The sequence below is a fragment of the Primulina tabacum genome, chromosome 7 (assembly GCF_025594145.1).
Source record: "Primulina tabacum isolate GXHZ01 chromosome 7, ASM2559414v2, whole genome shotgun sequence".
NCBI classification, from domain to species: domain Eukaryota; kingdom Viridiplantae; phylum Streptophyta; class Magnoliopsida; order Lamiales; family Gesneriaceae; genus Primulina; species Primulina tabacum.
The window spans coordinates 37,520,830-37,661,638 of record NC_134556.1 but is presented as its reverse complement, the minus strand read 5'-3'; the positions used below and the strand labels follow the sequence as shown (position 1 = coordinate 37,661,638).

General features: G+C 34.5%; 18 protein-coding genes, 1 long non-coding RNA gene and 3 pseudogenes across 28 annotated transcripts; 10 read left to right on the top strand and 12 right to left on the bottom strand.

The window, feature by feature from the left end:
- Positions 1–6,238: 6,238 nt before the first annotated feature.
- LOC142551706 (oxysterol-binding protein-related protein 1C-like) lies at positions 6,239–11,898 on the bottom strand. Its single transcript, XM_075661080.1, has 10 exons — positions 11,227–11,898; positions 10,282–10,638; positions 9,981–10,062; positions 9,186–9,625; positions 8,122–8,277; positions 7,748–7,915; positions 7,536–7,676; positions 7,044–7,274; positions 6,647–6,760; positions 6,239–6,572 (listed from the first exon to the last, which is right to left on the bottom strand). Exons 1-10 carry the CDS (start codon positions 11,725–11,727, stop codon positions 6,414–6,416), a joined length of 2,349 nt encoding a protein of 782 aa, XP_075517195.1. The 5' UTR covers positions 11,728–11,898; the 3' UTR covers positions 6,239–6,413.
- Positions 11,899–17,098: 5,200 nt separating this feature from the next.
- LOC142550745 (glutathione S-transferase T3-like) lies at positions 17,099–17,997 on the bottom strand. Its single transcript, XM_075659811.1, has 2 exons — positions 17,715–17,997; positions 17,099–17,673 (listed from the first exon to the last, which is right to left on the bottom strand). Exons 1-2 carry the CDS (start codon positions 17,995–17,997, stop codon positions 17,099–17,101), a joined length of 858 nt encoding a protein of 285 aa, XP_075515926.1.
- Positions 17,998–27,213: 9,216 nt separating this feature from the next.
- Positions 27,214–33,525, top strand: LOC142551704 (chaperone protein dnaJ A6, chloroplastic-like; annotated as a pseudogene).
- Positions 33,526–33,600: 75 nt separating this feature from the next.
- LOC142551705 (pathogenesis-related thaumatin-like protein 3.5) lies at positions 33,601–34,777 on the bottom strand. Its single transcript, XM_075661079.1, has 3 exons — positions 34,696–34,777; positions 33,864–34,527; positions 33,601–33,768 (listed from the first exon to the last, which is right to left on the bottom strand). The coding sequence occupies exons 1-3, from the start codon at positions 34,757–34,759 to the stop codon at positions 33,636–33,638; spliced, it is 861 nt and encodes a 286-aa protein (XP_075517194.1). The 5' UTR covers positions 34,760–34,777; the 3' UTR covers positions 33,601–33,635.
- Positions 34,778–36,694: 1,917 nt separating this feature from the next.
- On the top strand, positions 36,695–39,742 carry LOC142551703 (auxin transporter-like protein 3). Its single transcript, XM_075661078.1, has 8 exons — positions 36,695–36,921; positions 37,058–37,243; positions 37,433–37,545; positions 37,694–37,877; positions 38,032–38,129; positions 38,366–38,573; positions 38,723–38,980; positions 39,357–39,742. The coding sequence occupies exons 1-8, from the start codon at positions 36,763–36,765 to the stop codon at positions 39,549–39,551; spliced, it is 1,401 nt and encodes a 466-aa protein (XP_075517193.1). The 5' UTR covers positions 36,695–36,762; the 3' UTR covers positions 39,552–39,742.
- Positions 39,743–43,671: 3,929 nt separating this feature from the next.
- On the bottom strand, positions 43,672–45,991 carry LOC142551702 (uncharacterized). Its single transcript, XM_075661077.1, has 4 exons — positions 45,839–45,991; positions 44,222–44,325; positions 44,003–44,143; positions 43,672–43,907 (listed from the first exon to the last, which is right to left on the bottom strand). Exons 1-4 carry the CDS (start codon positions 45,936–45,938, stop codon positions 43,674–43,676), a joined length of 579 nt encoding a protein of 192 aa, XP_075517192.1. The 5' UTR covers positions 45,939–45,991; the 3' UTR covers positions 43,672–43,673.
- Positions 45,992–46,999: 1,008 nt separating this feature from the next.
- On the top strand, positions 47,000–51,430 carry LOC142551700 (uncharacterized). 4 transcript variants are annotated; one of them, XM_075661074.1, is made up of 7 exons: positions 47,000–47,311; positions 47,395–47,499; positions 48,636–48,740; positions 49,185–49,519; positions 50,285–50,380; positions 50,760–50,819; positions 50,911–51,430. In XM_075661074.1, exons 3-7 carry the CDS (start codon positions 48,641–48,643, stop codon positions 51,103–51,105), a joined length of 786 nt encoding a protein of 261 aa, XP_075517189.1. In that variant the 5' UTR covers positions 47,000–47,311; positions 47,395–47,499; positions 48,636–48,640; the 3' UTR covers positions 51,106–51,430. The 4 variants fall into 4 exon arrangements, with proteins under 4 accessions (XP_075517189.1, XP_075517191.1, XP_075517190.1 ...); XM_075661076.1 differs by having other exon boundaries at positions 47,000–47,315; XM_075661075.1 differs by lacking the exon at positions 47,000–47,311 and having other exon boundaries at positions 47,349–47,499.
- A 6,264-nt stretch (positions 51,431–57,694) lies between these two features.
- On the top strand, positions 57,695–59,155 carry LOC142550954 (protein NODULATION SIGNALING PATHWAY 2-like). Its single transcript, XM_075660004.1, has one exon. The coding sequence runs from the start codon at positions 57,695–57,697 to the stop codon at positions 59,153–59,155; it is 1,461 nt and encodes a 486-aa protein (XP_075516119.1).
- A 3,689-nt stretch (positions 59,156–62,844) lies between these two features.
- Positions 62,845–67,116, top strand: LOC142551699 (uncharacterized). 2 transcript variants are annotated; one of them, XM_075661072.1, is made up of 3 exons: positions 62,845–63,197; positions 64,244–64,501; positions 66,040–67,116. In XM_075661072.1, exons 1-3 carry the CDS (start codon positions 62,985–62,987, stop codon positions 66,937–66,939), a joined length of 1,371 nt encoding a protein of 456 aa, XP_075517187.1. In that variant the 5' UTR covers positions 62,845–62,984; the 3' UTR covers positions 66,940–67,116. The 2 variants fall into 2 exon arrangements, with proteins under 2 accessions (XP_075517187.1, XP_075517186.1); XM_075661071.1 differs by lacking the exons at positions 62,845–63,197; positions 64,244–64,501 and adding an exon at positions 64,784–65,341 and having other exon boundaries at positions 65,782–67,116.
- A 3,016-nt stretch (positions 67,117–70,132) lies between these two features.
- Positions 70,133–71,402, bottom strand: LOC142550953 (ethylene-responsive transcription factor ERF014-like). The gene has a single exon (XM_075660002.1). The coding sequence runs from the start codon at positions 71,211–71,213 to the stop codon at positions 70,548–70,550; it is 666 nt and encodes a 221-aa protein (XP_075516117.1). The 5' UTR covers positions 71,214–71,402; the 3' UTR covers positions 70,133–70,547.
- Positions 71,403–77,144: 5,742 nt separating this feature from the next.
- Positions 77,145–78,920, top strand: LOC142551698 (transmembrane emp24 domain-containing protein p24delta3-like; annotated as a pseudogene).
- Positions 78,921–79,082: 162 nt separating this feature from the next.
- On the top strand, positions 79,083–81,238 carry LOC142551697 (BTB/POZ domain-containing protein At1g21780-like). The gene is made up of 4 exons (XM_075661070.1): positions 79,083–79,279; positions 79,365–79,510; positions 79,963–80,078; positions 80,385–81,238. The coding sequence occupies exons 1-4, from the start codon at positions 79,164–79,166 to the stop codon at positions 80,988–80,990; spliced, it is 984 nt and encodes a 327-aa protein (XP_075517185.1). The 5' UTR covers positions 79,083–79,163; the 3' UTR covers positions 80,991–81,238.
- A 486-nt stretch (positions 81,239–81,724) lies between these two features.
- On the bottom strand, positions 81,725–85,319 carry LOC142551696 (chlorophyllide a oxygenase, chloroplastic-like; annotated as a pseudogene).
- A 10,486-nt stretch (positions 85,320–95,805) lies between these two features.
- On the top strand, positions 95,806–97,193 carry LOC142551695 (two-component response regulator ARR17-like). The gene is made up of 5 exons (XM_075661068.1): positions 95,806–96,167; positions 96,386–96,495; positions 96,587–96,664; positions 96,782–96,849; positions 96,936–97,193. Exons 1-5 carry the CDS (start codon positions 96,014–96,016, stop codon positions 97,123–97,125), a joined length of 600 nt encoding a protein of 199 aa, XP_075517183.1. The 5' UTR covers positions 95,806–96,013; the 3' UTR covers positions 97,126–97,193.
- Positions 97,194–97,428: 235 nt separating this feature from the next.
- LOC142551694 (uncharacterized) lies at positions 97,429–102,478 on the bottom strand. Its single transcript, XM_075661067.1, has 4 exons — positions 100,156–102,478; positions 99,531–99,736; positions 98,707–98,930; positions 97,429–98,466 (listed from the first exon to the last, which is right to left on the bottom strand). The coding sequence occupies exons 1-4, from the start codon at positions 101,972–101,974 to the stop codon at positions 97,716–97,718; spliced, it is 3,000 nt and encodes a 999-aa protein (XP_075517182.1). The 5' UTR covers positions 101,975–102,478; the 3' UTR covers positions 97,429–97,715.
- Positions 102,479–103,523: 1,045 nt separating this feature from the next.
- Positions 103,524–105,894, bottom strand: LOC142551692 (uncharacterized). Of its 2 annotated transcripts, XM_075661066.1 has the most exons (5): positions 105,713–105,894; positions 105,515–105,570; positions 104,806–104,941; positions 104,430–104,530; positions 103,524–104,332 (listed from the first exon to the last, which is right to left on the bottom strand). In XM_075661066.1, the coding sequence occupies exons 3-5, from the start codon at positions 104,901–104,903 to the stop codon at positions 103,806–103,808; spliced, it is 726 nt and encodes a 241-aa protein (XP_075517181.1). In that variant the 5' UTR covers positions 104,904–104,941; positions 105,515–105,570; positions 105,713–105,894; the 3' UTR covers positions 103,524–103,805. The 2 variants fall into 2 exon arrangements, with proteins under 2 accessions (XP_075517181.1, XP_075517180.1); XM_075661065.1 differs by lacking the exon at positions 105,515–105,570 and having other exon boundaries at positions 103,526–104,332; positions 105,713–105,893.
- Positions 105,895–106,589: 695 nt separating this feature from the next.
- LOC142551688 (uncharacterized) lies at positions 106,590–108,864 on the bottom strand. The gene has a single exon (XM_075661060.1). It carries the CDS (start codon positions 108,739–108,741, stop codon positions 106,660–106,662), a length of 2,082 nt encoding a protein of 693 aa, XP_075517175.1. The 5' UTR covers positions 108,742–108,864; the 3' UTR covers positions 106,590–106,659.
- A 282-nt stretch (positions 108,865–109,146) lies between these two features.
- On the bottom strand, positions 109,147–121,863 carry LOC142551689 (uncharacterized). Its single transcript, XM_075661061.1, has 8 exons — positions 121,114–121,863; positions 120,152–120,512; positions 119,933–120,068; positions 110,735–110,835; positions 110,085–110,150; positions 109,863–109,952; positions 109,560–109,736; positions 109,147–109,452 (listed from the first exon to the last, which is right to left on the bottom strand). The coding sequence occupies exons 1-8, from the start codon at positions 121,626–121,628 to the stop codon at positions 109,414–109,416; spliced, it is 1,485 nt and encodes a 494-aa protein (XP_075517176.1). The 5' UTR covers positions 121,629–121,863; the 3' UTR covers positions 109,147–109,413.
- LOC142551690 (uncharacterized) lies at positions 113,298–119,926 on the top strand. 2 transcript variants are annotated; one of them, XM_075661064.1, is made up of 2 exons: positions 113,298–114,545; positions 119,222–119,926. In XM_075661064.1, the coding sequence occupies exons 1-2, from the start codon at positions 113,555–113,557 to the stop codon at positions 119,275–119,277; spliced, it is 1,047 nt and encodes a 348-aa protein (XP_075517179.1). In that variant the 5' UTR covers positions 113,298–113,554; the 3' UTR covers positions 119,278–119,926. The 2 variants fall into 2 exon arrangements, with proteins under 2 accessions (XP_075517179.1, XP_075517178.1); XM_075661063.1 differs by having other exon boundaries at positions 119,219–119,926.
- Positions 118,032–119,210, top strand: LOC142551691 (uncharacterized). Of its 2 annotated transcripts, none has more exons than XR_012821608.1 (3): positions 118,032–118,311; positions 118,400–118,489; positions 118,625–119,210. It is a non-coding gene; the product is annotated as an uncharacterized LOC142551691 (long non-coding RNA). The 2 variants fall into 2 exon arrangements; XR_012821609.1 differs by having other exon boundaries at positions 118,396–118,489.
- An 8,022-nt stretch (positions 121,864–129,885) lies between the features above and the next one.
- On the bottom strand, positions 129,886–133,812 carry LOC142551686 (carbon catabolite repressor protein 4 homolog 5-like). Of its 3 annotated transcripts, XR_012821607.1 has the most exons (3): positions 133,617–133,812; positions 130,148–132,374; positions 129,886–130,032 (listed from the first exon to the last, which is right to left on the bottom strand). XR_012821607.1 is itself a non-coding variant. In XM_075661059.1 (2 exons), the coding sequence occupies exon 2, from the start codon at positions 132,333–132,335 to the stop codon at positions 130,971–130,973; it is 1,365 nt and encodes a 454-aa protein (XP_075517174.1). In that variant the 5' UTR covers positions 132,336–132,374; positions 133,531–133,812; the 3' UTR covers positions 129,899–130,970. The 3 variants fall into 3 exon arrangements, 2 of the variants coding, with proteins under 2 accessions (XP_075517174.1, XP_075517173.1); XM_075661059.1 differs by having other exon boundaries at positions 129,899–132,374; positions 133,531–133,812; XM_075661058.1 differs by having other exon boundaries at positions 129,899–132,374.
- Positions 133,813–134,616: 804 nt separating this feature from the next.
- LOC142550952 (1-aminocyclopropane-1-carboxylate oxidase 5-like) lies at positions 134,617–136,044 on the bottom strand. The gene is made up of 3 exons (XM_075660001.1): positions 135,873–136,044; positions 135,547–135,782; positions 134,617–135,457 (listed from the first exon to the last, which is right to left on the bottom strand). The coding sequence occupies exons 1-3, from the start codon at positions 135,972–135,974 to the stop codon at positions 134,842–134,844; spliced, it is 954 nt and encodes a 317-aa protein (XP_075516116.1). The 5' UTR covers positions 135,975–136,044; the 3' UTR covers positions 134,617–134,841.
- Positions 136,045–140,809: the final 4,765 nt, after the last annotated feature.

Below are 140,809 nucleotides of genomic sequence, written 5' to 3'. Positions count from 1 at the left end.
ACAATAATTACATCAAATTTATTATTTTACAAAAGCGAGTTATATTTTCGTGAATAAAAAACACCAAAAGGGCACGAAGTGAGTATTGTTTTGTTAGATAAGAAAAAATTAATTGCTAAAAAAAGATGAAGCCATATAAAATGACTAATTTTTCAAATAATTTTAATTTTATTGGGAATTAAATTAATATATAATCGTGATATTATCTCAAACTTTATTAATTAATTGAAAAATAGTTAATCTGCCCAGATACCAAACCATAAAAAGCCACAATTCGAGAAAGATTTTCGACTTAGATATGACCGAAAAATGAATGCATAGGCAAGTCTAAATTGTGAAAGGTCTCCACAAGTCACATTTTCCTCGGGAAACATACAAAAACAAAATATTATATGACAAATATAATGAATACATGTGATCCAACCACTCTATTAGTTGAGGATGAACTACTCAACCACCACAACATGACAAACCATTAACTAGTGGTACTGCAACTGAAAGATTTTGTAGGCCATAACCGGCAAAACAATTAATATGTTCGAATTTCAACTATCAAGACTTTACATATGTATAAGAAGAGAGACGAAGACATATTTCAATTACTTCATTTTTCTTTCAAAATAAAATTTGTAATATTTTCAGTTTATGTGTGTTATAATTCCAGTGATGATAAGTAGCTAAATAAGTTTATTCTCATATATAAAAGGTTATTATGTAATAATAAATTGTATATTTGAATAAAAGAACCAAGGCTTACTGTCATTCTCATGTTTTATTTTCAAAAAAAAAATATTTTTACTATGCACTATGATGTAGGAAACGATACAGAGTTGTGCTAAATGCTGGTGAAAGGATCTACATCATGAACCATCTGATGCGACTGTGTGGTTAAATTGTGAGAAGCAGTCTGCAAACCTAGTGGATACAACCCGATTTCATTCCGGTCAAAGAAGTAAAATATTTAATTTATTTACGAAAGAATAACGATATATATATTTATATATCTATATGTATAACCTTATGACTTTGGGCATAATCGATATATATAACAACACCATGTACTAAAAAAGAGACTGAAGGATGATTTTAAAATTTTCTAAATAAAACAAGAAACTTAACAAACTTTTAAAATGAGAAATGACGTAAAATATAAATAAAATTAGGATTTAAAAATTCATATGATCATCAAACGTGGGCCAGCTGGGTGACCCGATTTTATAGCGGATTGCCCACCCATAATTGGAGGTCGGACGATCGTGTCCGAGAAATTGTCGGAAATGGTCACTTTCGGTTAATGAGATCCTAGTTATGTGGGCACTACCCTCATTTCATTTCAACGGGTAAGATCTTGTCACACATACAATTTCAAAAAAAAAAAAGTGGGTCCTACATATATATGGACAAATCTTGACCATCCATCATATCGGGGACAATGCCCACATGGGTAGGATGAAATAAATCAATTTCCACCTCTAATCAGCACATAAATGTCTTTATCAAGAATTTATCGTATTGGAAACAAATACAGCATAAAATGTAGAAGCCTTTCCAAACACATTACCAGAGACGGGGCTAAAGGGACAAGGTAGGCGGTATTTCACTTCACTTTTCTCTTCTTAAAATTTGTAATTGCTTCTATAAAAATTTTCATATATATTTTTTGCCCCTACCTTCATTTATCTAAAAACCAGATAATTAAAATTCTTTTGAATTTCAACTTACACGTCTAAAATTGGGTTCAAAATTTTCCGTAATTACCTTTAAATCAAAGCCTTTGTATCAAACATATTTCGATTAACTAACCAAGTGTGCAAGAAAACCCTACTGGTTCCTCAATAATAAAAGGAACAGCTCCTGAACTAATCTTCAATAATGAGCCAAAATAGTGCAAACCAAGAATATTTCATAAAAAAGGGTGAACAGAGGTTATCACATCTTGTTTTATATGATTTATTTTTCCTAAATTAAATCTCAATCTCGCCAATCAATAAATACAGGGCCCCTACCCATGCGAGCGACTTTCACTTGAGATGATGAGTCCAGTGTACATATAGTTTACAAGTTACGTGGACCGATTCGACATATGCATGCATGTATTTGTAGGATCATATTTGTTTATAATATCTTTTTTAAAATAAATCTCGAACTCAAAATATCGTCTCAATTTTAAAATCCTATATTTCTGTTTACTGAAAATGAATTGCATAGGTCTAAATTCATGTCGAGAAAATCATATATTATTATGAAAATTGGTGGAGGAAAATTTTCCGGGATTTAATAACGTAGGAAGCATTACCATTAGAGGTTGTACTGAATTGTCTATTTCTAAGTGTGGAAGATAATAAATTCCAATTAAATCGGGGTACCCCCTGTACTATTCATTATTTCTATTTAAGAGCCACAATTGCGTAAATTAAACGTCCCCAAGGAGCATTTCAGTCTGCTAATTTAGTTATGTTAACCTTTTGTGTATAAGGACCATATCACCGTTTTTCTAAAATAAAACATTCTTAATTGTTTTTATGACATGCAAAACATGCTCTTGTTATATTCGATACACACTAGGTAAAAAACGAAGATTTATTCATAAAATCAGCGTAAATCTTCGTTGCTCCATTTCATTTTTTTTTTGTTTAACTCCGTGTGATAGATTAACAAACATTCATATAATCATCATGTTGATGTTGTTGTTGTCGTCGATTGTCTTTTTTTATTTCATTGTTGTGATGTGTTTAATTTAAGAATGACAAGTCTATGAGGGCGCTATATTGTGATTATTTGCATGCTTATGAGTAATGATCGAGGGTGAGTGGTGTCGGGTCATTACAATAAAAGATTTTATTGTAATGACCCGACACCACTCACCCGCGATCATTACTCATAGAACTTCTCCAGCCCAGGCACTGGAGCTTTTAACTTCTCAAGATTAGAATCCAAGACCTCCTGGACATATAGGTCTTGGCAGACGGTTGAGGACAAAAAATTTTAGCCTAGGGTGCTGAATCTTTTGTTTAAACTGAACAAAACCACGTTCAAATAATAATAAAAAAAAATAGAAAATGATTTTTTTAGTTCAGCTGAAAATATTATAATTGAAGTTTATATGATTTGATTTTTTAGATCATATATGTCAAACCGGAATTGACTGGTGTTGAACAAGTTGTGTACCCCAGGAAAAATAGCATCATTCTGGAGGAAAATTAGGATTTTGGTTCTTTAAATTGGTTTGTTTTTATTTTAGTCTGTGATTTCTCAAATTTATTTTCCTTGGGGGGTCACATTGCATTTTGTTTTGAAAGTTTTATGTTATTTAATTAATACCAGTTGGTTTATTTTTCCAGTATAATTTAAAATCTTCTATATTGGTATATAGATAAATTAATTGGATGACGAAAACTGTAAGAAAATTTCGTTTTTGTAATAAAACAAATAATGAGATGCATTAGAAAAGTGAAATCTGAACTTATAATTTTTTTAGTAATTGAATTTTTGAGATTTAAAACATTAAATGTGATACTTTGTTTGTAGTAATATTTATAACTCCTGCATAATTTTAATATAATCTATCTATCAAATCTAATATTTTAAAAACAAGAACGTTTAATTTAGATAAAAATTATTTGGTGATTAATTATTTTTCAAAAATAACTCTCATACTAATAGGTCAATTTGTTATATTAAATAATGTAATTAAATTTTTTTTTTTTCACTTAAAAATTTGAAGGTTAAATGGTTTATTTATTTAATTTTATGATAGTTATAAAGTGGAATGAAGAAGTTTGAAATAGAGCCAAACAGCTGCTTTTAACCGTTGGAACTTACGAGGTTGAGTGGGACCCCTCTTCGGATAACCTAGTGGCGACACCTTTAGGTTTGGCAAGACACCGCCATATTTATATTTCACATATTTTAGGTTTGTAATATGATTAAGTAAACAAATCGACCCTTTTGATTTGCAAATTTTAATGATTTCAATTTCAAACGAAGCATCTTTACAAGGTGTTATGAAAATCTCAAATCATTGAATAGTCAATGAATAAATTAGAGATGGAGATTCCTACTAGAGAGAGATGTATTGATTAAATGAGTTTTTAAATACTCTATCAAGTGTGTCACGCTCGATCATTTTGTATTTGCAATATACGAGGTGTGCGAACAACAAAAAAAAAAACACAAAACAATACGATTTAAGAATATTGATCATCGTCGGATGCGTGTAGGAAATAATTCGTGGTTACAAATTGAGGTAGCTAGCTAGTCGATAATCAATGACCCACCATGCAATCGAGCGAGCGAGCTCGCCCCTCGATGGCTCTACTCGTTTATATTTGAAGGGACAGGACGACATATACACAATGATTAATTAATTATATAATTAATTAATTAAAGATGGTACCTCGATTTAATGAATGTGTTTGCTACATCGGATACACATTCCTTATGTAGCAGATCAAATAATTGGATACATTAAATTATACGCGAGCAATATTATTTTGCAGTAGTATTAATTATTTTGATCCTCGTACAAAGATGGGAGTTGGGCTGTGCTGGGCTTTGGCTGTTGAGGAAATGCGTCAGGTACGTAAAACCTACGTAGGTAATTTTTTATATATATAAAAAGATTGGGCTAGAGCCCAGGACTGGCTTAATGAAGATCCGTCTCTGAGATTGTCCAAGTTTGTGAACCGAACATTTGATAAAAAGTCATGAGTTCGAATCGTCCTATCTTTACTTTATCTGGCAGCCTGTCATGCTCATACAAATTACTTGACTAGCGTGGATTGCAGGATACTGCATTAACCCGAGAATTATCCAGGTACACACAAAGAGTTTGTGCCGCAAGTTCTATCGTCATGATTGGTTCGAGTTAGCACTAATGCACTATCATCATCCCTCTCAAAATATATTTGAAGTAACCATCCGGTAATATATATATAGTTGTATTAATCACAAAATAAAACTTTATACATACCATAAAAGAGCGAGCTGTTGAGAATTGACTCTATTACCCGCTGTGAAAAAGCGTGCACGATTGATGGCTGAGGTAATCGGGATTGGACTGAATAGTCATTTCACGATCTTTATTATTCAACTCTGTGTGTGAATAAACAGATTTTTTTTTTTTTCATCTGGTATATATATATGTGTGTGTGTGTGTCAAATCCGAAGCATTCTTACGTCCATCAAATGCACAAGAAATGGCAAGAATCCAAGGCGTGAAATCGATCGGGCTGCATGGAATAGACATCACCAAATCTCACTGCTTAAACATTAAACTGTACAATAGTTCAAAAAAATAAGATTCTGCTTCAGACTCAGAATCAAAATTCTCGTTGCGTCAGCTTCAATTCCGAGGGTGAATAAAATTTTTTAGTATATATTTTTAATGTAAATATGATGTAAAAGATCATTTAATTTGTTTTTTTTTTTTTTTTACATATGTTTTGAGTTTTGTGCTATCAGAGTAAGTTGTTGACTCTGTAACAATGGTTACTTGCAAAATTTGAAACATGGTACGGCATGCATTAGAGACTTCTGGCTAAGTCAAGTACAAATCAATCAAGAATAAATCTCTATATTTATATTTTTTCCTATATAAAGCTGAATATTGTGTATACTTTAATTATTCATGCAAAGATTCATGTCTTTTTATATCAATAAAATCTAGCCATGAATAACATAAAACTATTAAGCTCATGATTCTCGGTATTGCCCAGCGAGTCGCTACAGAAAAGTGTCATTTGCAGAGATTTAAATTTTGTCTTTTTTTAAAAAATAAGAAATATGAAAACATTTTTATCACTTTTCCAACCATAATTTGAAATACTAAAACTACAAATGATCAGGTCCTTAATTCTTATCTAAAACTGCATTAAGCTTCCCTCGATTACTCGTCACAGTCGTTTAGGAGGACTGATCAAGGGCGAAACCAGGATTTTGTAGTTGGGGGGCTGAATTAAAAAAAGCGAAAAATATTTTATTAAATATTAATCCGGAAAGATGAATTATAAAGCTAACATATTAGAATAGATAGTATATTTTACCCTACGAGACTTATAATTTTGTTAATACATTGAGATGTAGAATTTTAATTTCTTGTTTAATCTTGAAATTACACAATTACAATAAAAAAATTATGAATACAAAATCAAATTAAATATACATCAAAATTGAGTTTATTTCAGAAGAAGAATAAATCCCATAAGTTAGTCCCCGAAATAATTCATATAATCGGTTCTTCATATAATCAAAGTGGATTTATAAAAATATTTATCAATTTCACTACCTCACTAAACTACTACACACCCAATCATTCATGTTAGTTTACATATTTGCAGCAGCTTCAATTCCAATTGTACTCTGAAAGAGAATTGAACTTCGAAACTAAAATAAAACTCCTATATTGTTGTTAATCAATCCTCGCTAGGTATATGGCCAAAGATATCCGGGCAAGATTCCCAGTTGCCAACTTCCTTAGCTTCCCAGTAACCACCAAGATAACGGAATGCACCGGTTTCTTTGTCTTTGACAAACCATCGTGGCTTCCATCCGCTTTCTTGCATCTTCCGAGCCTGGTTTTTATATAACGGAAGATTTAGAATAAGTATGAAAGAAACAATGAATATGCAGTGAAAGTAGTAGTAACCTGTCGCTGTCGCTGCTCTAGCCGTAATTTTTCAGCATTTGCCATATTATACTGTCCATTTTCCAAGCACCTTTGATCAGGCCTCAGTCTTGAATCTGTTGGGGGCAACTTTTCCTGCCAAAGGAGATATGTTCATTCACGTAGTTTGTTCAATTTAATATTCCAGAGCATACCAGAAAAATGGCAAGATCTTGGCATGTAACAGGTGACTCCACCCTATGAATGGCAAACTTGAAATATCGAGGAAGAGTTCGTAATCACATTAATATATTTACAACTACTTGGACATATTATGTAAAAGGGGAGAACATCCGCATTAAAACTTGCTCGAGGAAACAATTTTCGATATGTACGTGCATTTGTTCAAACACAAAAGTACCGAGTCCATAAAAGTCACCTTCATCCCTGGCATAACCTCATTCAGTGTGATGGCAAAGCGTGTCAAGTTATAACGTGTAGGAAATTTCGGAGGTTTGCTACGGTTCCAAAGCAAGTGAGCTTCTGACATAGATTCGAGACCTTTTCCTCTAGAGGAATAGTCTCCATAGACATAATACATGCTCTCATCCCATTTTCCAAACAAAGTTGCTACTATCTTTCCACTCTTGTCTTGGACTATTCCCTGCACCTGCAAAGTCAAATTCTCCAATTGTAAAGCCCAACAAAGATAAACTGCAACCTTGTTGAGGATCCAATATGACCATTTTCTTCCATCAGCCTAGATCTCTATCTGAATCTTAAAAGATAAGCATTAAGTCACGATTCATAAAAAAAACCAACAAATTTCATCCATACCAGAGAGGCCTCATAGATATCACGATTCATAAAAAAACCAACAAATTTCATCCATACCAGAGAGGCCTCATAGATATAACAGGACAGGAAGTACCTGATGAGGATTTCTATCTATTATAGACTGCTCTTTGAACTTCAGTTTACAAGAGTAATTGCGGTTTCCTCGTATATGCATTGTACCGTAGTGATCACAGTAAAGTTTCCCCAAAATAAGATTGTATATGGATGTCGTCACCTGTCATAACGAAGTGTGTGTTTTTATGAAAGCCACCAAGATTAAAGCTCCCCAATATTATAAGAGAATACCTTGCTCCAACGAAAGACTTCTCCGTCATCGCATTCAATAGTCAAAATACCAACTGGATCAAGCTGAATCGAGCGACCCCAAAATTTACTTTTCAAGTTGCTATCACCGTAAAACCTCCAGCCTGTTCCCTCACAATGACATGCTACAATCATGGGGTGGTGACTCACCTGAACAAAAAGAATCAGGAGTTGCTATTGTTTTGTTTTATCAAATGCATACAGAGAAAGCATAATCCTTTTTCAGGGCCCTCGTATGATAAAAATGGGTTGAAAATCTTGGTTCGCTCAAAGCAACTAGTGTAGGACATGAAGACACAGACGCGATCACTAAAAAATAAGACATGTTGAGGGTGCTCGAGGTAATGGACTTGAACCTTCTCCGAGAAAAACCGGAGGCCTTTATCTGGATAGTCAGCCTCATAAGTCTCCCCTAATAATGGATTAAATGGTTTGCAATTTCTTCCTTCTGTAGAAGCATATCCAGACACAGCGAATGCAGCTAAATTGAGAATCCTCATAAGGTCATTGCCCTATAATATTATAATTCAATAATCAAACACCAAGACGGTAACCAATAATAAGAATCATGTGTTCTAGAGCATTATCAAATCAAAGTTCTCGTGATTGCTCTGCTCTTTCTTTGCCACTTAGAAACACAGATATTTCACAAAATAGTGAGTCGTAGTGTTAGAGAAAGGCAATCAGATATTTTTTCACGTGTTAATAAAAATAAAATATTTGTCCAACAATAGTGAAGAACTCTGATGAAAATATATAGCAACTACACAAGTTGTGGCTCATTGACATAAGACATGGGTTTTCCAGAAATTGGAGGAACAACTCAAACCTAGGACTAAAAAGGTTATGAGGAACAATCTACAAGGATTATGTTATGGCAGAAGTTGATCCCTATCTTCTGTTTTCAAATAAATAAGTTCCTGCAATTCTAGATCCAGATTCTTACCTGCACATGTAACCAAGAACTCCTTTTTCATCTTTTACTTTCGTCTTAGTCGAGGACCGGTAAGAGCAATCAGCAAAGAAACTGCTTGATGTCTAAATACCAAAAATGTCTTTTTTGGAGCGAGATGCCAACATTTTTAAATTTGAGCAAGAAATAGATGTAAAAAGTTTATAACTCGAGGGACGTAGAAGTAGCCATAATACATCAAGAAAAACAAATGCTTTTTTTACTATTATTTTTTGGGCTACTATATTTATAAATCGACTTCAACCTGAATCCCCCAAAGCTTCCAAACCCAACTAAATCAAATTATCCAGTAGAGTACCACATGGAAAAACTGATCCTTCTGGTTTAACTATTAGAAAAAATTTCCAATAAGTATTAAGGTGGCCACTTATTTATTTTGAAACAGGTCATATATTCATCAGCTAAGCACAATGAGAAACTCAACTACCGTTTTGAACACGAACTTACCTTCTTTCCCCATTCATAAGCCCGATCAATAAGAAATGAATATTCCAAATCCTCAAAACATTTCTGCAGAGAAGACAGAGGCTCATTGAAGTAGACAGGCAGACATACTTTTGTAAGATCCTTCCCGATGTTATCTTTAATCATTGACCATAAACTCACTCCTTTCTCTTTCTCGACAGGGTCTGGCAGTTTCTTACGCCGCTTGACATGACGAAAGTTTGATCCGGATGATTGAATGACAGGGTAAACATTGTCCAAAGCTTCAGAAGCAGAAGGTTCATCTTCACCCGATGAAATTGACCTAAAGTCAGAACCATTGCTTTTAAAAGAGCTAGATGAAAGAAAATCCCTAGTGTCGTTGAAAGTATCGTCTTCATCATCCATATCATCCTCTGCAGCATCTACGTTTTCATTTTCATCCTCAGATTCAGTTGTGCTTTCTAATAGAAGAATCAAAGACAATAATGAGATGCGGCTGCAATGCACTTAAAATACAAAAAGCATCTAATCCATTCGACAAAATGATGGAAACAAATGTTCAAGAAAACAGAAAAACTTCACGAGGTAGTATTGAAAATATTTATTGACAGCAAATTATATTATCTTTCACCACCACATTGGTTCATATAACTAACTAGTCTTAAAAACACAACAACCAGACAACTAGAAAACCTAAATAACCGAGATCAACTTAGTGAAAAATTTCTGCTTAACTTAAAAATTGAGGAAGCCACCATAGATTCATTTATTCGCTCATGCAAGCAAAAAACAGTAAAATTTTCTGGCAATGCATACTTGATCTCGAGGATGCTCCGACTTCCTTTATCCGTCTTTGGCTCTCATCAACAACTGTGTTCTCCAGATCCACCTTTTCTGTCTACAGAATATTGCAACCCAATTTTACACAAGAAAATAGAGTATACCATTAAGAATAAAAGAACAGATAGTCCTTGTCCCATCTATCACTATGGACTCACGATATCGTGATTTCTCAGCTTATATATATATTTATTTAAATAGCTTACATATATACACATATATTTATAAGATTTCTAAGTTGTCACTGTAAGAGTTTTCTTATGATCTTTAAATGTACCTCTAACTGGCGCAGTGTGTCCATGAGGAGCCAATGCTTCTGCTTCAATATCATCAATTGATTCTGTAGCACAGCAAATTCGTTCTTTATTATCTGCTCGCTATCCTGAATAGCAGTCTCACTCACATTTGCCTTCAATAATCTCTGCCTTAATTTTTCTGTTGAGATATCTACATTGTCCACAGGAGCCATTAACTCACCGTTAGACATCCTTGGAAACATATCCTTCACAGCCCTCAATGCCTCCATCCATACAATTCGGTCCTCTCTGCTCTCAGACCTCAAATGAAGCCTCTTTGTACCAGTGAAAATGGAGAATCTTTTGTCATCGGATCGGCTCTCTCTGACAGAGGAGACCTACAGAGAAAAAATCTATAGTAAACACCACACCATAGAATTTTCAGATGTATTAGAAAACATGACCTGCATATCTGAGTCACGCCAGTGCATATAGCTAGAAAGAAAGAAAAAAAAGCCATAGCAACCACAGGTTACACAAACCATATTCTTCATAAACAAAAAAAGGTCAAAGGATATACCGAAAACTTTCAGAAAATACTTGAACAATAATGGGAAATAATTCGAATTGGTGTTCGTAGACAAAATACAGAACAATTTCGTCCTGATTTTAACTCAAAGTAGAAAACTGTTCATTTAAAAGATATTAAACATGAACTTCAAAGCTTAAGAAGCATACATAACGACTTTATACCATAAAAAGATAAAATTAAAAGGAGCCAAAGTTCAAGAATGGAACCCAAAGATCGCTTACAAAGCAACATGCAAAGAATTCTTCGGTACAAAGAGGGAGCAAATCATTATCTTCCCATAAATCCCCGTCTAACCAGACTAATTTCCCTTTTCAAATGATCATATTAGACAATGAAAAACGTTACATCTAGTTAGTAATCATTAGTGCCAACACAGTTTAATTAAAGATGAAACCTTTAGATGAACTTCACCAACAGGCTTTCGCCCTTTAGTGGATGAACTACCGGTCACGTTCTTATTGTAAAAATGATGATTATCCTGGCGCGAAATTCTCCTCAATGAATCTTCCCCAATTACTTTGGATCCTTTCTCGGTCTCGGGATTAAGCACAATTTTATCCGGCCCATGGATCTTATAGTAACTCAGCACTCCATCTTGCAAAACAAACCATCGAGGCCTCCACCCTTTCCCATAATTAACCCATTTATACAATATCCCTGAAATCCCATTCCCAACTATATCATTCATCTTCACTTCACGGCTATGTTGATTCTTAATGTGATTGTGATTGTTGATGTTATTCAAAGCAGCAGCACCAAACTTGGGAACCTGCTCGGCCTCAGACATAACAGAAACCTGACTCATGGTCTGCGGATCGGACGGCGGAAATGGTGCCGGTGATACGTCGGAGGAGTTGGTTATCGACAATGGCGATATGCAGCAAAATGGGTGCATTTTAAGATTATTGTAAACGCATCAAATCTTTTCCAAAACTGTAGGCAGAGTCAACAGTGTACATATACGTGAACGAGTTGTGGGTGCATAGATTCGAAGTTGGAACGCTGGAATTCGTATGAATGAACACAGAGAATATCTCGGGGGGAGAGAAGCAGTTGGAGAAACGTGGCAACTTGATACGCATTTACACTTTATATACGGTAAACAAAATTTTCAAACTTTAGAAATCAAAGAATTTTATAATATTATGTGTTTATCACATTATATATTACGAAATAAATTAATTTATTCTTCACAAAACTTGTGAAATTCTAATATTACTAAATTGTATATTTCAACTAATTTATTCTCACAAATATTTTTCTGAGACGAAGTCACTTGTTTAGATCGGTAATGAAAAATATTATTTTTTTTAATAAATATTATTTATTATTGTAAATATTGACAGAGTTGACCGTCTCACGAATCGAATAAGACAAAAACTTGTATGAGACGGTCTCACATGTCGTATTTCGTGAGACGAATCTTTTATTTAAATCATCCATGAAAAAATATTATTTTTTAGGCTAAAAATATTACTTTTATTGTGAATATCGGTAGGATTGACCCGTCTAACAGATAAAGATTCGTGAGACCGTCTCACAAAAGACCTACTCAACGAATAAAGATGAATAAAGATCTATGAAACTTTGTCCGTAAAATCGTCTCACATAAAATTTATTATTTTATCTTTATTGAATTATGGGTGATATACCACCTAAAGTAGCTTTATTGGTTTTTTAAAAATGATAGCTTTATTAAATAATAATATACTAAATATTTTGCCTCAAAAAAATATAGTAAATATATAATTGTATTAAAATGCGACTCATTTTTTTTTAAAAAAAAAAAAAAACTAAAACATCAAAAAGGCTTTGACCGACAAGATGCGAACGTGTAGGTCACTTCACCAAAAGCAATGGGTTGTACCAGTACTATTGACTAATTCGTTTTTCCTTTTTTTTTAAAAAAAAAAAGAAGAATAACTCTGAGAATCATGGATTCAATCCCTAGTATCAAATATAATTTAGAATTCAGTATTTGTGTCAAAAATTTGTTCGAGCAATTGAGTTCTTTCAATCCACGTGTTTAATTTTTATCATTTCAGTTTTACAATATTTTTTGGGTTCAAATATATACATATTATTGAAACTGTGAAATAAATTTATGAGTTTTGAGTATAAATGAATTTTAATTTTGTATATTATTTATGCTTTATGTAAGACACCAAAACTGAAAAAATAAAATAAGTAGAAATCGTTGAGATTATAACATAAATGTATAAATTTTATGCATCGATTTATGGTCAATAAGGTACATCTTGTAGAAAATATAATGTACAAATGTATGAATTTCATGCTTAAATTGAGTATCAATCAACTTCAATTGGATATGTGTAATATAATTTTTGGATTTTTAATTTCATATAGTTGAAATAAAAAACATACTAATTAGATCAGAAAAAAACGATATGTCTTGTCGAGTGTAATAGTTTTATAACATAAAACTCATTTGTTTCTCACTGCCTAATTTTAATTACGAGACAAATCTTCTACCAATATGAGGATACAAAAGTATTATTTTTCATTCTATGTATAGATTTGATCGACACATTTAATGGATATAGATATGCGAGATCTTTTCTCATTAGAGTTACTTGTTTTATAAAACTTATTAATTATTTATTACTAGTATTTAACCCGTGCGATACACGAGATGATATTATTAAAAATTAGTGAAACATGAATAGATATTTAAATTGTAAAAAATAATATAATTATACAAAATAAAAATAAAAACTATTTTTTCGCTTATTTTAAAAACTTTATTAAATACAACGCATATCGATTAATTTTTTTGACTGATAATCACTATCATATATCAAATTTTAGATTGTGTTAGCCTAAGACAATAACATGATGCTTATCGTGTTTAGTGTATTGATGTTGACCACCAACCTTGATATATATTTAATTCTTTAATTTTTTAGAAGCTATATATTATTATTTTTTAAAGTGATACAAAAATTTTAGTCACATTCAATAAAATTAATGAGAAATACTTTTTAAAAAATTCAGTAATTTCGTCTAAATCCACATTCACAAACAATTTTGTGACATGACACATGTTTGACACATTTGAATGATAACAATAATTGTTTCATCAATATCTTTATTCAAATGGGTTGTGATTTTATCTACAAAATCTCTTCATAATATACACAACATCCTATTATTCCGAAAGAAAAATGAAACATGTAATCTTAAGTAAATTAGTGTATAAATCAGAAAAGTTATTTTATTAAATTGACTATGTGTATTCCAAAACAATGTCAATAAAATTTATGATGTGTTTTCTAATAAGATGCGTACTTTCTTTAGAATTGATTTAATCATTTCCATAAATAGACATTTTATATTATCATGTATCCGTGAACTTTATAATATAGAAAAAAATTATACCATTAGTAATACGTAATAATTAAAATTTTATACAAATAGAAGAATAATATTTTACACTCCTCGATCATGAAAGACATATTTCAAACTCAATGTCTCGTTGTTTCCATATGTATATAGTTCATAACAATGAACAAATATAAATTTACACGAACATTACATCTTGGAGGATTCAACTGATATGGTGCTGAAAAGAGGAGTCATTTCAGAATTCAATTTTGGAGTAGATAAATTTAGTAAGATAAATAGAATAAAATTGATTTATAATATAATATGCAATATTGTATTATTTATAATTTAAAATTCAAATTAGACATCCCAAGGGACAAAAATTATATATTGGATGCTTTTGACAAAATTATATCATACATTATCTCTTTCAAATTATGGAAATCTCGAATTGCATGCATTGGGTGTCAAGCATTTTTGTTTATTGAGGGTAATATAAATGTATATTGAGAGTAATTTAATGTCCATTTGAAACTCTTTTGAATCTATCTCTTTTAATTTTTTTTGTGCTCTCTTATTTGAATTTTTAAGAAGACAATTCGAGATATACAATATACATATGGTTTTGGAAGAAAACTACAATGCATTAATTCTTTCAAATTAAGATAATTTCGAAATAATATGTATTTGAGATAAAAAAAAATTATGATTATTAAATGGTAAATTAGTGTAAATTGAAAAATCTTATTGTAATGATAACTTTTAACACTCAACCAAATTTATTTTTAGAAAAATTAAATAAACTAATTAAATATTGTATTTCTTTTTTAATAAATAATTTGGGCAGGAAATTATTCAAAATAGCAAAATTTATTTTTAAATGATTAACTCGTGAGTGATACTGAACATTGCAATCATTTGTATTTTAAATTTATTTATACGATTTTTAATTAAACTGATTGATTTAATCAATTCAAAAATTTTAATATAGTTTACGCTTTCAATAGAGTTTAGTTTTAATTTGAGTAAAAAAACAAAAAAAAACATATAATACATAAATTACATTTGAATTAATATAAAAATTAATTAAATTTAAAATTGAATTAAATGAATTGATACAATCAATGCAAACAATAATTGAAGTGATTATTTATTGCAGTACACATATATCAATATTCATGATAAATATTTCCTTTCATAGAAATGACATTTTGGCGGGAAATTATTATTTTGGTAAAAACTCTACTTTTATATATATATATATATATATATATATATATATATATATATTATTTGCAGCAAACCAATTATACAACTTATTCATATGTCATCTAGGCGACGAGGACGACGACTTCGTGAATGAAATAAAATCCCTTAGATTCAAAATGGACTTCTTTTTCATGAACAAGAAAATCAGTCCATCCCGTATCGAATATCATTTTTATAATTTTTTTTGGGACAAACGAATAGCATTTTGACAGAAGCAAGAAAGGGACAATGCTTGTGTTCATGGACCCATGTAATAATATCAATCATGCCTAATTACATTTGCCTCTGTGTATGCAATATTTTCCTTTGAAGTTAAATGTCATTTTCGAGACGTGCGTTGAACAAAAGAGAAAGACAATTGTGAATAGAGAGTTTGGGTGGGCAAGAAAAAAACAAAACTTTAGTGAGAATATCACTTTTTATCCAATTTTGTCATAAAAAAATGTGCATTGTGATTATAAACTCTCAAATATAAATTTTTTTAGTTCTTTGTTTTATATCCTAACTTGCTCAATAACTCAAGATAATCAGCAAAATTAGCCATTATTGTAAAATTAAGTAATCTGATTTATCATAACAAACACGAGAACAAAAAAAGTTTCGTTTTCGTCTATATATCCATGCAAAGCGCAATATGTAAAACATGATCGGAAGTTCGGAACCGATTATCCGGAGAACCTTTCGAAGCCGGAGAAGTTTTCCCATGGATCCATGTTTATTGAAGGCTAGTTTTACGTTGACAACAGAAAATGAAAAAAATAGTGTAGCCACATGGAGTAAATGGCATCACATCAATCCAACCCAACAACTTTCATATGAAATGCAACATTCAATAAATTTTTTTAAAAAAATAAATATATATTATTGGAAGAAATAGGTATTTTATTTAATCAATTAAATAAAACATAAATGCCGCCGTATCCGTTTCAGGCGCAGAGGGACACAGAATTATTGCATGAGTCGGCCCTCTTGTGGGGGTAATCTGTCCAATCCTTAAATTCAGACACAAGAAAGGAAAATTTAAAAATGGACCAATCCAATCTACTTTTCTTTCTTTTTTTTCATTTTTGGAGTAAAGTGGAAAGAGGAAGCTGTTTATAGCCACTAAAGTAAAAAATCACATCAACGGGTCATGTAGACATGGATTTATAGTCCAAAAGGCCAAAAGTGGATCTGCGAAAAATCCATCAGCCATTACTTTTTATCGTGGATCGGTCCTGGTAAGATTATTTTTTATATGTGGTCTATGAAATAAAGTTTTTCTTATGTTTTCACTCCTTAATTACATATGGGTATCTGTCTATTTTACTTTTAAATAGTCTCAGCACGGGCACCCGCATTCGTTATTGTTATAACACTCATTATTTGTAGATCTCGCTGTCCACCCATTCATCTTATTATTACTTTAAATTAAATAAATTCAATTTCAAATTTTTTAAGAAATTAAAATTATTATTTTATATTAATAATAATATGTTTTTATATATTTAGTACGTGAAAAATTTTAATTTTATGAGTGTCATTTATTTAAAATTAAACATTTATTATAAAGCTAAAATAAAACGGTACAACATATAATAAATGAAAATTACAATGAATGAAAATTATAACAAATGAAAATTACAATAATCGAAAATTACAATAACTGGAAATTAAATATTCCATCTCCCCCTAATCTCTTGACATAGACGTTCGTGGATGATAAGTTGCTCATATGTCATTTGCGAAGTATCCTTCGAAAGAATTGAATATTCCTTTAGTTGAACTTTGGCCATAGCAACTTTTGCTTTCATCTCCTCTACTTCGAGTTGTTTTTGTTTCATTTCAACTTCAACTTTTTTCATGCTTGTATATTCAGTAAACTTTGCAAACATATTGTCCAAGTTTGTTGTCATACACTCCATGTCCGATCTCGTTTTACATTTTCCCTTTCTTTTTGCTGCCTTCTGACCCATTGGACGATTTTCTTCTTCGTTTAGGTCTACATGTAGACTCGAATCTTGGTTGGATGAGGTGTTGCTTGCTCCCGACTCCGAGGTCCTTGCCTTCTTCGTGCTAACAAGGTGATCAACAGACTGTGGAGTAAACATTGGACGGTCTTTTACGATCCTCCACACATGCTCAAGATTAAATGCGATGTCGTTATTTTCCTCACGATATTTTTCATACGCAAGCCGTAGTATATCCTCATCACCGTGGCAGCTACTTTTTTTTGTACGGTATTGTGCTAGTGCGATCGTATGACACTTGCACTTCTATTGGGTATACCTGCGGGTCGATTGTCATTGTAATAGCTTGCAACACGTCCCCAGAAAGCTTCCGCTTTTTGATCATTGCCGATGATTGGGTCATCGCTGATAGTGACAAACGATCTCGCTAAGATCTCGTCTTCAACCTTTCTCCAGGTTGACCGTTTTTTTCTACCCTCAACGCCAGAATCCACATTCTCCAAATTTACGACTTCAATTGGGGATTCACGGTCGGACAATTGAGTCTCTGGGACGAAAGTCGGAGTGACCGGTTCATTTTCAGTCTGAGAAATAAATGGCATACTGGTTGCATGTGGATTAGATGGATAGTTTGGTGGATATGGATTATATGGATAATTTGGTGGACAGAAATTATAAGGATAATTTGGTGGATATGAATTTTGTGGATACTTTGGTGGGTATGGAAAATATGAATAATTTGGTGGAATTTGCGAATTTTGGGAAGAAGTATTTTCTTCCGGCTTTTTTTGAAAATTCACGAAATTTCTAAAAAACCCTCGGTAATTTTCATCCATTTCGGAACAAAGTAGGATTTAAGAAATTTTTTAAAAAAAGAATTTGAGATGATGAAAATAGAAGAGAAAAGATTTTTGGAGTGAAGAATAATATGTTTTGATGTTTGAAATAATTTGTGTAGTGTGTGAATATTTATATATGAATACATTATTTTTTTTATTAAACTAGCCGTTAACTAGCCGTTAATTAGCCGTTAAAACAATTTTTTACTTTTATAAATAAAAACAACCGTTAGTTTTTAATTGAACATTATTTTTAATTTATTTTAATATCCGAATTTCTTTTTAAAAAATGAAAATTTGAAATTTAAACCAATACATTAAATAACATTAAATAAGGAAACATCATCACGTGTGTGGGGCCCGCGTTCAGCGACGGTTTGTAAAAATCCGTCGTAAATAGGAAAAATCGTCGCTAAATGTCCAATTTTTTTTAAAAAATAAGCGGACAGAGGGGCGTTCAAACATATGGACGCCCCCTTTTCTCTCTCTTGTGAGTGGGCGTTATAACGCCCACTTACAATGGAGAAAGGGTGTTAAATGGGTGTTATTGTGGTTGCTCTAACAAATTGTGTATGTTCTTAAGACTGTACACGAGGCTCTTAAGTTTTTCAGAATGGAAGAAAGCTGTATTTGGAGAGATGAATGTACCGAATAAAAAAGGAACATGGGAAATAATGCAACTGTCTGAAGCAAAACGAATAGTGGGATGCAAATGAGTTATCGCCATGAAACTCAATTCAGATGGATTGTTGGAACGTTATAAAACAAGATTTGTGGCTAAATGTTTTACACAGATACATTGGATCGACGACCAGGAGATCTCACTAGTCGCAGAAATGAATACTGTCAAAATACTGCCATCATTGGCTGCATATCTTGGTTGATCCTTATATCTGATGGATGTAAAAAATGTCTTCCTGAATGGATTCACGGATGCTCTACCAGGCTTCGAAAAACAATTTGAAGAAACAATATGTACATTAAAGAGATTGTCTAGCGCCTAAGCGACAGTCTCTTTTTTACCTAAATATCTAATTCTTCTTATTAATCTACGTATTTTTCCAATAGTTCTTCTATATCAGATTCAAACTCAAATTGATATTTATCATATATAAATTGATTGAAAAATATGTCAAACGATATTTTTTAATAAAATTAAAACTACAAAAATAAAAAAAAAATTCTATATATTAAAGGCGGCCGCCTTGACGGTTCTTAAAATTGGGGCTAGCGCTTGGGCGGTCCTATACTACGCCTTTTAGAACATTATTGAAAGCAGTCAACACGAACTTGGCTTAAGAAATTCTCGAAATTAGTACAGAATTCAGGTAATGCCGAGGCAAGTGCTGCTTATATGATTATCGAGAAACTCCAAATGAAGTTAGACAATCCATTTTCAATCAATCTTATGCGGACTAGAGAGACACTTCTAAAGGCACATGCTTGGTTCTTTCGTTCCTCTCAAAATTTACTTCCTCGGATCGTTTATATACATACACTAATGAAACTTTACTTGTTTAGATATTCATGGAACTTCAAGATTGGAAAGAAGCACTATCATATTGCAGATTAAACATTCCAATATCTGAGAGCACGCATTTATGGGCTTCACACTTCTCCACAAGATAACTCGATGATGGTCCGTGGCTATACTGTAAAACAAATATTTGCTCATGGACTAAAATTCCAGTTTTATGATTATTTGATCATGTACTGGAATTCCAGTTTTATGATCAATGTAGTAGGCAAAAAACTGGCTATATTGGAGATAGATAGGCCAATCTTGTGTCCACTGACTAGCACCCAATTCACTGCCTTTCTTGGCCATTTGACATGTGGCGTTTGATATATATATTCTGCTTTTTGGCTTATTCTGGTCGTTAAAAACTAAAAATATATGGGTCTTGAATATACTATTCGCTAGGTGTGCCTTTTCTTTCCTTGTTTTGAATGCTGAATCCCCGCTTTAACACAGGTGTGTATCCAAGATTCCATCCATTGCTTGGATTGCAATATTATACATGTGGAAAACTTGAATGGTAAGAATTTTTTTTTCCCTTTTTCTTCTATTTGTGCAGCTAGCTTTGTTCATCTTCTTTTCTTAGTTATTTACTGGTGTCTATACGACGAAATCTGCTAAAAGCAGATTCATACATTACCAAAGGTGTTATATTTGTCTACGTAACATTCTTATTTTCTGTTTCTTCATTTAATTCCCATGCAATTCATTTTTCCTTTTTCCTTACAATTTTTTAGTTCCATTTCATTGATCAATGCCCAGGACCTGCAGCATTGCTGATGCGGCTCTTGATTTTACAGGCTGATTGGCGAGACAGAAGAAGCAGTTAGGTCGCTTACCAAAGCTTGGGACTTATTACGAATCACTTATGGAACAAAAACACCTTTCGTGATGGAACTTGCGGGTAAGTTGGAAGAAGCTCGTGCAGAGGCTTCGTACAAGCTTCGGTCTCAGAACGACCATTTTTGTGGGTACGTAAACGTTATGTCGAATAATTAATATTAAATCTATTTTTATCAAGCTTTATTTTAACAATACTCAGATTATCTTATCTATAATAATTCTTTTATTAAATAAAACATAACATTATTTATTATATTAGTTTACTAAAAAAAATTATCGTAACCAGTTTTTATCATATCACATCAAATACTATGATTCGAAATAAATATTTACCATAACTAATAACGATCATACAAGAAGTTAGGAAAACTAAGGAAAAAAACGGCACAAGAAGTTAATATACATTATAATTAGATTGAATTAATTCAAGAGTAGGTATCTTGTGAGATGATCTCACGAATCTTTATCTGTGAGACAAGTCAACCCTACCGATATTCATAATAAAAAGTAATACTCTTAGCATAAAAAGTAATACTTTTTCATAGACGACCCAAATAAGAGATCCGTATCACAAAATACGACCCGTGAGACCGTCTCACACAAGTTTTTGCCAATAATTATACATAATTTAAATTTACCTTATAAATTCAATTTATTTTAAAATAATTAAACTTCACAACATTAGATAAACATATTATGAAGTCAACTGGCTAGCTCATCATTGATATTGCGTAGTCTTTCTATATATATATGAATCTAATGTCAAGCTTTATTTAATAAATTGCATATAATTAGAAATTATTGATTGCAACAATTCTCAACTAATTAATATTATTTTGGATGTAGAGTTTACCTTTGGCTTGCTTGACTTGCAAGCTTAACATTATTTGAGAACGACTTTCTTGTAATTGGCATATCTTTCTTGATACACAAAACAAAACAAGAAATCAAATCCATTCTCGAATTCCCAACTTCATGCCATATCTGAATTTATTTACGTGTTCAACTCACTGGGTTCAGTATCTATGCACAGAAACTCTATATCCAAGGCTTTTTTTTTAAAAAAACAAAAGATAAGTGAAACAGTGGATTGATTTCTCACAGAAGCAAAATATCCAAAGATATCATAATATTTACAGGTTCACACGCAATTTCTTTTCCTCTCTTGGACACACACATGCACCATATACTCGTGAGAAATGGAATATAAGAAACAAAAGTGAATTAGTACTCATCCAAGACTCATTCCCGCAGCAAGATTTTCAGCCAACAGCAAGTCATCGAGCATCACCTTCTCTCCAAACCTGCAAGAAAACCTGATCTCACCCTGGGAATGTACGCAGCCCTTCTGCACAGGGAAGCTCAGGATACAGCTCCCACCCATAGGCTTAGCGAATTCGAACAGCTCTTTCATGGGAGTATGTATTTCTCCAACGTATCTGTCTCCCAGCTTCCTCTTACAGTACAGCTTGATCACCAGCATGGTGTTGTAGTGCTGTATCATGGATTCACTTATGGTGTACTTCATGGTGAAGTTCCATGTCGGGTTGGTCTCCCCATGCCCGTCTGTTGGGGTCCGTTTCTCCGCCTCCAGGTTGTTCGACCCGATCGAAACCCGGGCGTGGACCTTCATCTTGCCCAGGATGCGCACGTTTTCCAGGTCGTGTGCTGATATTATGGTTATCTCGAATTTCCTGCACTCCATGGGATTGATTAATGGTCAAAATGATCTGTGTGAGGATGATATAGATACATACGAAGTATATATATAATAAATCGTTGGAGAAGAAGAAGAAGAAGACGACTAGAAGGATCGGAGAGGGTTTGTAAACGTATAAAATTTCATCGAAGCTGCCAGCTGAGGAAAAATAAATATTTGCAAGAGCTTCAACTTGTGACTTTTTAATACAATAATATTCGTACATAATTCAGATTTTTTAATCCTATAAATTATATAATTTATTGGTCGTTACAAAAATTTATTGAATATCTAATTTAATATGATCATTCAAATAATTTAAGCATTTAAATTGAAATTTACAGTGGAAGGAAAAATTAAATAGACATTTTGGCTGATTAAGTCATATAGGTATAGTTTGGTACATGTGATAAGAGAGGGATTGATAAATAATTCTCCTTATCCCACGTTCGGTATTTTTTAGAAAGCACATGATAATATCATGGGCCCGTGATAAATAATTTTATATAGAGATAAAATATTCCTTTTATGAGATGTGATAATTTTAATCTAATGATAAAAACACCACAAATGACTTAATTGCCCTCAATATATAAAAATCCTAAACCCTATTGTTCTCTCATTTCACTTGTAGGTAGAAATTAAAATAAAATAAATTTATTTATTTATTTTTATATATTATATAATATGATAATTATATAAATGAACTCAAGATAACTATATAAATGATTTGTATAAATCTCAATAAAATTATTAATATCACTCGATTAACCTTAAAAATTTATATTTGACTTGACTCACAAAATGAAGGGCTCAATTATCATATTATATAATATATAAAATTAGGTAAAAATAAAATAAATCATGCAAGCACTATCAGCACATGAACATATAAGAAATATGAACTCAAGCAACAACTTTGAAATTATTAAATTTATTATGATAATGTTAATTTTGTCATTACAATCTAATATATAAATTTAATCACTTTTATGAAAATCATACCAAACATTAAATATAATATCTTACATGTTATCTATCATTAACTTATCCTTATATCATATATTTATCCTATCATGTGTACCAAAAAGAAATTTTTTTTATCGGTTTTTGGATAATAATAAGAATCACTTTATATATTGAAAATTAACATAAATACATATATATATATAGGAATAGTAAAATATATTAATATAAATACATATATATATTTTGGAAGTTTGACTAGCTATAATCAATAACTTGAGATAAAAGTGGAATAAGAAATGATTTTAAATTTTCCTTAAAAAAGAAATTAATCAAGGGCCATAATTTATTCTTAATTTCACAGAATTAGTCCCAACACACATTTTTAGTATCTGTCTTAAGAATGACACAACCATATCCAATGTTGCAATAAGGATATTATGTAAGTTTCTAGGATGTAGGAATCTTAGTAATTAATAAACAGATTAATTTATTTTATTTTATTTTATTTTTCCAAGGATAAATTAGATTAATATTGTGCAAACTAATTCACTCTTTTTTTTTAAATTAATCGTTGGTCAATTGGACAGTCCATATCTATAAACTTAATTTATTATCTGGCCCTAGTCAATTTAAATTTTTCACAGACGACTTGACCATAAAATTAGATGAGTATGTCTCTTGTGAGACGGTCTCACGAATCTTTATCTGTGAGACGGGTCAACCCTACAGATATTCACAATAAAAAGTAATACTTTTAGCATAAAAAGTAATATTTTTTCATAGATGACCCAAATAAGAAATTCGTCTCATAAAATACGATCCGTGAGACCGTCTCACACAAGTTTTTGCCAAATTAGATCATACTTCATCTTTAATTGTTTTTCACCTTAAAGAAAGGAATATTATGCATCTCTCTAGCTACTTACTAATCACGATGCAGTGTATACAGTCTTAGTTTTTGTTTGGCTTGGAGGATCTCGATTGAAGAATATTTGGTATATCTGAAATCCATCACAATGATTCAAAAAATAATCAATTCAGATTTAAAATACATTGTTAAGTGGATTTATCGAAATAAATTTATCACGACCAATATATCATTCCCATTTCGATTTCTTTTGGGCTTTTAATACATTTTCTCCTACATACGTTATTTTCTCTTAGATACATTGTCTGATATCATGGCATGTATGCACAGACGGCAGACATGACTTAGTGTATTGAGAAGACATTTGATTTAGTGTACATCTATCTATTTGTCAATATAATAGGCTGTGAAATTGCAATGCAAACTGCGGAGAAATCTGTCTCTGAAATAAAACAAAAAACAAAGATGAAGTATGAAATCTGTCTCTGAATTTTTTCTTTCTTCCTTGAATCAAAAGTAAGACGGAATATGACTATCCATCATCATCCAAGGATTATATTGAATATATAAAGAAAAGTCAACCATATGAAACTGGAGATTAATTAGCTGACAAAGAAGGGGAGCCAACCCTGTCGCAAGGAATCAGCCGCAATTCCGAGCAATGTTTAAGAAATACATTTCCTGGAAAATCGATCAAAATTATGTGAATTGCAGTGTGGAGAAAAATCTTCAGGATGTGAATACACAGATGGCAGCATTAATCCAACTTCAAGAAGCAGCCAAAAGTGACAAACCAACATATCCGTATAAAATTCTCAACACGGTTTTCATATGGTTGAGCATGCCAGAGTCTTACTTTGTGGCTTTCTTTATAGTCAGCACGTGAACATACCAAGGAACACGCAGATCCCAAAAACGCATCGTTCCTACTTTTTTAGGCAGATTACGAAGCACATGGATGTTTGGTGGGTTTTCCCTCCGTGCCATGAGATGAGCCCAGTGCTTTGGACCAATGGACTCATATCTGATTAGGACCATAAACTATTTGAAAGATTTTAGGAGTTCTGTGATTGATGGTATTTAGTTTTCTTCCTTAATCAACCCTCGAATATGTTATAAGATATCGGAATGATCTTCTAGTTCTGGGGAGAATTCGCAAAAGAATATCACCTGGAGGGATCTCGAGGACCGTTGCTTGGTTAATCTGATCAACCAGTCATTTTAGAAAAAAGAATGGACGATCGGGGCTTCAAGCAGCTAATCTGCGAAAAAAACGTGGGTTGACAGCAGGAAAATAAGATGAAAATAACGCGTTTTTAACAGTGTTTTCACATTGACAGATGCTCTATAAATAGAGCTCCTTCTTCATTTCAAATCATCCCTTCTTCGAGTTTTCTCTTATCTTATAAGCATTTGAATGCTTGGTTCTATAATATTTGTGAGTTGTTTTGTTCTCTTGTATTAAGAGAGTGTGTGTTTTCTTTAGAAACACAGTGAGTGAGTTGTACACCATAAAATATTATAGTGAAATTCTTTTTATCTTACTCGTGTTTTTTACCCTAATAATTTTTAGGGGTTTTCCACGTAAATCTTGGTGTCCAGTTTATTCTTTATTTTCGAGTTTTATTATCTCAAATTCAGCACGTGGGACCAACAAATTAGTTCTATACATATAAAAAAATCAAACAAACCGAATTGAAGGAAGCCAGCAAGGTCCAATTACAGCTGCTAATTATGTAAAAATCTGCTAACAGAGTAAGAGTTTGGACATTATGTGTCCTAAGAAAGTTAAACTTGAGGTTGGACATTCTGTGTCCTAAGGAAGTTAAATCAGAGGTTCAATTCAATAAGCTATACATAAAAAAATTAGGGGGAGGATCTAGCGAAAATACAGAACATAACAAGGCAAAGCAAGAAGACTGCGATTTGCTTTCACTTCAATAAAAGCTAGAAAGATGTTGACAAAGATGTGAGTGTAGATCATACGAGCTGATTGATCGCTTTCGTGTCCTCGGAAAATGATAATCGATAGGCAGAAATGTCACTATATTCTGTGTAGAAAAGAAGACTTTCTAAGATTATGAACACATCTTCACACTTAAGTTATATTGCAAGAAAATCATTATATATATCACATGAGTACCAAAACAACAAAAAAATACCAAATCTCTACATAAAATCGTAAAAGCCTCAAGACCACCCAAGAAAGTGGCATTTGCATCATTGGTATGCCTATCGAAGACAATGAATAAGTTTTACGAATACCATTTTATAGTAAAAAACAATTTTAGAATCCTAAACCATCCCAGAAAGCTCAACTTTTATTTTCTAATGTCTATCAAAGAGAATGAACTTTGATCATTTTCATATATTTACAGACCTGAATTAAAATTTTATTGAGTTTGCAAACTAATTAATTTGATGTGGTGGAAGGAAGTTAATATGAGATTCACGTCTATACTTTCCAGGGCATCGTTTGAGTATCGAAACACAACTTACAACCAGGGACCCAACCAGAAAAATGAAGTTAGTGGGAGAAAAAATATATTAAAAAAAATTTTAGGAGAGCGAGTGCAAATTTTAAGGGGAAGAAAGTTACGTCTAAATTAGTATTTGTTAGTTTTTTTTTTTAGAAAAAACTTTTTGTGACACTTCAATCAATTCCTTATAATTCATCATTTGTTACTACTTCAATTAAAGTGATATCGGATGTTTTATTTTGACATTTTTTTTATATTATTGGATTTGTAATTTCATTGACAATTTTTTTAAATCAATTTCTCTGGTAAATTTTGTAACAATTATGTAACATCTGTTAACATAATTTCGGATGTTGCAATAAGGTATTTTTTTTTATATTATTGGATTTGTACTTTTTAATTGATATTTTTTAACTTTCTATTAAGTATATGCTACACATTTTGTTGTTTTAATTTAAAAAATAAATAACAATAAGAATTTATTATTATTATTTATTTATTTATTTAATTTGATTTAAGTAAAAAAAATCTATATTTCATTTCATAATAATAAACTTTATTTTATAGTAAATAATAAACAAAATATAATTTAAAGCAAGGCAAAGGCCTAAGCGACTCTATCCCCTGGATTTCCCTCCCTTCAGTTTCTTTTGTTGGCTGCTCCCATTTCCTCTCCAGCTGCGCTTTTCTCCTATTATCGGAGTGCCGAAGTTTAAAGGTATGATATTAGTCAATCACCAGTTCGTATGTTTTCGAGTTTTGCTCAGAATTTAGAACGTTGTTCAGTCATACACAATCGGATGTGGGGCAAGAAAAGAAAAGGAAAAAATCGCTTATATTTTGTGTATTTTTTCTGAATGAGTACATTTCTTGTTAGGAATGTTAGTTTTTAGTGCTATTCAACGTGTTAGTCTGGAGTCTACAGGAAAGGGAGAAGGAAATTCAGGCAAAGTTTGAATCTTTTTCTGAATTATTTTTTCAACTTCTTTTATAGTTTATCAATATTTTCTGAATTTGAGTAAAAAAGGAAGTAGTAGAGGTGATTAAATGTTAAACCTTTGTCCCAAAAGATTGTTATACTGAATTGGAAGTTGTATTTTAGTTGTTGATTTTTTTATCATTGATTGGCACAATATGGCCTTATGATTTCAGATAGCTGGAGTCAGGGCCATGCTTATTAAGAGGCAAATGAGTCCAATGACTCAGGCCCATCTCTTTTTTGGGGCCCAAATTTTTTTTTACAAAATTATTATATATAATACTAGTTACTAGATAGCCCAAAACCAAGTATTTATTAAATGAAACTTGCTTAGCATGTTATCGATTTATTCCTCAATCTTCCCCAATATTCATCTGCAGACAAGCCCTAATCGACTCCAGTCGTTGCGTCATCTCTAGGTTTGATTGAAAGACTCTTGAGGAGCTGTAAGTCTATTTTCTCGTATTTGCTTTGTTCGAGCTTCTAATTTTTTATTGTAGTTTTTTACTTTCTTCGGGCTTTATCTATAATATACGCTTTTGAGTGAAATTTTGGTGGATGTAATACTTATCCGGCTTTCAATGTGTAATGTATTTTTTGTTTTAATTCAAAGCATTTTTTCTCGAAATTTTGGTCACGAGTCTTTCTCAGACTCTGTTGTCTTTGTTTGCTCATGTTTTTTGTTTCGCCCCACGTATGACAAGTTCTCTTTCTTCGTACGAGCTATTTGTCTGTCTCTATATTAAAGCTCATCAAAACTTTTCTCCGATCAACCATATCACAAAAAAGATTGAATGGATTGGCTATGTTATCGATTGAGAAAGAAATTACTGAACAACTTGATTATACAGACTTGATTAGTATTTTTAGCTCTAAAACTGTTAGGCAGGTTGTTTTTTAGTGATCATTTTGGACATGTTTGATATTTTTATTTATTTAGTTTTTCATATTGTCTTTGACGTATTGATTTAATTTGAAAAATTGATATGAAACTAAAAAAATATTAACACACATTATGATTCGGAGGCCTGTTTTTAAAAGTTAGACTCAGGCCCAAATATTGTTAGGATTGGCCCTGGCTGGAGTGACTTAAGTTTTCTATAGCTACAGGTTAACGAGTCTTAGATAATCTATTTATGGGTTGGGTTATATCTTCTATGTTGTTGTGATTGCAGCTTGTCTTAATTTGGCTAAATCGTGCATTCCTGACCTTACTGTTTCGAATTTGCTTGTCAAGATGGCTATCATACCTTGCGGAAGCACACAGATGAACTGGTGGGGAGTTCAGTCTCAAGCAGTTGTAAGAAACTCAGTTACGAGTAAATTATCAACATCTTCAGATATGTATGCCTTTTTCCCTTCAATTTTCTTCACATCAACTTACTTGGTACCATCTTCAGTTTTATTTGGTGCTGCATCTACCAAGAACGTTGTTCAATCTTGTGCTTCTGCATCTACAATATCCTTAATCTGGTCAATGTGTAATGTGGCAGTGTGATGGTCTCGCTGTCTCACCAACCTCTTGTCACTCGCTACTGATGTTATGTGCACATCGAATTTTCCAGGATTGTGCCGGTCTTTTTAGATGTCAAATTTTTCGTACATTTGAATGTATAGATTTATGCAATTTCACTCTATTCACTAAGACTCTTCAAGATGCTATACACATCTTAGGATCCTTATACGATAAGGCTCAGATTTACCTCTTATTGCTTAAAGGTCCTTACATAGATGTTATATCATTGCATGGTCATACGTTTATGGTATTACTTTCTTATGTGCAGGAGGCTGGCATCACAGAGTTCCACATTTTTCTCAAAAATCATTGAACACTCTTTTTGGTTCAGTGTCATACAACAGTTTAGCTTCGAAAAGAGGAGCCCGTCTCATTGTGAGAGCTGATAGAGTAAGATATCTGAACAATAATTTGTTTATTGTCGTGATGACCTTGTTCCATATTTTCTGATAAATTAGTTACATAGCACACATATGACGTGCGTTATAAACTGCTTAGTTTGAATAATTATATGCTGTCAATCCAATCAAGTTGATTTAAGATTGGTAAAAATTTGAAAGAGATATTTGAAATAGATATTTGAAAGAGTTATAAACTGCTTAGTTTGAATAATTATGTCATAGCACACATATGACGTGCGTTACAAAAAGAGTTATTCTAATAATTCAAATGGTAATATTTGAAAGAGATCGAAGGTCTCTTGTTGGTGACACAAAAGGTGACCTAAAAGCCTTATGTGGGGGCTGTTGCTTGATATATGATATATGAATATTTTAATGTCAACAACGGGTTAATAATTGAGAGTTTAGCACAGGACCATCCTGGAAGAGATTTTAGAGTGTGACTAGTGCAGCTAACCTTCTATGATAATTTCGCTACATTATTTATTTTTGTAGAGAAGAGAGTGGAGAATCCTTCCATTCTTCATGCTTTTCACATGTAAATAACATCTTACACACAGAATTACTATTCGGTGCTTGGTGTGTCTAAAAACGCTAGCAAGTCAGAGATCAAAAGTGGTGAGTGTTACCTTCGCTCTTTTTCGTTCTCTACTGTTATTCTTTTTCCTGTTAATTTTAATATCCTTATTATCAACTAGCTCATATCTCTGATGGAGTGACAAATCTTGTGAATTTCCTTCTGTCTCCATTCACTTGATTATTTCACTCATACATCAACAACCTTTTTTCTAAATTTGTTAAGATATTTTGTTAATATTGAGACTTGGATCTGACTCAATCCCAAAAGCTAGCTTAAGGGAGGAGGATTGTCCAATTTCATATATACAACTCTCGGGAATTCTATCCAACCGATGTGAGACATCTTAACACACCTCTCACGCCCATGAATAAATAAATTGAGAAATTAACAGGTGACCCAACTATGAGCAGTCCAACACATAACGGTGGGTCGGGATTTTGATATCATGTTAAGATTGAGACTTGGACCTAACTCGACTATGGCAGTCCAACACATAATGGTGAGTTTGGGCTTTGATACCATGTTAGATTGGGATTTGAACCTAACTTAACCAAAAAACTTGCTTCAAGAGGAGGATTATTCAAATCTATATATGCAACTTCCAGGATCTCTATCCAACCGATGTGAGACATGTTAACATATTATCGTAATCTGTAAGATAAAGGGAGAAAAGGGTTCTGATATGACGACAATCACAAATACATAAAATATATGAAAAATTGAAAATGTATTAATATGGAAATCAAACAAAACTGATCCTCTCATTGTAATGAACATAAACCCTGCACCTTTTCTCAAGGAAATACTCAATCTCTTTGCCCTTGGCCCAAGCTAGACTAACAACAGAAAAATTTCATATCCCCAAACAACCCATTTCTATTTATTCCTCCCCCAAATCTAGTTTCTTACGGTTAATTCCAAATATAGGAAGGAGACTTGGGCCTTTGTTTCCCTTGGTGGTCTAGGTCCACTGTAATTGGATCCGTAACAGGTTCCTTTTCAATAAAATTGATTTTGCCAATGCATTGTAATATATTAGAACTGGAAGATGTGAAAGTATAGCCATGGCATTTGATTTCTATCTCACTATTTACATCACACATTGTTCAGTTTTCACGCTGAAAACTGATTTTCAAATTTTTTCATTGACCAAACTTTATTATGCTGACTCCTCAATTAGTCGCTAATCGCTTTCGTTTTTCTTTGATTTGTGCTGCTTAATTTGGGTTTAGAATCATCAGTTTTGTGCTTTTATTCCATGAAGGCTGCTTGTAGATTTTGAATGAGTTCCTTGGGCAATATCTCTTTTGCTGTTTACATTTGGATTCTGTCCCTTCATCTGCTCCACACTCCATTGGAAATGGGGATCCTCTCTGGGTTTTTGAATATGTTCTGTTAGTTTCTTATTTTTAAAGGAAACTTTAGAATTAGGTTTCATTAGTTATTCTTTTCTTTTTCAGTGTACAGAAAGCTTGCAAGGAGCTATCATCCAGATGTGAACAAGTTGTTCTACTGTGATTTTTATTGGTGTTAAACTATGATATTGATATTGTCTGGTTACTTTGGTTCTTGGTAAACAGTTAGACGAATATTTAACATGAATTTGAAACTAAATTTCAGAAGAAGACAACCCGAAAGTCGTTTCTTTCTGGTTAGGGCCTTATACCTTATGTAACGAAAAGGCCAAAATAATCAATCACCTTTCCTGTTGAGACCATCATAATTAATGAAACTATGGTTAAACCATTATAATTTTTTTTAATCTCATAGTCCTGCAATCCTAGCATATGCTAGAGAGTATCACAGAACGTTAGAAGCAGGTGTTTATAGTCCTTAAACAAGTCTTCGATGTCGGCGGAAGAAGCTCGCCCACATATATTACTGCATACATTTTCGTCGACCCTCTCGATGTCAATGTACAGAACTTTATCATTTAAGACGATAAGTGTGTTGGTACGGAGGACTCTACATTAGCGTCATCATTCTATTGTTTCCCTTGTGATAATTGTCTTTGCGTGATATGACAGGCACAATCTTGTTTATTAAAATTTTGTATTTCAACTGCAGAGAGCCGGGAGCTGAACAGAAATTCAAAGAGATTAGTAATGCTTACGAGGTACCATATTTCATCCTTGCTGTTCATGTTTGAAAGTTGTGTAGGCTATGCTATGGTGGCTTGTAGAATCTGAAAAAACATTGGGTAATTTTTTTACAGGTATTATCAGATGACGAGAAACGTTCCGTTTATGACAAATATGGGGAGGCTGGGCTTAAAGGCGCTGGCGCAGGAATGGGGGTAAGTCTTTTGTTTGTTGATTTTTTGCCCGATTGGAAAGTGAAAACCATAGAACAGGAGCCAAAAATTGCTTGTTTGAATGGTTGAAGACCTTGAGTTCAAACCTAGATAGTAGTTTGTTTTGTATATGAACACTTTAACGTATATTCCTTTCAATGACAGGATTTCAGCAACCCGTTTGATCTATTCGAGTCCTTATTTGGAGGAATGGGTGGCATGGGAATGGGAGGAAGAGGCTCTCAGAACCGAGCAACAGAAGGTGAAGACCAGATGTATAATCTGGTTTTGAATTTCAAAGAAGCTGTATTTGGTGTGGAGAAAGAGATTGACATAACGCGTCTCGATAGCTGCAGCACCTGTGATGGATCAGGGGCGAAACCGGGAACGAAAGCAACCAAGTGTACCACATGTGGTGGCCAAGGGCAAGTCGTAGCATCGGCAAGGACCCCGCTAGGCGTCTTCCAACAAGTCATGACATGTTCTGCATGTGGTGGAACCGGAGAAATCGCTACTCCATGCAACACATGCAATGGTGATGGTCGAGTGAGGAAGTCAAAGCGTATCAGCTTGAAAGTTCCAGCAGGGGTGGATTCTGGAAGTCGTTTGAGGGTTCGCTCAGAAGGAAATGCCGGACAGAGAGGGGGGCCTCCCGGAGATCTTTTCGTGATCATAGATGTTCTTGCTGACTCGGTTCTGAAACGGGATGACACCAACATCCTTTACACCTGCAAGGTTTCATATGTCGATGCCATTTTAGGAACAACAGTGAAGGTACCTACGGTTGATGGGATGGTTGACCTTAAAATTCCATGAGGTACTCAACCAGGAACGACACTTGTCATGGCAAAGAAAGGCGTACCCCTTCTCAACAGAAACAATATGAGGGGTGACCAGTTGGTGAAAGTTCAAGTTGAGATTCCGAAACGTGTAAGCGGGGAAGAAAGGAAGCTCATCGAAGAACTTGCCGAGTTGAGCAAGGCTAAGGCTCTCAACGGTAGGAGATAAATGGTTTTCTCTACGCATTCTATAACCCATAATAATTGGGGCTAGTAATTTAGTTAATTAAGGCAGATGAGCAAATCTACTCAATATACTTGTAAGAACTTCAGGATTCCTACTCAGATGTACACTCTTGGTCGCACCTACGGATTCATCGTGATTCACACCGAGACTATAAGTCAATATAAATCAAATACTCAGCCACAGGGTGAATCCATCAGATTTTCCAAAAACTTATATATATTTAAGTACTTAGAACATATGCCAAATTGCACTTGCGATTATCAAAGCAAGAATTGTCATTCCCCATCTATACCGGGGACTCGATCCCACTGATCCACTGCACAGCAATTTCTGGTTGTGATACGTGCACATAGTTTGTCCCCTGCAAAAATTACCCCCATCACCTTGGAAATCCAGTGTGAAATTCATGTCAAAAGGAAAAATGTGGCAATACACAAATTGTGGCAAAGTATGTACCTTGATGAGCAGAATGCAACAACGTAGTCGGTCCCGGAACACGTAAAAATACTGGTCGGGTCGTCATAAGCATAACTGTATGCCTTGGGGCAAGCTTGTTTAAATATCCTCGAATAATAAGTAGGCTGGCATGTAGACGGATTCCCATGTACCCCCCGGCAGCAATACTCATCTGTGTTGAGCACATCACAGGCACTTCTGCAAGCCACAGTCCTTCCACCCCCTTTCACGGCCAGTTCAGCCGGGCAATTCAGCCTCAAGTCTGAAAAGCAGCCTGCAACACTACAGTTCCCCCTCCCATTTATCGGCGTCACGGTCATTGGCAAGTTGAAGCCATCGACAAGGCTAACGTCATAGAAATCTGTGACAGCCAACGTGAATTCCGCTAATGACGCTGGTGGTTTGCCTGATGCGGCGCATTTGAGAGAAGAGCCGCAGCTACCAGTTTGGCAGGAGCCGTTTCCGTTCCGGTCGAAGTTGCATCCGGTTCGACCCCATATGCGGCCTGACCAACCAACCGGCGCGACAAGTACCTCTGTCTGCCCAGGCTTGAGGGAGAATCCACCGCCCCCGAAGTTTTCACCGGGTGTGATGGCTGGCCAGATTGTTTCCTTGCAGTAGTTTACTACGGTGAAGATTCTCGCGCATTCCGAAAATTGTAGTCCTGCTCACGCATGCATGTACTAGTTAACCCACAATACATCATTAATCTTGCAACAAGTCCACTATTAAATTTTTTATTTAACGCTGTTCTTACAAGATTTATTTCTCTCTAATAGAGGAAGACATAAACTTGCAATAGCGAATTAAAGAAAGAGTAAATCAGTAGTACCCGTTATCAGTAGTAGTAAAACGGAGAAAATTACTGGTACATGAAAAAATCTAGAGGCTGCCATAGTTTCTAATTCGGAGCTCTAAAATTAAAAGCAGAAGACATGCATATACAGCATTAACTGGCACCTAAATATTGCATGCATGGACATGCGAAAGGTACGGAGATCAAGAATACGTGCATGCAAGGTAAGTGTAATTTGAAGAGTTAATCGTTTTTAATTACTTCTTTAAATAAAAGTTAATGGTTTATTCTTTTCGTCAATTTTTGCCGCAAGTTATAAGCGGATTCTATTCCATTTCATCTTTCTACTTAACAATCGGTCATGAACCCGTTACATGAAACTAGAAGAATATATAGATTTTATGGATGAACGGGTACCGTCAGGATTAAACTAATGGTGTTTTTGGATTTTGAAGTATTCTCCTATACATTCTTAACTTGTTTAGTAACCCTGCCATCGATTTTCAAAATTCTAAAAATAGAGTTATTTAAAATTCTTTATTGATCTTTAACCGGCTTGATAGATGCTACCTATATAGATAGTGATCTTATCCACTCAATATATGACACGCGTGCAGAACGATGAATAATGACCACTCAAATTTGAATGAGTGATCATGATTTATTCACTCAAAATATGTTAATACCCATGGAAACAATTATTAATATTAGGGAGAATGTTGGAGGAGCTTTCACTTGTCTTATTCGATGTACTGGTATCGGAGGGTGCTACAATATAAGTAATGTTTATTAAAATTTCGTATCGAAATCATCGATTTTTAACAAAATTAATGAAACAAATGAGTATTTTTTCCAATACAAGATCGAAAGAAAGTGATTGTTTTTTTTCAAAAAAAAAAAGAAAGAAAGAAAGAAAAAGGTAATGTGTAAATTACTTCAGGAGATGCATGGCACACGTGTGGCATTAATGATGTTTAGCACTTAGCCTATCCCTAAATAATCATACTCTCCATATTCCGTTAATTTTTAATCTAAGCAATTTTTTCCCTCCAAATTAAAAAGATAAAAACTTGTGTGATACGGTCTAACAGGTCGTATTTTGTGAGATGAATTTCTTATTTGGGTCATACATGAAAAATATTACTTTTTATGCTAAGAGTATTATTTTTTATTGTGAATATCTGTAGGGAGATAAAGATTCGTGAGATCATCTCACAAGAGAACTACTCGATTAAAAAATAATAGTAATTGACATTTTTTTTTCGTTCTTTTTTGTAATAATACTTTATACTTTGGGCTGCGTGTATTCATGCCTGTCCACGTATTTAATTTGGGCTCGAAAGTGTTTCTTGTGGGCCCTTCCGCTCGTGCGTCCATGCGAGATCAGGCCCACACCTTAAAAAAAAGCCTGCCGTGTGAGATTAGAAATATAATCTTGATTAGAGAGCTTAAATTTATGCGCTATTTGTTAGTTTCTATAATAAGATATATAATTTTGGTCGAGATGAGACATGATTCAATTATTAATTCAATATGTATTTACAAGTTTATTGTATATTTTTATTTCAAAAAATTTTTTCGAAAAATGTTAAGATTGAGTTTTGGACCTAACTCAACTCCAAAAATTATATCAAGAAAAAATATTGTCCAAATATATATATATATATATATATATATAACTTTGAAGGACTTATTCCAGCTCAGACATTTAATACGCCCCGTCACGTCCAAGAATGGACAACTGGAGTTTGAAATTTACAAGAAATTATCCGACGATCCATATCACAGTCAACACATAACGGTATGTTTGGGCTCTGATATAATGTTAAATTGAGACTTGTACCTAATCAAGACAGAGGATTGTGCAGATATATATATACAACTACAAAAAAATTTAATACAAAAGTAGTACATTTGATTAAAAAAGAAAGGAAATATTTATCCCATCGTATTAGATGGTGGGGTTCACTCATTATACACACAAAAATAAGGAGCAGAAATAGGCTAAAACACAACAATATGTATCCACAAAGAACTACAGAAAAGGGAGGAACACTTCGCTCATCATCTCCTCTCACACAAAGTGACCATAGTTCAGCAGCCATGGCTTCGGAGAAAGTGGAGACTGTAGTAGCCGGAAACTACGTCGAGATGGAGAAGGAAGAAGAAACCGAATCCAGCTCTACTAAGAGCAAGTTGTCGAAGCTGTTTTGGCATGGTGGTTCAGTTTATGATGCATGGTTCAGCTGCGCTTCTAATCAGGCACATTTTATGCTAGTTTTTCTGGCTGCTTATGTAGATTTATTACTGTAATTTGTATGGTGTTTTCTTGCAGCAATCGTATGAAATGAATTAGTTCGATGTTTTTTTATGATAATCTATTTATTTACATGGACAGGTTGCACAAGTACTGCTGACGTTGCCTTATTCATTTTCCCAACTTGGGATGGTTTCTGGGATTACCTTCCAACTGTTCTATGGTTTAATGGGAAGCTGGACGGCTTACCTTATCAGTGTTCTCTATGTAGAATACAGAACTAGGAAGGAGAGGGAGAAGGTTGATTTTAGAAATCATGTAATTCAGGTATTAATCAAAACAGTGGCTAATCATTTAACTTTTTTTTTTATAGTTTTGTCTTTGAGCTTCTTTTTTTCTCTCGAGTTTTTCTTGATCTGAGAGGGGTTTTGATATTTTTTCTACTCGACAATTTTCTTATCTAAATTTCATTAGCATATTCTTGAAGCTGATGAAAATGTTTTGGGTTATCTGCAGTGGTTTGAAGTTCTTGATGGGTTACTTGGAAAGCATTGGAGAAACATAGGCCTCTTTTTCAACTGCACTTTTCTTCTATTTGGATCTGTCATTCAGCTCATAGCATGTGCAAGGTACTTCCTCACATGGATCTATCGAGTTATACATATTTTTTCTAAAAATTCATGAAGGATCATCTTATGGCCGATCCGAGTTGGAGTGTTTCTTTTATTTGTTGTAATAATTCTATATATGTTCATAATTTTATGTTTGGATTTGCAGTAACATCTATTACATAAATGACAATCTTGATAAGAGAACTTGGACATACGTGTTTGGAGCATGTTGTGCCACCACTGTGTTTATCCCTTCATTCCACAATTACAGAATTTGGTCATTTTTAGGCCTAATTATGACAACTTACACAGCTTGGTACCTGACCATAGCTTCCCTTCTCCATGGACAGGTGAATTTTTTTTATTCTCATCAATATTTTCTGATCAGATTACTGTATATATATAGACATATATTGAACTAGGTTTACATTTGGCTCGATTAACATGGTTCTTTTTCAATTGATCAACATATAAATCATTTAGACTAATTTTTGGTGAATCAAGGTTGAGGGAGTGCAGCACTCAGCACCTGCCAAAATGGTTCTGTACTTTACTGGGGCTACAAATATTCTTTATACATTTGGGGGCCATGCTGTGACAGTGTAAGTTCCCTACCAAGTTTTAATATACAACATTTTTACAAAAAAAATAAAATACCATGATTCTTATGGTTAATCCATTGATTGACCATAGAGCTTGATAAGTAGTTACTGATCAGCGGGTTCGATGATAGCGTAAAGATTGACACTATCTATAATTTCTGAAGTCCTTGCAAGAGATTATGTACAAAAACTGAACTTTGGAACTTGTTGCTCTTTGTTTTTAACTACTAATATAGGGAAATAATGCATGCAATGTGGAAGCCACAGAGGTTCAAGCTAATATACTTGATTGCAACAATTTATGTATTGACTTTAACCCTGCCATCAGCCAGTGCTGTTTACTGGGCTTTCGGAGATATGCTCCTCAACCGATCCAATGCCTTCGCTTTGCTACCAAAAACTCGATTTCGAGACACTGCTGTCATCCTTATGCTCATTCATCAGGTATAATTTGAGCATAATCAAGACTAGATCTAACAGGACGAGCAGTAATTAATTCCAGTCCACCTTCGAATATATGTAACATCTATGCTCGTAGCATAAGCATATAATGTGGTCATTGAATAAAATTGAAATTCTTATTTTCTGTGCAGTTTATTACGTTTGGATTCGCTTGCACCCCTCTGTACTTCGTGTGGGAGAAGTTCATCGGTGTACACGAAACAAAAAGCTTGTTGAAACGTGCCATAGCGAGATTACCAGTGGTTATTCCGATATGGTTTCTAGCCATTATATTTCCATTTTTCGGACCAATTAACTCAACTGTCGGATCTTTGCTTGTTAGCTTCACCGTGTACATAATTCCTGCATTGGCTCACATGATCACTTTTGCTTCTGCTTCTGCCAGAGAGGTATCCATATGTTTGTTTGATTTTATTCAACACAAACAAAAATCTTTTCACAAAATATTACTTTTTTTCTATCAATTCCTAGTTGATGAGTAATGCGATTCTTGATTTACCTTTATCATCAGTTCGAAATTAATGTTAGGCAGATTGTGAAATAGACAACGCATGCGTTTCCTCCACCCCCACAGACAAAAAAGTCGAGGAAAACATATACAAAAGAAAGTTGGGTTTGAAAATACTTTCAAGAAATGACTTTTATATACAGTAAACATTTCGAAACTCAATTATAACAATATCTTCTCCGATCTACATTGTCTTCGATGTGTGGGCCCTTGATTTCCTTTATACAATTACATTTTTAAATTTTTTTTTTTGACAGAATGCAGTGGAGAGACCTCCAAAACTTGTTGGAGGGTGGGTTGGCTCGTATTCAGTGAACATATCTGTGGTGGCATGGGTTTTTATTGTAGGGTTTGGATTTGGAGGTTGGGCTAGCATGGTCAATTTTGTTCGTCAGATTGATACTTTTGGACTCTTCACCAAATGTTACCAATGCCCTAAGCATAAAGCTTGATTGTTGGTTAATTAGATTATTATATAATATGATATCAAGAATTAATGGTATTAGAATTAATCTAAGACAAAAATTTACATACAATATGGGATTTATAAGTGTGTAAAAGGCTGTAATTTGTAACATCTTTTTTCTTCCTAATTACTCTTTCTTGTAATGATTTCCTTTAACATGCACGTGTGTTCGTTTTATGTGGTGGGTGTTAAGAGGTTAAGTACTCTGTAATTCCCTTTGTTTTTTTTTTTTTTTGGGGGAATATATTTAATGTTCGATTAACCTATCTTTCTGGCCTTGCATTTATATATATAATCTACTTTTTCTTTAAATTTTTTGTTATGCATTTTACAAAGAAAATATATTTTTCTATGAGTAGGTTTTTTGTGAGACGATCTTTATCGGTGAGACGGATCGATCCTACCGATATTCACAATAAAAATTAATAACTCTTAGCATAAAAAGTAATACTTTTTCCTGAATGACCCAAATAAGATATGTATCTCACAAAATACGACATGTGAGATCGTCTCACACAAATTTATATAAAAATTATAATAATTTATTTTTGTAGAGATGAAATTAATGGAAAAAGAAAAAATATATAATTTTGATGAGACTGGGATCTTGCAACATCTGATTTTTATTTTTGACCAAAAAAAAAATATCTTTTATCTTTTAAAAAAGAAGATAGATCTTTTGAGTTTTGAGTAGGGACTTTCAAAATGTTTAGAAGTTAGAACCCAAGTGTGATGTCGAGTCAATGCGACATTGATCCTTTCCTAATTTTTCAAATCTTTGTTTGGCGATTTCTCCAATGGACCACTTGGTTAGACAAGCCAACATCACCTCTTCTTTTTTTTTTTTACAAGATAAAAATAAATACAGCTAACAATCATTATTAAAGTGTAATCAAATAATTTAAGCACGATTAAGAAGGAACCACGAATTAAATAAGAGTAGGTCTCTTGTGAGACGGTCTCACGAATTTTTATCTGTGAGACGGGTTAACCCTACCGATATTCACAATAAAAAGTAATACTCTTAGCATAAAAATTAATATTTTTTCATGGATGACCCAAATAAGATATCCAGTCTCACACAAATTTTTGCCATTAAATAATTGACTGTGATGCGAGTTCAAAAGTGATTTTATCAAAATAAAATTTGGATTAAATCTTCCAATAAGCTAAACTCGTGATCAATGAATTTTATCATGTCGCTAACCTTATAATTACAAAGAAAAAATTTAAGGAAAAATAATATTTTCATAATAAAAATAAAATTGGATGGAATTTGTATATTGATTAAAGAAAACCTAATTTCAAAAGAAATAATTCAATCAACCCAATCAAACTTTGTATATATATATTACTAAACGTAGAAATATCACAAGATAGATAGATAGATGACAGAACTAATGAGTTTTGATACACTAAGTATTTTATGTTATTTTAGTTCAGTCGTTGATATAACACCGAAAAATGTTGACGTAGGATAAAAATATTTGTTGCCTTGTAAGCGATTGAACCAAAAATATTCGAATATTAAAAGCTAAGATACAATAATCAAATTTTGACAAGTTAGTCTATAGATAATTCAACCGAAAAAAGAAACGAAAATGACCCACCTCCCACACACACACGAGTCCCTATCCAACTTTTGGCATGGCATAACAAGAACAAACAAGCCAATCCATTGAACTTGGTTATCATAAATATTTATCCAAATTCCTAAAATCCATCCATGTCTTGGATTTACACACATTGTAAGCATATGATGCAGAGAACCAAACTCTTTGATCATCAATTCAGGTCTGCAACACTCTCAGTGAGGATAAGGCACATGGATTTGGGCCCCTATTTCTTGCCTTCCCCACGTCTTTTTTTTTTTTTAAAAAAAAAAACACTTTTCAACACATCAAAGTCGACTCACTCACTAATCTTTCATGTGATTCCGGACTGCCCAACATGTCCCTTTTCGTGGTGTGGAGGGACAATGGAATCGGGACATAATTCTGGCAATTTAATTCCTCGCTTTCTATTTTTATTCAGAACTAGCTGTCATAGGGGAAATTATAATTTTAATCTTGTTATAAGTGTAGGATCGAGTGCTTATCGATTTACCAAAAGCTATAGCTAGTAGGTAATGGTGCAACTCAAATCTTTTAAACCGTACAGCAGCTCAAGCACCACGGTTCGACCGCTATACCAAGCAGAGACAATTATTGCATCCAACAATAAGCTAGTTTTTTTTTTTTTTTTTTTGTTTTGGCATTATATTCATTTTTTACGTAGGCAAGTATGAATATGGGCAATATAAGCTTACACAAGATCAGAGTATTGGTGTCGAACAAACAATATTCAAGTTAGTCGATGAAACCGAGACATATCAATTTACGGTATTGAAATAAAAAAAATTTTCCTTTACACAACTAGGAGAAAAATTCCAAATGACTAGAGTGTATCCATAAGTCCATTTTCTGAATCAGAACTCCTTTGAAAAAGTTGTGTTTCCTTGGCTTTAATTTTTATTTTTCTGTCGAGTCCACTGATTTAAATTTTATTAAAATATTATAATAAAATTATAAGTATTAGGTGAACAACACAATATGTCGAATCATTTAGAACTATTAAAATAATTCTCCGATCCCGATTATTAATTACAAGTTCCAAGCCTGTCTAGGCCTTTTATATATGGTGGCAGCTGTTGCTTGAATGGGGTTTCACGAGTTTTTTTTTTGGTGGGAAAAAAACATAATTTTCTATTTAATAAATAATTTTTACAAAAAACCTATTTTAAAACAAGAACCATTTAGTAAAAAAAATAATGTAATTTAAATGCTCATGCAAAAAATAATTTTAATCGGAGAGAATGTTAAAAGGACAAATAAGACACGGAAATTGCAATATAAAAAGATTTCATGAAATTATTTTAATTTAAATGATTGAATCACAAGATAAACTTTATTATTTTAATATTATCAAAGAGAATCGGCAATGGCTTGGGGTTTAAACACTTGCTCATATTAAATCCACTCCAACGGGATGGGTAGACCCGATCAATAAGGTCTCAAGCAGGTCTGAGACGAGTCATGGAATTTAATAGAGCCACTCCGCCACTATATAAATAAATAAATAATTTTTTTCGTTAGGCGTTGTACAAGTATTTGTATTTGTGTATAATTTAAATCTGATATTTATCTATTAAAGTTTATGTTTGTGTTAAAAATTGATTTCAGCTGTATGTTGTGTGCTCGTGTTGATAACACCAGAGCACAACACTAAATTCTGATACGCACAATATATTAATTTCATGTACATTTATGATCAACCGCCTCTTTCAAAATTAGTTCTATTATCATTTGTTGAATCTTTCTTTCGACAATTAACCGAAGAGATTAGAACTAACAGTCAAACCGAGGGCTTACAATTGCTCGAGTAGAAATTAGAATTCGTTCACGAAAATTTTGATAAAGATAATCGAATTCTTGATTATTTCTCAAACACCACTCAACAACCCTTTTATTTGTTGAAGTCGAGTTGATGTATTAATTAATAACTAAACTAAAAACTGAGGCAACCTAATTTGAAAACCAAGTATCTACTCTAGAAAACAGGCATTCAATAAAGCCGAGCTGTGTCACCACCGCATGTGTCCCGTGCAATGGCTTCACAGTTCACACGCTCATTAGGATGGAGAATTAAGTTTAAATTATATATAACGAAAATAAGATTGAAACTTGGATTTCCCATTGTATCGTAAAACATAACCAAAACACCAAATTCTATTAATTGGAAACTTCATTTACTTTCAAGTACTACCACACTCGGCTAACCCGCGTGGCTGAACCGGAAAGAATCGACCGCAATTCAGAACCGAGCCGTCGATTCAGGCCATATGACATTAGTTTTTCACGATGTCAAGTCAATCACGCGACTGATTTCTGGCAAATTCATACGTACTTATTTTAGAAGATGAATGACGAGTTCTGGATTCTAATTTTGCAATGTTTAAAACTTTTTTGGGGGATAACACCCAAATATAAAATATGATTTAAGCTGAGTTAGATATACCTGATCGAAGCATAAATGCCTAACTAAGATGATCTCTAGGAGACTCACAGTTTCAATCACAAATACAAAATACTCCAATAACAAGTAAAAGTTTTAAACAAATAAAGTTGGTGTGTATTTCAACCGAGGTATGAAGTCGTACATATGGTTGATTCCAAGAAATATGTCTCTTTAACAATCCATAAAGTGTGTGGTTACAGAAATGTACGCGACGAGACAGTGATATGTCTAGATCGTTGTAGGCCGCTTCAACCTCCACAGCAAGAGCCACACGCAGGAAGGGAGCCTGAGGGTCGGAACAATAGTTGGAGAAGTCAAAATTTGAGAACAAGGGGGGTATAGGGAATATTATTTCAAAGAAAGAAAGGTGAAAAAACTTACTGTGATCAATCCCTCGAGCATTATCCGTTCCACGAGGTGGCCCACGTGGGCCATATGGACCACTTCCGGGACCTCCAGGGCCACCATCATCCCATTTCTTGCTAGCACCAGATCCTTTTCTATAAGCATCAATTTTTCCATCTGCAGATAAGATTTGGAGAAATGAGCATGCAATTAAAGCATTATCGGGAAATGTTTTGAGTTGAAGCTAGAGATTACCGAAAACATTGTCGTAAAAAACACCCCAATGAAGTTTATAATGGACCAGAAGAAATCCACTACTGTTTTTAACCGCCAGAATGATCTCTTAGATCTAACAACACCTGAAAAAGAAAATTTATTTGGCCAGAAAAATATGTTAACAACATGGCTAGATGAATAAATTACAAGGATATAATGGATATCTTTGAAATCATCACTTCTTCCCAAATTGATTGAATATGCGGTATTGCTCCACTGAACTACTTCACTGCTTTTATTGACAGATTCCTAAGTTCCAATCTCTATTTCTCCCCAATGTTTCAGGAGTTAACGGAATTATAATCACTGATATAAGATCTTTTACACTAGCTACTGCTCCAATCCAATCAATAATCCAACTCAAAATAAGGAAATACGGATGACCACTAAATTATAGCCATACAGTGAATAATCTGTCTTCATTTCTGATGGCCGACCGGTTTTATGAAACAAATTAACAGCATCCATTTTTCAATTTTCTCATCCTCAAATGCTAACAAGGAAGAACAAAAAATTAAGCATCAACACCCAACAAAACACATAAAAAAAATTTGTTCAAGCAAAGTCAAAGGGTCAGAGAAACTAGCAAACAAGGACATGACACCATCGAACCCTTGTGTTAAAATTCAAATAATCACATAAAAGAGAGCATGTAGAACCAAACATTACAAACAAATGTGTGATTTCAAGCACGAAATAAGGTGCTTCAGAGACAGATGATATGCTTGAAAATAAACAAGCACCTAATTATACACAAGGAAAAGCACAGGAGTGGTCTAAGGAGATCATGGTTAGACAAAAGTTTCCCGAGTAGATTAAATTAGCCTTCAAAATCGAAACTTTCCATCTAGAAAGAGAAATCCTTCAAAGATTACATCCTTTTTCCGGAGAAAAAAAGAAAGAAACAATTTGCGTTCTATATTAATTTAAGCAAATCACATTTAATCATTAAGAACTCAAGATAACTTTATGAATCAGCCTTTTACTAGTTTAAAAATATAGGCCCAATCTTTAAAAAACTACTGATATAGAACATATTAGACCATTTCTTATAACTACTACTCTCTCCATCCCATAGATTCAATGTCATCCCATTAAAATCCAGCTGGATTCTTCACTGGTCAGCAAAACTAACTATTTCGAGATCCGCCGCCAGCTGGATTAATATTTCACAAATTATTACACATCGCCAACAGAAATAAAACTTGGGCTGCCATAGATTTGTCTTACAGCTAACATCCCCCACCTCCAAAAAGCCCCAAGACAAATTATTCCGAAATCGAAACAAAAACGCAATAAAGCATGAACAATTGAAATCATTTAAGTGGTCAATTTATTCAGATGATCATCCACTAATTTTAAGCGTACACAAATACATATTCACACACAACGCAATTCAATAAGTATTTGGGAGAATTACGATTCAACGAACAGTTAAATAAAGAAAAAGGTTCGTCAAACTAATAAAAATAGGAACCCAAACTTCCAAAACAAAATGGAATTCATTAAATAATCGGAAGACTCAAAATCAAAATCAAAATCAAAATCAAAATCAAATCAAAATCTATTAATAATATTAATACTAGACAAAATTACCTCTCTCGACGTAAGCCATGGTAGCGCTGAATACTTTGCAGCGTCTCTCCTTCGGTTTTTTCTCTTTCAAAACAGAAATTAAAATAAAATAAAATTGCATGGTGCGGGGTCGTACAACGTGTTCCTTCCAATTATTAGTCGCCACGTAGTATACCATTTTTTGTTTTTGTCTTTTTCCAAAGAAAGGTTTCAAATATTTCAGAAGCTCGCGAAATTTAAAAAAATAATAAAAAGACATAATTTTCATAAAATAAAATGTTAGAAAATTAGATGTGTGTTATCTAAATTTATTTAAAATATCTTATAAATTTTTATGTTTTATAATTTGTTTTACGAGATTATAAGTTATGTGGTTTTATTTTAAAAATAAACTTTTAAATATTTAGATAAAATAAGATAATGAAGCATAAATTTGATATGTTAGATATTAGGGTAGGTCTCTTGTGAGACAGTCTCACGAATTTTTATATGTGAGAAGGGTCAACATTGCCGATATTCACAATAAAAAATAATACTCTTGGCATAAAAAGTAATATTTTTCATGGATAATCCAAATAAGAGATCCGTCTCACAAAATACGACCCGTTAGACAGTCTCACACTAATTTTTACCTTGATATTATATGATCTTTCTGTTATGATAATTATCAAAAAGACATAAGTCATTACATTTTAAGATTGATATTTTGGCTCTAACACAAAATCTCAAAAACTATCTCAAAGATGTATTTTATGCATTGTTAATTGTCTCACATCGGTGACATAAAATCCATGATAGTTAGATATAAAAACTTGAACAATCATCCTCTTGAACAAGTTTTAAAGTTTAAATTAGGTTCAAATCTGAGTGTTAACATTAAATATAAAATGATTATTCGATATTTAAAAGATATTCAAATAATATCTTAAAAATTAAGTCCGGATATCAAACTTTTTTAAAAACAACTTATATGTCAAACAATTTATTTGACAACTTTAGGACATGTTTAGAAAATTTTCGAAATATAATTCCAGAGCTTATAAGCTCTTCAGCCAAATACCCTCCAATGCCCAAATTATTGTGTGTGTCAACTTAGACACTGTCGAAATTGGATAGTAAATGATAGGGGGGCGTTTAGTTAATACTTGAACCAAAAAATTGATCGGGTCGTAAAATTCGGTTTATAACACTCAAAATAGTACCAAGAAAAATAATTTTATTTTGAGGATATTAATAAATTAAGAAAAAAAATACGGAATATAATCTGGGAAAGATTTATTAATTTGTGAATAATGGACTCATTCAAAGCCTCAGCCCAATATATTTTTGGATAATTTTGCTTAATGGGCCTTGCCAAATCGAGCCGAAAGAACGGACCCAAGATGCTTTGGATCAGGTTCTACTTCTTCCCTAGGCCGCCTCTCTCCTCGCTCCTCAGTCCTCACCGGTTAATCGCCGATTATCGAAGAAGAAGCTAAATCGTCTCGTATGATTGTAGGTCTTTCTTTTCGCTCCTCAATCTCTCATTTTTTTATGTGCTTGTAAGTTGAAACGATATTAATGGGCGATGGCTGCAGTCACAGGTATCTGTCGGGCAGGGTGGGAGTCTGGGCATTGCCGCGGCGCACTCCTGACGTGGGTGTCTATTTGGTCTTGACAAGCTTCTCCGTAAACCTGGAACGGTATGCAACTTACTTCACTGGTTCTTTTTTACTCTTTTTTTAGTATTTAAATTAATTTAATTTAATTCATATTTTTAAGTTTGTTTTTCTTTTGGGTTTGTCCAAATCTCTCTTTTTTTTTGTTTATTTTGTTATCATACTTTCTTAATGGAATATAATTGTATGGTGTCATTGATTAATTGGATTCGTACAACAGATTGGATTCTTGCTAAAAATTTCGAGATGAAAGTAACCATGTAACTTTTGCTTTGGGAGTGACCGTTTTTGGTAGCTTTCAAGTTATTTTCTTCAGTGTTGTTTCAAAGAATCCACGTCTAATTGTTGCGGCTCAATTTTAGTTAATCGTGATCCAAAAACTTTCAATAATTCCTTCTTCTCGGTCTCATTTTATTCTTGATTTCCTTAATTTTAGTTAAAGCCTTTTTCTTGTTAGTTATGGCCTTTCAATGGATGGGTTGCTGTTATTTTTTAGTCTGTCATTTTTTTTTCATGGAAAATTTATATATTACTACGATTACTCTATTGATTTTGTACTGGTTGAAAAGGTGGAATTGTTTTATTTCTGGGATTTGTGCGTTTTGTTTTAACATGTAAATGCAACTGCAGCTCAACTTGGAAGGTAGCAAGAGATAAAACTCTGCCCAGTTTAGATTCAGATTCTAGATACAGTTAGTTTTGGCCGTTCATTTGGTATTGGCTCGGTTTTGTATGAGTTTAATATCTGAAGGCTTTATTTGCTTTAGTATCATTCTATCATATGCATCAATTGTTATACAAATGTTTTTTCATCATTTTATGGTGTTACACTACATTAGTTCAAATAAGCTCAAGTTAAGGTTCGAATAGTTCGAATCAAACTCGAATTTTAGCCATTTCGAGCTATAGTTCTATTATGCTCGAATCAATGTTCAAATACCTAGAATCGAACTTGAGATCAAATGAACATCACATATTTTTCAAGCTCAAACTCGAATAATCAAATTTTATACTATTCGCCTCGATATTGTTTGTTTACTCCCCTACTTTGTGGTCTCCCTCTTCATTTCGTCGATTTATTCGTTGATATCTGGTCTTGTGGTTTTAATTTTGTTGAACAAATTAAGAAATCCATGAAGAAAATGGCGGTTGTTTTGCAGGTGAAATGAAAGTGATTCGAAGGTTGTTGTCTGTTAACGGCGATTTGTCTAGTCTATTTCAGAGGTCGCTTGTGATCCGGAATTTTTCAACAAGTCCAAATTTTGGTAGTAGTTTCTTCCTGTCATCATACCTTTTTTATTTTGTACATATTAAATGGTGGAAGCTGTCTTGTAAAAAGTAATGGTGTTATTCGAATATGCTTGAGGATTATTTTTAGCGTTTGCTAGGAATATGCTCATCTCTTATCCGATCTTTCACTAAAAAAACAAGAAGTTAGCAAGTACTAGCAATAGATGAGATTCCTTTGTCATGTTCTAGTGACACTTCACTTAATGTGTGAACAGCCTGTTTTCAGGACATAGTTTATCGAATATTCCAGTTATTTCGTTATTTGGAATTAAGCTTATGTTTCATGATCTGCTACGCAGCTGAATATGTTTTCTCTAAGTAAAATCTGGGTTTTGATGATTGATTGCTATATTATTTGATGTAATCTTTTACTGTAAGTAGTTCTAAGATTTGAACAATTTCACTTTCTGCTGATATAGATGACAATTATAACTTTGGTTCGTCCGAGTCTCTTGATTTCGAGCAATTCATTGGTCAGAAGAATGGTCCTCATATGAACTCGTTTTATCGAAAACTTGACAAAGCTGAGAAATCCTATGACCACCATGGAGTTGGATCTAACTTCAATGGGGGAGCCAGATCCGGTCGCTTGGATGCTCTAAATGATGGTTTCAGTACATTGAACGATGGGATGAGCCATAAATTAAAGCAAGCAGCCACGTATTTCGAGCATGACCCTGTTGAAGTAAATCAAGAGAATTATGCTTTTAGACCAGATGTTAATTTATTGAGCGGGATGACGTATGATACCAAGGTGTGAACTGTACAGTAACATTTCCATCTTCTTGGAATAAGATTTTTAATATTGTTTTTGTCGGAGAGTCCACTCTGGAGAACATTATTATCTGTTAGTATTGTGATATTTTGCCTAGACTTCATTTGTTTTATAGTTGAATAGTATTTTGTCTGCACTTAATGTGTTTTACAGTTGAATAGCTACTACTGTAAGGGTCATATTTTGTTATGGGGATTTGTGATTCTAGGGCCGTTGGTTCGAGCACTTATTGCTTCTTGCTTTTCTACTTGCACGGTTCTTATGCTGTTATTGCAAATATTTGTCATGATTATGTTAACATGGTCTTTCTAGAGTCAAGCTTGCAACTTTCTCCTAACAATGGATAATCTAAACTCCTTCCTTGCAAACTAAAGGTGCCTACTTATGAAATTGACGTAAATGAATAAATAGATCTCCCCGTTCACATTTGTTAATCCTAGGTGCTACATCCTTAGAGAAAACAAAAAATGGAAACATCCACCGATGTTCGACCCATGCTGTTGTTATGGTGTAAATGCAGAAATGAATTTCTCTACTGGAGTCTGGAAGTTTTATCTTGTCCTTTAGAATGAGTGTCGTTTTTATTTTAGTTGTTTGGTGTCACTATGTTATTGGAAACAAGCTGCCTGATCTTATTCTAGTCGATAGGATCTTCAATTTTTGTTACGATTTTGCTTTACTAGCTCTTTGTTTATTCTCCGGTGTCATGTTTACCAGAATAATGATTTACATTGATTTATATAGGATCTTGACCTGAAAAAGCCTGGAGTTCGCAGGCCTGGCAAGAGGAATAAGTTTGAAACGACGACGGAGGAAGTATTACGCAAAGCTGATTTCAGGGTACGGATTTTACATATAACTATTATCTTTCTTCTATTTTTTCTTTTTCTATTTGAATGCGGGTTTTGTGTATGTCACATGTGTTTGTCTAGAAGTACCATCATTTGAATATTTCTTCCTTTCCGAATTTTTGTTGAGAGGATTGTTGAAAGATTGAGTGAGCTTTTCTCTGTTCCTTAAAGAAGTTTTCGGAATTCAGATTTTATTGTCTGATTCATTTTGTCGCCATAGAGAATAATTAACCCTTTCTCTATATTATGCGCACCATTTTCTCATTAAGATGAAATAACTCGGAAAAAATGTTTGATTTAGTGATGACTATTCGGGACAAGAGGATAAAAAATGCTAGTCAACTAACTTATCCCAAGTTTCTGTGCAGAATGTGAGATTTCTTGCAAATTTCCTCACTGAGGCCGGTATCATCATCAAGAGGAGCAAGGTAGCAATAGCTTTTTCTACTTGATGGACTTAAACTTCTGAGCAAAACATGGCTAAAGCTCTTCACTAACTGTTTTCCAACTTTGAAACAGACTGGAATCAGTGCCAAAGCACAGAGGAAGATTGCACGTGAGATCAAGACTGCCCGAGCATTTGGATTGATGCCTTTCACCACAATGGGAACCAAACAATTTACTTTCGGGAGAACAATGGAGGACGAGGACGCAGATTTTGGATATGAGATCTATGAACACGATTTTGTCGAGAATGATTCTCAGGAAACCTGAAGTCTTACGTGCTTTTTACCCCACACCTTTTGGTGCCAAGATAACCAAGGGTCGGACCTTGGAAAACTTGCTGATTTTAGAACATCTTTCTCGTTTCAATCGAGACTACAATTTAGAATCAATTATGCTTATGTGTGGTAGTGGTAAGATGATGTGCAACATAACCATAATGTGAGATGGCAGTGTCTGTGAATTTTAAGGCGAATAAGCTTCACCTTCTAAGCTTGAACACATTTCAATAGACATTATTTGTGCTCACTACATTAGTATAAATCAAGAGATTCTCATATTGATTTTGCCTTGATACAATCGATTGAAGTTGTTACGTGCAGCAGTGCCAAAATGTCAAGTATTTATATTCTTTGATTTATAAACTGTCACTAATTTCTGTTCTGTACAAACCTCTCTCAAATAAAAATACCATCAACCTTAATACAGAAAAATAAAAATCGCACTCTAGGTTTTATCAAAAGACAAGCGATGCGCTATTGTTTTGTTTCTTGTTAAGCCCATCTTAAATTTAACAGTATGTGCCAAGCAGGAAAAAGAATTTGAGTTCACAGATAGAGAGCTGAATTTAAGACAGCAGATGCATAAACAGGCATCATCGAGTTGATAGGGGAGTGTCGTGCAGGGATAACAGCAAAAGACAAACCGTGTGTTTTTCTTCTTACTTTGGTTCCATACCGGTGTTTTGATGTAGTTGTTTTTCACTGATTGTGTATGTTTTTGGGTTGATGCACTATGCTCGGACATGCCGTGTTTTCGGATAGCTATCATAGCCAAGAAGACATCACACTTTTACTACATTTACAAAGGTTCGTTACCTTGTCGAGATGGTTTTCCTCTTTCTTTATGGATGGTTTTTGTTCTCGGCAAGTAATATAACTTATGATTTCCAGTACCACCAGAGGCAGCTAAAAGTAAATTGGATATATAATGATTTAGTCTACATTAATTAGTTGTAAGGAGGTGACACGCCTCGTTTGGAACATAGCGATGGCTTGGCTCCAAAACTAAATTTTCCGTTGTGGTCCTAATTCTAATGATCACAATTAGCGTGGCCAATTAATTATTTATTTTGGAAAATGATTAATTTGTTAGAGACATTAATTAATTAATTAAAACAGTCAAACGCTAGGCTAAATCTGTGATCAAAATTTTGAATCCCATATTTGTCTTAAATTAATTAATCAATGTATAAATAAATTAAATTTTATATAATCGTCGTTTAGGATTTTAAATAATTGTTACATTTGAAATGAGTCCATTGAAAAAAAAACAAGGCCACTAAGAGTTCCCAATATCTTTATAAAAAACTTTTTTTTTATCACTTTTACTAATTTTTTGATATAATTGTACCCGATTAAAGCTCTTTCCATTTTATTTATATAATTCCATAACATAGATATTCATTTTTTTTTATTTACGTTTTTCTCGATTTGATATTACCAAGAAGTTTTTCTAGAAAATGCTAATTTTTATTGTGTATAGTAATTATTATGCTACATGACATAAAAATAAAAACACGCGATTTTTAAAAACATTTTTATGAATTTTTTATTTAAATAATAACATACTATGTACCAAAACAAATTTAATCTATAGATAACATATTTTTCTAGATTGCCAATAATTCTTTGACTGATGTATATATTTTAGAATTGTGACTATTATTAAGTAAGTTATACACCATGGTTTTAAATTTTTTTACCGATAATAATATAATAAATATTTATTGAGTACCATATAATACATAACAAATTATTATTTAAAATTAAAAAGAGTAACAAAAAAAACATTTCGAAAAATCAAGCCTTTTTAATTTTTCATATATATAAAATTACTGTGATTCACTCTAAATAAAAATAAAATAAAAAATAAAATATTAATTTGAAATTCCAAAAATTCATTAGTGTGCTGAAAAGGTTTCCAGTTTATTTAAAATTTTTGGGTTTATTGAATATTTTTATTATTCATCAATTTTTGATTTAATAATTTTAGAATTACGAAAAAATACAGAAAACTATGGCAAAAGAGCTAATAAAAAATATATTAAGTTTTAAATGAATTTTTGAATATAAATAACATTCTTTTTCTTGGAAAAAACTTTTACTAAAATATATATTGGATATATCATCATGTGTTACAATAATTACACGAATTATATATTCATATAAAAGATTAGCTTTTTCAGAGAAACTTTTTACTGATATTAAATTGACAAAAACATAATTAAAAGGAAAAAAATCATATTATGGAATTATATATATGAGTAAATTAAATGGAAAAATATTTGCTAGAGTTTTAAAAGGAATAATAAATTGTATCACTGTCACCTTGTGAATTAAAAATGCGTGATGTAGTGTGAATAGCAAATTTTAGAGCTTAAATATCATCCCCGATTTATTAATTCAATGCTATTTTTTAAAAAAAAATATATTTTCTACACAATATATATGCGTGAATAATAATACACAACTTAAAGTGTATTGGAAATAATAATAATACCTTAATATAAACTTAAAGTGTCTGAATAATAATACACAACTTTGTTTAGGAGTAATAGTTGTTTTTTTGGGAAAACGATTTTTAAATTAAACTGTTATTTATAAAAAAAATTAATTTTCATGCAAACTTGTAATAACATCGATGAGGTCACAAACATAGAAATAATACTATAAGACAGCAGTACATTTGTATCTGTACTAACTGGCGTGCCAGTCGATAGCTCCATTTCCATTAAATAATTTACTATTTATTTTCAACTGCTTCGACGGCGCCCACAGGACTACCTCACGTTTAACCCCACAAATATATTCAAAATTCTAAATGTTTTCTACGTCATTATTTCAAAATTATTATTAACTATTAAAAAATGATATATATATATATATATATATTTGGAAAAACTACAAAAGAAAAAGAAGAAGACATATATTTGGCAAGGATGAAGTAGTATTAGGCATATATGTATGGCAGGTTAATTATATTTCGACCAGCTTGCTTCGATAACTTATTTAATTAGCTATTTGATTTCGGGAGTCAAATTAATTTATACCAAGTAATTTAATCATTAAGCTGCTGGCCATGTGTTGTAATAGGGTAAAAATCTTATGGTTGACTACTTACAAGCGATCGTGCATGCATGTTAATTAATGCTCGATTAGAAATAATGTGATTAGTCAAATGCATAAAGGTTCTTATAAGTATAGAACGCCTGCATGGATTTTGTTTTTGAAAAAAATGAGTAAATTAGATATTTTAAATTTGTTAGTGAATCAAATATTAACCATAGTTAAACTATATATACACACACACACACACAGAGTACTATTAATCATTGCACATGATTTCCATGTTTGCATATAATTTAATTATTTGAAGAAATAATATTGTTTTTTTAAAAAAACATATATGAGAGGGAAAAAAAACATGTGAACTTTGATATAAAATATGAAGAAATTGGAGAAAAATGACAAGAAGACGAAGAGAAGTACAAAGATAACAATTTTTACCATTAAAGTTGCATGACAAATTATGAAAAATGATAAACTATAGATTTGTTTAATTTAAGGGTAACTTGCATTTAAATTTCTAAATCTAAATATGTGTTTATGTTAAGGAAAAAATGTTTTTGTAATATCTAATTCACATAAAAAAAATTTCTGCAATTCTCAGGCCATTGTATATTTTCACGGATGAAAATCAGTAACAAAAATTGAAATCATAATACTGATATATGATATTTTAGTACTTATTATTTTAGATCTGAGACAAAAGATAAATTTTTTAGTATAAAATTTATTAATATCAACACTTGTTTGAGTATTCAAATATCATATATTAGTACCATATCTGAAACAGTTAATGTCAAATATCTTATATCAGCATAACAGCTTCATTAATGTTTTGTATCGATTTTCATCCTAGAAAACATGTGTCAATGATAGCAATATTTGTTATACATGTTTGAATACTCAAAAATCATATATTAGTATCAGATTTGAAACAATTGATACTCAAATATCATATATTAGTATCATATTTTCAGTTTTGTATCAATTTTCATCCGATAAAAGATATGTAATTAAGCCCATGAATTGTAGAAACATCTTTTTTGGATTGGAGAATTCAAACACTTATTTTTTCCCGAGTGAACACAAAGCCAGGTTTAAGTTTGAGAATTTAAAAGCCGTTTACCCTAATATTTAACCGAATTGAATTGATGATTGATTGAATGAAACCAAATACATAACTTGAAGTGGACCGGACCTACCTCTTTTCGCGATAGAAACATGTTTGACCAATCTCGGAATCTTTGAAACCTACCAATAATTTCTCCTATCAACTTCATCTTGACTTGTCACATTTCCCTTTCAGTTTGTATAATCACAATATATGATACCATTTCCCTTTTTTTTGTCCCTCAAAATTTTCTTATTGGTTGTCCAAAGGCATTTCCGTCATTGGTTCAATCACCAACATTTGACTTCACATGTGTCCAAGGGAGGCCTTTCTTCCTTTGGTGTGAGGAGATTATTTGTGGCAAAATGTAATCTAAGATGATCGATCACCTCTTGTGTGTTTTGATCTTCGGATTTCAAAATTTTCAAAGAAAATCAGCCATAACATTCTTGTTCAATTATTGGAATCGTCTTTTTCAAGTAAACATACTTTGAAAATATAAAGTAATTATATGAATAATATGGATTTTGTGATGTACACAACACCACCGTTGGATCGAGTGGATCTCATGTTGTGCACTGTAGAATATACAAATTTAATTATATGTACATGAATAAGGAAATCATGCATACACAACATCGTCCATGTCTTGGTTGGCCATAGCTCAAGCAGTACTGCGCATGAGAAATCCGTTTGAGGGAAAATCCGATGTTGGCCTGAACCATTGCCCATGTTTCACCACATAGGTCTGGTCAGTTTCATGTGGCAGCACATCCATTTTTCCGTTCGATGGATAGTAGACATGAATCTGGATATACATATGGTTCCACATCACACAGTATATGCATATACATGCGTATTCTTAGATTATAGGTGGTGGACGCTAGTTGAGCCGGAGCCGGAAGAGCCGGCATTGCTGATGGCATATAACTAGCCAGTGACATTGCCACATTAATACTAATAAAATATTTAGTTAGACTAGTCAAAATATGTATACAAAATTGTTGTAGTAACTAGTTCGTTAAGGACACTAGGTCGGTTCATCAAATATATTATTAAGTAACAAAGCCTAGTTTTCACTTTGATGATTACTAAGTTAATAGGATCCTAGTCTTTTTTACATATTTAACTTTGTGTTTTCAACTTCTTGTGTAATGTTGGCGTTTCATGTTTTAGAAGGTATTTAGTCTCTTTTTTTTTTTTTTTTTTTTTTTTTTTTGTAATTTACGTTGTGACTTTGCATTTGTTGGATGAATCAACGATGTTACCACAGCTGGTCGGAATGTAAAGAACTAGAGGACACGAATCTTCTTGTTGACTAGGCACTTATGCAGACAATCAAAAGGGATAATATTAAACGGCTTTTAATAGTTAAATGAATCTATCAAAATGTAAATAATATTGAAATTATTTCGATACGTTGATAATTGTTTTATTACATTAATAGAGTTCACAGATTTATGTTTTAACATGAAATCGAACCAACGGTTATTTCTTATCGGAAGATATTTATGTACTACATTACAAGGATTGAATTTTTTTACGAATTTTCTAAGAAGGATGTGAATAGGTTCGTGCGGAATAACTTGAGAATAGGTCTCTTGTGAGACGGTCTCATGAATCTTTATCTGTGAAACGGGTCAATCCTACCGATATTCACAATAAAAATAATACTCTTAGTATAAAAAGTAATACCTTTTCATAGATCAGGATGAACCAAATAAGATATATGTCTCACAAAATACGACCCGTGAAACCGTCTCACAGAAGTTTTTGCCATAACTTAAATCTTAATTATGTAATTATCATGTATACTTGTATATATAATGAAAATTAATTGTATTACCATGTCATAATCAATATATGAGCACATAGTAGTGTAAGTAAACTAGATTCTCTTAAGTTGTTTCAAGATTATGTATGAATCCAAACAAATTATTGGTTGGTGAGCAGAATTTTATGGGAAAATGCAAAATTAACTAAAATTATAATAGAGTTACCAATTAGCATGAGCATCAAGTTAGAGAATATCCAAAGATAATCTATGGTGCCTTAACCTCCAACCAACACTTCCCTATTTTAGAATTCACAACCTTGTTAATTAATTTAGCTGCTGAATATTATACAAATCATTATAAATTATTTATATCCTCAAATGGGACTATAGTTTCTTTCTCTATTATTATTAAATTAAAGCTAGATTGACATTATTGGATTAGCCCATGATTAGACACAAACTATTATTTAAATCAAAGTACAAATCCCACCTCTTTATAACAATGCCTCCATTTAATCACTCCCGACATACATTAACATTAACATTAACATTAAAATTAAATATCACTCCCTCTCCTAGCTACTTCAATTAAGTATACAGCCGAGCCATCACTTTCTCTTAGCCATGGCAATGGTTATGGATCTTGATTTTTCAAATTTTAGCCATTATATTGACATGGCAGCAACGAACACCGCCGATGAGGGTTGCGATTGGAACGGTTGGTCACCGGTGATCGACTGGGAGGAATTTTCCGGCGGACAAGATGACTTCCACAACCTCATTGACTCCATAATGGATGATGAAAATATTGTGATACGTCAATCAAATAGTCCTGACTTAAATGAAGAGTATTATAATAATTTGTCATCCCCGGAGTGCCACACCCTGATGAGCACTGTTGTTGAATCCGGCGGTGGCGCCACGGAGGATTGTAAGGGGCTGAGGCTCGTCCATCTCCTCATGGCGGCAGCTGAGGCTCTGGCGGGGGTTAACAAATGCCGCGAGTTGGCTAGGGTGATATTGGTTCGGCTCAAGGAGTTGCTGTCGTCAAATGTTGGCACCAACATGGAGAGGCTGGCATCCTATTTCACCGACGCCTTACAATGTTTGATCGACGGCGGGAAGTGCTGCGGCGGCCACCCATACAAGGAGGAGCACCGCCAGACGGATGTTTTGGTGGCGTTTCAGTTGTTGCAAGACATGTCTCCTTATGTGAAATTTGGACATTTCACTGCAAATCAGGCTATTTTGGAAGCTGTGACTCACGATAGAAGGATTCATATTGTTGACTATGATATAATGGAAGGTATCCAATGGGCCTCACTTATGCAGTCCTTGGTGTCTAGAAAAGATGGGACACCGCCTCCACATCTTCGGATCACGGCCTTATCGAGGGGAGGAGGGGGGCGGCGTTCGTTGGGAACCGTGCAAGACACCGGCCGACGCCTAACATCCTTTGCAGCGTCCATAGGTCAACCATTCTCATTCCACCAATGTAGGCTGGATGCGGCTGAGACATTCAAACCATCCTCCTTAAAATTGGTACGGGGAGAAGCCCTTATAATAAATTGCATGTTACACCTACCACATTTTAATTATCGATCCCCCGATTCAATCGCATCATTCTTATCTGGGTCCAAGACCCTAAACCCACGACTAATCACCCTGGTCGAGGAAGAAATGGGGCCCACGGGAGACGAAGGGTTCGTAGTCCGGTTCATGGACTCATTGCAACAGTACTCAGCCATGTGTGACTCACTGGAGGCCGGGTTTCCGATGCAGAGCCGGTCACGTGCGTTAGTGGAGAGGGTTTTCTTAGGGCCCCAGATAGCCGGGTCATTGGATCGTATATATCGTGCCCATGGTGATTTCCATGAGTGTTCGTGGGGGAAGTGGTTGGCCGGGACCGGTTCATACCCGATGGACATTAGTTTTTCGAATTATTGTCAAGCTAAGTTGTTGATAGGATTGTACAATGATGGGTACAGGGTCGAGGAATTGGCAACCAATAAACTTGTTCTAGGATGGAAGTCACGACGCCTACTTTCGGCTTCTATTTGGTGTTCTCAAGATAACGATATGTAATTTGTAATCTTGTGTTTTTGTTTATCTATTTCTCCCACTTCTTCTTTCTATCTTGGTTGATTTTTACTTTCAATCCGTACATGTTTCTACAAGCCTTGTACTTGGTTTGTTTCAAAGCAAGTTTTTTAATCTTATTGTCCTTTTACATCAGCAGGTCTCCGATCTCAAAAATCTTTATCCGTGAGACGGCTCAATCCTACTGATATTCACAATAATACTCTTAGCATAAAAAATAATATTTTTTCATGGATGACACAAATAAGAGATCCGTCTCACAAAATACGACTCGTGTGACCGTCTCACACAAGTTTTTGTCTTTTTATATTTCAAACATATTTCTTCTCTTCTACCCAATAAATTTTCATTTCTCGTAGGATATATAATATGAATGTTTCAAATTTCAATCTCTATTATCTAGCACAATTTGATACGAGATTTAATATCTTTCGTTATCTGATATTTGACTCAAATTTTATGATAATAATAGAATTTTTTTTATATATTTATCTTTCGGTGTATCATCTGGTCCAGATATTGCATAATTGTACTTATTTTACAAGTGTACGTACTAACATATTCCACCCTCTAAATCAAAAATATTTCAAATCTTCACTGATTTTTGATAACATACATCTTAATCTTTTGAATTCATAGAAAACAAATTTTAGATATTAGAAAGTAAAAATAAAAATAAAAAAATTACTCCAGCCAAACAGCGAAATGTACAATTTCACGTTTTCCTAGCATTTATATATGCAATATTCAGTTCACGACAACAAATTTATTTTATGTCGCATATAATTACTCAAAATTAACTTCGTGAAAAAAACAACGATCATTTCATACAAATTCACAGTAAATAGTAAAATAAATTCATGTCCAGCTCCATTTTTTTTAAAAAAAATCATGTCATTGGAAATTGAGGAGAAGTTACATTTTTACCCTTGGACCACATCCAATAATATATACATGTGGATTGAGCAAACGGTTGAATAATAAGTTTTCTGTGAGACGAGTTAATCGTACTTATATTTATAATAATAAACAATATATTTGTTATAAAAAGTAATAATATTTCATATTAACTCAAATAAAGGATCTGTATCACAAAATTGATTCGTGAAATCGTCTTACAAATTTTTTTACTACCGTTGAAATATCACTCTCTTACGCGTGAATAACATAACTAAAACATTTTTTTGACGAGGGTATTTCTATAACATGGGAAGATTCCTGGAATGTACCCATCATAAAACATAAATGCCCCAAATTTGATGACATTATGCATCCAAATTAACATATAAAAATTGCACATTAAATACTAAAGATACTCCTCCGACTTCATACAAGTTAAAATATTCGTCGCAGCTTTCTTTTCAATTTATTATATATTTTTATTAGTGAAATAATAAATTAATAATCTGTCCAAATCACTTCTAATCGTCTTGCCACTCAATTATTTATGATAAACCACCCTCTCTAAATGTAGTGTACAATTAATTTTTATTAAAAAAACCCTTCTTCTATTCTTGATTTTGTATTGTAACAAAACTTTAATTGCTAATTATTCGTTCAACACTTTTTTGGATACAAATTTTGTTTTACGTATTTTCTATATAAAAACAATACACAGAACTCTTGTGAGATGGCTTCATGAGTCAATTTTGTGAGACGCGTTTTCTATTTGGGTCACTCATTAAAAAAATTCATTTTTTATGTCATAAATATTATTTTTTATTTTAAATATGAATAGAGATGATCCGTTTCAAAAATAAAGATATGTGATACCGTCTTACAAAAAGGCCTACTCAAAACAATATTGCTTGAAGCTAAATACTCATGTAATCAGATGAATCGACTATAGTTATCGGTCCTAATTAATTAGCTACACTTCTAACCATAATTAGACGATTCTTTTTCAAAATTTTGGAAGATTTAATTCAAAAAATAATTATATGTTTGATTCAATTATACGACTTTCTACCGAACACCAAAAGTCCGCAGCTATGATGAGACAGGGCATCAACATTTTTTCTTAGGTCATGGTCATCAATTTGCATTACAATATAGCAAATTTTATTCATTTTAAATTCGGGTATTAATTAATTAATTAATCAAATGTTTTTATTTTTGTTGTGTTTACATGCGTCATGTTTCCATCTTCTGTTTTTATTTTACTTCAAATTCGTGGAGGGCTCGGCTTTCTTCATTTTCTTTGAAACCACGACAATTTTTCTTTTTTTCTTTTTCATGCGACATCATGATTAGTGTAAAATAATTGTGCCATCTTCCTCAATTTGATTAGAATATATTTTACATTTCACTCAACAACAATATCAACTAATGGAGAATAAATTATGGCCAACGAACCCAGTGTGTGTTTTGTTTTTGAAAATAGTCGTCTCCTATGAGATAGCTATTTAAAAAAAACAACACCACAAGTAGGACATTTTAAAAAGGCAAAAAATTGTGTGAGACGGTCTCACGGATCGTATTTTGTGAGACATATCTCTTATTTGGGTCATCCATGAAAAAATATTACTTTTTATGCTAAAAGCATTACTTTTTATTATGAATATCAGTAGGGTTGACCCGTCTCACAGATAAAGATTCGTGAGACTGCTCACAAAAGACTTACTCTTTTAAAAAACGGTTCAATCGTTGAATCCTAGATGCGATTCCCATATCTCATTTTTTGTTACACTTGAGAATGTCATTTTTTTAAAAAAATAGCTGACCAATGTTATTTTACGAATTTTTCCTTATTTACTTATAGGAAAATGTAATAGTTATAATTTAATAGAATCAAATTCTTCACGGGCCCTAATTACTAAATGGCCCGTTCTCAAAATATAATGTGTAAGTTTTCTTGATTAATGTATCCAACTCATTTGAAGAGCCCAAGATGTGTGGTAATGAATATAAATAAATTCTGTTGTCTTCTCTTAGTGGACAAAAAGATTTTAAATTTATTCAAATTATTTCAGAGATACTAAAATATTTTCGTTTAAGCAGTGCTTTAAACTGTTCTTGAAGTGATTTTATTTATTTATTTTTATGAAATTGGTTTGAAATTCTTAATAGAAAGTTATTTAATTTTTTCGTGTTTCTTAAATCTATAAATTTAAATTTCTTGATTTGAAATTCAAATTACTTTTGGATGTCCAAATCTAACCTTGTAATATTTATGTAAGTCAAGCTTATAAGGATCAACCTCTGCCATGCTCCATGATTTTGTTCTTTACTTTTTCATTAATTTTATAATTAATAAAATATAGGAACTTGGCATTTTTGGTCGAGTATATTTGGTTTTTGTAAAATTTGATATTATTTTTATCAAATTCTAATTTCAGTAATTATGATAATTTTTCATTAAAAATATTGTTACGGTGACATAATATATTAGGACAAAAATTTGTGTGAGACGGTGCCACGAGTCATATTTTGTGAGACGATTATCTTATTTGGCTCATCCATGAAAAAATATTACTTTTACTTTCTATTATGAGTATCGGTAGGATTGACTCGTCTCACAAATAAAGATTCGAGAGACCTACTCATATATTAGACTCACTTCCAAAAAAAACTAAATTATAAAAAAAAATATTATACTAAAATATGACATCATAAAATATCAAATTGCATAATTTTCCTAAAATATAAGAAGAAATGGTTTAAATTTAACACCAAAAAAGAAAAATGTATCAAGATTCCTTCCCCAATAACTTTTCAACCATTTCGATTCTACAAGGATAGCTCGCCGCTCATGCTTCATTCCTGCCCTGTCCATCGTGGTTCAATTCATTGAACTTGGACATCGTCCCACAAAATGCTTAGACTCTACTCCCTCAAATCCTTCAGTTTTTGCCAAACATTGTCCACATGTGACGGCTTGAATTTTAAAACTCCTAGAATCTGTTGCATTGGCTGCAGCACAAGGCTTTCAGCTATCATGGCTTCCACAATATTCACCTCCGTTACTACTGAGCAAGAACCTGTTTCAACTCTGGACGGATCAATCCAGAAACCACCTCCTCTACAGGTGATGCCCATTTTTTAATTTTTTTGTTGGATGGACATCTTTTGATATGGGTTTTGGTGGACCCTTTTGATTGGCTTGCGCAAGATTCATTTTTTTTTATGCGTTTGCTATGGATTTGCTTTTGTGTTTTCTGAACCCTAATTATTGGAATGTTGAGTTTGATTGAGTGAAAAAAGTTATAGTTATGGTGTGATACTTTGCAGAGTTCAATTTGGGGAAACGGATAGTGATTGGGAAATTATGATATGGGGCTTTTAGTTGGAATTGGGAAGTCTCGTGATTATCATGAAAGTCTGTCCACAGTTTTCAGCATCCTGAGTGTTACAGTATAATGGAATTGCACGCCAAAAGGGGAAAAGGGGAAGAAAAGACCTACAACGAGGAGAGTTTGTCAGCATTCCTCCTTCAATGAGAAAAACTAGACGATGCCCTTTCGTCTAGAGAAACTTGTCTATGATTTAAATTCTATTACTTTTTTATTGTCCTGTTAGCATGAGTACGACAAATATCCATTTTATTGGAGATGTTCATAATTGAATTAAAAAACGTTGTGTTTCAATGTTGGAGACTTGGAGTTATGAATTAACACAAGTCTATCGCTTTCAGGTCGAATCACTTGTCTTGTTTCGACATTGATTTAGTACACATTATTTTCCTCATTCTCCATTATTGAATCTCTTCTACTGAGGATGATGAACTTCTGAGGCACCATTAGCCCCTTCCTCATTGTTGTATCATTCTTATAGAAGCGTGATTGTCTGTTTTCATCAATTTCTGGAACCAGACTTGTATTTTTTTCGATTTGGAGGCTATTATTAGTGGAAGCATGTTGTTCTACTGTCTAATTTTAGCTGACTTTTTTATGTGTCACGAATCACGATCTTCACTACATGCTCAGAAGATTCAGTTTCCTGTCTGTATTAGGCTATAGTGACTGCTATTGCTACGAAACACTGCTGTAAATGAATTTATTGTAACACCATTTTCTGCAAATTAACCTCGATGAGATTGGATTCTGTATTTGATATGGCTACCGCCCTTTTTAGGTTGCCAAGCGCTTGGAGAAGTTCAAAACCACAATTTTTACACAAATGAGCAGCCTTGCCATCAAGCATGGAGCTATCAACCTTGGACAAGGCTTTCCCAATTTCGATGGTCCAGAGTTCGTAAAAGAAGCAGCTATTCAAGCCATTAGGGATGGTAAAAATCAATATGCTCGTGGATATGGAGTTCCTGATCTAAATTCAGCTGTGGCCGAGCGTTTCAAGAAAGATACTGGCCTCGTGGTTGATCCCGAGAAGGAGGTCACTGTCAACATTGTGTTTCAATGTTGGAGACTTGGAGTTATGAATTAACACAAGTCTATCGCTTTCAGGTCGAATCACTTGTCTTGTTTCGACATTGATTTAGTACACATTATTTTCCTCATTCTCCATTATTGAATCTCTTCTACTGAGGATGATGAACTTCTGAGGCACCATTAGCCCCTTCCTCATTGTTGTATCATTCTTATAGAAGCATGATTGTCTGTTTTCATCAATTTCTGGAACCAGACTTGTATTTTTTTCGATTTGGAGGCTATTATTAGTGGAAGCATGTTGTTCTACTGTCTAATTTTAGCTGACTTTTTTATGTGTCACGAATCACGATCTTCACTACATGCTCAGAAGATTCAGTTTCCTGTCTGTATTAGGCTATAGTGACTGCTATTGCTACGAAACACTGCTGTAAATGAATTTATTGTAACACCATTTTCTGCAAATTAACCTCGATGAGATTGGATTCTGTATTTGATATGGCTACCGCCCTTTTTAGGTTGCCAAGCGCTTGGAGAAGTTCAAAACCACAATTTTTACACAAATGAGCAGCCTTGCCATCAAGCATGGAGCTATCAACCTTGGACAAGGCTTTCCCAATTTCGATGGTCCAGAGTTCGTAAAAGAAGCAGCTATTCAAGCCATTAGGGATGGTAAAAATCAATATGCTCGTGGATATGGAGTTCCTGATCTAAATTCAGCTGTGGCCGAGCGTTTCAAGAAAGATACTGGCCTCGTGGTTGATCCCGAGAAGGAGGTCACTGTCAACATTGTGTTTCAATGTTGGAGACTTGGAGTTATGAATTAACACAAGTCTATCGCTTTCAGGTCGAATCACTTGTCTTGTTTCGACATTGATTTAGTACACATTATTTTCCTCATTCTCCATTATTGAATCTCTTCTACTGAGGATGATGAACTTCTGAGGCACCATTAGCCCCTTCCTCATTGTTGTATCATTCTTATAGAAGCATGATTGTCTGTTTTCATCAATTTCTGGAACCAGACTTGTATTTTTTTCGATTTGGAGGCTATTATTAGTGGAAGCATGTTGTTCTACTGTCTAATTTTAGCTGACTTTTTTATGTGTCACGAATCACGATCTTCACTACATGCTCAGAAGATTCAGTTTCCTGTCTGTATTAGGCTATAGTGACTGCTATTGCTACGAAACACTGCTGTAAATGAATTTATTGTAACACCATTTTCTGCAAATTAACCTCGATGATATTGGATTCTGTATTTGATATGGCTACCGCCCTTTTTAGGTTGCCAAGCGCTTGGAGAAGTTCAAAACCACAATTTTTACACAAATGAGCAGCCTTGCCATCAAGCATGGAGCTATCAACCTTGGACAAGGCTTTCCCAATATCGATGGTCCAGAGTTCGTAAAAGAAGCAGCTATTCAAGCCATTAGGGATGGTAAAAATCAAGATGCTCGTGGATATGGAGTTCCTGATCTAAATTCAGCTGTGGCCGAGCGTTTCAAGAAAGATACTGGCCTCGTGGTTGATCCCGAGAAGGAGGTCACTGTCACATCTGGATGCACTGAAGCAATTGCTGCAACAATTTTAGGCTTGATAAATCCTGGTGACGAAGTTATTCTCTTTGCTCCGTTCTATGATTCCTATGAAGCAACATTATCCATGGCCGGTGCTAAAATAACGTGCGTCACATTACGGCCCCCAGATTTTTCTGTCCCAATCGATGAACTCAGGAAGATTGTTTCGAAAGACACACGAGCCATACTGATGAACACTCCGCATAATCCAACGGGGAAAATGTTCAGTAGAGAAGAACTCGATGCTATTGCCTCCCTTTGCATCGAACATGACATACTGGTATTCTCGGACGAAGTTTACGACAAGTTAGCATTTGAAATGGACCACATTTCCATTGCATCGCTTCCTGGTATGTACAACCGGACCATTACCTTAAATTCTCTGGGGAAGACATTCTCACTGACTGGCTGGAAAATCGGTTGGGCCATAGCTCCCCCACACTTGACCTGGGGAGTGAGACAGGCACATTCTTTCCTCACTTTCGCTACATCCACCCCAATGCAAAATGCTGCTGCGACGGCTCTTAGGGCTCCAGAATCTTACTACGAAGAGCTAAGGAGGGATTACATCACCAAGAAAACAATCCTGGTAGAGGGTTTAAAGTCAGTGGGATTCACAGTTTTTCCATCAAGAGGAACCTACTTCGTGGTGGTGGATCACACCCCTTTTGGGCTCGAGAATGACATTGCCTTTTGCGAGTATCTGATCAAGGAAGTTCTGGTGGTCGCGATCCCAACGAGCATGTTTTATCTGAATCCAGAAGATGGAAAGAATCTTGTAAGGTTTACTTTCTGCAAAGATGAAGGGACTCTGAAAAGCGCCGTGGAGAGGATGAAGGAGAAGCTGTTGAAGAAGAAATCGTGATTGTGATTCATGGACCGAATAGGTTCTTTATTTGTCGAACGAAAATTTATAATACTTGGTTGGCATTAACTATTAATCATATTATTGCACTTCCAACTTCATAGACTTTGTTTGAATATATGGATTATGGAACTAAGACGAACATCACTTAAATGTTCAATATATCTTTGCTCATTAGCATGTCAATTTTTCGTTATCATCGGAGGACTGTGAAAGATAATTAGTAGATATAGTTAGTAGACTTAATTCCAATACGACGCTGCTCGAAAATATTTTATTTAATTATTTTTTTTAAAAAAAATAAAGTATTTTATGTAATTTTTTAAAAAAAGTAAGTTTTTTTTATCTCCAAATTTTTAGCTAGTATGTTCCTAAAAAAATTTTAACAATAGAATTCAGCTCGAACGAGAAGTACATAAACTTCATGTTTCTTGGCAAAATTTCAGTCTTGCTGAGGTATATAACTAGGGGGCATATACTTATTAGTCTTTTATGCGTGGTCAATATCAATTTTAGTCTTCTAAATATATTTTAGTATAATTAATTTTGGGTCATTTTCATCCAAGTACTAAAGTATTTCGCCTATGTTTATCTATTCCGATATGTAAATTAAGAATAATTAAAAATTGAATTCCGTGATATAATTATTCGGCTAACATTGGAAATCGACAATAATGAATTTAAATTGTAAACTATACAAAAAAATTCGATTTTAAATATATTGGTACAATACTTTTTATTAATTATAACTGCAAGCTATCTTTAAATTGAGTACTTCTTGTGGCAAATTCAAATATTTCTAATTTGACAAAAAATATGTATTTTTTATGATAATATAATCCGAAACCGTTACTTTTTGATGTGCATCAAGTAAATCCATGAGTTAACGCATAGATCTGAAAACTAGACTAACTATGTAAATTGAACAAATAATGTACATCGGACTTAGACTTGCCCGAGAAATTATCGACGGAAGAATCAAACCGATTATAGCTGACAAATGCTCAACTATTTCATCATCTAGGAAAATATAATTGATTATTAAATAACTGTTATAGCACTCAAACTAATAATTATCTATATAATTGATTGGAAACATCACGTACGTTACATAGGCGTAAGACTAAAAGCGTAAATTTAAATTTACCCATCCAATAATGTAAAATCATATTTCAATTAAATATTATAAAATTATCTTATGAAATTCTTGATTTTATATCCAATGGGCGAGTGACACCTAATCAATGCTCACAAAGGTGTGCACGGTAGGTGTGTAGGATATCAAAACTGATATATATACAATTTTGATATCCTGCACACCTATCGTGCACACCTTTGTGAGCACCGATGAAGTGTCACTCGCCAATTGGATGTGATGAAATATAGAAAAATTGCGCATCCAATGGGCGAGTGACACCTCATCGGTGCTCACAAATGTGTGCACGGTAGATGTACAGGATATCAAAACTGTATATATATATATGTATGTATATGAGAATATGTTTTTCACGTGATACCCACAAGCCAACTCCACAAAATTGTGACGCCAAAGATATATATATATATATATATTTATTTATTTCGACGGACGGTTTAATCCCACATGATATTTTGATTTAAAAAAAATAAATTTGAAATTAATATTCAAATGGTAGCGTCATATGTTCATTGGATGAATGGGGCATTAGAGATGTCAATGGGGCGGGTATGGGGCGGGTTTGGCTAAACCCAAGACCCTCCCCATGAAAAAAACTTTGACCCATTACCCGGCCCACCCCAGTTAAATATTCTTCGGACCCACCTCACCTTGAATACGAAACGGGGCCGTGTAGACCCGTGAGACCCGAATTTTTTTAAAATAAAAAAGTACTCTTTATTCTCACATGACTGAATTATGAAACAGACAAGCCTCTAAATACAACAATGTGGAAAATTAATTCATGTCTTCAACCACACTTAATAATAACAAACAAAGTATTTTCACGACATAAAGAATTACATAAAAAAAGAGTTACTAGCTTTCCAAAAAAATCTTGACATCTCCAAAAATAAGTCATAACATAATTTAAACAGATCAATATAAAATCAACGAGTAGGAAATATTTCACACATTTTTCGGGATCATTTTCCTCTTCATCAAGAATGGTGGGACAAGTTAGTAAACTACTTGAAGAATTAACTACAAAATTAAATATAGAAAGTACATTGAAAAAATAAAACTGTAATTTCAAATTGTAAAAAAATGTAATTTAAAAAGAGAAAGTATATTAAAAAAATTAAAATGAAAGTACGATATCTAAATAAAACTGTGATTTATTTACCTTTCACCTCACCCCACAACCATCTTCGCGAGTACATCAATACCTCCAAAGTCGTTGGATTAAGTCTACTAAGATGATGACCAACTATTATTCGACTATTGCTAAAAGCAGATTCAAATGCAATAGTTGACATAGGAATAGCTAAAATCGTTATGGTTGAGGTGAGCTACTAAAAAATAAAAATTAATAAAACTAAAACCCTAAAGTATTTATATCCACATATATGGGGCGGGTGTTATAGGACCCATGACCCGCCCCATATCCGGACGGGTCTGAAAAATTGGACCCGAGACCCGCCCCACGACCCATTTAGTATATCCAAACCTACCCCATACACACGGGTCCATTGCGGGTCTGGGTGAAACCAGGACCCATTGACATCCCTATGGGGCATCATATTTATGTAGGCCATAAAATTAATTTTGCCAAATATTAAATAATTCAAAGACCAAATACAATGTAAGAAAAACATAAAGAAATGGAACTCTGAAAATCTAATAAAAGATGACAACTCCATGTGGAAAATTTGATCGAAACCAAAATCCTTCAACTCGCTCCTTGTCTCGCGTTCGACAACGGGTATTTTAGAATATTGTTATTTGTTAATGCTAATATTTAATTTTTCTGAATGATCATTTTCTTGAAATGAGAGGGAATTAAAAGAAATTTGGAGAAGAGTTATTACTGTTTGAGTTAACATGTTTTACCAATTGATTTTTTGAGACGAATTTTCTATTCAAGTCATCCATGAGAAAGTATTATTTTTATGCTAAAATATTACTTATTATTGTAAATATGAGCATGATCGACATATCTTATGGACAAAGATACGTGAAACCGTCTAAAAAAAACCCTATTAATGAGTTAAATCTAACATAAATTGAACTCATATAAAATCATCCCCAGCATGAAACTTATCAATAAATATAAAATAAAACCCAGAAATTCAACAAAATAAAAACTAAAATTTAAAATTAAAATAAATAAAAACATATATTCCAGATAATTGATACGCCTAATAAATACATAATACACAGGAATTCACATGGGGGAGGCAATCAATATGTCCCTCTCGTGAAATCCTTTACACAATTCAATCAACAACCAAAAAAAAAAAAAAATCAAAGTACGTAATATATGGAAATTTTTTCCTGTCAATGTCAGTGTAACTGTGTAAGAATAATGCCTTCAAGAAATAAACTGAAGATCATCAAATGAATTAATAAATAATACTGAAAACAAATAATTTGAGGTATGTGAACTCAGTTCTTGATAATATATTTATGATCAGCAGAAGCTCCATAAACTGATATCGTTATATTCGTACGAATCCTCCATGATCAGCGGATCAAAGAACACCCCATCGAGCATGTCATTGTACTTCGGAGAATCGAAGTTGTGCCAGGAATCCATAGCCATGTAATCGTGATGATCAGATGATGCAGCTAATGAGATGGGGTCATATTCAATTTGCAGAATATTGGAGTCGTAGTTATTGGAAGAAGATGAAGAAAGTGACGGCGAGGAATTTGAATCATTCGTCGTCGATGTTGATGAAGTACCGGAGTGAAAAGAAAAAGATAATAGAGATTGTGGGATCGGGTTTTTAGAGTTTTCAAGAAACGTGGTGTTGGCCGCGGCCGCCGCGATTTGTTGGATGGACTTAGGGGACATGGCTGAGTTTTCAGGGTTAAGCTTTTGCTGCAAAGCTTTTGAAAGTGGGAAATTTAGGTTTGCGGAAGAGCCCTTGAGGCACAAAAGAGCAGCATCGTAGGCTCTGGCCGCAGCTTCTGGTGTAGAATAAGAGCCCAACCAGATTCTTGTCTTCTGATTTGGTGCCCTTATTTCCGAAACATATGATCCCCAACTCCTCATTCTCACTCCCTTGTACTTCTTTTTCGACTGAGATTTCGAGTTCTTTGTTGATGATATCTTGCTTTCTGCCTTCACCATTCTTGAAAAGATTGAAGCAATGAAATGCTTTCCTTTTTTCAAATTCCTTCTTTGCAATTTTATTTCTGCTGCTGCTGTTTAATTAAATTCTTTGTCTTTCTTGAGAAGGGGAAATGCTAGTGGTAAGTGATTGTGAAGGGGAGGTCTGAGCTGATATTTATAGATGGAGAATTTTAGAAAATAGAAAGATCCCTTCAGTCAAAACAATAATATAATGCTGAAATATATGTCATATGTATACTTTATTTTAAGAAAATATATATACAATATAAATATTTATATTGCAATATTGGCTGACAGATAGTATCCAGTGATGTGCTGATTAAAGAATCAGATTTCATTTAGTTCACATGAAAATGACTTCTCTAACCACATTGGTAATTAATTAAGAACACTGTATTTTTTGTTCGTAATGAATTGACTATTTCTACGCTCTTTTCTGTTTCATTAAAGGTTTATGTTATATTTTTTCTGATGTTTTGGATCAGTACTTTAATACTATTTATAATTTTTTTCTTTAATACAAAACTTTATATATGTCTTTGATCAAATTGGTTCGATTCAATCGATCCTTACAAGACCGAAATCAATTTTGTTGTAGTTGATTCAATCACTGATATTAGATATATCCAATCTAGCCAGGTGAACATAAATTTTGTGTACACAAGATCTTGATTTATAGTCAATAGCCGGTCTAAAAAGAAGATATCGATTTATCCTAGCAGATACTTAAAAATGCGATGCATGGATTATATCACGTGTATATAATATGAAAATTTTTTCTTCACACATGAAACGTAAACACAAACTAATTTGATGATGACTAATACATTTAAAATGAGCGAAAGTATATATATAATTTATTTCTTTAGCAATTTAATGACTACTTATGTATTCACCATAAATTATATATTACTCTATAGTTTTAATAATGTTGTTGTTTAGGCGGAAAAGATGGATATTACTTCTTTATTTTCAGCATTTTCTGATTTTATATATCGATGATGATGATGATGATATCATTATTATGAGTAATACTACTATTATTATTACTATTATTATTGTTGTTCTTGTTATTATTATTATTAAATATTATATGAAGTCATTAAATTTGTCTTGGAAATATTTTTGTTAGTCTCAAGATATTTAATGCTATATCTTTACTATATTTTTGGACGGGAAAATAATAGTATTCTATTTTTTGCGGACTTTTCTGTTTTTATATATGAATTCTCATTTGAATCACAGTTGGGCATTATAAGGTCTAATGAACTAAAATATACACACTAATGTAGCTATATATTCAATGAGCATTGCATTATGATCTGTTGTCCGATAGGTTCATGACAGAGTAGCAAATTTTGATTGTCATGTAATTTGTTCACATGTTTACACATTGTAGTCGGCGACTCGTCGCTAAATACGAGCATGGATATTCTATATGTTACGTCGTAGAGAAACAAATAATAATAGATTAAGAATCATTTCAACAATTGTGATCTGATATATATGGGAAAAAACCAATATCGATCCAATTCACTTGTTGTGAGGTTTATTAAATACAAAAGTCTCATTCATTTGTTGTTTCTTTGTACAGTACAAATACTTAACAAGAATGATACTGTCACGCCCCGAGTCCAGGCCTCACGCCTGCGTGACTGCACAATGAGTCTCCTTATAGTAACTATTTCGTATTCGTCCCCACTTTACGAAAATTAAATCTTTAATTTTTAAGATGTGAGACAAATATCACATATACAATTTCAATGTGCTAGCTTCCTCTGAAGTTAGATCTATTAATGTGGAATTTAGGACCGAGTCTTCCACAGAAAAAGGGAAATAAAAATCTCATAATTAATTATGTATGTATGTATTTATGTATGTCTGAGGATTGTCAATTTTTTCAAAGGCCAACAAAATTCTTGCTCAGAAAATGAAAATGGGAGACTTTTAATTTTCAGTTGTCCGACTGGAATCTATATTTACCATCAATAAACCATAATTTAAGTATAAAATAGTTGATTAATCTACATTTCTTGAACCCACAAGTTATCCTCGAAAATGACTTTAATTACACCTCCAAGTCATTTGGCCACATGGGGTGGCTTATAATCAATCACATCATTATATTTTTATACATAAATTAATCAATCAATATATATATTAACAAAAGTTAAATAATGATATTCAAAATATATAATTCTTTTTTAAACATCCTGAATTTTCTATTACAACAGACGTGTACTGCTAGAAACATAGGATGCTGTCATCAGTAGCTTCCCGGAGTGTTCTTTGTGTTTGAGATTTTGATTAAAAAAGAAAATGCATATGCACTCACATACATTGATATGCATGTGCATGTATGAATACAACAACGGCTCGAAGTTATTTGTACTCGAAAATGCAAAATATATATTCAAATTCTTTTATAAATGTTTCAAAAAAAATCAAATTTTATTCTATTTGTGTTTGACATAAAACAAACTATATAAATGATCCACGATCGACTCCGACGTCTATAAATATCGATCAAACCATATATATATATATACATATCATAGAAAATTTTAATGAATTTCTGGATAGTCGATGTACACATAAATTTATATAAATTAAAGTAAATTAAAACAAAGTGGGATTCAAAAATAGAATTATTAACCCATTGGATGAGAAAACAGCTTGTGCTTCTCTGTCATGCATGACAAAACAAAAAAACGCGTTTTCGGGCCCTTATCTTTATTTATTATCTGAATCTCTCTTTTTTCTTTTTTATTATTTATTATTCAGTCTTTCAGAAATCAAGGAAAATACGATTAAATAATAATTTAGATTTGTAGTATAATAACGATGAATTTTTTTGAGGAAAAATGCAACTGTATGATGGGCCAATAAGTTTACGTATGCATGGGGATTGAATTTTTGGGTTTCAAATTTTGTTCAAAGTTGTTACTTTTATTTTTATAGGATTTGGAAGCGATTCCCTCTTTGTGGCACGGTTCAACCACTTAAAAGAAAATATGTCTTTTGCTTTAAAAATGCGATTACACGCATAAGAACGTGGTGATGACAAAATACCCTTTTCCATGTGGGGTCATTGTTCACATTTAAGGAATCAGTCAAGAAAAATGTCACCAACACTGATGTGTATAGTGTTACATCGATATCCATCCAAAACATCGTTAGAATCGAAAGATATGCGACTAAAAGTGAATCTTAACAACACAGATGACGAAAACGACATAAAAACTAATATCCAACACCAAAATTGTAATTTTCGCTGCCGATAATTTAAATTATAAATATTTGAGATATGGTGTATAAGAAAAACACTATTTGAAGCCGCGTCGATTGAAAATTTTCAAACAAGTTGCCTGAAATTAATGTGTGGCTTTCATCTCCTAACAAAACATTGGGTCGATTCTATCAGAGTACATGCAATATTGTAGCTAAGGTCGGATCACTTTGAAATTTGGTATATGAGAGGTCCATATCTTTTGAGTTGTTACGTTCCATTGGGTGCTTTAAGATTTTGTATCCCTACCTAAATAATTATTGGTCGAGTACATAAGAATTTATTACATCATTTTTCTATTCCTAATATTTCCTAACAACGCTGTCTTGTTTTTTCCTAATTCGAATAACAATTTTATTTGACTTTAACTCTTAATTATGTATTCCTGAAACTAACTTCTGATATCATAAAGTTGGAAACTCTCTTATAATAAATATCATATCTATGATGGCATCTCCGCCCCAATTCCATTTTTTTAATGGAGGATTCTCCATTTAATAATAGTTGGGATTAAGTCTTTATCAGGTCTCCGTATCTGTTTCTATCTAATTGACTTGAAAATTCTTATTTCGATTTTGCGGACATTAGATCTTTATCCTCATACTCTAGAAATGGTAACAAGGTGAGCCGAATTTGTCATTATCATATCCGATTTGATGTGAATTAAATCATTATCTTCAAATCGTTTCAAATATTGGTTGAATTAACCAAAAAAAAAAAAAACACCTTCAAATTCACTTAAACAATATTGATAAAATAATCTAATTATATATATAAATACTTACTTAAAAAACTCAAACTATTGTAGTTCATGGTTTTAATAAACAGAAAAGATGTAACAACCAGGGGCGAAGCCACTGCATTTTTCACTTGGGCTCCAAAAAATTTTTAACAAATTTATATGTAATTTTTTTTTATAATTTTGGATAAATTTGATATTAGCTCGGGTAGATCAATTTAAAATATTAAAGGATTTTAGAGTTTAAAATTATAGCTCGGTTAGAATGGGATTCCTGGCTCCATCACTGGGAACAACATAATTATAATTTGTTGACAAGTTGGATCATAAATGAGATTTGAACGATATAAATTTGAGTTTTTTTGTTAATTATTAAGAACAATCATTATTATTAATGATATTATTATCGAGAGTTTCGGGACATGTTTGAGATAGATAATATTCTCATACCCGTCCTCGATTTTCAAATCTCCAAACTCGACTCATTTCGATTTTTTCCCACGGGGTCTTAAATATCCGAATAAAATTTTCACTCTCCATATGTTGAGTCTCACATTCACTCAAGTAATTCGAGAGAGTTAATCGAATTGTCATATGAATAATTCCGACCCCACAAAACTAGCCTTACCGATTGTATTACCCTCTATGAATCCTTGATCTATGAATGCCACATTTGTGACACTAAATATATACTAAAAAAATAAAAAATAAAAGTCCAAAATTCCATGAATAAACAAACTATATCATTACATCCAATAATCTTGTACATTGGAAAACGATGGACTTGCTATCCAAAATAAAAACTTCAGATCAGATGACAGTCGAATTTACCGAATAAACCGAAGCAAAGGAGGAATAAGTAAGTAAGCAAAACAAAACAAAAATGGCTGCGGTGCGAAAGGACGCTCCGTACGTACCCTCGAGCACATTCAGACCTACTGAAAAGACATCGCAATAATGTAGTAATGAATCGAGACCAGCTATTTTGTTTGCCTTTAGTTAAACAATTGTTTTCTCTTTTTATCAATGGAGTAAAAAACAACTGATCATGATTTTAATTTGCAGACGAGAACAACTTTTGTTCAGGCAACATGATTTTCCATGGAAGGACCCACTATCCCCAGCTCATCCATAGTTCAAATGAAAGACAGGTCTCATCAAGGGTCCAGGTATTCTCCTATAAATAACATGTATGATAATTAATTCACTATATTGTTTTTCAGCAGCACCCTTAGCTGCTCTCCACTTTTATCCTCGACCTCTGACTTGAGCGTCGGAGGGGCTACGTCAGGACACCCTCCTGGCCCCCTTCTTACGGTCTTATTCGTGATTTCAGGCTCGGGACAATTTTGAAACCTGCATCTGGACTAGTGACACTTGCTAGAATCGGATCCTAAATTTCCCGTGAGTATCACAACATAAAAATATTATTCACATAAATATATTTGTAAATCTTTGTTTTTTCTGGTGATATGAGAGATTATTAATTACTTAAGACATTTTATCCTCCGAATATCTCCTCGATTTGTTGGATTACCCGATATGGGCCTTCAGCACACTAAAAGCTGGCCCATATAAATCTGCAACGACTCTATTCGGGATTCATAAGTCCATGTCTACATAATGTATAGTACTTGTGCCCCAAAAGAATATTAATATAGACGGCCCAAAGAAGACTGAAATAAAGCTATAGCAACAAAATAGAAGCGCGTGCGTAGACTCCCAATCCTTGTCCGAACTGGAGCACCTAGTCAAAAAAGACGCTCAATTTGATTGGTCGAAATGAAACCTTGACTGCGTGGCGCCAACAATTTGACTCGCCGATCCCAATCGCATGTCCACACGCGTTGGCTCACTTCTACTACAAAACCTTAGCAAGTCCCTCCCCGTTTCACTCAAACCTATACTGCCTGTGCTCTACACACCATTAACACACACACACACACATATATATATATATATATTTATATTTATCGTAAGGTTTTATTGGAATGAAGTTGGTGGAGGCAGCGGCGGTGCTACTGGTGGTGGTTGTGGTGGCGCCGGCGGTGCGTGGGTTGTGGGTGGACCTGCCGAGAACGGGGACAAAGTGAGTGTCGGAGGAATTACACAACAACGTTGTCGTTTTGGCTGATTTCCACTCCTTCTTCGGCCAAAACGATGACGTGATTCGTACCATCTTACCCTCCATGTCTGTTAAGGTTAAGCATCGCTTTCCCTTTTACACAATGCATGTTCTCTGTCTGTGTGAAGCGAAACGGGGAATTGAGTGATATAATTCTGGCGTTGCTTTGATCTTCGATTCGTTTCGATACAAATTTTCAATCAGACTTCATTTTGCCCCTTTAAGTTTTCAGTTTGTGCAAATGCTAGATCAATCGTAGTACTTGCATTTATTGGATAAAAGAATTTGCTTTTTTTTTTACCCCTGGAATGAATTTGGACGAAATTGGCAAAATTTTATTTTCCACATAGCCTAACAAAATGGCATATCGGTTGTAATCCGTAATGACACTTCCCTTGACTTTGTTGCATAATAGAAACATGTATTAGGATATGAATTCTAGTTTCAGATTTGATTTATGAGTGTTTTAAGAGTTATTTTATCCATCCAATGTTTGGTATACCAAAGTACATATCTTGCTTGATATAATAGTAGTATACTGTATACATAAACAAAGAAAATTATTCTTGTTTTGCTGTTGGATGAACTGCTCACATCGATGTGTATATAACAAGTTTCAGAGTGTTTTAAGACTCGAAGATGATTCAGCGGACCAAATCTAGCTTACGCTCTTGGGACATGACTCGGTCTCGAAAGTCTTATGATTTGCAAACTCGTTTTAATTCGTCTTTGTCTTAACACTATTCTTGTAATTTGCATCTTAGGTTACATCACCTTATGGAAATAATCTCTATCACCAAGAAAAAGTCTCTTATGGTCAGTTTTCTTTCACTACAACTGAGACTGGCAGCTACATGGCGTGCTTTATAGTTGATGGAGAGCAACATGGAGGTAAAACCGTGACCGTGGGCATTGACTGGAAAACGGGAATTTCTGCAAAAGATTGGGACTTAGGTAGCAAAAAAAAGAAAAAATCGAGGCTAGTTTATTTACTTCCCATCTTTGTTTATACAGTTGTCTGGATTGAGGATAGTTGATATTCAAGACATTCTTGTTATCTCTATCACTCGTAACTCTCCTTTAGCATTCTCACATATCGTATATTAAATTTGTTTGCAGGGTCTTGAACTTGAGTTAAAAAAGCTCGAAGGAATTGTGCAAGCAATTCGTAACAATATGAATTATATGATGTCTAGGTAAATTTCCATGGCTAGTGGGGTGATTTACAGATGTAATGTTCGAGTGGGGAAAACTTACATTTTTAAATATGGTCGGTTTTCTTGTGCAGGGAAATGGATATGAGGGAAGTGAGCGAGACGACGAATGGTAGAGTGGCTCGGTTTAGCATTATGTCTCTCGGACATCTGCATTGTGGCCTCAGTTTCGCAATCTTTGTATTTGAGGCGGTATTTTCGGAAGAAGAAAACTAATCTAGAGTGCGTTATAGAATTCGCAGTTACATAAAATTTGAGAGGAAATTATTAGTTCAGTGATTTTTTTTATGGGTTGAAAGCCTGATACCTCACTCGTATGATCGTGAAAAATAAAATTTTTGACATAAATAAAATATTTTTCATAAAATAGATTGTATAGAAGATCTCCGTGCCAAAAGTAAAAGTTTTTTATGTTATAAATTTACTTTTAATCATTAATCAATAAAAAAAAGGAATAAGTTAATTGGATGACTAAAATGCCCCCGTCACGCTTCCTTCAATCTTAAGTCAACAATTCCTTCACAAGCTCAAGTGGACTTCGGTTTCCGCCACTTCCAGCCTGAACTATGAGAGAGCAACAATGGCGGACACGAAAGTGGAAACTATAGCAAGATTAGCCCAGTGGAAAGTGGAAAATTTCGGGCCAACCTCGACTTACAGAAGATCCGAACCTTTCAAAATCGGCATATGGAATTGGTACTGATTTGCATAAACTTTGTATTTGAATTGGATAACCAATTTAAATCCAGTTTCTGGTTTTGACGAATTTCACCTTTCACAGGCATCTATCCGTGGAGAAGAGTCGATCAGTTTATATCCGGCTTTTCCCTGAACCGTCTCGGGTTTCGAAAGATCAGCCACCGCTTGCCCGGTTTGTTCTACGAGTCACCACAGCTGGCTCCAATCGAAGGCCCTATATTTCGCCGAGTATGTATTTATCTACGTTTATAGTTTTTTTTTTTTTTTGGTTATTCTGATTTCTTTGACCTTTACTTGTGATTTTATCAATTGATTGGGTTTGATTTTGTATTTGCTTTGCTTATGATAGTATGTAAAATCGTGGATGAAAATCTTTTTATTCTACTTTTTTCTATCACATGTCTGTTGGCTTTCAAAAGCTGAGAACGTTAACCTTATAAGCTTTTGGAAAGCATCAAATTACCTCGTAAAGAAATCAAATTTTTATAATATATTTTCTACTGCGAGACTTCTGTTTCACGCTCAATCATTACCCTGAGGAGGTTTGATGAGCAAAGTGAATGAATAAATGCTTGAATGTGAATTTCGATGTATCGATGGAGTTTTTTTTACTCATGTGGAGTCGTGGATTCGCCTTTTGTATATGTTGATATAAAATACGGTGATGGTTTTATGCTCAGTCCACGAGAGATTGCTGCGGACAAGTGATGACTTTGCCTGCCCTGTGGATGTTAACTTTCAAGGTCGATTCGTCATTGATGTGGAGTTTCTGGACCTTAGGATTTACGGTGCAAATGTGAGATGCTCTTGCTTGTTTGATGAAAACTTACATCGATTTTTTCTATCTGTTCAGTGTCGTTATACATACATGAAAATATGATTTCGCCCCGCCGCCCTATAAATGTTTCAGCTCAGTTTTTTACCCTTTCTATACAAAAGTCCGACTCCAATGCTGAGATGCCATAGTTTTGAAGCCTCATGTAGCCCATGCATTTACACGAGTAACATTGTGAATCGGGATGGTAAACTTCTAGTAGATTTGTCCTTTTATTTACTTATTTTTTATCCGTCCTTCGGATGTCCTCGTCCTGTGAAATTTAAGGGTGGAGAACGAAGCTCTATATGGCCCAGTGACGGCATGATGCAATATCTGACGACACAAAGCACTCTCAGATGCCTCTCTCGCATGCTGGATGAAGCCATTTATTCAGATGTGACCATCAACACATGCGACGGAATCCTCCAAGCCCACAAAGCGATTCTTTCAGTTAGCTCCCCCTTTTTCCTCAGCATGTTCCAGCACAATCTCAAAGAAAAAGAATCATCCACCATCGTCATCGAAGACATGACATCCGAGTCCTGTATGGCCCTTCTCAGCTACTTGTACGGAACCATAAGTCAAGAAGATTTTTGGAAACATCGATTAGCATTACTAGGTGCAGCAAACAAGTATGATATCGTGGACTTGAAGGATGCATGCGAGGAGAGTCTTTTGGAAGATATCAACACGGGGAATGTGCTAGAGAGGCTGCAGGAGGCTTGGCTTTACCAGCTGAATAAACTGAAGAAAGGATGCATGATGTATTTGCTTGATTTTGGGAAGATTTATGATGTCAGAGACGAGATGAATGAATTCTTCAGACATGCGGATCGAGAACTGGCGGTCGAGATGTTCCAAGAGTTGCTTGCAGTTTGGAAACCAGCGTAAGTATGTGGTGTACTCCTAAGATTTGTAGAACAGTATCATATGTAAGTGTTGTATTATATGAAAATGTTATATGTAAAATGACAGTTTACAAATTGGATTACATATTCGCTTTAAAATATCAAAATTATCCTTATATTTTATTTGAAAAAACTATTTCAAAAATACATTTAAGATATTTTTGTAATTTCAATTGCTATTTGTAACTCAATGATTATCCGTCATTGTACATATAACATAACCTTATATTCTATCAGTGTCAAATATGATATGCATATTTAAGAATCTTTGTTCGATTATCAATTAAACCGAACTATAGAAAATAGATATACTCAAATTCATTTCAAATTAACATAACCGATCAAATTAAATATCATAAAATATTCAAGCTGAAACAATCAAAGTTTTGTGTGTCCATAATTTAATTTAATTAATTTTTTTGTTCATGTATATATTACTGAATCAAAATGAGCTAACGTAACTTGTAAAAATAGTAATCAATCTATCAAGCTAATCAAATCAAACAATACTTATTTAACACAAAAATTTGTCTGAGAATGACTCAAGAGTCAATTTTGTAAGAAAATTTTCCTATTTGAGTCTATTTTTTTTATTTTAAAAGTATTCTTTAAATATGAGTAAAGCTGACGTGAAAACGTCTCACAATTATGAGTTATCTTAATATTTAATTAAAGTTTTAATTGATTTGATGAAATTTTATTTAAAATTACAATTATAACATTCAAACTTTGAACTGTCATAATCAATGATTCATGGTACATCAGGTCGTAGCTATCAACATGGGGTGGAAGTTGAGAATAATAATGAGATTGCTGCAGAACTATACACAAAAAACTTGGCAGGGGAAAAAATCACGTGTACAGTTGCTCTTATTTGCCCAAAGGGTGTGCGCTGTGACAATATATTTCCAGATACTGAGCTTCAGCTGGGATTTTCTTGTAAGAACGAATACTGTAGAACAGTTTAGTTAAGGTCTTGATTATTCTGTTTCGGAAGGGTTCATGATGGTGCATGAAGATCAATGGGAGAAAAAAGAATAAATACTCTACGTTGATTTGCTCAAAGGAGATTGGTTAAATCCTTGTTCCACCGAGTCTCTCCATAGCCTGTACCTGACTCCAAGCTTATCATAAGATACAGGCATATTCCATATATTTGCGCCGTTCAGCATTCGCTCCTGTTGACCAATCACAAGACGCAGATCCTCGTTCAAAACCTGTTCGTGTAAGCTGGGATTTGATCAGATATTTATGGATCATCCCAGCTGTAATTGCAATAGCAGAATTTTTTCTGACAGAATCATAGACAAGAAGAAACCAAGAATGTACCTTTTCAGCAAAATGCATCCACATGTTTTGTATGAAAGGAATGTGTTTTAAGATAGGAGCAAAGTCCAATGACATCCTGTACAACAATCTAGTCTTCTGTCTAGATGAAGGTAGGCAAACATGAAGTTGGTGTAGATGTGTTGAACACTCTCTTGTACTCTGCCCCTCTAATTTCCCAGGTTTCGAGATTCCAATAGTAGAAAACACCATACAAGGCGGACGGAATTCCATATCAATTGGATAAGGATCCCAGTATCCTTGCATTCCAGACGCTGGAGTCAAAAATTTCACCAAGCTGTGAAGACAACAACAAAAGAAGCAAAAATAAGTGAGTTGTGCATAGTAATTTTTCTGGTGACACACTGACACTGATGTAATAAACGCATAAGTTGGCCGGATTAACAAACCTGGGAACACTCCATCCCTTGGCAAATGTAGAAGTGTGGGTGAAAGGAGCATGTGCAAGGTCCAAAAGATTGTCCAGAAGCAGCCCATGTTCCACCGGAAGTTCCATTACAATCTGCCATGTCAAGGGCATAAGAAGAATCACGATACAAATATTTATAATGAAAAGTTTGATGAATAGACATGACATAATATGTTTAGGAGCAAAAAATACCTCGGCATGTATTTGAAATCCTGATGGTGGTAATAAAGAAGGGAGGTTAGCAGCAGGAGGATCCTCCCCCGGCCAAATCCATATCATTCCCTCTTGCTCCAAACATGGCAAAGCTCTGATCTTGGCAGTGTAGTTTTTTAGTTGATGGCATTTTCTCACAATTTCCATCAGTTGAGTATTCCCACCCTGATGTTGAAAATTAAGTGAAAAGTATAAGTTTATAATCAAATACAGATCATCAAGTTTTGTCCTATGAAAATACACCAGTTGACGGTTCCAACTAATGGCCACGGCCCGAATCGCACATAAAATTTCCGGATGATACTCTTAATCTTACCATGATAAGGACATTGAATACGACCCTCGTTGACTGAACCCAGATGAAGCGGGCAGGCTCTATGAGCACAAGTATTCTGGACACACCCTGGCTTGCCATCTTTCCCACGAAACAGAACCCAAGGTTCTTCAAAGCAGTCCATCGGGACCTTATACATAAAAGAAGTGTTGCTGAAGAAGTCCGAAATAACATGAAACAAATTTCCATTAAACAGTCCTCACCATGGTATCATCCTTCAGATCTGCAGAAAATGCAACAGGGTACCAAAAATTCTTCAAATTGGCACTATAAGGTTGGACAGGACCAGACACGTCAAGACCTCGTCGGGACTGCTTGCTGCTCTTCATAGTATCACGAGAATGAGCGGAAGAGGTACTTGGAGTAGAGTGTAGAGAGTAAGATTCTAAGATTTTTGTGTCTTGTAATATTTTATCGTTAACCAATGTTTCCATGTAAGCTAATTTGTCCAAAGCAGCAGAAACCCTTGATTCTGATATATGTACCTAAAAATATTCAAAAGTTAAAAAAAGATGCAGCCACAGATTACACCATAAATTTAGTTATTCAACCACTGCTTGATATTTGATATCTCATCATACAAAATTGTTAGAATAGCTAAATTTCACGGTGTACTTGGTGGATTTTGAGAAAACTCGTCGAGTAATATGTACCTGATTGTGAGCTAATACAAGTTCGTCCTGCAACTCTGCGAGATCCTTCTTCAGGGTTCCTATTGATTTGAATTCACGAGCCAGAGGATTTAATACCTCCACAACCTACACAACATTATAGAATTTGAGAACATCCGAAACCATGGAAAACTTACCAAATTCAAATATATCAATTCCAATACAGTTTAACAATGCACCATCAAACAATATCAGATTTGGGCTTCCAATAGAACAGAAAGAGCAGACATCTCATTAACCAACCTTTTCGTGCAGAAGCATGATTGTGAGAACATCTTGTCGAGCCTTCCAATCGCAGTATTGTATATCATATCGCGCCACTTCCAAAGCTTGATTCACATCAAGAAACTTGCCTTTATTGGTGGGAACCTTAGATCGCGGATCTTCTACATCAAAAAGTGTACTCCACGGGCTTTTCCTTTCGATGAAACCACCGTTTTCACCAATAATAGCAAATACTCTAAATCCTCCTCTGACAGCCTGTGAGACTCCAAAGAAACACCATGGCTGAGCTAAGGATCAAGAATTTTAAACTTAAATAGAGATTGAAAAAAATAGTTTGTGGATTCTGAAAACACAAGGGTAATGGGACACTGTAGTTTATGAGTTTTTAGCTAAATACCAAAGATCAGCGGTGAACAAGAGCAAAATGTTGCCTCATACATTGAGGAAATGTAAACCCCCATTATTGAAAATATAAAAAGGTTAAAACTTTCTAAACAGAAAGGAGTGAGCACAGTGAACATAAAATCTTCTAATTGTAGCTCTCTCGTTTTTTTTCCCTGAAAAGGAAAACCTTCTGCTTTCAAATGCCATACATATAAATAAAATCCAGAATGCTATATTTCATAAACTGTCTCCTCAAATATCTCCTACACTATAATGTCACAGAGCACCATCCATTAACGATAGACAACATAGATGGTGTGATCAAATGCAAAGTTTCAACACCTCAGAGCAACTTAAGACCACAGCGGAATTAACCAAAATAAATCGATATAAAAAACCAATTCAATTGTTATTAATGGAGCTGAAAGAATTTCCCTAATGAGTGAACACAAATCCGAAAACAAACCACTATAACTCGATCAAGAAACCATTTAAAAAACAGTAAAACACACAGAAATTGTAAAGAAAGAAAAGAAAAAAACCGTAAGGTAAGCACCTTTTTGCTGTTGTTCTTGGAAGAGCGGCAGAAAGAGAGTGGAAGAGCAAGAGCAGCAGCCGTGGCAATGGCAGACATGGGGGAAACTCGGGTCGGGTCGAAAGTCAGCAAGGCAATCCGAGCTTAGAGAGAGAAAGGCGGGCCAATATATTTGATCTGCAAAAGATTTAATTGTTGATAAGTGATTGGTATTTCGCGCGATCTCGATTATCATTCCATGGATTGCCAGCTGGAATTTCGTGGGCTTCTGTCCGATTCCCTCGTGGCACCTTCCTCCACCACAATTTTTTCTCTTATTTTTTTGTTCCATCCTCCTCCATAGTTCTTGAATTACATCGTTTTTGAATTTTAAAGAGTGTCTTTCTCTATTTTTTTTTTTAAAAAATAGAGTATCTTCCTCTTGTTTATAATTCAATCTGCTCTTACATAGTATTATATATATAGATAATGTGAAAACTAAATAGAGATATTAGATCTTAAGATTTTGTAAAATTTGCATGAATACCTATGCAGCAATTGACAATATAGTGAATTAAAATATTTTGATTATATCTCATAGACGAGTGATCAAAATAGCCAGCACACAAAACAGTTAAAAGTAAAATTCAATTTACTATAAGTCATAATTAAGACCTGTTTGACTAATTCGGAAGTAATCTATACTAATCGGACAATGTCAGTTGTTGTATCTGTGTCATCCTAGCTCAATCTTATAGTATCCAGCTACATAAATAATGTTCGAACAAGTTTAATCGACCTGAAATATGATTTGTATCCAATTGAGTTTTTTCTAACTGTTTCGTCCTAGTCATTTCGATCACTCATCTATGAGATATCACCAAAATACTTCAACTCGATAAATTTTTAAGGCAGATGTATCCGTGTAACTTTTATAAATATCAATATATAAGATGTCTATTTAATTTTCATAAAAGAGAAGTGTGAAAATTCTATGTTTCACATGGGTTAGTTGCAAAAAACTCTAAAATAAAATATAAAGAAAAGAATAAAACTCTCAAGAAACTGTCTCATAGATTTATTTTTGTGAGATGCGTCAATCTAAATTATATATTTAAGGTGAAAATTAATATTTTTAACATAAAAAATAATTTTTTTATGAACTAGGTCGGATGGGAGATTTATCTCACAATGGACTCGTGAGACGTCTCATATGAAGTTTTGTACAAAAAATGATATTATAAATATAGTAGATTCATGCTGTTAGTTTGATAAGATAGAAGGTGCTTTAGACAAATAAAAAATTACACTATGAATTCATATAATTAGTATACTGTGATTTGTGTTATATAGAATAAAAATATATTAATTTTATATATACAGTTAAATAAGAACGTTATATATGTTTGGTTCAACATTTTAACTAAGCATAAGACTAATAATTAGTGGGGGAATATTGGATGTTTCTATATTTATGATGTAAGCACATTATTTTATTTTATTTTATTTGTAGCCATTAATAATTGATCTAAAAAATTGAATTGACCTTTTTTGGACAAACCTATCAACCTCACTCGCTCGCCATCATGTAAATTTTCATCACGTGTGAAAGTTAAACACGTAACATAATCAGTTGTGAGAAATAAACATATCCATCGAAATCGAACGAGACTGCATAGCCAAATCCAATAGATAGAAAAAATTCAAACCAAATGGATTTTTGTAAATATTAAAATTATAAGAGTAGGTCTTTTGGGAGATGGTCTCACGGATCTTTATCTGTGAGACGGTTCAATTCTACCGATATTCACAATAAAAAGTAATACTCTTAGCATAAAAAGTAATATTTTTCATGGATAACCCAAATAAGAGATCTGTCTCACAAAATACGACTCGTGAAACCGTCTCCCACAAATTTTTGCCAAATTATAATACGTTTTTTTTAAAACTTAATTTACTATGGTTTTTCTTAATTATAGAAACTTAATTTGGTGTAATTTATATTTTCTATTTCTTAAATGTATGTATTTCTCTTTACTATTTTTCAATAGATATTTATAGATATAAGTGATAGAGGATGAGTATGGAATCACTTTTGAAATTAAAGTAATTTATTTTTAGGTTTTTTTTTAAATATTTTTAGCTGAAGTCATGATGTCATTATCATACATTACATCGTCAATTGTTGCAATGTTTGTTTGTGAATTAATATTTGTTAATTTATAATTCTAATTTAGAAAATCTTGATTTAATAATCCAAATAATTCATTTGGTTGGAGTTGTTTTTTTCTTTCAAAAAAAAAAGAACCAACCGTATTTGTTCACTGCTACATGTTAAATAGACAGTGAATTTACTTGACCAATAGTGATTTAAAGTGTATAGTACTTCAAGAAATTTCAGATTATAAAGGATAAAATTTGCATTTTTATAAATAACATATGTAATTTAATTAACTTTCTTGGAAATAAATAGTGGTGGTTAGTGCTAATTTAATCCAATCCTTTTCATCTTGAGGACACTTTTTTGGTCCCTACTTATATCATAATTAATCTAATTAATTAATTATTAAAAACGATGGTTAATAACTCATAATTAAGATTAGCCTAATAAAATTCTTAGGTCTGATTAAATTTCTGGAGCCTGTGCAACAGAAGCCATAATTAGGCCAAACCTCTCATTTGCAAAGGGGAAGTTGTCATTTGCTCTCGAGTTACCTTATTTTTCTCTTGGTTTTAGGCAGCTCTGATCAAAGCGTCGGGAGGTTTTTTCCGAGCACTCTTTGGCCTCTAATGTCCTGTTCGTTACGCAAATGATGATCCACGACATTTTTCTTAGGTTTCGCAAGAGTGGCGCGGATGGCCCGGATCCTACATTTCTGCTTTCCCCGCATTCTCCAAATTTCCCTTTGTGTGATTCACAAGTTCACGAGATTTTCTACTTAATAATCTTCATGACCCAGTATTGTATTAAGTATGACACATCAAATTAAGACAACACATTATCCATTATCACGCACCAAAAATGGCAGCTCAGACAACAACGTTGAAACGTGTTTCTAGCCACGATTTCAAATTGCAACAGTTGGTTCACACACTGAAACCCAAAACGTTTTCTCGGTTCAATCCTAACCGTTGATCTTCCTGCATCTTCGTCGAGATCGAGCCACTGCTGCTGTTCAACCTCGTATTTTTTTCCGTCTCTCAAATTTCATTCCTGAGACGATCTCATGTAAGTTTATGTTTTATTTTATGGAAAGGCCTTATAATTTATTTCATTTTTCGTGGATATATGTATGTCCATAGTCCATTATTTCTCTGACCATTATGTTTCCATATATCTTTTAAAATAATAAAATAAAAGGAAAATTAACAAGACTTTGATAATAAATTAAAATGTCATTGTGTTAGCTGACACTGTGATATTTAATGTTTTATATTATATATAAAGTTTGGCAAAATATATTACATGGTCAATGAAAAAAATAATGCACTTGCAAATATTTAGTAACAATTAAATAACTTTAATTCTTAAAATATTTCTCTGATTACATAATTGAATTTCAGTAAATATTTAAAAAAATATACGAGTTAAAATAAATAGTTAGCCCAACTAAGTGTTAAACGTTTCAGTTACCAAATATTTTGATTCAATGTTAAGTACGTAGCATTATACTAATTATTTAATCTACTTGATATAACTGTGTATTTTACCTTCCGATATTATTCAGTTGGTTTTAAAAAAAATTCGATATTATTAAAATATTAGTTAATTGACAAATTCATGTATACGACATTATAATTCAAGACTTCTCGTCTCCTTCAAATACAGTAAATCAAATGAATTTGTGATTTGATAAAAAAAAACTCATCTTTTACCATCTCACCTATTAATTTTTGAGTAGTTCTCTTGTGAGACGGTCTCACGAATTTTTATCTGCGAGACGGGTCAATCATACCGATATTTACGATAAAAAGTAATTCTCTTAGCATAAAAAGTAATATTTTTTCATCGATGACTCAAATAATAGATCTGTCTCACAAAATATGACCAGTGAGACTGTCGCACACAAGTTTTTGCCTTAATTTTTTGAGACATATCTCAAACCTGATCTCCTGCCCGGTATATGCGGTTGCTCAATTCTCCAAACTCTTGATCAACGAGAAGCCAGAACTGGCTTTCGAAGAACATGAAACAAGTCGACTCCTGCCATAACTGGAATCAGGGAATAAATTGGCCTGATGCTAAGTAATCAACTTCTTGATTCTTGCATATATAATTGGCCTGATGCTAAAAAATCGATAATAAATTCATTATTCCACACACACACACACACACACACACACACACACACATGTAGTGGTGAAATAATAATGTGTGGATGTAGTTTATTTTTGAGGAATCTTGGACAATTTTTTGCATGTTATGATATTTGAGAATTTAGTAGGTATAAAAAGAAAGGGTATATAATATTGGAGACATTTCTGTTTCGGTTCGCTTAAAGTGGGAATCAATTAATAACTTTGTTTAATTTGAACTTCACTAAAGCTATACAAAAATGCATGATAAACGTTCTTAATTACCGAAGAAAATAGTATTAATCTATAAAAATAATCCAGAAAATATACACATTAGATTTATAAGGTTTGACTCTTCTAGTTATCATATATTAATCAGGGAAAGAGTAATCATTGAAATGCAAATGTTCAACCAATTTGTGCATTGGCTGCCGTACAATTTAATAGGACGAACCTATTAAAAAAGATGATCAAGGGCAATCTTCTCATCAATAAAGTAGCTTCAAAAAGTGCCGTTCCATTTCTTATGTTGAGTTGGATGTAATAATTTGATTCGGAGAAAGAAATTTGATTTGAAAGGATTTGAGGAATAAATTTGAATTAATAATACCCATCTCAGGTGGATTTCGAATATATCACAATTACTGTTACATTTACATAAATTAACAAATGAGATTAAACAAACATATATTCATCAAAACAATCACTGAATTGGAAATCATGGATTCAGAATCCATTTATGGTTTCAAATCTATCGATCCACGCATACAATTATGTTGTATTTGGATTGACGTATTTGAAGCGCCTATGGATTTAAAATTATTAATAAGAAGTCTCTTTATATGTTTGGGCAAATCCGTTTAACAATGAATTTCAAACCCTAAAAAATTATTTTTTGATTCATTAATGGAGTTATTTCAAATTATCCTTTCAAATACATACTCGAACTCAAGTTTTTAAATCCAAACACCTTTTTTTTTTTGCAGTCACGCTACATTTACACTTCCTGGCATACAATGTTGGGTTCTCCCAGAATGAAAATGGATATGCCATAAAATTTAAAAGTTGTTGATATAAATCCCTTCAGCTAGTAAATTATATGGCAATTGATAAAAAAAAAATTAGTCACGAGGCATCATATGACATTCTCGCAAGATCATAATTTTCATTTGAAAACGAGGGTTCGTGCTTGAGACTAGTATTTATTTTCTCGACAGGGCACAGTGATATACTGATCTTTCAGCCAGCCGAGGAAGCAGGAAATGGAGCAAAACGAATGATCGAGCAAGGTGCTCTCGAAGATGTCGAGGCTATATTTGCAATGCATGTATCACATCTACTCCCTGTTGGTGTGATTGGATCAAGATCCGGTCATTTACTTACAGTTTGTGGCTTCTTCAAAGCCATGATTACTTTTGAACATGGCATCTCACAAAATCTGCATTACGGGCTGCCTCGGCGGCAATTATCAGTTGACAGACCATTGTATCACGAGAAGCCGATCCATTGGACTCTCAGGTTTGTACATGCATGTGAGACTATGTCATTTTTTTGATACCATTGTCGAATTTTGGTATTAAAGCATAAATTATTGTTGAATGCTCAGAAATAAGCAAATGCTATAGACATGGATCTTTGATGAAGCATAGAAGGGATAGCTACTGCAGAAGGTATTATTTTGAATGAACTAAGTCTCCGATCTGTTTCTGTGATATAAACTACTATTAAAAAAAATAGGGCTCTTGAAAGTTTGACAAATAATAGTTTTACGGACAATTTACAACAAGCCATGTTGCAAGTTCAAACTCGAGAATGGCGAGATCACCTTGATGACTTTATCAAAAATAGAATCTGATCACATGCTTTATGTTCTGCACGATAAAAATCCTCAGGTTGTCTCCGTCACTTACTTCGAGAGTGGAGCCGATCATCTCGATGTCATGCCAGATAGCGTTGAATTCGGTGGCACGTTGCGAGATTTTTCCAACACAAGCTTCAACCACATCCTCAAAAGAATAGAACAGGTTACTCGTTTAATTGATGGAACAAAGTGCCTGTTTTTCCAGTAGTCGACAAAGAAAAACTTATGCATATATATCAAGCACGCAATCATAACCCAAGCTCGAGTATTCAGATGCTCGGCAACAGTCTACTTTTTCAGAAACGCCGACACAATTTACCCGCCTATGGTTAATTATGAAGAATTAATGTATAAACACTTGAAGAAAGTAGCCATTGAGTTGGTGGGTATGGGAAATACCGAGTCGTGGAGCCAGTGATGGGATCCGAGGACTTTTCATTGTATACTGAACTTATCCCTGCCACCTTCTACTTCATCGGTATCAACAACAAGATGCTAGGCTCGGTCCACTTGGCCCACTCTTCGCATTTCACGATCGATGAAGATGACCTTCCAGTTGGTGCAGCTGCTCATGCTGCCGTTGCTGAGAGATATCTGCACGATGACGTCACGGTATCAACCACAACACTAAATGGATCATCTTGCAAATGACAAACATCGAATCACTCAAAATTTGGGGTGGATAGGTCTTTTCATTTCTTATGCAGAGGAAACATGAACCACTTAGTTTCGTTGGTGCATGGAAGGAGGAGACGAAGATAGGGTTTTCTTATATATTAATATTTTCTTTGTGCAGTAATTTTCAATAGTTTTATGTAAAGTCTCGTCTATGAACACAGTGACGGAGCCAGAATCTTTTAATATTTTAAATTGATTTACCCGAGCTAATATCATATTATTATAAAATTATACAAAATTTACATATACATTTTAAAAAAAAATTGGGCCACCCGTCTATCCGAGCTGATATCATATTATTTTAAAATTATACCAAATTTATATATACATTTTTTTTAAAAAAATTGGGCCAAGTCCAGGTAAACAACCATGTGGCTCCGCCTATGTGTGAACATAAGGTGGACTTGATTCCTTTGTTGTATGTATAAGAAGAATTTAAATGGGCTTTTGCACAAAATTTCCATTGATATTGACTGATATTGTGGGAAAAAAAAAAAATGAACAGGCCCGGGCCCGGGCTTTCGTTCATTGACGAAATATCAAATTAAATGAATTTTTTTTTTTTATCGAATCTATATATCTACTCAAACCAAATGAGATCAGAAAAATTTGGTAAATCAAGGATGTTATAATTAAAATAAGTTGGATCCAACTAAAATATCTAATATTGGAGAAAATCTTGATCATGATCTCAAGACTTGGTAAAGCTAGCTCTGAATTTGATAGCCCACTGTCCGAATATTTTTATTTTTTTTTCCCCATGAAAAATCAAGTTTGATTTTAATTTGTTGAGGACCATATTAGAAAGATTGGTCAATATATAAGGAGATCCTTATATTTTGTGAAAAAAGGTCCCACATTTACCTTGTCTTAATTCAAACTTTGATCTAAAGTCTTTTTGGTCAGTCAACACAAATATGGAGAAAAAGGAGGATAGAACACGCTTTGCTTTAAGTTCAAAGATTATAATCAAAACACGACTACTTAATTATTTGGTATTTACAATTACAATTAATGGGAGTCTTTTAGATTATATCTTTAATTGTCTTTTCTGATAAATTGATAAAAGGGATCTCATCCTAATATAATCAATTATCTTGACCATGTATAATTATCGTGTCCGAGTTGGTATGATAAATGAATGTTCGATCAATGATTAGTAATTTGTTTATCACTACTTAACGTTTTATAGGGTGAGTATGTGGCATATGATATGCATATTGCGGCTTATTTAGCGAACGTAATTTGCAAGACTATTACGTCATTTTGATGATTTACTTAATACTCACTGAATGATAACAATCACGAGTTTCTATTGTAAGAAAAAGGTTACGTTATTTCAGTTTTATTATTTAAGTATGATATAAAAAATAAAATTCAAATTTTAAAATATAAGATTTATGGGGGATTTGGTTGGCACACCTGTTGTCGGCCTCATGATTGTAAGCGGAGCTAAATATGGACGGCAGGGGTCGGTCCATAGCAATTTTCGAAACTTGGAAGCAGAAACTTTCAAGTCTTTTTGACTTGAGAAAACTTTCAATAATTTACACTTTACCCCTCCATTAACGACATATTCCATTAATTAAAGATTTCGACCTATATTGGCAGGGACCACGAAAGATTTGTATATATTTTTAAAAGACCCCACGAAAGATTTAATATATTACCAGTGGGTCCCTACCCAATGACCTTTATTCATTTCTTGTCTGCATCAATACACGATTACATAAGATCGCTCGATAGATTCTCAACCCCCGTATCCAAATGCCAATTCAATTTTCACGCTTTGTCTTATTGTCAATGCTCGAGGAAAAATATAGATGATGAATTATTTGTGCATCATCAAATTAATTGGTGTAAGAATGTTTACATTTAAATTTTAAACATGTTTTTCATCTCGAGGGAAATGTTTTTAATGCTTGATGAACAAAAATTATATGAAATAAAACTCATTTGATTGTTCTATATGTCATAGGAGGAATCTCAGCCCCCGGGTGTCAATCGGGTGGGATGGGTCGGGTTTCGGGTCAACCCGCGAATTTTTATTTTTTTCAACCCGAACCCAACCTGAACCCGAAGCAACCCGAAAACCCCCAACCCGAACACGAACCCGTATAACCCGAATCAATCCGTCTAACCCGACCCAACCCGAAACCCGCCTAACATTGCACTAACCCGAATCCACCCAACCCGAACCCAACCCGAACCCGAAAAACCCCAACCCGAACCTGATTTTTTTCGTGTTGGGTCGTGTCGAGTTGACGGATCGTGTCGCATTTTGACACCCCTACCCCTTTGTGCCTTGGAATTTATCCTTGGCTTGGAGGACAAATAAAAAACCACGAATAGATCTCTTGTGAGAAGGTCTCACTAATCTTTATCTGTGATACAGGTCAACCTAACATATATTCACAATAAAAGTAATACTCTTAGCATAAAAAGTAATATTTTTTCATTGATGACCAAAATAAAATATTTGTCTCACAAAATACGACCCGTGAAACCGTCTCACACAAGTTTTTGTCAAAAAGCACCTATACGTTTGGCGATATTTTTTGACAAAAATTCCGAGTTTTCATGGAATATTGTTGTCAAAAGGTGTATTTTGGTCATAATTTCGAGATTTTTGACTTAAATATTGATTCATCTAAATGAATTTAAAAACTTGGATGCAACACAACATCGACATTTGACAGGGTCAAACAATAAGAATAACATTTTGCATTCATATCAAACGTTTTCCTCTCCTTTCTTCTAAAAGAAGTTTGCTTCACTTGTGAGTTGTATTGCTGCTATTACAAATTAGAAATCGTTATATCTTGATAAACTATTATTATATCACGAGCAAATTCGTCTATTGTCTCTTGTCTCAACTTCAAATTCAGTAACATGCATGAGTCTTCTCTGATGAAGAACATAATTGAATCTTATCTTAATTTGACTCGACATCTTGGGATTATATACACGTGTCTCTCATATTTTAAAGGGTGCTCAAATGTATGAATTATTATGATGATGTCAAAACAAGAAAATTGTCATTAGTATAAGTTCCATTGGATTCCAATTCCGAATGATAGGGAAGTTCTTGTATAGAATAAAACCCGAGAGACAAAACTAATTAATGTTTTAGTAAGTTTGATAGCTGCCCATGTTCCAATATTCAATTCATGATTTATCTCCTCAAACACATGTCGCTACTGGAAGAATCATATTGCATGCATCTAAGACATAGCCATGTCACATGTTTGTGTATTTCTAATTTCATTGCATATACTTAAAATTTACGGATCACGTGTGCCACGACTTGCTAGGTATAAATTATATATGAAAAATGCAATTAATGTGGAGATTTTTGTACATGGATATGTGTTGGCGAGTCAGCGCGATATGAAAAATCATTGGATTTCATATTAATTAATTTCTATAACTGAAAATTTTCCAATTTGTGAAGATAGAAATATAATAATTTGAATACACGCTTATAATGAATGTTCAAATGTAACCCAAAGTGATTCAAACTTGACTAGAGGCGTATATTATTATAAAAAAGATTTGTGTGTGTGTATATATATATATATATATAAATGTTCACTTAGAAATAATATTTTTGACATATAATAATTTGTAATGGACTGTATCACAAAAAATTAACTCGTACGTCATATGAGTATTTTAAATTAGTTTCATAAATCAGATACGTGTGCATGTATTCAAACTGATATTTAGTAAGTAAATTAAACTTTATTATGGAGTCAATGGGACCACAATTATAGGTGAATCCAATTAAATATAATTAATTATATATGCAAAAAAAGCTATAATAATTATTATTTCATGTTTGGAGGTAGCCACCATGGTCCATGAGTAGTTGTTCCAAAAAAGAAAATCTTATTGGAGAGATCCTCCAAGATCATTGTTTATGTGTGGGACGTGTAATATAAATACAACACACACATTTTGCTTCTCAACCACTCAAGAAATTAAACTACTTTTTATCATCGATCTACACCATATATAATTCTCATGATGACAAAAACATAAATTAAATACACATATTTTTTCGAGATTTAAATGGGAGATTTAAATTCAGAGCGTGAAATATACAGAAATAATATTGGAGATGGACGAAAATCGCAACACGACGATTTTCACGTATTGGCTGTTGATGACAGTCTTCTTGACAGAAAGCTCCTGGAGAGGCTCCTCACTGTTTCTTCATACCAAGGTATTTAATTGATCAATTTCATTTGATTTGTGATTCATCAGCTAAAACTGCAGATTATGTCTTCTTAATTAACGGGATTTTGTTAAGTTTTCTTCGGTTTTGATTTATATATAGTGTCAAGGTAATTAATTTCTGAGCATGCACGTATACTTTCAAGAATCTGTGCTAATTGTCTGCGTGTGTGTACGTATATTAAGAATGAAATTGGAAAAGTGCAGTTACATTTGTGGATTCTGGAGATAAGGCTTTGGAGTACTTGGGATTGATTGATAATATCAATGAAGAGAGTCAGTATCAAACATCATCGAAGTCATCTCTGCACGACAAGGTGCGTCATGTTTTTCTTATTACATTCATAATAATAATAATAAATCGTGATAAATAAATTTCTTTTTAGTACTTATAAAATTTATTTGCAGGTATCAAAAATTAACTTGATCATGACAGATTACAGCATGCCAGGCATCAGCGGTTATGATTTGCTGAAAAGAGTCAAGGTTAGCTGATCACCCTAGTTATGAACTCCAACGACACCGGCTCTCTATCTCCGAGTATATTTTGATTTTTTGTTGTTTGATTTCAATACTAAAAAATGGAGATAAATCTCGTTTCAGGATTCATCTTGGAGAGACATTCCAGTTGTAGTTATGTCATCTGAAAATTTACCATCAAGAATCAACATGTAAGTCGTTATATATATATTTTTTATCAGTAGAAACTTTAATTAGAAAAATTCTTAGAAATTAAAATAAATTTGATGCATGGCAGGTGCTTGGAAGGAGGTGCTGAAGAATTCCTGTTGAAACCTGTGAAATTTTCCGATTTAAGGAAACTTCACTCGCATCTCCTCAAATCTCATCGCCAAAAACAAGACAAAGATAACATCAAGTACAATGAGAACACCACACTATTGGAGACAAGGCCTCCCCCTCTCCATGAATTATTGCATGTTTTATGATAAATCAGTTATATATCTTATTGGATGAATTAATTAAATTCTTATAATTATTTCCACATTATAGGTAACCTGCTGTTACATAGATACAGAGGTCTGAACGTTTCACGAATCTAAGCTCACAAAAACTCGTCATTTTTATAAATTTATTTATCAACGGACTGATATATTATCTTAATTTAACATTACTTTTTTTTAATATATATATATATACACACACACACACACACACACACACAAAATTGAGAATTAGTTTTGAGCTTACGAACAAGTTTGAGCTCTGAGTTCAAAAAATTATAAAGTCGCTTGAAACAAAGAAAATATTATTCCATCGATAAATAAATGAATATCTGTACAAAACATAACCTTTCATGGCATTCAAAGGGTGTGCGGCAAATGATGGAATCGGAACCCTTCCTCATCTCTTTGTATTTTAAACAAGTGAGGTGAGCTTCTCTTTACTAGCACTTCACAAATTGTGATAGCTACACCCTCAAATCTAGCTAACTACAAAATTATAATATTTTTACTGGTTCAACATCTGGATAATACTATTACATGTCCTCTGCCTGATCATAAGATTATTGATCCGATTATTCAGGGCCATGCTTTAACCTGACATGTTCGTGTAATTTCAAAGCATCCGAAGTGAAGTTCTCCAATGCTTTGAAAATGGGAACAAGGCCTCCTTTTAAACTACTAGATGCTGCATCATGAACTAGTTTCTTTGCGTCCTTGTGCTTTATTATCTCTTCGGCCAATCTACGTCTCATTGAATCCAAGTCCACTTTCTGATCAGCCAATTTATCTGATGGAACTAGAGGCAGCCCAGTTTTCTCTGACATTGTCATGCGTTGTGATCTGAGATGTTTCTCAATATCTTTCGAGAGATATTCCGCTTTAAGCCTTTGTCGCCCCTCCTGATCTTGTTTTTCTTCGAGTTGTCTTAGGCTTGTTAGAAGGGTATTCATGGCATTTGTCACCCTTGCCTCGGAGATAGATTCCATTGCTTGGTGCCAATCGTTGCATACTATGAAAATGGGAGGAGCTCCAAGCTGACCAGGGGAATAGGGAACGGGTCCATCAGGAGTTTCTTCCGGTTCGTATTGAACACACTGAAGAAGCCACCCGTTCAAGGATTCAATGTAGGATTTTTGAAATGCAATCCAGTCGACAAAACGTTCACACCATAACCGAAGCTCCCTTTCAAGCTCGGTGGTAGCCCTTGCGCTGGAATCATTTTTGAGACCAGTGTTAGCTTTAAGCTTTCTCATTTTACTATCCATGATTGATTGAAACTGCTTCTGATGGCACTTGAGCATTGCCTTCCACATTCTGATCAGCCTACAGGTCGTGATACCATTGATTCAATAGAACGGGATTGATCAATTAACAATTATATATACAATGTTCAAAAATACAAAAGAGAACTATTTTTTGTAATAGATGAATCTAGGCCTTGTAGATTAGGGGATCAACAAAAACTCAAACAGTTCAGAGTATATTTAGCTGATGCAATAGGAAACAAAAGTAACAGCATTTGTGCTATTAATCATATAAATTTAAGGAGAAGGTCAACCGTACCCGTGAACTAAAGCAGCAACCTGGGTTTGCAGTTCCTCATCACGCAACTTGTGTATCCTGTTTGAAATGGCATCAATGGCTTTAACACTAACTTCAAGTCTAGTCAATAATTTACTGATAGATGCTTGAGCAGCCTCAAGCTTTCTAGAATCGGCACCTCCTTCGTCTAAGATTTTGAGTCTCTTGCATTGCTTCTCATACAACAGTCGGAGTCTTTCTTCATCCTAAAGAAAGTCCCCACTCACCAGAATGTAGGGACACATAATTAATTAATGGGAGCATAAAACGAATGCAGTAAGTCCAATTTAGATTAATGAGCTACTTTAACAACCCTGCAAAGCCAAAAGCCCATCCAAAGATATTTTCATCTTGATAACGCAAAGTAGAGACTAAAGTTATTAGGAAGGCAAAGCAGTCTAAGTTGTATGGGTATCATAGATCCTGGTCACAAAGCACATGGCGTGCCACGAGAGACTTGCCTTATCAAATTGAGGAATCCTGAGATAAATATAAATGATTATTTACCTTACAAACTATAGAACTACAATTGCAGTTATTAGTTTTGTTGGGAAAATCAATAATTTATTATATTGCATTGTTAATAAATGTCGCGGGCCTTTAAAGTGCATCAAAGTTGGGAGTTTTAAGGTTAAGGGCGTGTTTCATCGAAGTACGAAACCTGGGCTCGTACCAATGTTTCAATACCGAGCCTTGAGCATTTGTGCATGCAATTTGGGCTTCTAAAAATTGCGGAAAAGACTAGCATGCGCATGTGCTGGTAAAAGAATGGGATAGCTGTGTATGGTATAATAAAACTACTCTACCTTTACTTCCTTGTATAACTTTCTCTCCCAGGCATACAGCTTGTCTAGCGTGGACGAAAGGTCACAAGCATTCGCTTTTTCATCCTTGCCAACATCTTCAAAGTAAGATTTTGCCAAATCAATCGATCTAGAAGCTAATTTTACAGATTGTGCTGACGGAGACATACTAGAATGGGTAGAATGACATAATACCCGGGAGAGAATTACTGAAATACAAAACCAAGAAAAGTTAGCAACACGCAAAATTCAAAGTGACAGTCTTTCAAGAGCATCACCAGTCATTTTCTCAATTTAAAAAGTCAAACAGAAGATGGATATACAAATCAAGAAGGAACAATGCAGTTTCAGGTTCTAATTAAAGACATAGTAAATAGTGCTAGGACAGTAATGAGGCGATAACCACAGAAACAAGTAAATAGTAGAACAGTAAAGAGGCTATAACCATAGAAACAAAATGACAGAAAGTTCAGAACTATAATGGCATAACAACGATCCTCCAACATTTTCCAGCTGTCACCATATTTCAATGGAGAACAGTCATATCGAATCAAGGAAAAAATCTCATGAAGGTTAAACCATGAAGCAGAAGAATAATGGCAGAGAAATACGTAGCCGAAAGCCACACCTTTAAGAAGGCCAGAATGATGAGGCAACTTCCCAACCTCAAGCATATTGGCTACCTCTTTTCCATATCTAGAAGCAATCTCAAAATCATCTCTGATTTCGGCCACAACTTCGTGCAAATCACGAGTGCCGTGAGGTGACAATATAGTTACACTACTCAATTTGGAAGAATCAGCATCTTGGTTTGACATCTCTTCCACCTCAAAAGACACCCTTTTCTTCCTCACAGAACCCTCATCCATTCTCTTCGACACAATAGTTTCAGAGCTGCTTCGCCCATCTGTGAAACTGGTGGAATTACTCGGGGATAGGTTTACCCATGAAGAAGTCCCCTTCTTGTTTGGTATTGGCATGAGTGATTTTAAGCTTTCTTCAATATAAAGCGGTGGCGATGGCATCGAGGGCTTAGCACCTTCCTCACTATTTGATGGCATTGACGATTTCTCACTACCCCATGAAGCCACTGATCTTGAAGTACTACCCTCGGTTTTTCCAGATGGCACTGATATCGAAATACCCTCACTTTTACTTAATGGCACCAATCTTGAAACAACATCCTTTTCACCCAATGACACTGATCTTGAACTGCCCTGGCTTTTATCCATTGGCACTGATCTTGAACTGCCCTGGCTTTTGCCTAATGGCGCAGAACTTGAATCTGGATTTTTTAAGGCTGGCAGTGCTACAGAACTAGTAAAGCTCGCACCTTTATTCTTTCTTACTTTGGTTTTCGTTCTATTTCCCTTGAGAAACTCTTTAGAGACCTCATTTTCAGTGTCTTCCTCCAAATCGGGAATTCCCTCCCTCTCCCTCAGCTCGATCGAATCTGGGCTGTTATGATTTGACTCGTACCCGAATCCTCCATTCAAATAATAGCTCGGGTACCCATTATCAGACACATCAAAGGGGTTGAAAAAATCCCAACCCGATGCTTTAGGTGACGGCGGAGGAGGCGCCTCCTCTTTTTGCGGACGCACTTTCAAACCATCATTATTCTCCATCCTTGCCGTTGAATCCCAAGTAAAATAACCATAAGTACCACCATCATCTGCTGCAGAATTCCAGTGAGAGTCCGTGTAACCATAACTCGGTTCCGGTGGAGGCTCTCGAACTACTGTTTTCATCTCAGGAGCTGCCTTGTTCATGTAATACACATTCGATTTACTCGATAAATACCATGGCTGCATCGGCGGCCGCACTCCCGGTTGATTCCACCGATCCATATAAGGCTCCCCAAAAGAATGCGGCGGGTATGAATAAGTATATGGGTACACGTAGGGATCATTAACGAAATCATCCCCAAAGGTCTGATTATACCCATCAAATCCACCGCGCGGATAATGTAATGAGTAATCATCCTTCGCCCTGTGCTCCTGCGCGTGATAGGTATGATGCTGATGGGCTTCATCATCAGAATCAAGCGCATAATGATTATGAAGCTGATGCTTAAAATACTCGGAATCCCCAACTTCTCTTACATCAGAAGAAGAGGAAGAATCCGATAAATATAGATGAGACTCGTCCTCATCCTCGCAATCATTGAACTGAAATTTATCAGCATTGTTGCTTTTCTTCTTCTTTGAAGTTGGTGGCAAAATCAAAGATGGCGATGAAACAGAGGAGGAAATAGAAGTGGTAATGAGATCTTCATCCACAAACTTACGGAGGGCTTCCCCGACATCTTTGAGCGAACGGAAGTAAGAAACATGGGCAGCGGCGAGTGCATAGCGGTAGTTCGAGGCGGCGCGTATAAGTTCCCGCCGCTTACGGCAGCGAACTACAAGCGGCAAATCCTGCGCCTTAGACCCACTACACCCCATGTCAAAACGGAATCATAAGAAGCATAGAACATAAAAAACAGAGTCTGAATGAGCGGACTTCTGTTAAGGGGAAAAAAAACTTTCTTTGGAAATTATCCAGCTACATGGGAATGTACTAGTAACGGAGCAAAAAGTACAGGTTTTAATTGCAGTAAGATGGTTTGCTAAACGATTCACATTGGATCCGCGGTGACTGGTAAAACGGAGTAAATTTGGAAAGAGAAGCCAATGGATTCGAGGGGTTTTGTAAGATTTGGAAAAAAAGCAAAATCTAACCGCAGAAGTATACAAGGAAGGCGAAATCTTGGTCGGCCACGAGCAAAATATCGGCTTTCTTTCTTTCTCCCTTCCCCAGTTCACAGTGTACTGAAAAAAAGGTTGTCAGTAAAAGAAAGTGTGAAAATTCGGGAAAAAAGAAGAAATGTTCATGGAGATGTGTGTGATTGTGGGGATATGTGAAAGCAACGGGAGTGAACTGTGAAGATGATAGCAGAGAAAAGGGTCGTATCAATTATAGCTTACAATATATATATATATATATATATATATATATAATTTTTAAGAACTTATTTTCGAGACTCACCAAATTTTTTTGAAATTTATTTAGTTTTAGATATTAAGATCATATTTTTTTTAGTTATATTTACATACATACAAGATACATTAATATTTTTTAAGCAAAAAATCCACTCCAAGATACATGTACCAAATTTTTGTGTTTAGAGGCGCCGTCAAATCATATTATACAGTGTCAAAAAATGTATTTAAGGGCTTTCGAATATCTGTATAACTTTAAGAGTAGGTCTTTTGTGAGATGGTCTCACGAATTTTTATCTGTGAAACGGATCAATCCATTCGATATTCACAATAAAAAATAATACTCTTAACATAAAAAGTAATATTTTTTCATGGATGATCCAAATAAGATATCTGTCTCATAAAATAAGACCGTGAGACCGTCTCACACAAGGTTTTGCCTAACTTTAAATTATATTATATAGTGTCAAAAAATATATTTAAGGCTGTCACATATATATATATATATATAAGGGGTGGAATAAATATTATTTAATTTGAATATTGATCTAACAAATATTTGTTAGGGTACCAAGATGAATTCATTTTATATATTTTCGCAAAGATAATAGAGAGTAAAGCATAAATAAACTACGAAGATTTTGAATGGGAAAAAAAGTTCTATTTTAAAACTTATTTTTATTGAAAACCATTAAAATTTTGGAATATTTAAGTAAATTTAAGAAAGGCCACCTTATTCAACTTTTCGTTGTGTGGTAGGCAAACCCGTGAAATGGGGTTGTTTTGGGAGGAGGGAACATGATTTCATAAATAGATATTTTTGGGACAAGTTGTCACTTCAAGCCAACCTTTAGACATCGATAATACTGTACACATACATCATGATGGGCTACTTCAATCGATTACGGGCTAACATTGGTGGACCGTTTAACCTCAATTACGAGGGCCCACTTTCTTTTCTCATCCCCAATCCAAATATGTAGGACTTTTTTCTTCGCACTTTTCTCTACCAACTCTTTAGGACCTTTTCATTTCACTAAAAAAGGTGAGTGGAATCTTCACAATTCTGCCTCAGAGAGAACATACATAACATCACTTTGTGCATCCATTATTTCTAAATCGATCTAAATAGAAATTGGAAACAAAACAAAAACATGCATTCTCGCTCTAAAATACTAAAAAAAACATGATCAAATTTCTATAGAATGTGTCATAGACAATGTATAATCTTGATACAATCTCATAAGCAATCAAAACTTCATTCACTTCTCCAAACATTCCACAATCTAGAGATTTACCTTCTCCTATGGTGAATCCCACTTCTGTGCATGGATCCCTTGTGAGCGAATCTTGAAGTCCTTGTAACCCGAATATGATGGTGAAGAGGGCTCATATTGTGTCCGCTATTTTTTAAACTCTTTGTCCTATGCAGGTGAATGGAATTATCCCCAGAAACCCTTACGTGCGAACGATGATTATTAGGCCTCAAAGATCGCCGCAAATGCTCATCTTTGTAATTCCTCCTAGTGCTATACCTCGACCTCCTATGTTCAAGATTCCTAGAATGTTGCAACACAGAGGTTTCACCTAATTCATACCCTTCTTCAGTAGTACTAGGACTGGTTTCTACTGGTTCTTCAATGTCTCTCCTTCTCCTTCTGCGTCTCCTCTTTACAGTACGAAGCTTGAAACATAAGTACAAACAACAGAAATCCAACGACGAAAAACAAGTTGAGAAGCAAGCCCACGTGATTCTACAGATAGAGTGGCAAATGCATTGGCAGATTCCCAGGTTGTATAAGAGATAGAAGAACAAGAGGACTGCATTTTCATTTTGTCAAAGAGAGAGTTTTAAATTTGTTTACAAGATTAGGACTATGAAATGAGTAATATAAATTTTCCTCCTAAATTCACTCACCAAAATAAACTAATGTTGCCACCATGACCAACTTGAGCAAATGTGTGACACAGAAGTTTTCGATGTAACAGACAAAATCCCATGTTGAACCACATAATGAACTGCAAAAGAATATGTATGTGAAGTTGAAAAAAATCCTGACGAACAAACAAAAGACTCATGATGTGTTAAAGCTCGAATCAAAGAACACACTCAAAATTACATCCAATGCAATTTATCAACTTATTCATCAGTTTTGCTCCTGAAAAATTCACTAAATACCTTGGAACCGCTTGAGATCTTAAAAACTAATGAAACGTAAATGACACATTTGCGAATTACCGAAAACAAACAAGAAAATCATTGAAGAAAGATCTATAATAGTAACAGAAGTTACTCGCAGTTTTTGCCAGCGAGGAAATCGAGTGGGTGACCCAGAATTTTGTTTACTAGTTGAGCAAATCCGGAGGAAAAAGATCCAACCACATTCCCCATTGATAAGTAGCCAAGAACTGCTTCCGAACAAATATTTTCTGAAACACCAATTAAAAAAAGGATTAACAGCATATTTTTTTTCTTAAAACAAAAATACCAATAAGAAATATTTAGATATCGCATGGCTTTTTTCATTTCAAATTGCTACGCTACAAAGAAATTTTGCACAACATATTTCATTTTGCCTTGTGTCTAATATGATCTGGTTCACCATCACCCCGATGCATTAAAAAAATGATTTGGTTCTTTATTAACCCTAGAACGAAAACTAAATCAATATATAACAAAATATTACTAAAACATATTAAAAATAAGGAGGCGTAGACAAGAAGAATAACTCGAATATCATAGCATCTTCATACTTCACGGAAAATGCATGTACATCAGCCAAAACAAGTCTAATAGATCTATGGAAAGATAAATCAGCAAAATTTTAGAAACAGTTAATAATGGGTACGACTAATTATGATTAACTAAAAAAAGAAAGAAAATTTCACGAACATAAGAGCCATTAATCTAGTACCAAAGGTTAAATTTTGAAAATGCACTGTTATTGCTACATGTATGCAAAACGACTGATTTGACCCCAAAGAAACACGAAGTTCACTTACGATTCTTCTTCTGGCAGATGGACCATACCTTAAATTTTGGAGCATTTGATCAAACTCTAACCAAGAACAAATCCAAATCCAAATCCAAATCATTTAGCCTTATGAGAAATTAATTTTTACTCAAAGTTCCTTGCGACAGGAACCAATCAATACAAAAAGAGACGAGGTAAAAGAGAGAAAATCGGGAGTTTGAATTACCTTATAAATGAATTCCAAGGATTTACGTAAAGCAACAACTCAACCTTGGAGTGCACATGAGAATTTTAGAGTTTGATTAGGCATAAAAGCGAGATTCATGGAGAAATAATTTGTATTTGTTGAAGAAGCAGATATAAACTAAATAAGAAGAGGGCCGGGGCGGGGTGGGGCGGGCCGTATTTGAAAAAAAATCCCCGCCTGGTTTTTTATATTTTTATTATATATTTCGATAAATAAATAAATATTGATAACTAGAATAATAAATAATCATATTAAATAAATTAATGACAGCAATGTTACAATATTTTAAATTTAATAAAATTAATTATAATAATAAATAATATTAGATTGGATTTCTTGTAAGACGGTCTCACGAATCTTTATCTGTGAGATGGACCAATCCTACTGATATTCACAATGTAAAGTAATACTTTTAGCATAAAAAGTAAAACAAAAATTTGTGTGAGACGATCTCACGGTTTGTATTTTGTGAGACATATCTCTCATTTGGGTCATCTATAAAAAAATATTACTTTTTATGCTAAGAGTATTACTTTTTATTGTGAATATCGGTAACGTTGACCCATCTAACAGATAAATATCATGAGACCGTCTCACAAAAGATCTGCTCAAAATGTAATATTTTTTCATTGATAACTCAAATAAGATATCTGTCTCATAAAATACGATCCGTGAGATCGTCTCACACAAGTTTTTGTTGTAATTATTATTATCAAATTCTTTATTCAGTTAAATCAAAATGATCGGTACTATTGATTTGATTCAAAAATTAAAATCAAACAAATGAAACCAGATTAAAATCGATTATTTTGGTTTGTATCCAAAATTTCATGGATTTTAATTATATAAATATAAATATCCTTAACAAGAATTTATTTATGAAATTGATTTACAAAAATAAGATTTTTAAATACGTAAATGTCAACCTAGATCTCAGCACACTGCTTGTTTGATGAACCTAAACTTTTCGTCGTGCTTATGCTTAGCCAGTGGCAGTCCTCAAACGAACACAATGATTCAGAATCAGACAACTCAACATTAGCTACTACTGATGATTTCGGCCCCCAAGTCGGGGTACCATCCTCGTACGCGTTGTGTGTCAATCTCCGGATACCTGAACCATCTGACTTGATCACGAAAAGGTCTCCATACGGCTGAAAATGATGCGGGTTCGATATTGGTTCAGCGGAAACACCTGCATAATCTGAGGTGAACGCGATGTGTCTCCCATCCGGACTAAACCACGGGTGGTTAGTTCTCCCACCTGAGCCACTCTGTATCAGCTTCTGCAGCCCCGTTCCGTTCGGATGAATCTTGAACAACTCGAAACTACCCGAACCGGGATTCTCCCTATCAGACGCGAAGGCGATCCAGTCTCCATCGGGTGACCAATTGCACATAGTATCACTCCATGGACCTTCAGTTAACCTATGGAGAGCCGCCTTTTCTCCATCCAAAGCGTCCATTATGTACAAGTTCTTGTGACCAGACCTACCGGATCTGAACACGACCCATTTTCCATCAGGCGAGGCTGAAGGGAATGCATTGTTTTCACCACCGGTGGTTAAGGTTTTGTAACTTAAATCATCATCATCCACATTGATAGATATGATATCAACCTTCGAGGTTTCACTAGCAAACGTAGGCCCAACACTCGTGTACACCACTCCTTTCCTCTTCCAATCCCAAGCTGTCGAAAAGGCGGATCGACTAGAAACCATTCTGGCACCCGATCCATCACTATTCATGACATAAACACCCGGGAAGTTCACGTAAGCGATCCGCTTTCCATCCGGTGAGAACGAGGGAAATGATCCACCTATACGGAACAAGGAAATATTTGGTAATGGACTATTAACACTCTCAAGATGTAACTCATTGGTCTGGCCACCACTGGTAGTTCCTCTGCATTTATGGTACCCGACCAGTGCAGAGTCGGGAGAGATAAACGGGTTGAAGTGATGGGCATTCGGTGAAATGGTTTTGGTTAACTCGATGAACTTACTCAAAACAACATCAAATAGCTCTACGTGGCGATATTCGGATCCGGGTCTTCTTGTGGCCACAGCAATGAAGTTCTTGTTTGTAACAGAAGCAGCTGGAGTGAAAGCGTGCAAACCCGGAGGGGTGAGTCTATCAACCACCGTGGATTCGGAGTGGAATCGACCATTTTCCACCGTCAAAATAGCCCTGAAAACACTCCACCACCCATCATCACATTTTCGGTGAAAATACAAAGTCGAATCATCGGCCCAGCTTGGCCATCCTCCATGCTCAATGACCTTGACCCGATTGGATCCATCAAGAGTCGAGAACACATATATATCTGTACCCAGTTCTTGGACATCTCCATGCCAACCCTCTTCCCCATACGACGCCACCGCGGTCCAGGCGCCCGACGGAGACACGGCGGGGCTGAAATCCGCGATCCCTTTCGGCGTCATCCTAAGAGTCGACCCGGTAGTCAACTGAGTGGAGTAAACAGCAGCCCAACTCGCACGAGGCTTACCTGGGTTTTCGTGGGTCGACACGTAAACCAAACTCTGACCCACTAAAGTCGGCCTGTCCTTCATCGAAACCTGGCCGTTGAAATTCTCATCGCCCATCAATGGTATCTGAACTCGATCAAACTGAGTAGAAACTCCAAGAAGGGATCGCGGTTGCACACGTAACGAAGAAGAAATATGGACCGCATCCAGATATATACTCGTCGACCCGTTCCGTTCAGTTACGTACACAAGGTTAACAGACGGGAGGGAATAGTTCTTCAAGAAAGGCAGCGCAGAGACTGATGCAAAATAGCCGTTAAAATTGATTGAATTCCCATCGGTGAGACGGATTTCCTTCGATTTGTCCGATACTGGGAGACAGTAGATATCAAACGCATATCTTGGTCTCCCCAACGTAGCGAATGCTATGCTGCTGTGTTCCGGCGTAGCATGGGAGATTACTGAAAAACTGAAGAGAAGGAAGCAGCAAGACAGCACTTTTTGACGCGAGGTCTTCATTTCTCCACAAGTATTACCATCAAAGATAAGAGTTGAATTTAATCAAGGCAAAGAAGTAGATACGTACGTAAGAGCTGACGCAGAGGGAGGTGCTACTGTATCGTTGTGGGGTTTTGGATAAGGTCACGTGTACACTTGGTAGTTCATAAACGAACGGTTGAAGGGAAATCGTCTCTGCCTATTTACAATTTTCTGTAGATCTGGGGCCCCATGCAAATTCAATAATGTGCTGATTAGGCTATATAAGATAAAGATTTTAACTTTATAATCCAAATTCCCCTCTCAACATACATTAAAAAACTCACCTGGTTAAAAATCATTATATTTTATTATTTCGAAAATGGTACTTTTGATTTCGGTAACTCTTAACTTCATAGTAATTACACAAACATGCATTCTTCAAAATGAACATCTGAACAAGTTTAAAATTACCCTTAATGATCTTGCAAAGTTGAACGGTCGTTATGCAATTTACCTAGTAATACGATTGCACACATAAATATAAACCTCTGGTGCATCACAAGAAGTACAGTACACAACGAAACAAATGAAAAAGGTAATAGTTAAGAATCACGTGAAAACCATAGTGGTAAATCCCACTGCCACAGTACCTGTCAATCATTCTTACAACCATGCCAATTATATTCACACACCCCTTGCGCAGCAATTAACTCATCGAAGTTCCTCTGCACTAAATTTGTTCCATGCTTCCTATGAAACACAAGATTAAAGCGAGTGAGGAAATAGCAGTTTAACGAATCTAATTCGGGTTCATCCAAGAACATACGGGTGTATTCATGATGATTAAACAGCAGTACCTTGAGAAGATCAAAAACCTTTTCAGCAATATATTTTTGTTGGATATTAGATCCCTTTTGTTGAACCTTGTCCGGATGGACGTATAAGGTCGCCTTTTTGTAGACCTTCTTCACCGAATCTGAAGTAATCATATCTGTCAATGAAACTGGTCTCCAACCACATTCAGGCCACAAGACCTGTACAAAATAGCATACATATATGTTTGAAGTTGAAGCGCAAATATTCAACTAAAATTTAACTTTAAGCAGAAAATCATAGTGGCTCACCACATTAACCCCAGCCATTATGCATTAGAAACAAACCTGTTGCAATGAGGACAACAAAGCACGTAGATTGCCTTCTTTTCCTGCAGCCCATCGGCGTATATCATTGTCCAAAGTTTCTGCAAGCCTCTGAATCAAGTGATTCGATGAAAAATTATAACAAGGTGTGATCTCGAAAATGGTAACTGTAACACATGCATGAGCAAGTGCCTCTGTGTGTGCTCATAAAAGTGCTTTCTCTAAATTTTTAGCATCACTTACTTGTTTCTCTTGCTGCTCGAGCTGAATCTGAAAATCACGCTGGTTCTTGTCATCTAGTGCTTTAGCCTGGAAAGAAAGAAGATGAATTCTTGTACGCAATATATAAAAAGTATCAGTTCCAAAAACCAGTAGAAGAGCTCAATACCAAGAAACTTTTGTAAACGTAGGGCAAATATATTGAGTATTGATGGTTTGTGAAAGCTTTGAGGCAAAAGACATTCTCATAGGCCCGACCCCTCTCCCCAAGCCACCACAACTAGTATGGGACACTAGAACACATTGCGAAAAGAAATGAAGGAATTGGTAGGAATGCAGCTTCGCTTTGCTGACTTTGGAAATATAACTACAATGTCTGATGTTCATGATTCAACGATCAAAATTAAAAATTAAATAAACATGGGTATATTACATGACGTGAAAGACTCCTATTTTCATGCCAATAAAATAAAAGGTGAGAATTGTCCCCTTCAATGACAACAAATGAAGTAGCATGATTGTTGATACAAGCATTTGAGTTGTCAACTATTTCAATATCTGGAGCCCATAATAAAATTTTCAAATGCCAGCATAGTACTGATCTGGAAAAATAACCAGGAAGCATGATCTGAGAAACAGACACTTGACAAAATGAAACTGAGAACCAATCTTACCATTCGTCCATACATTCTCATATGACGATTTAACCTCGCTCTCCGTCTTTCTTCAGGTTCTCCTTCAATTTCTTGAAACTCCCCTGATGAAGTGGTAACATCTGGAACCGGTGATGTATAAAGAAACCAATGAATGCCCAAGCTAAAAGGATATAAGAATCAGCATTACTTGACAATATCTAAGTTATATATACAGGTTGAGGTTCTCAGTGATCCGACTTTGTGACACCAATTAATTTTTACGAAAATATCATATTTATTTAGATAAATAACGTTTTTCATATAATTTACTCATAACTACAATATTCATAGCTACAATATCTAATCCACTTTAAAATTTCAAAAAATTCAGATATTATTTCTACAAATCACATATTTAATATAATCGTATTATCATTATCCAAATAATAATTAAAAACTATAAAAAAAATTATGAATCAACTCGATCTATTAATGATCATGATTCATATACTTAATAGTCATTATTTTACGCAAACATTAAGTGTACGTCGTTCGCCGGTATTTTATTAAAACTATCTTCGAAGCAAAAGAAACTAGTATTATTAGGCATATCCCTGACCAAATATTTGCATATCATCTTAGGTTGATAACTGGTTTTGCCTGAATTATCCATTCTTGTAGTGACTAGTGAATAAGAATTAATACATGCACGGTGATTGTGAGGCCCAATACTTAAAATAAGCCCAGCCCATTTCCCATTTTTATTATAATTACCCAAACCATTTCTATGAGATAGCGTACAGCAGATTAGAGTTCTCTTCCATTCCAGTAGCTTTCGGCCCTTCTTCGTGACTTTCTGCCTCAGCCGCGTTGCTCCGTTAGAGGTTGGAGTTGAAGTGTAGCACCTAGCCATCTTCTTCCTTCAACCTATTAGCTACTTTCCTGCCATGAATCGGTAGGTGACGAGCTCGATTTGGCTTGATTTCCAGCAGCAGTGCGCGTAGCTTCGATTCGGTTTTAGGTAAGCTTTTGGCTTCGAATTTTGGTTGTTCTTGGTGTATTAGTTTATAAAAGTGAAGAACTGAGCTTTTCCCCTAATTTCCAGCTAGGTTTCCGGCGTGAACAGTATTTCCGGCAACTTGTTCCGACGAGCCACCTTTGCGAAATTAACGTTGTGCATTCTAGCTTTGAGTATTGAGGTATTAAGTTTGAAATTCCAGATTTTGAAAGGTTATATAGGCTGCCCGGATTTCGAATTTTAACCGAGACGATTTATTTTGGTTTAGTCGTTTGGTATGCATTGTATTGAAGTGTATAGCGAATTTATATTGTAGGTTTTATTGTTGGGCGAGTTCAGTCGATAATCCTTAAGAATTTGCCGTGGTATTGTAAGTTGCAATTGAGGTACGTTCAAACCTATATCATTATGACGCTTATATTGGCGTGTAAGAATATTCGGTGAATGTTGTTTGCTATTATTTGCATTGAATGTTTATTTTGATGCATTCATGCATTAATTATGTTGGCATAACATATTAAGCCTTGACTCCTTTGACGGCTATTTATGTTGATTCTGTTGAGATATTGAGTCATCAGAGGGACGAGTGGGTTAGGATTAGCCACATTCCCAGATGACAGCTAGGGACGAGCGACTTAGCTACTCGCATTCCCGATGCTACGTGCATGGACGAGCGGCGATTTGATGCTGCATTCCTGGCACGGGTGGCCACTGTTACTGTCGATGATGCTATTCGTTTGGACTCCATTTGGTATCCGTTATTCAATTGTTACCATTCATGCATCGTATAGCATTGCATTTACTTTGTATTATTACATGTCTTTTATATACGTCGTGATTTTACTGGTTTGTCGTACTGGGGTCCGACCCCTGTTTTTTTTTTATGTTGTGGTTGTTTTTGATGCCATAGCAGGTCATTCCAGGGGTTTTGACGCGTCTGGTGGAGCGTCAGGGAGTGGTACCCAGTAGTCAGTTGGTTTGTGTCAGAAGTTCCCAGATATTTATATATATTATTCTGGTTTTATACATTTGCCAGGGAAGATGCCCTGTGTAGTTGTATGGTGATGTTTTTTATGTTGTTTTGGATTTTATTTGTGGTTGTTGTGTCTAGTCCTGGCCAGTGCGGCTGTAGGATGTTTGTTGGGTTGGTTGTGAAACTGATGTTATTTTCGAGCGTATATTGTTATTGTTGTGTTTTGAAATTTTTGGGATGTCCTACTTACAGGGAGGTCATGCCGAAATTTTTGTAGGCCCTAATGAACATTTTAAACTCGTTTTCGCTGTTTACACCATTTAATCCTTGTTGTGTGATAATTAAATATTAACTAAGTGCACGGGCCCTGACAGTTTGGTATCAGAGCGTAACTGGGATACGCTCGAATTAGAGTCTAAGACACTCGAGTTTAGACACAAATAAAATGATTGTGCATGTGTTTGATTATTTGCTCTTACTTGTTTATATGTTTTGAATTAATTGTATCTGCATGACTAGAGCGTATTAGTTTAAGTTTATGCTCTTATACTCAGCCGATTATTTTTCTGCCTGTGGATTAAATCCTTGTGTCTTGTAGATGGCATCGGGACGTAAGGGTAGAAAAGGAAAGGAAGTTGTTCAGGAATCTGAAGCTCCTAATGTGAGAAGACTTAACGAGACTGATTGGGGAAGACGAGGTCGTCGTCCTCGTGGTAAAGCACGAAATGTTAACGTGGAGCATGAAGTGGATCAATTGACTAGAGGAATGGGTGAAATGGAACTAGTGATATCCCGATTTCAGAACATGCGTCCTCCTCGATTCTTTGGGAATGAAGATGGTTAGAAAGCTATAGCATGGCTAAAAAGTATGAAGCGTTTGTTCAATATGTTGGAGTACACCCCTGAATTGCAGCTTAAGTTGGCTATTTGTCAATTAAAAGACCGAGCCCAGTTATGGTGGGAAACTACTGAGAAAGCTTTGAAAGAATCAGGTGAAAGAGTTACTTGGGATGTATTTTGCGCTCAGTTTGCTCGAGAGTATTCACCGCCTTCGTACTATTCGGCCAAGGAAGCTGAATTCAATAGATTGACTCAAGGTAATATGAATGTAGTGGAGTATGCCTCTCAATTTTCAGCGCTTCTTGCCTATGTTCCTCATGTTGCTAGCAGTGATCGAAACAAGCTATCGCATTTTATGCAAGGATTGAATCGAACCATTTTCACTTTAGTAGTCGCTGGAGCACCTGTTAATTATGCCGATGCTGTAGAGAAAGCCAAGAATGTGGAGGCAAGTCTACTTTTGGCAGAACCACAGTCGGTTCAACCAGGTATTCCTCAGAGTTTCGAGGGCAATGTGCCGATGCCAGTTGGTGCACCACTATACCATCCTTTACTGTCGTACCAGCCTACGCAGTCTTATCAACAACCAAAGCAGCAAAATTTTAAGGCCAAAGGAAAACAATTCAAGAAACAGACTCGTAGCAGTTCTTCTAGTTCCGGCAGTCAGCGTGGAAGTTCAGTTGGGTCACCAGGTGGAGTATTTTGTGATCGTTGTGGTGGTAAGCATTTCAGCACTCAGTGTACGGGAGTTCAGGGATCTTGTAATATCTGTGGTCAAGTTGGACATTATGCTAGAGTATGTCCGAATGCAGCGAGACAACAATTTCAGCAACCTCAGTTTGGTCAGGATTTTAGAGGACAAGCAACTAGACCTTTTGTTCCGACTCAGTCTTTTCAGCAGTCTAGCTATCCTCAGCCTAGAGGTTCTGCACAGCAGCGTTTCCCAGGGCCACAGCAGGCTCGAGTTCATGCTTTAACCCAGGATCAAGTTCAAGACGCACCGGGCGGAGTTATCGCAGGTATCTGTCTTATTTTTTATCATCCCGCTCGTATATTGATAGACACAGGAGCATCTCATTCATTTGTATCTGTTGTATTTGTTGATGCGCATGAGATTGCTGCTACTCCGTTGATAGATACTGTGTCAGTCTCTACACCTGCCGGTGTATGTTTGATGTCTCATGAGATAATTCTGAAGTGTATGATTAGATTCGATGATAATATTATGATAACTAATCTCATCAAGCTAGATATGTCTGACTTCGACTGTATTCTGGGAATGGATACTCTGTCTAATTATCGAGCTACCGTCGATTGTTTCCATGGAGTTGTCAAATTCAGACCGTATTATGGCAGTAAATGGAATTTTTACGGTAGTGATTCGCAATCACGTATTCAATTAGTGTCAGCAATGGAAATGTTTAGAATCTTGTCGACAGGAAATGAAGGATTCATGATCTATGCAGTTGATGCGACACAGGGAAAAAGATTTGAAGTTTCTGATATTCCTGCTGTCAAGGAATTCCCTGATGTATTTCCCGATGAAATTCATGGATTTCCACCCCAGAGGGAAATTGATTTTAGCATTGAGTTGGTGTCCGGGACAAATCCTATTTCTAGAGCACCATACCGTTTGGCTCCAGCGGAATTGAAAGAGCTCAAAGAGCAATTACAGGACTTGCTGGAAAAAGGTTATATTAAACCAAGTATGTCACCTTGGGGAGCTCCGGTATTGTTTGTAAAGAAGAAAGACGGAACGATGAGAATGTGCATTGATTACAGGCAGTTGAACAAAGCTACTGTGAAGAATAAGTATCCTCTGCCGCGTATCGATGACTTGTTTGATCAGTTGCAAGGTACATCAGTGTATTCAAAGATCGATCTCCGTTCTGGCTACCATCAGCTTAGAGTTCGAGAGAAAGATGTTCTGATGACAGCATTTCGAACACGTTATGGGCATTATGAATTTCTAGTTATGCCTTTTGGATTGACTAATGCTCATGCGGTTTTTATGGATTTGATGAATCGTGTTTTTCGAGAATTTATAGACAGATTTGTTATTGTCTTCATAGATGACATTCTGATTTATTCGAAAACAAAGAAGGAGCATCGAGAACATTTAAGGTTGGTCCTCCAGACACTCAGAACAGCGCAATTGTATGCAAAGTTTTCTAAATGTGAATTCTGGATGGACAGAGTTGTATTTCTGGGTCATGTTATATCAGCTCAAAGAGTATCAGTGGATCCTAGTAAAGTGGAATCTGTTATCAATTGGCCAACACCGACGAACATTTCCGATATTCGCAGTTTCTTGGGTTTGGCAGGATATTATAGGCGTTTCATTGAAGGATTTTCTATTAAAGCAAGGCCTATGACTCAATTAACGCAAAAAGATCGACGTTTTGTGTGGACTGATGAATGTGAGTCAAGTTTTCAGACTTTGAAGGAAAAGTTAACAACAGCTCCAGTGCTAGCTTTGCCATCAGGCTCAGGTGGATATGTTGTTTGTTCAGATGCATCTCTAAATGGACTTGGATGTGTTCTAATGCAAAATGGGCGAGTGATTGCATATGCTTCTCGTCAGTTGAAGCCGCATGAGACCCGATATCCAGTTCATGACTTAGAGTTGGCTGCTATTGTGTTTGCATTGAAGTTATGGCGTCATTATCTGTACGGTGAGCAGTTTGTGATTTATTCGGATCACAAGAGCCTTAAATATCTTTTCTCACAACCTGACTTGAACATGAGACAACGTCGATGGATGGAGTTACTTAAAGACTTTGATTGTGAGATTCAGTATCAACCAGGGCGAATGAATCTTGTTGCAGATGCTCTCAGCAGGAAGGTTCATAATGTTATGCTGACATCTTTGACTATCTCTAAAGTTCACGAGCACTTGGGAACTTCAGGATGGACGTATCAGATCAGTGGAGACTACTTTATAGTGTCATCTATTCAAGTCGAGCCACAGATTTTGTCCAGAATCAAAGCAGCACAGAAGACCGATCCGCATATTCATAGATTGAAAGAATTGTCTCGAACAGGTCAGACAGAAAAGTTTAGTGTTGCTTCAGATGGTAGTCAACGCTTTAATGGTAGACTTGTGGTTCCTAATTTGATAGATCTGAAAGAAGCTATACTACGGGAAGCATATTGTAGTCGACACAGTATTCACCCAGGAATTCGAAAGATGTATCATACCTTGAGAGCTCATTATTGGTGCGAAGGTATGAAGAAAGATATTTCTCATTTTGTGGCTAAATGTTTAACGTGTCAGCAAGTTAAAGCCGAGAGAATGAGACCCGGTGGAATGTTACATAGGTCTTGAAGTGCCGCAGTGGAACTGGGAGCACATTGCTATGGATTTTGTGACACATTTACCTCGTTCTAATCGTGATTGTGATGCGATTTGGGTGATTGTTGATAGATTGTCTAAATCAGCTCATTTTATTCCGTATGATCGTACTTGCACTTATTTGAAAATGGCGAAACTGTACATTGATCATATAGTGAGATTGCATGGTGTGCCAGTAACCATAGTATCTGATCGTGATCCAAGGTTTGCTTCGAAGTTTTGGGGAAGTTTGCAATCAGCTTTGGGTTCAAAGTTGGCTATGAGCACTGCCTATCACCCGCAGACAAATGGTCAGTCAGAAAGAACCATCCAGACTCTAGAGGATATGTTACGAGCAATAGTGATGGATTTCAAAGGTGGTTGGCAAGAATCATTGTCTTTGGTTGAATTCTCTTACAATAATAGTTTTCAGGCAACAATCGGTATGGCACCATTTGAAGCTTTGTATGGAAGAAAATGTAGATCGCCGATATGTTTGGAAGATGTAGGAGAAAAACATATGTCAAGACCAGAATTTATTCAAGAAATGAAAGATAAGGTTGAATTGATCAGGAAAAGGATGAAAGCAGCCCAAGATCGTCAAGCCAGTTATGCTAATAAGAGGCGTAGACCTTTAAAGTTCCAAGTGGGCGATTATGTTTTCTTGAAAGTATCACCATTCCGGGGTACTATGAGATTTGGACATAAAGGGAAGTTAGCTCCGCGTTATATTGGTCCGTATATGATTGTTGAGAGGATTGGCACATTGGCGTATCGTTTGGATTTGCCGCAGAGTTTGTCTTTGATACATAATGTGTTTCATGTATCTATGTTGCGGAAGTATGAGTCAGATCCGTCTCATATCTTGAATGTCGAAGATGTGGAGTTGGACAGTTCCCTTAGCTATGTTGAACATCCAGTGCAAATTTTGGACCGTAAGGAAAGACAGCTCAGGAGCAAGACGAATTACGCGATGTATTCTGCATTTGAGAATGTAATGAATTACGCGATGTATTCTGCATTTGAGAATGTAATGAATTACGCGATGTATTCTGAATTTCCTATGTATTATCAGATGTAATTTTGTGGATATCAGTGTTGTGTTTGTTAGATTTCGAGGACGAAATCTTTTATTAGTAGGGGAGAATTTGAGGCCCAATACTTAAAATAAGCCCAGCCCATTTCCCATTTTTATTATAATTACCCAAACCATTTCTATGAGATAGCGTACAGCAGATTAGAGTTCTCTTCCATTCCAGTAGCTTTCGGCCCTTCTTCGTGACTTTCTGCCTCAGCCGCGTTGCTCCGTTAGAGGCTGGAGTTGAAGTGCAGCACCTAGCCATCTTCTTCCTTCAACCTATTAGCTACTTTCCTGCCATGAATCGGTAGGTGACGAGCTCGATTTGGCTTGATTTCCAGCAGCAGTGCGCGTAGCTTCGATTCGGTTTTAGGTAAGCTTTTGGCTTCGAATTTTGGTTGTTCTTGGTGTATTAGTTTATAAAAGTGAAGAATTGAGCTTTTCCCCTAATTTCCAGCTAGGTTTCCGGCGTGAACAGTATTTCCGGCAACTTGTTCCGGCGAGCCACCTTTGCGAAATTAACGTTGTGCATTCTAGCTTTGAGTATTGAGGTATTAAGTTTGAAATTCCAGATTTTGAAAGGTTATATAGGCTGCCCGGATTTCGAATTTTAACCGAGACGATTTATTTTGGTTTAGTCGTTTGGTATGCATTGTATTGAAGTGTATAGCGAATTTATATTGTAGGTTTTATTGTTGGGCGAGTTCAGTCGATAATCCTTAAGAATTTGCCGTGGTATTGTAAGTTGCAATTGAGGTACGTTCAAACCTATATCATTATGACGCTTATATTGGCGTGTAAGAATATTCGGTGAATGTTGTTTGCTATTATTTGCATTGAATGTTTATTTTGATGCATTCATGCATTAATTATGTTGGCATAACATATTGAGCCTTGACTCCTTTGACGGCTATTTATGTTGATTCTGTTGAGATATTGAGTCATCAGAGGGACGAGTGGGTTAGGATTAGCCACATTCCCAGATGACAGCTAGGGACGAGCGACTTAGCTACTCGCATTCCCGATGCTACGTGCATGGACGAGCGGCGATTTGATGCTGCATTCCTGGCACGGGTGGCCACTGTTACTGTCGATGATGCTATTCGTTTGGACTCCATTTGGTATCCGTTATTCCATTGTTACCATTAATGCATCGCATAGCATTGCATTTACTTTGTATTATTACATGTCTTTTATATACGTCGTGATTTTACTGGTTTGTCGTACTGGGGTCCGACCCCTGTTTTCTTTTGATGTTGTTGTTGTTTTTGATGCCATAGCAGGTCATTCCAGGGGTTTTGACGCGTCTGGTGGAGCGTCAGGGAGTGGTACCCAGTAGTCAGTTGGTTTGTGTCAGAATTCCCAGATATTTATATATATTATTCTGGTTTTATACATTTGCCAGGGAGATGCCCTGTGTAGTTGTATGGTGATGTTTTTTATGTTGTTTTGGATTTTATTTGTGGTTGTTGTGTCTAGTCCTGGCCAGTGCGGCTGTAGGATGTTTGTTGGGTTGGTTGTGAAACTGATGTTATTTTCGAGCGTATATTGTTATTGTTGTGTTTTGAAATTTTTGGGATGTCCTACTTACAGGGAGGTCATGCCGAAATTTTTGTAGGCCCTAATGAACATTTTAAACTCGTTTTCGCTGTTTACACCATTTAATCCTTGTTGTGTGATAATTAAATATTAACTAAGTGCACGGGCCCTGACAGTGATCAATGTCGCACAACTAAGGTAGTGTTTGCAAGAGCTTATTTTAAGTGCTTTGCAACTTCTACGTACAATTTCCAAACATTTAATTGGTTAGAAGCTTGAAAACACTTAAAATAAACTCTTGCAAACACTTACTAAGTCTAGTTTCAAAATCCTTCAGAATTAAAAGATAATCATTATGATATCATTTTAATAAGGCCAATATTATAATTATTATTTACAATCCAATTTATATGCCTCATACTCCACTTAATGTAGTTCCAGAAATTTGTAAGTACCTCCAAAAAGCGAAGTGAAGTCAACCCCAATATTTGTCACAGAAGAATTTATGCTTGTGCTGGAAGAGGACCACAACGGAGTTTGCTTCATTGCAGTAATTTCTTCTTCTTGAAAGAAGGTTCCAAACAGGGAATCCTGGACAATATAAAATAACATCGTTCAAATACTTGAAGTCTCAAAACATTGTGAATTAATAGTGAAAAGTCAAATTATTCCACCTTAGTAGAAGTTGATCCCGCAGCATGGTCTTGTCGTTTGCCACCACTAAAAATTGCATCTAGAACATCAACATTTTGAAAACCATTTGAAGCAGTGTCAGCCGTTGGTCTTTCAGTTTTGGTCCCTGTGTCATTAGTTCTAGAATCATTTTGGTGCAAGCCGGCAGCAAACTCATCCAGGTCATCCAATGAAGAATAAACATTGCCTTTTCCTTGTTCTGAGGGACTACCGGATGGCCATGAGGCATCTTCCTGAGATAAAGGTGGTTCAAAGGCTACAAAAGGATCATCTTCTACAGTCAATCTTGATTTAGAAGAATGACCATTTAACTCTGAAGAAAGTTTCGCCTTTAAATGTAGTCTGTGGAATGTACAAAAAGATAGGACATTTTTTACCGGGTTGGAACCAAAAATTGAAGACAGATAAAGAACAAAAATTGAAGACTCTGAAGAATGCGAACGAGAAAAACATTCCTGAAGTGGTACTGTGAAATTTCTTAAAGCATGACATAAAGCCACCAGGAAAAAAAACAGCAGACAAAATTGAATGACTCTTAACTTTGTCGTAAAAAGAAGAGATCACACATCAGTCAACCTGAGCTCAAATCATGCACAACGCATGCATTTCATTCGTTAAGTTTTTCATTCTGCTTCGCATAAAAGCCGAGCTGCTGTAATATTAAAGTACTTAGCGCCAATACTAATGTTCTGTGTTCATAAGGTGCACTTGCAAGAATCAAGTAAACGACACCAAAAAGTTCTACAAATTCATCAAATTAACATTACGCGCCTTGTTAAGACCGCGACACTAATATACTCACTCATATCAGGAATTACCATCTCTACTTCTTCAATTTAATACGAATCTGCAGAGATCATATATTGGAATTTGGAAAGAAATGACATGCGATGTAACAGCTACAACAGATGTTACAGATCAAAATAAATGAATCAACGCATACCCATTTTTTGACGAATTAGCTCCCCCAAATCCTGGTATCAAATCGTCATATCCAGACCCCTTCTCTTCAGGCTTCCCAATAGAATTCACCCCAAAATTCCCAACCAAATCGTCAACAGGATCAATTTTCTTTGGCTTTGCTCCTTGGAAATCCTCAAAAACATCAAAACCCACCGAATGCAAACCTCCGCCACTATTCCCGTAATTTGAGCTATTAAGGACCGATTCCAAATCTATTGCCCCGTATTGACCAGACCCAGAAACGGTCCCACCAAACACATCATCGTCACCAAAGAAACTATGGGGTTGACCAGATTTATGGACGTTAACATTCGATCTAAAAATCCCGTCAAGCTCATCAACGGGCAAGGAAGAGGAATCATTAAACGACGAAGTACAGATGGAGCTACTGCCGCTGAAATGAGAATTAGGTTTAATCTTCGATTTCGCCATGGGAGCTGATTTTCCATGAGCTTTGAATCCAATGCTCTGCACCAATACTCCGAATTCATCCATTATTTCCACCGGGAAACAGCTAAAAAAATTCACAGGAAAGATATGATTTTGATACAGCCCGCGAATTTGTATTATGGTGGGCGTGTGATTGGAATTGAGGAGTAATGGGTGGAAAAAAATCAACGACGAAGAGGGAATGAATGGAGAATCCGTCGGATGCCTAAATTCTCTCCTGCAACGCGTGTCGGTGGACTCAATGCGGTGCCAAGATTCTAAAGCAATTGCTTCTCTCTCACTCTCTAATTTAAGGAAAAAATTTTATCTTAGCTTTTATAGTCGCATATGTTATAAAATTTTATTTCTATTTTTTTTTTACAATTTAATCATTTTTAATCAAGAGTATAATGACTTCAACGTTATATCGATGTCGGTGAATCAATGAACCAAATCGTTTGCGAGCTATTCGAAACTCGGCTCGATAAAAAGCTCGTTTGAGTTTGTTTGTTAATCATATCAAACCAAGCCCAAGCTCGATTTTGAGCTCGAAAATTTAATCAAACCAAGCTCAAGCCCAAGGATATTTGGCTCGTGAGCTCGCAAACATGTTTGATAATAGGCTCGCGAGCTCGAGCTCGGCTCATTTAGGTGGCTCGCAAACAAGATTTTGGAATATTCAATAATATACTGATTTATGTTTTTTAGCTCTTATTTGTGTCTTTTTGGTTATTTATGAATGAATTTACATTTTTATGTCCCATTTAAAATTAGTTTATAGATATATTTAATTTTTAACAAGCTCAATTCAAACTCAAACTCGAGCTCAATTCTATGCTTGTCGAGCTCGAAAACGAGACGAGCTCAAGGCAGGCTTGTTAAACATGCTAAACAAGCTATTAATGAATCAAACTCGAGCCTGGCTTGATTAACATGCTAAACGAGCTTTTAACGAGCCGAGCTCGAGCTTTTCTCGAGCTCAGTAATTTGAATACAAACCAAGCTCGAGCCTGATAATAGAAACTCGAATCGAGCTCGAGCCTCAAACAATCTTAAACAAACCAAGCTCAAGCCTGATACTGTTTGGTTTGGTTTGGATCGTTTACATCCCTACCGAATGTCCTATAAAAAATCATTAAAATTATAAAAATTATTGGAAAATAATATTTAAAATGTGTGTATTGAATATTTGAATGTTGAATATTTGAATGTTGAAAATAAGAGTTGTAAATATTGAAAATTAGTGTGTGATGATGTAGGTAATGATGTATTTTATTTTTGGATTATTTGTAAAGATTTCCTATAAATAGATCTCTCATTTGTGAAGAAAATCACAATTGAGTAGAGAGAAAAATATTATAAAGTGTGTAGTTTGGTAAATTTTGAGAGTTTGAGATTTTTACTTTTTACCATAAATTTTTACTTTTTCACAACATGTTATCAGCACGAAACTCTAAAAGTCCTTCATATTTTTCCAAGCTCCAAACAGAAGAAAAAGGTAACAAAAGTAATAATATTTATTTTACTGTTATTTATTTATTGTGTATATATTTAATATATAATATAATATTATTATTAGAAATAATAAAAATAAATTTTTCAAAAACTTGTTATAAATCCTGGGAGGATGTTAAGACGACATCCCACACTCCCGGTAAGGGATACGACAAGTATAAAAGCCTATAAGGTTTTTAAACAAAATAACTTACGACACCTCATTATAATAATGTGATATGATATACATAATTATTTAAACATGATTAATATTATATTCACCATATTATTACCATAAAATTATACAAATACATACATTTATTTTTTGTACACCAACGGTCATAAACGGTAACAAAACGGCTAGTTTTTACCCTATAAATATCATCTCACAAACACATTCAATCACTCCAACTTTCTCTTCTTCTCTAAAATTATTCATCATCAAATTTTTCGAAGAAAAAAGAAGATGACTTTCTCAAAGTTATTTTTAATTATTTTGGTTATCATACTCACGAGTCTTTTATTTATCGGAGAATATCCTCCTCGTGTGTTTTCTTTATTTTTACAAATACTTGTACTTGTTGTTTATCCATTACTTTGTATTGCAATATTCATTAACTAATAAAATGCATCGTAATTTTTTTTTAGTACCACCATGTCAAACTTGGCAAAACTCGAATTCATTGCTCTTGATATCACGGAAAAAAATTATATGCCATGAACTCTCGATGTATAAATGCATCTTGAGTCATTGGGTCTAAGCGAGACCATTAAAGAAAATGGCATATGCACGTCACAAGAAAAGGCAAGAGCCATGATATTTTTGCGTCGACATCTCGACGATAGATTGAAATGTGAATATCTTACTGAAAAAAATCACATGGCTTTGTGGAAGGGATTAAAAGAAAGATTCGAACATATAAGAGAAGTTATACTTCCGACCGCCCGGGATGAATGGAATACATTGAGATTCCAAGACTTTAAAAAAGTCAGTGATTACAATTCGGCGATGTATAGAATAATCTCGCAATTAAAATTTTGTGGACATGAGGTCACAGAATCTGAGATGCTTGAAAAAACATTTTCCACGTTTCATGCATCAAATATTACTCTACAGCAACAATATAGAGTACGTGGATTCGCGAGATATTCTGAACTCATCGCCTGTCTTCTTGTGGCGGAAAAAAACAACGAGCTATTAATGAGAAATCATCAGTCCCCGACCCACTGGATCAACAGCATTTCCAGAAGTAAATGCTGTAAGTAAAAATGAATTTAAACCTGGAAACCAAAATCAAATTCAAAGACAAGGTTTTGGTCGAGGTCGAGGTCGAGGTCGAGGTCGTGGACGTGGACGTGGACGTGGAATTGGCCGTGGTCGTGGTCAAGGCCGTGGTTTTGAAAATAATCGAGATAGTTATTTTTATAACTCATCTCAAAAGAACGTCCCAAACCATCCACAGAAAAGGCATCATGAGAATACAAGTGTTAATGAGAAGCACTCAAAAAGATATGAAAGTTCTTGTTACAGATGTGGTACTCCAGGACATTGGTCCAAAGTTTGTCGAGCCCCTGAGCACCTTTGTAAACTTTATAAAGAATCATTAAAGGGGAAAGAAAAGGAGACCAACTTCACTGAACGCAGTGACCGTTTGAGTGATTCAACTCATTTTGATGCTGGTGATTTTATGAATGATTTCTCTGGAAATGATCAATATGTTGGTGGGATAGAAATGAACAATATTGATGCTGCAGATTTTCTCAACGATTTCTCTGAAAATGAACAATATAATGGTAGAATATAAATGTACAATAATCTATTTTTCATGTATTCATAGAATAATGTTTTATTGTATAATTATGATTTGTGTTATATTTAAATATATATTGCAAGTAATTTATTTCATTGCATATTTTTTTGAAGTTCAAATATGGAAAATGCTATGAGCAAAGCTGAAGTTTGCATACCCGATAGTGGTACAACGCACACTATCCTCCGAGATAAAAGATATTTCTTGGAACTAAAACCAACAAAAACAACGGTGAATACAATATTAGGTCCTGTAGACTTGATTAAAGGATGTGGTAAAGCACAATTTTTGTTACCTAATGGTACAAAATTTTTGATCAATGATGCTTTATATTCACCACAATCGAAAAGAAATTTGTTGAGTTTTAATGATATATATTCCCATGGGTATGATACTCAAACAATGAATGAAGGGAATGAGAAATATATGTGTCTTATCACATATAAATCAGGAAAGAAATATGTGATTGAAAAACTACCAATGCTCCCTACTGGATTGCATTATACACATATAAGTCTCATTGAATCAAACATGGTAGTTGATAATTCTTCGATATTAACCAATTGGCATGATCGATTGGGACACCCTGGTTCAACAATGATGCGAAGAATTATAGAAAATACACATGGTCATCCACTGAAAGACCAGAAGATCTTTCAGAATAATAAGTTTCAATGTAAAGCATGTTCTCTTGGAAAACTTATTATAAGACCATCACCAGTCAAAATCCAAACTGAATCACCAATGTTTCTTGAACGTATTCAGGGTGATATTTGTGGACCAATCCATCCACCATGTGGACCATTCAGATACTTTATGGTATTGATTGATGCCTCCAGCAGATGGTCACATGTATGTTTATTATCAACTCGAAATGTTGCATTTGCAAGATTACTTGCTCAAATAATAAAATTGAGGAATCAATTTCCCGATTATACAATCAAGAAAATTAGACTTGATAATGCTGGTGAATTTACTTCCCAAACTTTCAATGATTATTGTATGTCTATGGGAATCATTGTTGAGCATCCTGTTGTTCATGTACATACACAGAATGGATTGGCTGAATCATTGATTAAACGTCTGCAAATGATTGCTAGACCAATGATTATGAAAACAAAGCTCCCTATTTCTATATGGGGACATGCAATTTTACACGCTGCTTCATTAATTCGCATCAGACCAAGTGCATATCATAAATACTCCCCATTGCAGCTTGCATTTGGTAAAGAACCAGACATTTCTCATCTGAGAATTTTTGGATGTATGGTGTATGTGCCTATTGCACCACCGCAACGAAAGAAAATGGGACCTCAAAGAAAGGTTGGAATTTATATCGGTTATGATAGTCCATCAATCATTCGATATCTTGAACCTCAGACAGGCGACGTGTTCACAGCACGTTTTGCTGATTGTCATTTTAATGAGGAAATCTTCCCAATGTTAGGGGGAGAACAGAAACATACCGAAAAGGAAATTACATGGTATGTATCATCATTGTTACATCTGGATCCAAGAACAAAACAATGTGAAAAAGATGTACAACAAATTGTACACTTGCAAAGAATAGCAAATCAAATACCAGATGCATTTGCTGACACAAAAGGGGTAACTAAATCATATATACATGCTGCAAATGCCCATGCTCGAATTGAAATTCCAAAGAAACAAATGGAAGATACTCATGATGTCATTAAACGCCTGAAGCGTGGAAGGCCAGTCGGTTCCAAGGATAAAAATCCTCGAAAAAGAAAATTCATAGAGAAACACGATGATCACAAAATAAAGAATGACGTTTCTGAAGAAACACATGATGATCACAAAATAGAGAATGGTGTTCCTGAAGAAACACATGATGATGAAAATATTCTGTCAGAACCACAAACTGACGAGAATCATGAAATCTCTATCAATTATATTAATACTGAAAAAATATGGAACCGAAAAGATATAGATGAAATTGATGATATATTTTCTTATAATGTGGCAATCGACATCATAAATGATAACGAAGATCATGAACCAAAATCTTTTGGTGAATGTAAAAATCGGCAGGATTGGATAAAATGGAAAGATGTCATCCAGGTTGAATTAAATTCGCTAAATAAACGTAATGTTTTTGGACCTATAGTCCTTACACCTGAAGGTGTAAAACCTGTTGGATACAAATGGGTTTTTATTCGAAAGCGAAATGAGAAAAATGAAATAGTAAGATATAAAGCTCGACTTGTTGCACAAGGTTTTTCTCAAAGGCCTGGAATTGATTATGAAGAAACGTATTCTCCTGTGATGGATGCAATTACGTTTCGGTATTTGATTAGCTTGGCGGTATCTGAAAATTTAGAAATGCGTCTTATGGATGTTGTTACAGCTTACTTATATGGATCACTTGATAGTAATATATATATGAAAATCCCTGAAGGATTTAAGATGCCTGAAGCACAAAGTTCAAAACCCAGGGAATGTTATTCTGTGAAATTACAAAGATCATTATATGGGTTAAAGCAATCAGGTCGAATGTGGTATAATCGACTAAGTGATCACTTGATGAAAAAGGGATATGTAAATAATTCAATATGCCCTTGTGTTTTCATTAAGAAAACAACATCCGGATGCGTAATTATTGCTATATATGTTGATTATTTAAACATCATTGGAACGAATAAAGAAATTCAAGAAGTTGTGTCATACTTGAAGGAAGAATTTGAAATGAAGGATCTTGGAAAAACCAAGTATTGTCTGGGTTTACAAATTGAACAAAAAGAATGTGGAATGTTTGTTCACCAGACAAATTATACAGAAAAGATCCTTAAACGTTTTAATATGGATAAAGCAAATCCTTTAAGTACTCCAATGGTTGTTAGATCATTAAACATAGAAAAGGATCCATTCCGACCATGTGAAGATGATGAAGCTATTCTTGGTCCAGAAGTACCATATCTAAGTGCTATCGGTGCCCTTATGTATCTTACAAATTGTACGAGGCCCGATATATCTTTTGCCGTAAATTTGTTGGCAAGATTTAGCACATATCCAACAAAGAGACATTGGAACGGAATTAAACATATATTCCGTTATCTACGAGGAACGACAGACTTGGGACTTTTATATTCAAAAGATACTAATCCAAGTATAATTGGTTATGCTGATGCTGGATACTTATCTGATCCACACAAGGCACGTTCCCAAACTGGATATGTATTTACTCGTGGAGGCACTGCAGTTTCTTGGCGTTCACAGAAACAAACGCTCGTAACAACTTCATCAAATCATGCCGAGATTATTGCACTACATGAAGCAAGTCGTGAATGTGTGTGGTTAAAATCAATGACCCAACATATCCAAATCTCATGCGGATTATCATTCGACGAGAAGCCTGTGATACTATATGAAGATAATGCTGCATGTGTTGCTCAAATGAAAGAAGGATACATAAAAAGCGACAGAACTAAACATATTCCTCCTAAGTTCTTCGCATTCACCAAGAAGCTTGAGAAGAATAAATGTATTGATGTTCGTCACATTCAATCAAGTAAAAACTCATCAGATCTCTTCACAAAGGCACTTCCTACGTCAATATTCAGAAAGCACATATATAATATTGGGATGCGCAATCTACGAAATTTGTGAAGAATTGTTCATGTCAACATTAGGGAGAGTTTACGTGACTGCACTCTTTTTCCCTTACTATGGTTTTTATCCTAATGGGTTTTTCCAAGTAAGGTTTTTAACGAGGCAGTACAAAAACACGTAATGAAGACATCATCGTATCATGATCATCATCACAAGGGGGAGTATTGGAAAATAATATTTAAAATGTGTGTATTGAATATTTGAATGTTGAATATTTGAATGTTGAAAATAAGAGTTGTAAATATTGAAAATTAGTGTGTGATGATGTAGGTAATGATGTACTTTATTTTTGGATTATTTGTAAAGATTTCCTATAAATAGATCTCTCATTTATGAAGAAAATCACAATTGAGTAGAGAGAAAAATATTATAAAGTGTGTAGTTTGGTAAATTTTGAGAGTTTGAGATTTTTACTTTTTACCATAAATTTTTACTTTTTCACAACAAAAATAATAATAATAAAACTAAAATTTGAAAACGTAGATATCCAAAATACAAAAATAAAACAAAAAACAAGTTTACCTAATTTAATTTTACAGATAAATAAACAGCAGCATTATTTTAATAAACTTAATTCATAAGCAGTCAAAAAACTAAAATACGATTACAACCTCATCGCTTTAAATTTCGGTACAGAAACACAAACAACTTTTATGATACAAATTATGTATATATATAAAAGTTTCGAAAATAAAATCAAACATATAGACTTAGTCACGGTTCCCAAGAAATAAATTTTATATTTTATGTGATTTAACGAACCACAACACGGTTAATTAGATAATATGATAATAATAAAAAAAGATGTAAATACAAATTTTACTTAAGGAAAGCAGAAGAATCAAGAGTCAAATACAATTTAGGGCTGTAAATTTTTAAATGGACAAAAGTTAATTTTGGAAAAATATTGTTTTCCCCAATGCAGAATGACTAGACAACGCATATTGTCTCAGCAACTTGAATCTCCAGGCTATTGCAGGTTGTCCCTTTGCCTTTTATATATAATCTCAATCATTTATCCAACACATATAAAGCTGTGTACCACAATGAAAAGTTCCACCACTTCGTAATTTATACATACGTATATTTGAAACTTTTATCAATATGTTTATACTGTTTCGTACGTGCGAAACACACGAATTGTTATTTTATATAATTAATTGTTACAAATCAAAAAATATTAGTGTTTGAGTCATTATAAATTATATTTTATTATATCAATAATTTTAAATAATTATAATTTTTTTATGTCATTTGTGATAATCTCTCGTGTCGTTAAATGATTTTTTTATTTCGGTTGACTAATTAAAAATAAATATACTATTTTGTTTATCATACAATAAATAATATTGTTCAAAAAATATTACGAAGCAAGAGTTGCAGATTTGGGTTTAGCAAGAGTTGCAGGCACGTGGATATGAAAGCAAGAGTCGTGGATTTGGGTTTAGCTAACTAAGCAGAGCACAGAGGGACAATATCATCTTACCACAAGGGTTGCAGGCACGTGGATATCTTGCACTAGAATACGCCCTCTATGACAATAACAGACAAAAACGAAGTTTACAACTTTGGAATTTTGATTCTTGAATTATGAGCGGGAGGAGGGTGCTAGATACATCCGAATCTCCGAAAAATTTGATCACTGACTGGGCTTGGGTGCGATATATTTCATGCATCAATAAGAAATGACGGGCCAAAGGGAGTCACTGAGAGATTCGTGCTCATAGGAATTCTCAGTGCTCACGTAATGGTGTCATTCAGACCGACAATTGCCGATGCTCTGAAGATGCTTGAAGGTGATATTGACATCCCACGAATGTCAGAACCACCATTGCCTCTTAGCCACCATTCATTTCAAACATCGTTAAATAATAGCATGTCTACAAATGACGGATCAAGAGCTATGCCAAGCTTTAGTGGCTCCCGATGATTAGATTTGAAAACCAAAAATGTCCTGTATTCCACTAGCTTTCCAAGGTCATGTACAGAAATTCAAAATACAAAATAAATATAAATTTGAACCCCCTTGCCATTAAATCTGTTTTCATCATTTAAAAAGTACCTGATGTTCTTCCAGTTGAATGCATGAATGGGTAACTTATATATCTATTACCTAGGAAGTATGTACCAAGAAACTAGAACAAATATTAATAATAGGAGAAAAGGGTGCTTTCGAAAAGCAGGTCCTCTTTTTACTCGGAACCTTTGAATTTTAGATTCGCTTTTTGTCAGCATCTTGATCTGTTGACCTTGTATGCAGAAACGAGAAGGCACAACCATAAAACCTCTACAAGCGTCACAAGATACCAACTGATGTACCTACAAATTCTCTCCTGAAACAACACCTTTGTTATAACTTAAAAGAATCAAAACTAGCCAGGGACCAAATTTGGAATTTGCAACGTATCACATTGTATCTTCATGGAACACCAGATCTTGCAATAAATATGGTGTTGCCTTTCAGCTGAAACTAATTACCATCATTGACAAAAGCAAGCTCACATACAAGTGCAAGATGGTCACTACCCCATTCCTTACTAGGAAGACCTCCTGTTTTCTTTAACGTGTGCATAGGCAAAGTTTCAAGAACTCTAACAGGAGCAAGGTCCGAAGTATGCCATATGTAGTCAACTGTTCCAGTGAACATGGAATGGTGCGATGTTGCCAGAGGTTCTCCAACTTTATCCCTGTACTTGAAACTTCCAGGAATTTTAGCATAAGCACTGGAGAGCTTTAAAGGATGCCTTAGGTATCTGTTTCTCGAACCAGTAGCCAGCATTAATTCTTCACGAGTCCATCTCCAAACATGATTTCTCCAAACTTGGGATTCTGCATGTTCGGATGGACAAATTTGGCCAGATATCTTTCTTCGATCATGTTGTTGGGTATGCAACTCTGATGAAGCCAGAAACTTATACATTGCACTTTGGGGTAAACTATTCAGGTCCCCAACAATCACAACTGGTATAGATCCCCATTCTTGTGATAATTCATAAGCCCTCCGAAGAAAAATTCGCATCTGCCCCAGTTTGATATCTCCGCGTTTAGGATTGTAGAGGCCGTGTATGTTTCCAATCACTAAGCTTGGAGAGGCTATATCACTCGGAGATTCTGTAATATCATCACCGCTAGGCCCAGTTTGATTAATCTTTAAAACACATAATTGTGCAACATTATTACGAAGTCCAAACCTCTGGAAATCTATGCTCTCTTCATGCAATAGGGCAAACTGCTCAGTTTTCCAAAATATGGCACATCCATCACATGCTTCACCTGTACGAGCCTTGTGTACACCTTTGAAGCCATTTTTCCCAAAAAGATCATTCAGATCATCAAAGTGATCCACCTCCTGAAAACACAAGATACTTGGTTGGTAACCTATGACTTCTTTACACAATAGTTTTTTCCGAAATTCCCAATCCAAATATTTTGGAGATACATCCCTGTACAATTCTGGATGTTTTGCCGCATTGTCAACACCAAGAATATTATATGATACAAGAACAATCTTATCGCTGTAATTTGATATATCAAGATTAGAGCTTGTCCACTTGCGGTGATTAAATGTTTTCCCTGATTTTCTGCAGTTTCTGTCTTGCCACTTCCCGACAGTGTTGGAAACAGTATGCCTGTGTGTATAAGAACGAAATTTTTGGAAGGAACCAGGTTGTCGGGTTTGAATATGAAAGTGGGTTTCGGTTTCTAGAGCTAAAACCTTTTGTTTCTTTCTGCTTCTTTTGTGGTGGCGGTGGTGATAATCTTTTCTTGAAGAGTTAGGAAGAAGGAAACTAGACTGCTCCACAGGTAGAGTAAGATTGATGCTGTTATGACCCATTACTCAAATTGTTTGGAATTTGTCGGCTTCTAGATGGATCTGTACATAGCTCAACAAGATAGAAAGGTAATACATTACCATTATATGATACAAGCGCAATGATAAACAGAGCCAGCAGTGATGATCAGCTAATTGCTTCTGTAATAATAGCTGAGCCAAAAAAGATGGAGGCTAAAAGTTGAGTGAGTCATCAGTTCACACATTTCATTAACTATCAGATTATCGCTGATCACTCAAATGATTGCTTTTTGAATATTGGGGGCACTGTGTACTGCATATTAGAAAACTAGTTCACTTGGCATACTTTCGAGCTTTGAGATAAGAAGGTAAAGAGATAATTTAAAAAGAATATTGGTGCTTATTAGGCCCAATCGACTTTTGTTGCCACACGTTTTCTAGATTCAAAAAATTGGAGAAAAAACATCATAGTAGAGGCATGCACAGTCCACAGAGTTGGAATATCATGCACAAGGACAGTTAATACAGTGCCCTAACTAGAGAAGAAAATTACGACAAAAGTAAAATAATAAAATTTTAGAACTTTTTTTTTATTCCTGCTACAGCTGATTCTCGTTGGCAACATTCCTCATGAAAGGAGGTTGAATTAAGAATTAAGAAATGCATAAAAATATGAATGCTGAATAAACAGTTTTCGTTCTTGTTGTAGAAGTTAAGTTTGAATAACAAACAGATAACGCAAATTACATATCACAATTAACAATATTTTTTCCCCAAAGGACTGTCGAAGGCAATCATAATTATTAACTACAAGATGTAAGAAACTTCTTAACATTAGCTCCACAGCCATCACATCAAAGGAAATATTCAACCTTCAAAGTTAATCAATCTTTCCATCCCCAAAAGAAGCTCAATCAAACATTCACCCCTCGACTTCATTCCTAATTCTGCCCTGACTAACACCAACTTCGATATACTAGGAGCCAACGTCTTGTTAACATCAAACCTTTATACTACCAGAAAATAGCATGTAATCACTATAGTTAATATCACCAGCCACAGAAATCTTCCACGAAAACTCCGCCAAGGGAAAAAAAAAACTAAGAGTATTATACTGAGCAAATTACACCAAGATTAAAATTCAAACATCATTCCGTAAACGCCATCTCAATTCAAAAGACAAGTAATAAGAAACACGTTTGCGCCTAAATACGTTCAATTTAGGATCGAAACTTACTATGTTCGATCTGTAATCTACAATCCCATCAACAACCGTAAAATTGTGAATCTCACAGGAAAGTATTGAAAACGACCGAGACTCACCAAAGCAGTAATCTGATTTAGCGTCCGACAGAATTTGGGAACTTCGGGCCTTAGCTTGAACCGTACCAGGAGACTAGCATTCCATATTACATAACACACGACTTAAACCACAAAACGTGTTTTCACAGTGCTAGAACAATGTCCCGAAGACAACCTCTGACTTCTGACGCCAACTAGAAAACCCTCAGAGGAGACCATCGCCATTTTTATATATGAAGAAATTTAAATATGAATTTCGTAAAAATTATATTTAACATTTTTTTAAGGGGTAAATTTTTTTTTTAAGTTAAGCATTCATAACATCAAGTCGATAAATCCCGAGTTATAATGCTTGATCCATCTCTTTAGTATTTCAATGTATACGAGAAAATTATTTTTAAAAATTTACGTGCAATCTTTTTATAACAAGATGGAATAACATTTTATGTTCTAATAAACTCAATGGTTTATCACTAATTTTGTAATATATCCTTGATCTTTTGAAACTCAAATAAACTCCGACACATTTACCATATCTGGTACGAAGTTTTATGTCTGATTTTTTAAAATTGTGGTCTAAAATACCATTAATTTTACATAGGATGTTTTTTTTTATTATTTTATTTTATACAAGAGGTATCGATGCAATTAGCTCTTTTAAGTATACTGATATTGATTAAGTGCATCAACATATCACCAAAAATAGATTGAATTCGAAAGGTGAAACAACCGTCGATCTATCTCTCTCTTTTTTCGTTTTTTGAACACACACACATATATACACTTTTTTTCGTGTTTGAACGTCTATATATATATGTGTGTGTATTTCATTGATCATTTTTTTAGGTCAACATTTATTTTGAGATTAAATAATCGAGTACTATCTTTAAATCCACAAAAATTACTAACACATATATGTACCTTTTTCAATAACTTTTTGTGTATCCGAAATCAAAATAATAAGAATAAGAATGTTGAGAGTACCATGGCAACATGCATGAAACCAAAGAACAAGCCTAGCTAGAAAAAGCTTCATTCTTCAATTAAGCAAGAGGACAATTTCATTCCAACCGCCAACTCCTAATCAAGAAAAGGCCGGAAAAAGGAAGAAGAAGATTCACAAACATTCAATAACTTTGAAGATACAACTTTTTCACTTAATTTCACACAACCAAAAATCAAGAACGAGAAAAAATTAAACTCTATGATTTACGAGTACATTTGATTGAATTTGGTCAAGGCCTCCTTAGATTGCTTTCACAGCTTGGAACCTTGGCTCCTTAGGCAAGAACTTTTGTTCCGCATAAACAGACATGTAGTCCCCAAATACAAACTTAGGATACTTGGCCGAAATCTCCACTTGTAATTTCTTCTCCGCCTGCACCAATTCCTTTGCAGGTTCGATGGTGGCCTTAAAAGATGGGTTGTAAAACGAGGCAATTGATCTCCTGTTCCCCTCCGGTAACGCCAAAACCCGATGCCAGACACTCTTGTACTTGCCATTGCTCAACACTTCAATCTGATCACCAGTGTTGATCACTATGGCGTTTTTTACCGGCTGCACGTCGATCCAAACCCCGTCTTTCAGGATTTGAAGGCCGTTCACTACGTCGTCTTGGAAGAGTAAGATCACGCCTCCTGCATCCGTGTGAGCTCGGAGGCCGTTCACCTTATCTGGGCGTGGGCAAGGTGGGTAGTGGCTCACCTTCGTCCCGAAAAAGGCGGACTTCTCTTCCTCTTCTTCTCCACCGTTGAACGCCTTGTTGATGTACCCTTTTGGAAGGCCTAAGTTCTCGTCCATCACTTCCATCACTTCCATCGCGAGTTTCTTCAGTTCAGCTCTGTATTCCTTCATGGTTTCCCTGGTAATTGTAATATATATTCAAAATTATTACCTCGGATCTCAGAAAAGTTATTTACTTCCAAGAACAGCTTATCAACTATAACTTACTTGAAACCAGATGTTTTTGAAGGCCATTCACCATAATTATCATCTGAGAGCAAGAACACATCCTCCCAATCAACACTTTCTACTAAACTTCCATCGCTTTTCTTCTCAACCAATTCCTTCAGCAGATTCACCGGTTTCGAACTCTTGAAGCTGGGCTCTCTTTCAAACTTGTAGCACTCAGATGCAACCTTTTTCACCCTATCCAGGAGATCCTCAGAGATTCCATGGTTTATCAACTGTTCCCAAGTGCATATGATTAATTAAATACTTTTCGAAATATATTGCTCCCCTAAAATGTTATAATTCTAGATTAAAGAAATCAGTACCTGAAAGAATCCCCAGTCTTCGCAGCAATTGGCAATCTGACCCAGGGTTTTGGATCTCTCGTCTCCATTGAGTTTTGAGAAATCGATTACAGGGATCGCCATGGAAAAATTTATAAATATAATTAATATAGATCTAATTCTTCAGATTTCTTGCAGTTAATTTGCAGTTCTAAGAATGCTTAATCTGGTGCTTAAGAACTCTGCATGTTGGCCTATTTATATTGCAGCAATACCCAAGAATTCCGTCAACGCTTTTGTATTTATTAATTTATTTCCGTGTCACGTTATTTTATTTTAGTATTAAGGTATCCGTTACGGTAATGGAATGGGCGGCGACACAATGTCAAAAATCGTTAAGGTCAAAATTTTGCATTTATATATATAAAATACACCCCACAACAGAAGCATTCTTGCTTAGGTTATATATATGTACCTGGAATCTCATTTTTAATTTTGATTGATCAGTATTATTTGCATGAGCTTGACGCAATTAGCTAAAAAAATGTCAACGTTGAGAGATTAATTATTGGGGTTTGATCGTAAACAATAATCTGCAATGTCAACTCCAGTTTCAATGGAATCAGGTTACGATGTCAATTCCAGTTTCAATGGTGCCTACTGCACACCTTCAGCTCCTATAATATTTTTTCTGATATATGAAACGAAAGGGAAGAGGTGCATGGAGTTTAGGGATTTCTTTATGTGATTATAGTGGGATTTTTTGGAGCATTTTTTTTTACCCACAAATTTAGGATTTTTTGTATGCATTTTTAAGTTCTCTGTATTTTATGTTTACAAATATAATTGAAGAAGATCGTGTGCCGGAATTGATTGAATGTGCCATGGTAGTGGCGTATATCGTATTACAATATTTTCTTTAAGTAGGTCTTTTGTGAGACGGTCTCACGAATCTTTATTTATGAGACGGGTCAACCCTACCGATATTCACAATAAAAAATAATATTCTTAGCATAAAAAATAATATTTTTTCATGGATGACCCAAATAAGATATCCGTCTCACAAAATATGACATGTGAGACCGTCTCACACAAGTTTTTCTCATTTTCTTTTTATAAGAAAATATGTATAGGGGAGTCTTCACATTAGATTGTGACTAGATTTAAGTTAGAAACTCAATTATGACAAAATTCTTATCTCAGTTAAAAAAATGCTTATAACTCATATTTCACATCCATGTCATCCGATCATCTCACATAGTCACATATTGATCTCTTCAAATATCTTAATCATGAAATAATATTTAATCTAACGATAATAGTGGGGATCGAATTCAATCAAAATCACACGTCGTAAATACATAAGAAAGATTATGAGTTAACAAGATGGAATGACACGTCCATTGCTATGGGATCTTTTGGACAAAGTTTAAAAGCAAATATATGACTGCTTAAGCTTAAAATGAACGATATCATATAATCGTGAAGATATATGATTATTATTATTCAAACGTAATTAATCTAGGATAACTTAAATAATACATACGCGTACAACACATATACGTACGACCACCCGGATTTAAATATGCTTCGAGTAAAACATTAATTACGTTGACTCTAAATTTTTTACTTCATATTATTACTTCCCCTTTGACTTTCGAATATAATGACTATGCAACAAATAAAATTAATGTGCACGCATATTGAGGGTTACGGTATGATTACTTGAGGATAAACAAAGTTATCGTTCTAATCTTGATTTTAAACCCACGACATCGCCAGCTTATTTGTATTTTTAATAGAAATTAAAACTGTTACACGGTTACATTAATGTGATATAACCTGTAATTTAACTACATATCTTATTGTACAAATAGTCGGTTTCTTGATTTTATGTCATAAGATGAGGGCACGTTGTTTATTGGTACATGTAAATGGTCAAATGCTTTATATTCTTATTTTTGAGTTGGTGAGTTATCGTTATAATTAAGTCTCGAATATGAAGATTTCGTCTCAAATTTAGGTTCGATGTCAAATTAACTATAGGTCATTGACATCAAATAGTTTATTGTAATTGAAAATTATTGAATTCTTTGACAACATGCACTCGTCACCACAAAAAAATCGAATTTAGTGTATACCTTTTTCACGAGAATAATGTATGATATTTTAAAAAACCGAAGTTAGTTTTTTGAGTAGGTCTTTTGTGAGACGATATCACGAATCTTTATTTGTGAGACTGGTCAACCATACCGATATTCACAAGAAAAATTAATACTCTTAGCATAAAAATTAATAATTTTTCATATATGACTCAAATAAGATATCTGTCTCACAAAATACGACCCGTGAAGCCGTCTCACATAAGTTTGAGTAGGTCTTTTGTGAGAATGTCTCACGAATCTTTATCTGTGATATGGATCAATCATACCGATATTAACAACAAAAAGTAATACTCTTATCATAAAAAGTAATATTTTTTCATAAATAAAATATCTGTCTCACAAAATACAATTCGTAAGACCGTCTCACACAAGTTTTTGTCTATAAGCTTTAGCCTAGTTTTTTTTATGTCGAATAACTTATCTCGTTTTGAGTTTGATCCATCAAGTATTCAAACTTAAAATTTGATTTTCGGTTTATTGATTGCATTTAATTCCCGTAAATTAACGTAGACGTGTAATTGGATGGAGTGATGGTCTTACACAAGATCTTGATTTTCCAACATAAACTACATAGAATCTTCTCTTGTTTTGGGCGGCTGACTTTTTGTTTAATTAATAATTACAGATAATTAATATTTCATTCGACAAATCAAATCATGCCACTTTGCGAGAATTACACCTAATTAAACATTGTTTAGTGATTAGTACGTCAAAGGTACACGACTGGCGTTGCAATAATTTTCATATATTTTTATTCATGTTGACGACTCATTTCATAAATATATATATATATAATGCAAATAATTATCAATGTTATTAAATTATTTACGACTAATTCAGGCAAAGTGAGTGGTATTTATAATTAGTTATAAAATTCTTTTGAATATTTCATCATTATAATGCAAGATAGAGCACTAGAAAGCTTATGTTCTCCCCTAATGAAAATTTTAATTTCGATATATTTAAATTTAGATTCAAAACATGTAAAATGGAAATTTAAATAAATTATTTGTTTTTTATTAAAAAAAATAATTTTAAAACAAATGGCAGCTGTCATCTTCACCGCAGTCGATGAGTGCCAAATATTTTTTGTTAATTTAGAAGATCAAAATTAAGTTAAATTAATATAAATATGAGCCGAGGCTGTAATAAGTAATACAAGGGAAAAAGTCTTCCATTAACTGTCAACCCACATGCTGCTGACACGTGGTGTTATTCTCAAGACATTAATTTTTTAAAAAATAATAATCATAAAATATATTGCTTTAAAATTTTAAAAAATTAAATGTTTCATTTATTAAAAATAAATGTTTTATTTATGGCTCTACAAAAAATTCCATAATATTTCGATTATCGATCTAATTAATTGGTTGATAATTTTATAATATCAAATATGAGTATTTGGCGTCGTGTTTAACGACATTCTATTATATATTTTTTAAATAATATATAGTTTTGAATTAATTGTTCATCTATTGTGTACAAGTTTAAAAGGTTAGGCATAGTGCAACGATTAACATTAAATTTTTTTTAACACTGAAACTGGTATTATTATGAAATATGATCAAGACCCATGATTACAAGATTTATCATCAGCCAACTAATAAAATTCTCAATCTCCCAAACAAAAAAAGGAGAAGAAATAACAAAAGAAGCCAGCGAATATGGAATTGCATTAGTCGATAGCAATATGGCTCAATACCGACGTGCATTGACGATCTAGGAGGCCTCTGATTTCCACCGCAATAGTGAAACATGGGTAAGATCATTGTTTGGTCGTGTAATTGCTTGCACTGTTAGTAGAGAGACCGGGGTAATTTGGTGAATATGTACGTTGGTTTCCCTTGTTATTTTGATCTCACCGTCAATCGCACAAAGTTCAGCGTAGGCAACAGAGTGGTTTGTCGATTTTTTTCCCAAACTCAAGCACGTGTTGTCCCTCATGGTTGCGTTCGACTCCTAAGATTCCATAGTTGTTGAAGTTTTCATTGTAAGCCGCGTCGACCTCCAATCTTAACTTGTCAATTGATGGTGCTATATATCCAGGTTCGCTGGGAGGGAGTGGGCTGCCACTTCCCGGTGATTTTAAGAGCTAAAGTCGAGTTTCCTGAATTTACGCAGCAATGTCTCGCTCCAATCTGCATTAATCTTCATACCCCTTACAACTTTGTTGTGTACCAATTTAAGTCTCCCGTTCCAAATCGCGAATGTGCACATAGCAAATAATTCAAAGTCCTTCGTGCTCAGTTTATCTTCATCCACGTGAAGACGTCGAACATCTCCAATGGCATTACCAATTTCATGAGTGGCAAAACTGATCAGTTCCCTTCCAACAAGATTTAATGACTTGGCATGAAAACAAAGCATGGCTTGTAGAGTCATAACCGAACTAACGTAGTGAACGAGCCTCGGATACCAAGACATGGTGCGCCATTAAGTTTACAGATGTTGGAATAACGTGGTACAAAGGCTCGCCACCAGAAGATTCATACTTTCGGAGGGATCGATAAGGCCCATATAAATTTCCACCAGCTTTGCAAGTGCATATCCGAGGTATGGGCAAGGGTTTTATAGAAACCAATCACAGCCTTGTATTCGTACTTGACCGAGTATTAGCATTTAGTATCAAAAACCCAGTAGCCGAAAGTCCACGTCTCAAAGGAGAGACGGGAATTTCCAGTACGTGGGAAGCCATGTGAGAGGGAAAGAGGTTGTGCACCAACTATCACGCCCAGAGCTCGGGTTTGTGCATGCTTGACTATACAATGGACCCCTGTAACAAATATTTTGTATTCTTCCTCGCATTACGAAAAC

What these genes read in the sequence shown, in the direction of transcription:
- LOC142551697 (XM_075661070.1), top strand. Translation starts at nt 79,164, where the DNA reads ATGGCGGACACGAAAGTGGAAACTATAGCAAGATTAGCCCAGTGGAAA. An exon ending in AAAATCGGCATATGGAATTG is followed by an intron (nt 79,280 to 79,364) that starts GTACTGATTTGC and finishes CACCTTTCACAG; the next exon opens with GCATCTATCCGTGGAGAAGA. An exon ending in AAGGCCCTATATTTCGCCGA is followed by an intron (nt 79,511 to 79,962) that starts GTATGTATTTAT and finishes TTTTATGCTCAG; the next exon opens with TCCACGAGAGATTGCTGCGG.
- LOC142551690 (XM_075661063.1), top strand. Translation starts at nt 113,555, where the DNA reads ATGAAGCGTTTGTTCAATATGTTGGAGTACACCCCTGAATTGCAGCTT. An exon ending in ACCGGGCGGAGTTATCGCAG is followed by an intron (nt 114,546 to 119,218) that starts GTATCTGTCTTA and finishes TTGATGCCATAG; the next exon opens with CAGGTCATTCCAGGGGTTTT.
- LOC142551695 (XM_075661068.1), top strand. Translation starts at nt 96,014, where the DNA reads ATGGGAGATTTAAATTCAGAGCGTGAAATATACAGAAATAATATTGGA. An exon ending in AGTCATCTCTGCACGACAAG is followed by an intron (nt 96,496 to 96,586) that starts GTGCGTCATGTT and finishes ATTTATTTGCAG; the next exon opens with GTATCAAAAATTAACTTGAT. An exon ending in ATTTGCTGAAAAGAGTCAAG is followed by an intron (nt 96,665 to 96,781) that starts GTTAGCTGATCA and finishes ATCTCGTTTCAG; the next exon opens with GATTCATCTTGGAGAGACAT.
- LOC142551688 (XM_075661060.1), bottom strand. Translation starts at nt 108,741, where the DNA reads ATGAAGACCTCGCGTCAAAAAGTGCTGTCTTGCTGCTTCCTTCTCTTC.
- LOC142551705 (XM_075661079.1), bottom strand. Translation starts at nt 34,759, where the DNA reads ATGGCAGCCTCTAGATTTTTTCATGTACCAGTAATTTTCTCCGTTTTA. An exon ending in TTTACTACTACTGATAACGG is followed by an intron (nt 34,528 to 34,695) that starts GTACTACTGATT and finishes ATGCGTGAGCAG; the next exon opens with GACTACAATTTTCGGAATGC. An exon ending in GTTGCATTCTGCTCATCAAG is followed by an intron (nt 33,769 to 33,863) that starts GTACATACTTTG and finishes TAATTTTTGCAG; the next exon opens with GGGACAAACTATGTGCACGT.
- LOC142551700 (XM_075661073.1), top strand. Translation starts at nt 48,094, where the DNA reads ATGCAACTGCAGCTCAACTTGGAAG. An exon ending in GGATGACGTATGATACCAAG is followed by an intron (nt 49,520 to 50,284) that starts GTGTGAACTGTA and finishes TGATTTATATAG; the next exon opens with GATCTTGACCTGAAAAAGCC. An exon ending in TACGCAAAGCTGATTTCAGG is followed by an intron (nt 50,381 to 50,759) that starts GTACGGATTTTA and finishes GTTTCTGTGCAG; the next exon opens with AATGTGAGATTTCTTGCAAA.
- LOC142551689 (XM_075661061.1), bottom strand. Translation starts at nt 121,628, where the DNA reads ATGGATGAATTCGGAGTATTGGTGCAGAGCATTGGATTCAAAGCTCAT. An exon ending in TGTTGTCCTCATTGCAACAG is followed by an intron (nt 109,737 to 109,862) that starts GTTTGTTTCTAA and finishes TATTTTGTACAG; the next exon opens with GTCTTGTGGCCTGAATGTGG. An exon ending in AGGTTTTTGATCTTCTCAAG is followed by an intron (nt 109,453 to 109,559) that starts GTACTGCTGTTT and finishes TGTGTTTCATAG; the next exon opens with GAAGCATGGAACAAATTTAG.
- LOC142550952 (XM_075660001.1), bottom strand. Translation starts at nt 135,974, where the DNA reads ATGGCGATCCCTGTAATCGATTTCTCAAAACTCAATGGAGACGAGAGA. An exon ending in AAGACTGGGGATTCTTTCAG is followed by an intron (nt 135,783 to 135,872) that starts GTACTGATTTCT and finishes ACTTGGGAACAG; the next exon opens with TTGATAAACCATGGAATCTC. An exon ending in TCAAAAACATCTGGTTTCAA is followed by an intron (nt 135,458 to 135,546) that starts GTAAGTTATAGT and finishes TACAATTACCAG; the next exon opens with GGAAACCATGAAGGAATACA.
- LOC142551686 (XM_075661059.1), bottom strand. Translation starts at nt 132,335, where the DNA reads ATGGGTCATAACAGCATCAATCTTACTCTACCTGTGGAGCAGTCTAGT.
- LOC142550954 (XM_075660004.1), top strand. Translation starts at nt 57,695, where the DNA reads ATGGCAATGGTTATGGATCTTGATTTTTCAAATTTTAGCCATTATATT.
- LOC142551694 (XM_075661067.1), bottom strand. Translation starts at nt 101,974, where the DNA reads ATGGGGTGTAGTGGGTCTAAGGCGCAGGATTTGCCGCTTGTAGTTCGC. An exon ending in TCATTCTGGCCTTCTTAAAG is followed by an intron (nt 99,737 to 100,155) that starts GTGTGGCTTTCG and finishes TTTGTATTTCAG; the next exon opens with TAATTCTCTCCCGGGTATTA. An exon ending in GTTGCTGCTTTAGTTCACGG is followed by an intron (nt 98,467 to 98,706) that starts GTACGGTTGACC and finishes CACGACCTGTAG; the next exon opens with GCTGATCAGAATGTGGAAGG.
- LOC142551699 (XM_075661072.1), top strand. Translation starts at nt 62,985, where the DNA reads ATGCTTAGACTCTACTCCCTCAAATCCTTCAGTTTTTGCCAAACATTG. An exon ending in AGAAACCACCTCCTCTACAG is followed by an intron (nt 63,198 to 64,243) that starts GTGATGCCCATT and finishes CGCCCTTTTTAG; the next exon opens with GTTGCCAAGCGCTTGGAGAA. An exon ending in TGGTTGATCCCGAGAAGGAG is followed by an intron (nt 64,502 to 66,039) that starts GTCACTGTCAAC and finishes CCCGAGAAGGAG; the next exon opens with GTCACTGTCACATCTGGATG.
- LOC142551702 (XM_075661077.1), bottom strand. Translation starts at nt 45,938, where the DNA reads ATGCAATTTTATTTTATTTTAATTTCTGTTTTGAAAGAGAAAAAACCG. An exon ending in TTTTTACGACAATGTTTTCG is followed by an intron (nt 44,144 to 44,221) that starts GTAATCTCTAGC and finishes TCTTATCTGCAG; the next exon opens with ATGGAAAAATTGATGCTTAT. An exon ending in TGCTCGAGGGATTGATCACA is followed by an intron (nt 43,908 to 44,002) that starts GTAAGTTTTTTC and finishes TCCGACCCTCAG; the next exon opens with GCTCCCTTCCTGCGTGTGGC.
- LOC142551692 (XM_075661066.1), bottom strand. Translation starts at nt 104,903, where the DNA reads ATGGGGAATGTGGTTGGATCTTTTTCCTCCGGATTTGCTCAACTAGTA. An exon ending in CTCGCTGGCAAAAACTGCGA is followed by an intron (nt 104,531 to 104,805) that starts GTAACTTCTGTT and finishes ATTCTTTTGCAG; the next exon opens with TTCATTATGTGGTTCAACAT. An exon ending in GGCAACATTAGTTTATTTTG is followed by an intron (nt 104,333 to 104,429) that starts GTGAGTGAATTT and finishes ATGAAAATGCAG; the next exon opens with TCCTCTTGTTCTTCTATCTC.
- LOC142550745 (XM_075659811.1), bottom strand. Translation starts at nt 17,997, where the DNA reads ATGCCATTTATTTCTCAGACTGAAAATGAACCGGTCACTCCGACTTTC. An exon ending in CAATGACAATCGACCCGCAG is followed by an intron (nt 17,674 to 17,714) that starts GTATACCCAATA and finishes CGATCGCACTAG; the next exon opens with CACAATACCGTACAAAAAAA.
- LOC142551706 (XM_075661080.1), bottom strand. Translation starts at nt 11,727, where the DNA reads ATGCACCCATTTTGCTGCATATCGCCATTGTCGATAACCAACTCCTCC. An exon ending in CTTATGAATGGGGAAAGAAG is followed by an intron (nt 8,278 to 9,185) that starts GTAAGTTCGTGT and finishes ATAATATTATAG; the next exon opens with GGCAATGACCTTATGAGGAT. An exon ending in TCCGGTTTTTCTCGGAGAAG is followed by an intron (nt 7,916 to 8,121) that starts GTTCAAGTCCAT and finishes CTTTTTGTTCAG; the next exon opens with GTGAGTCACCACCCCATGAT.
- LOC142550953 (XM_075660002.1), bottom strand. Translation starts at nt 71,213, where the DNA reads ATGGTGAAGGCAGAAAGCAAGATATCATCAACAAAGAACTCGAAATCT.
- LOC142551703 (XM_075661078.1), top strand. Translation starts at nt 36,763, where the DNA reads ATGGCTTCGGAGAAAGTGGAGACTGTAGTAGCCGGAAACTACGTCGAG. An exon ending in TCAGCTGCGCTTCTAATCAG is followed by an intron (nt 36,922 to 37,057) that starts GCACATTTTATG and finishes TTACATGGACAG; the next exon opens with GTTGCACAAGTACTGCTGAC. An exon ending in CTTCTGCTTCTGCCAGAGAG is followed by an intron (nt 38,981 to 39,356) that starts GTATCCATATGT and finishes TTTTTTTGACAG; the next exon opens with AATGCAGTGGAGAGACCTCC.